This window comes from Parasteatoda tepidariorum, chromosome 6, assembly GCF_982258835.1.
Source record: "Parasteatoda tepidariorum strain Cologne lab strain chromosome 6, Ptep-v5.0, whole genome shotgun sequence".
In the NCBI taxonomy this organism is placed as follows: Eukaryota; Metazoa; Arthropoda; class Arachnida; order Araneae; family Theridiidae; genus Parasteatoda; species Parasteatoda tepidariorum.
The window spans coordinates 17,594,227-17,738,405 of record NC_141760.1 but is presented as its reverse complement, the minus strand read 5'-3'; the positions used below and the strand labels follow the sequence as shown (position 1 = coordinate 17,738,405).

The window sequence follows — 144,179 nt, the reverse complement described above, 5'->3', positions numbered from 1 at the left end:
TCAATAAAAAGTATTTTTGTTCCTTGTTTCATTATTAAGTTCTACTTATATTAAATAGGAAAGTTCTATAATCGTTAGAATTTACTTTCAAATTACTTACACGCTGTTGCTAGAATAATTTATAGACGTGCAATTGCTTTCATGTACCCTGTTTTGTAAAAAAAATATATATATACGTATATATATTTTAAAATGAGAAACAAGAACATGATGTTAAGCAAACGTTTCTCTGCGTGGCAAGTTTTCAAAATCGTTTTCTAATTCTTAATTTTGAAAACGATCGCAAAATAATATAATGTCATTTTATAATAAATAATATCGTTTTAGTCGTTTGTAGATTGAATAAAATTTGAAAGCGATCAATTTCAAAAGTTGCGAAAAAGGTTATTATCGATAAACATTTATTATTTGATTTTACCGATTATTCAACCGTTTCTCTCGATTAATAGAAAAAATATTTTCCAATGAAAAGAAATATATTTTTAAATAAGTTATTCAAGAAAACAATGAGTTTTATTTGTGCATAATCGTAGTGCCACAAACGTTTCAATCATTATACGACCTTCGGAAATTTTCTCAGAAAATGCAAAAGCTGAAAATAAAACCTCTAAGTCTAATTTATCATCAAACTTACTTCAACAGAAATATTTATGATGGAATTAGCTACATAAATACCTGGAAAAAGATGAATAATGTTTAAAACTAAAGAAAAAATAAAAACCATAGCAAGAAAGGGTAGCCTAATCGATACATTAATCGATTAGCAAAACGTGATGCAGGGTAGGATAGTATCGTCTGCATCATCCAGTGTTCTACTTTTTCCCCTTTAGGGAATAGGATTGATGGTTCATTTATGATAAGGGGTGGAACTCTATCAAGAACAACTGAGTGCTCCATCTGGAGCATTGAGTTGATAAAGTTTGCCTGTTCCCAAAATGCAAAAGAGTTTGTAGTGGGGTAGATGGGTTAATTAATGTTTGGAAAATAGTATATTCTAACCAGTTTAATGGAGAAGAGTGGGGATGAAAAATGGTATTTTAGTGATGCAAATGGAATTTGCTAATTAATAAATCTGTAATTGTGAGAAGAAAATAGTCTTTTGCGACTTAACTTTTGTTCAATTATAAAATTGTCTTTGAGTTAATGGTTGAGCCTCTGGTCCTATTTAATAATTAATTAAATTTTGGATCGTTGAATTTAGTTAAAGTTCAAAGTTTATCTTGCTTAAACTTCATACTTTTTAATTATCGTTTTCGGTATTTCTTTGGTCTTTTTTTTTCCACATGACTCTTTCAGTTCGAAGCTTCTTGATTTTGGCAGCACATATATTTTATTATTGGCAGCAGTTCTCCTACAACGTACTATGTGTTCCCCCCAAAATGACTCATAATTTGAAAACCAATTTTTTAAAAAACAGGAAAGTATAGAAATGTATGGTTCCCCGCGTTCTGCTAAGAAAGCTAAGCTTTTATTCTCAACTAGTTCAAAATCAGTAAGAAATTTCATAAATAGATGGCGCTAATGCTTATTCGACCGTTTCAACTGCATACAGGGGCAGTATAATATTTGCCCCATGTATTTTTTAATTTTGTCCTCAGCCTGCATCTCTTTTCTTAGTTTCTGCAAATAGTGGTTATTTTAAGAACATTTCTTGTAGTTTTTCAAGTTTGCAACGCCATCTGTTAACTATTTTTTTAGTTTAATGAGAGTAATTACCTGATTTTCAAAGTAGCATGCTGCAAATAGTATATTTCTATGCTCCTCTTTTTTTATTTCTTTAATTTTATTCAAAATAATGATTTTCCGAAAATATTTTTTAATTCATAAACCAAAAATTACCTTTCGAATGTAACAATGTGAGGGGATAAAAGCTGCTGGTTCTTTTCATCTGCTCTCATTCTCTATACAGAATCTCTACACAGAATCACTTTCCAAAAAATAAATAAATTTAAATAAATAAAAGCATCTTTTCGCAAAAGCAAGTAAATAAAAAAACAGGATAGAATTTTTTTTCTCTTTGCCCACTTCATTCATTCAAATCCCTTGTTTGGGATATTTTTGAAAACTAATAATTATTAGAAATAAAAAAATTAAAGTTTTAAAAAATTGAAGAACAATTTTTTATTACATAATAAATAAAACAGGCATTATAGAAAATTAAAAATCTGTAATTTAACTGGAAAAAAACAACATGTTTTTAATAAATTTATCAAAAATTATGCCTTTATTTTATCTACTCTAGTGTTAAATATTTTTAGGTTAATTTTAACTTTGAGACTTTCGTCGGATTGCAAGTTCATTTATTTATTTTTAGATAGCCTGTTCTCTTATTTGCATAAGATACGTGCGAAAATAAAAAAGAAGAATAGCTTCTCATCTATTTTATTCCATTCGAATTTTATGTTTCGAGGTGATTGTACTTCCTTTGATCGTGAAAAAGCAAATAGCTGATAAAAAATAAGCTTGCAGAGTACATCAAAATTGTGTTTGTGGTTTGAAAAGACGAATAAAAGGCAAAAATAATACAAGGGCGGTTTTCAGACACGCGACTTTAGTTGGCAATAGTTGCTGGTGTTCCGCGACACATCCTTCTAAACCACACTTAAAGTAAGCGAAATAATTAATTTTATTATCGTCTGCAATGACTTTCAGAATAAATTTAAAAAAAAGAAGTGGCAGTAGAAATAATTCAACGAAATCTGCCAACATTAGCGGTGTACCGCACAACTCAACTCAACCTCCCTCTATGATGCAACTTTCGTCGGAAATGCAAAGCGACAGCTATTATTTTAGAGCCATTAACACGAGTTTTGGCGCACACAAAAGATTGCTATCAAGCTCACTGAACTAAAGGTAATCCATCTAAAAGGCAGTTAGGTGTTTGTTAGTTATAAATCGATCATCTCTTTTAGAACAAAGGCTGTGTCCATCGAACGTCCTTGACACCGACCAAATATTCTGATGACCCGGGGGAGAGTGACCATAAGCACAAAAGAAGACAGGCCATTCGAACATTATGATCGTTCAAATACCCTATCTCTTTTCCTCATTTTATATTCATACGTCGTTGGCAGCTCGTAGTTTCTTGGCTTTTTTTCTAAGAAGCCAATAAACTGCAAGTCATTGTCGGTGTACGAAGACACCACTGTTTTTATTTTACCTTCTAGCGTGATGACTAATAATCATGAATGGCAAGATTTTAATGGCTTTTGATAAAGAAGAATATCCGTGTCTTATTGCAATTGCTTTTTTCTTTTCTTTATTTTTTTCCCTTTTCTTAAATCTATGATCACGAAGAATCTTTACATGAGCGAAATTCCCTTTTTAAATTCTTAATTTATTTTTTAATTACCCATTTCTTGACACATTTTTCTAGAAGTTTCCTCTTGGGTTTTTAATTTCTAGCTTTTTATGAAACAGGTTTATAAAATGTTTCATTATAAGAATGTAGCAAGAAGAGAAAACTTTTTGCCTGGAGCTTTAGAATTTTTAACATATTTGATTCCCTTTTATACACCATTTGCACTGTTAGCAATGTTAACATTTAATTCACTTTTGTTTAATGTTAGTAATTTTAGAATGTTTCGAAACATATATTATCGTTCAAATTTGCTGCAACTTTAACATGACGCTAAGATGAATCATAATATCATGCTTCTTAAAAGCGATAACATGCTCGACGTTATTATTCAGCTCAGCCGGTCATAAGATTAACAGAGTAGCTTTTTCGGCTAAATTATGTAACCAGTTGTAAAAAATTAAGTATCTTCATAAGGCGGACCTAGTCGGCTCTGATGAAATTCTGGTTGCTTAACCGTATTACGTGAAAACAGTCAATAAGCAATTTTTCTCTCAGTTAACAGTTTGAATTCCATTTTTTTTTTTACCATATTTTTTATTTAGCAAGTTCTTCCGAAAAATTTCTAACAATGTGCTTTGGTCATTAGTAATTTACCCAGCCACTTTCTTTTCTCACCAGTATTAGTTTACAACAAAGAGAAGAAAAAATCATTTTAATTAATATTTAATCATTTTAATTAATTTAAAAATCATTTTAAATAACGCATGTAAAACATTTACACTCTAAATTGTGCCCGGTTTAGTGATTCAGGTTTACTTTTTTGTATTTTATTTTAGCGGCATAAAAAATAAATAAATGTAATAAAATAAACACAAATAATTCTAAAAAAGACAGTTTACAATAGGGAGAAAAAAAATAAATTGAATTAAAACTTAAAGCAAAAATGAACACAAGTAAAATATTTACGGAAAACAAAAGAAAAAGAATTTAAAAGGTGGGGAGGGGAACTAAAGTTCCGATTCTGTCGGCGTCAATCCAGTGAGCTGAAAAGTTCATATGGTGGTTAAAAGAGTTTCAGTTATAGTTGAAAGTAATGTGCTCAATAAGTGTTTCTACAGTATCGAAAATAACAGAGCTTGTTTTCGGAATCCATTATCTCCATATTTTACATAAATATTACTTTAGATCATTTTTTGAAGAAAAAAAATTATTAATCATGGTTCGCTCAAACTTTCAGTCGAGCCATGATTAATAGCTCTACATTTTAATTCTTATAACATTGCTAGCAAAAACGAAAAAAAAAATTTACATTGGTAAGACTTTTTAAAGTTATGGGCCAAAGTTTCCAGACATAGTTGCACGTTGCTGGTATAATTAAATTCCGTTAACATTTAAATGTCTAACAATTACGATTTGAGTAGAGGTTTTACTTTTCTCTTACGTTACAAAAAATATAATTAAAATTCCAAACCCTTTTTTTTTAAAAAGTGCTTATGTGAAACTAATAGTACTAAAAAAAATAGGGGCTGTAATATTTTTCGATGGTTACACAACAATAGTGGCAGTTAACACTCATCTATAATACAAGGTTTACACCTTCCATCCTGCTGATAAAAATCACCGTTCCACGAAATTGACGAGAAAGCGGCCAAACCTTATCGTAATTTCTCTAAATGAGATAAAACGAGAAAAAAAAAAAGAATAACTTGGAAAGGGGGAAAAAAACACAGCAACATTCCACACCAATGAAGCCCTTTTCGCTTTCTATTAACAGAAGTTCAAGGTTGTACCTGAGTAGAAAAAAACAATGCGATCGTCCTGTAAACCTTTACAGAGCAAGAACACGTGGGGCTAAAGGCACACAACACTTCTCAAGGTTCTGAGAACAGAAGAACATCTTCAAACGAACAGACCAGTCTAAAAAGGCGAAGGCGTCGTTCGATATGGAATTTCCCCTATATTTTTTCCATTGCTAGTTTTTTTCGTTTTGAGATTCCGGATCCGATTAAGAAGAGAAGATGGCGTAACGGGATTAGGGTTGATGTGTCGCTTTAGTTTTTGGGGTTCCTCAGGTTGGGGATCATGAAACCTTCGAAACGTAAATGAATTGGAGTGTCACCTGTCAGGGAGGTGACAGAGAGGACCTTTTAAAGTTATAATGATGTACCCTGAAGCGGTGGAAGAAAAAATAATTGAAATTTCGTGATAAAAAAAAAATGGCGTCTTGTCACTTTTAGCAACTGTCACTTTGGTATAATTTGATTTTCGGAACTATTGGACTTCGAAAAGACGTTTGAGATGTTTTTCAGATTTCATTATCAACTTCGTTAGATTCTTTAAGAATTAGTAATAACTTCAAATTTTCTAAAATTTTCATGTTATTTATAAAGAGTTAATAATTATTTTTCTTTTCTATTTCAATCAAAAGGCTAAAACAAATTTGGTCAAACTAGTTACCTAAATTCTAAAGTCATTAAACAATTTAAAAACAACAAAAAAAAGTCAAGAAAAATATTTTATTTTATAACCGTCGTTGAACAACCGGCCCAATCTTTTGGGTTTAAGACCACTAATGTTCAACTCCATAGATTTGTAATTTTGAACCTAATCCAAAGAACAAGGAAACTTCTGGATCAAGTATTGGGAGAAATTCACCTTCGTGGAGAACTTTTTGAGGGAACTAACCTGCATTTGCGTTACACGAAGAGGAAGAACACACGAGAACCTCCCATAGTTAGCTTGACGGCAAGGGGACTCGAACCCATGATCCGTCTACCACTGAGGATATTTTACGTCAGCACTGTGGTCGGTGCAAGTCGGATGCGGAATTCGCATCGACACGCTACAACTGGGATTCGAACCCGGTTTACTTCATTGGAAGGCGAGCGCTCTATCCCCTGAGCCATCACGGCTCTAAGGAAAAGATTATACTAAATCTGGCATAAAACTTATTGATATCAAACATAATCTTTTCTATATATTTTGCCTTAAGAGGCCACTACCTTCGTCATCTAGGATTTTAGGTTACGTTTATAAATTTTGTTTTCGAGATTTTTTTTTTTTTTTTTTTTTTTGTATTCAACAAGCTTTTGCTGATATAGTATTATTGGACAGTAAAATACCTTTTAAAAAATGCGAAAATAAAGGGGTCGATCTATTAGATTAGGAGAAATAGCACTTAATAATTTTCAGAAACATTCTAAATTTTTCCTAAAAACTTTTAAAATATAAAATTATACAATTTATGGTATTGAGTAAGTAACTTAAAACTACACGTTTCTCATTTTTGTTAGATTTTTTTAAAATCGAATTTTATTGCAGATTAAGCTGATAAGAACTGATTTGGTAAAAAATTATTTTAGGTAGTTTTTAATTTAACTTTTACAATTATATTAAAAAGAAATTGAGCAATATGATTTGAAAACAAAATAATAATATTTTACGGAGTTACGATTTCAGTTTTTTAATCGGAAAAATGCAAAATGTATTTACTTTGCTCACAGCCTCTTTATATATTTAGCCCTTAATAAATTTCGAGAATTTAACATTAAAAAAATGCTCGTAAATTTTTTTCATAAAAAAAATCGTTCCATTGCGAAAAAAACATATTAAACCGTTTGAGGTATTTAATTCTTTATTTTTTACGCCATTAGATGTTTTATCATAAAAGTTCTATGGTCTATAATGGCCGGCTTCAAATTAAAATCTATTTTTATTATTCATTCTTCCAAACATTAATTAAATATTTTAATAGCATGATTTGTTTTGGTTTTTTTTTTCAACTATATCACAATAATACCATTATTTAACAAGTTCATTAAGTAGTAAATTCTCAAGGGTTTACGGAAAAAAAATTGTATAGGATTACGAAAAATTTTCCTAATTATGCTGCATAGAAAGATCTTATTGTTTTCTTACTTTATTCAAGTACAAACTTTTTGCTCCTGCGAACAATATTGTCTGAAATTAATTTTTACAACATACTAGATAAATAAAAATTAATTAAACTTCGAAATTGAAAAAAATAAAACGATGTAAATAAAAACGCTTTTATGGCAACGAAAATTCTGGCTTCAATGTAAAATTCCGTTTAATTATTTTATTCGATTTCAAATATTAATTTGTTAATAAAATAACATAAATCTCGAGAAATATAAAACTCAATAAGTGGAAAATGTGAAACTTCCTTGAAAATTTACTTTCGTAGACTGTAACATATATTACTTTGAGTAGCAGTATACAGTGGTGCTTATTAGAATTTTTATTTCTTCAAATCCTACTTTTTAGAAAATACTGAAGGATAGAAAAAAATATATTTTCAAGTTCGTGTATGAGGGAATATAATTTCTGATAAAAATTATTTATTAACAATATTTTAAACATGTAACAAAATAATTTAATATAATTACAAGAAACAAAACGTCAAAATATTTTTCTAAGCAATTTTTTAATGTATTTATAACATTGCATTTGCAAAAATATTAAATAAAATTAAAAAAAAATTACGTATATCATCATTTATTATTTCAAGAATGTAGCGTTTTTGTGGTATTTTTTTATTATTTAATTTTTATTATTCTATTTATTTTTTATTATTTAAATTGTATGGCATATTTTTATTATCTATGGTATTTCTTTACTATTAAAAAAAATTCACGGTAACTATCGTTTTTATAACTTTAAGTGAAAACATTAAAAAAATATATATGCAACTGCGAGTTTTATACATACATACATATATATATATATATATATATATATATATAATGAACAATTTCTTACTATAAAATGTAATGTTCAAGAGCGAAATAACTTAGCATTATTGTTCCATGTGAAGGTTTTTATTTCATAAACAAGAGCAAATAACAAGTTAAAAAGACCTGAAAACTCCATGTAACAATGCTTCACTGCCCAGCAACTCCCCCTTCTTCAACCGGAGTGAATCCTGTAAAACTATTTTCCTGCAAGCGTTAGAGCTTTGCACAGAAGTTTAGCTTTCTCCATGGCTGGGGATTCGAAGGCGGAGCCTAGGGAAAGAGTAATTGATGTAAATTTAATTATTCCTTATTTTTGAACATGCATAACACATTAGAAATTACTATATAAGTGTATTATTTAATGATATTAAGAATTCAAATCATTCAAAAACCCATGAATTGGGATTCGAAGGCTGAGCCTAGAGAAAGAGTCATTGATTTAAATTTAATTATTCCTTATTTTTGAACATGCATAACACATTGTAAAATACTATATGAGTGTATTATTTAATGATATTTAGAATTCAAGTCATTCTGCGATGAAATTCAAATCATTCAATGATTTATAAGATAGCGATAACGAATTTCTCATAGCAAAATTTGCTTTTGCATTTAAAAAAACTTAGATGGGTTAGGTGAAAATTTTATAGTTTACTAGCCCGTTCTTCGTACGTTTTGAATAGAAAATAATCAATTAATCAGTACTGGAAAGCACAATGAAATCAAGTACAAAACTTAAAGGCATATACCAACACTGTTGAAGAGTTTAGTGAAAGAACCAGGTAAGTCACATTTTTTGGAGTATTTATGAATCAGTGAATATAGCAGAAAGTGGTTGTATGAAAATGGGTATGTTTAATGTAAAATAATAGTTTTTGCTTTCGTTTTAATTTGAACATCACTAATCCCCTTTAGTTTTTAGTAGGTTTGCATAATTTCTATTTCTAAATTAGGCAGTGGTAAATTAAGTAAGACAAAGAATAATTAACCCCGCCTTTTCATAAATTGGTCATAAAATAGTTCGGGGATCACTATTTTTTTTCTTACCCTGATTATTGCCTCTCTGAAAATATTACATACCAGGTTTTGTCGCTAAATTCTTTAATTAATAAAGTTAAAATAATTTCATTATGTTTATTTGTTATGTTTGCCCTTTCCGGTGACTTTACGTTGTTGTATTAATTTTTATTTTAAAACCGTCGTTGAACAGTCGGGACTCTAACCCATGAACCGTCTGCAACTGAAAATATTTCACGTCAGTGCAGTGGTGAGGCCTATATTAGTCCCTGGTGCAAGCCAGATGCGGATTCGTATCGATCAGCTATCTCTGGGATTCGAAACCGGTCCACCACATCGGAAGGCGAACGCTCTATCCCCTGAGCAACACGTATTTCATCCCATCAGAATAAAGATTAACAGTATTTGGCATCAGTTAGCGTAATGATATTGCTCACGGCCAGCTCATGATAGCCAAAATTTACCACTATTCAGTAATCATATCCCTATCCAGGGAGCCGTAAGACACTAATTACCACAGTATCAATATTAAAGCTGCTTAGTTTTGGTGCAGTTTTAATAATCACCAAATATATCAATATAATACTTTATACTTACATTAGTATAGTTACATTTGGTGTTTAGTGTATAACCTATGATGTCTGTTTAAAATATTTATAAGTAGTCGCTGAAAAAAGTTCTTTTAATTATAATTCATTAAAATATTAATGCACTTTCTTTGCTACCTCTGGAAAAATATTTTCTGAAATTACTAAAAACCTGTTGTAGTATATTGTTATTAAAACTGCACCAATCTTAATAAAACTGAAGCAATAATCTTAATACCAGAAGTACATATTACCAAAATTAATTAAGTGTTATATGTGTATGGCGATTTTCTACCATTCCCCTAAACGAATTTCCTACAGACTTAACCTGCATTAAAAGGTTGTTTTTTTTATTTCACTAATTGCATATTACCAATATTAATTAAGCATTTATGTTAATAATAATATGACATTCTTCTATTTCGATATGCATATATTACCTGAATTAATTAAGAATCTTTGGTGTCAAGAATAGTATGATGATTCTTTACGTTTCTCCTAGGCCAAGTACCACTTTTCTATTCATTTTGCCTTTGATTATATAACTAGCTTTTTTTTCTCTTCTTTTCAATTACCGTTTATTTTTAATCATTTATTTTTATAAAAACATGTTTTAAAGGAAAAACTGTAAACAAAATAAACACTTGGTATCAGATAACTTTAGAAATATGAATTTCGCGACGTCGTTCAGTAATGCTACCATGTCACTAACGCTTACCAATCAGAAAATTTCATTTCATTGTTCGCTCATCCCACTCGAACCGTTCTTCGTAGAATGTCCTAATGTCGACAGTTCGTGCTTCAAACTATCTGTATACCGAATTTCATCTCCTTCGGTCTTATAGTTTTGGAGTTTATAAAGGACACGAACAGACGGACATTTATTTTTACATATATAGATTTTTTTAAGCACTGGTTTTAAACTTTATGTGTAATTAATAATTGTATTTTTATGCATCCCAACAGATATTAGGATATATTTTTCATATCCTTACGTCATTGTCTTCATACTACGGATTCTAAAATTCGCAGGAATGAAATGCAATATTACTTATTAAATTATGTGTTTAAGAGCTATTAAATTAAATAAGATAATGTAAAATTATAAGTTTTTTTTATTATGAATCAGGCTTCACGCCGATAAAAAAATTATAGTCAAAGCTACCGGAATATGATAAAATTTACCGTGTTACTGGCTCTATATAGGAACACTAAAAAGCTCTATAAATTTTACCGAAGCGCTTTGGTAATGATTTTAGTAAAATTAACGATAAAATATGGTTCTGTAATAGGTGATGAAATTTGGTAAATATGGTATAATTTGGTAATTTTATCCTGATGCTTTGGAGCATTGAATAAGAAAGGTTAAATTTACTTTTCAGCTTTGTATTTTTTCAATAAATGCGTGGTAAAAAGAGCTATACTTTTGAAAAACCAGAATTTCCGGTAAACTGTTACCACAAAAGCGGAAAAATTACCGACTGAATGGTATAAATACCGTATATTTTGGTTTCTAATACCAGAGTTCTGGTTTATTACCAGAAATGTCATAACCATACAGTATGGTGAGTTTACCAGAATTTTTTCTCTGTGTGATATTAGAAAAGATGCTCGGTGAAAATGTTTTTTTTTTAAACACATTCTTTAAATAGGTAGAAACATTTTAAGTAAGTTAATAAATTGAATTAAAATTCCATGACACCCTTGGCCCACAGCGGGCTGTTGCGGAAATATATTTCTCTGCATTCAATAAAAAAAAATATTTTTATAAAATTCGATTCTGAAATTTATATTGACGAAATGCAGTATCAAAGTGTTTTAAAATTAAACATGCATGTTGAAATTAGAGTTAATGCATGCATGTTGAAATTGTTAAAATTAAAATTAGCATGTTGATTTAATTCAGGTTAAAACTAGTTGTTCCAATATAACAAAATAAACCGGTTCGCCAGAGACGCAAACAACATGAACAATTTCCAGCATAGTTGCTAATTCAGAGTCATTTTTAAAAAAGAACAGTCGTCATAGAAATCAAAAACGTTAATTGATTATCGATAATATTAAATATGTAAAGCATTGATGTATATAGATGGTAATTAGTATATGTATAGATGGTATGATGATGATGTATAATGATGGTAATTAGTACTAGAAACGATGGAAATTAAGTACTTATCGGGAAATAATAATACGGAAAAATAAAAATGTCATCGTTAAAAGATATGTGATTTATCTCTTGGCAGTCTCAAAAGCCCTTCGTTCTTCAAATGGTAGCCGTAAACTTATAAACGAAAAATTTCTCTTTCAGATCATTTTGCACTTAGGATACAACCCCCTAAATTGTCATTTATGAATCTTGTTTAGGAGAAAAGGAGCACAACACCTGCTCACCTTTGACCCACAGAAGAAGAAAAAAAAAGGGGGGGATGGAGGGGGTATTGAGACCACACCTCGAAGGAAGACTGGATCTTGAGAGTGACCTTGAAGAAGAAGAGCTCCCTCGGTAGCTCCATATGGCAGACTTCCGGTGAGATGAAGATCCCTCTCCCCAACCTTTTGGAATTCGCAGACGACAAACAATTTCGGAACACATGTGTCCCAAGTGGTTTTGGTTTCGGATTAACACCATATCTTTCTCTTGGCTACAGGACAACATTCTAGTAGATTATCAGTTTTCCTTTTTAATCTATGATGTTAAAACTAGAGTGGTAATTGGTATTTTCATACAAATGTACTGTAAATTTTCAGAATTGTTTTCTATTTTTCCCATTTAAAATCTGGCACTTGATTAAAATCACTTTTATCTTTTCCGCAAACCTGCTTCTTGTTAAGCATACACTGTAAAGAATTCCGGATCAAATTCGGGTACTTTTTACAGTAAAAATTTATCTTACGGTTACGGAACAAAAAATCTTACGTACCGTAATTTTAACAGTAATAATTACCTTACAATCATTGAATCACTCTAATTACAGTGTATGATTTTACGGTAAATGGATATTATAGATGATGCACCCAAAATGCCGATACCGTAATTAGATAAATGTTTTTCAGAGTAGGGAAAAATTAGCGGTTAGGGATAACAAACCACTGTGCGTCTACATGTAACTATTGGCGATAAAAGAAGTTGTCTACTAGTCTCCTTTTTTCAGCGAAAATGCACTTGTAGTAATTACCATTTTTATATTTTTCAAAAAATATTAAATTTCTGTAGACTCTAAAAATTACTGTATTCCACGTTTGTTTCTTAAAAATTTTCTTAATTTGAGAAATAAACCTTGTTATGTTTACTATAATTCGCTTCTAAAGAAAAACCTTAAATTATTAACAGTTTTTTAATCGTTAAAATTTTTCAATTTTTTTAAAAAAAGACCACTGGCCGGAAGCAAAGTATCCAAACTTTATCCAATAAGATATTGTCTTGCAAAAATCGTATATCTACAAAATAAAATTTTTATACTCCGTTGCAAGTCTCCCTGAGGATTTAAGTAATCATCCGCGACTGTATATAGTTCCTTCCTCTTTAACTATCAAATTATACAAATAGGCTTTCAAAATAATTTAAAAACTTTTAAAAGTTAAAGACATCCAACAGAAATTTAATTCTTGCCATCTTTTAATAATAAAGTAAAATTAATAATAAAAAATATAATAATAATATCAATAATAAAAAAAGATTACAGTTTCGTAGTCTTACTGGAACCTAGACTTGGCGACGTATTTCGACAAGTAAGGAGAACATTCGAAACGAAAGAGAAGAAAACTATATGGCATTGCAAGAGCATTGAATTTGATTGTACAATTGAAAATGACGCATTTTATGCTGACATACCCTTAACCAATCAAATGCGAGATAAAGAATATTTACATTTGTTTCGCTGTAGAAGAAAATCGACTGCAAGGAGCAATATTTATTATTCTTTCAACAGTTTCTATAAATGTGAACAGAAAGACGTATATTTATTACGATTTTTAGATATTATTTTTATTGATTCTTATTACTTGTTAATTGATTATTATTGTTAATAACTGTTATTATTATTTATAAGAAAGCAAGCAGAAGGGATACGTTCGCATTGGGAGCTTTGCATCCATTTGGAGTGCACTTGAAAACAGGCTCTCTCCATAGGGATAATGGTTTTTTCTTAACTTGCAACAGAGTATAGCTTCAGTTAATAATGTGGTGATGTCAACTTCTTTGATGTAACTTGTTCGTAAACTGTATAAGTTCAAACTCAGAACTGTCTTTTAAATTTAAGGAAAAATAAATTATTAAAATGGATAAAATTGTTCACCAAGTTGAAGAATTTACAGTTTAATTAAAAAAAAAATTATTTTAAGTGAAATTAATTTTATTTATTTTCAGATAAATTAATTTTTTTTTAGTTTCATTAATATATTTAGCAATGAATCAAGCAAAGAATCAAATTTAATCTACCGAAATCACATGATCCTTCATGTTGATCCTAAAAACACTATTTAGATAGTTAAAGGAAAGAGGAAGAACATGAAATCTAACCCATAACACACAAAACACATAGCACACACGTTTATTTATTTACTTAATATTTTTCTTAGGCCAGGATAGCCTGGTCGGTAGGGTGCTGGGCCCATGTCCGAGAGTTCGTGGGTTCGAACGCAGCCGGCCGAGGTCTCCTTGTGTAGTAAAGTGACTGATGCACGTTAAATTTGTCGAGTCGCTAAAGTCCTCCATTTTTCCATAACAAATCAATACCTCTGGGGGTACTGGATTGGAGATCGATCGTTCTCTGATTTAGGTCAAAATAACGATCTGTGGATGAATGAATGGGTCCGCCCTATAAACGGGTGTGACGTATGGTGTGGCGGAAGTCGAATTCTTGACCATAGATGGCGCCACTGGAAAACAAGAGCAATCGCACCCCATCTGCCGAAACAGGCATACGTCACTAACAACTTTATTTTTCTTTTTTCAACGAGAAGAAAACGGTTTGCAAATCACAGGAGAAAAGAACCGAAAAAAAGTGAAAATAAAAATAAATATGTAAATAAAATAAAATAAAAAAAGTGAAACGCTCCTCGTCGTGAAGGATTAACGCTGTCTTTCGAAGCTCTGACATCAAGGAAAGTAAAAAAGCCGTAGTTTAAGTGTCTTACACTTGAAGCAATGTCATGATTTTAAACAATAGATATAATCTTGCAGTGAAGAATTATCTGGGCTTTAGAACAGACAAATAAATATTTCTAAAGTTATTAAACTTTTTTTAGAAATCGCTAATTTGGAGACATTTTTCCACCTAGATGAAAATTATCAAAAACACTGCCTTATTCTGAGTTATGAGCCCAGGTAATGGAGCATTGTAGTAAGTCTTTAAATATTAAAAAATTAAACCACAAACGCTTTTCATTTTCACAAAACTGTGGCTTTTCGCCATATTGACCTTTTTCGCCATTTTCAAAATAAGCATAGACAGCGCTGGCTTTAGATAGGCTAAACTTGACCTAACAGTGATGAGTAACAGTTGCAAACTCACAACAGTTATAAAAATAGCATATTATTCGCAAAAAAGCATCATTTGATATTACGACGGAACCTTCACACAGTGATTATAAAAACGAAATTTAAGTTTGTAAACCGCTATTTCTTCTCTTTGTACTCCGTCTCTCTTTGAGTGAATTGATTTTTAAATGCTATTATGGGTACTTTTTTAATAATTGATTTATTGATCCATTCAAACCATCAAATCTTATTTGATTGAACAGATCGAAGAAAGTCAAAAAGTGAGTAAGTAAACGTCTTGCAATTTCATTATCGCTGTTGATAGTAAAATTTTGATACGTTTTCATTTCTTCCCCCACTTAAATGCTAATTAGCGTCCCCTGATATCTAAACGTTTTGACTTAGTTTCTCAAATCATAAATTAAGGGCGGTGATTACAAAACACCCTGCATATCATTATACTTATCGTAGAACCGTCTGAATTATCAGAAACACCTGAAATTAAGATTTCTCATGAAGAATAAAAGGATAATTAGAAAAATAAGTGAAGAAGATAATACAACATTAATTTGACTGTAAATATGAACGATTGCTTAAAACAGTTACGGTTACTGCAAATAGAATGGATTGTCGAGGGAAAAAAATCTACAGAGCACTCTATTCGTAAATTTGAATCAAAAGGTTGCTTAGCAACGTGGTACAAAAAAACCATAGGGGTTTCCTTTCCAAATTTATTTCATTATTGTATTCTCGAGGGTTTCTAAGGGATTGGAATCTCCCAGATGTGGGATTCGAATTTCCCTATAATCCCTAGGTAAAGGATAAAAGGGTTGATATACCGAACGAACGGTTGAGTTCTTTTTTTCCCGTACTCCAGATAATAAAACTTATTTGCATGTTTGGCTGAACTTTATACGTCATCAGTTCAAAATGGAAGGAGTAATAAAATTAAATAAAATAAAGTAAATTATTGAATGATATAATAAAATGGCGTAGACATCTTTCGAGTAAATTAACTAAAAAAGAGAAAATAATTTTATTTTTGTCAATTTTAAAATGTATGGTGATCATTATTTTCGGAAGAGAAGATGGGAAATTTTGAAAGTGGTGAAATTTTTCACAAATTGATGCAATATTTTGTTCTAAAAATAAAGCTATCTCTCAATTACCGTGTTAGGTCAGGGGGTCATGAAGGTTTAGAGACGAGACAATTGTGTAACCAACGGCATGACTGTGGTAATTAAGTCAGCATTGCTTGAGCACAGGCCGTATACAGGTATTGGCACTATCTTTCAATGCATAAGGCGATCACCCTATCAGAATTTGAGACATAAAGCGAGGAGTATTTAAGATTCTCTATTAATTTTTTCTCATAAAATTATGCCAACACAATTCTGTAATCAACAAGATATTTAAATTGTTAACAGTTATTAGATTTTTAGTAAGTAGCTTTATTTAAGAACTTAATGTGAAAGGAAATTTTTACCGTCATCCCAATCACTTTTCCTCAATTTGGGCTGAAATAAGATTAGATTTTTAAAAGCCTAAAAACTGATAAACGTGTAGTTTTAAAATACTTGCTCAAAACAAATCACGTCATTTTATTTTTTCTAAGTTTTGAGGAAAAATTCATGGAAATTCTGAAAATTATCAAGCGCTATTTTTTCTAATCTAATAAAACGTATTGTGCTGTCAGAAAGGTATTGTATTGTCTAATGACAAAACACCAAAGGTTTGTCAATTACAAAAAAAAATTTCGAGGAAGCACAAATTAAAAATTTAACCTAGATTTCAAGATGGTGAAGGTAAAAGCCTCTTATGTTCAAATTTCAACCTTGTAGTTGCATTCTTGCAATGGCAATTTTTCCAACAAGTTTTAACAGCAATTAATTTTGGATAAATTATAAAGTATTAAGTTTTTTTTTTCTTAATTCCTGTACACTTTTCTACAAATTTCAATTATAGCAAGTTTTTAAGTCTTATAGTTTTTGCGTAATGAATAAAAATGCAATGTTAAGTTGAACACTCAAAACAGCGTTGACGGCGGCACTTAGATTTTTTATTATAGAGAGACTCACGCAAGAATAGTGTAACGATTTCACTAATATTTACTCCTTGCTGTTTAACATTTTCTTTGTATTAAATTTACTTTTATTTAACGATAAATATTTTTAAGGAAGACTTATTTTAATTCAAGGAATTTTCTTAAGCAATGTCTTAATATGAAATTCATTTCGCGTACTTAGTAATGTAAAGATGTGTGTTTTGGAACAATTAATATGTTCATTTTATCTTTTAAAACCGTCGTTGAACAGGCAACCCAATTTTTTGGTTTACGAATATTAATGCTTAACTCCGTAATCATGTAATTTTGAATCTAGTTCAGAAGACAAGGGAAGTCTTGGATCAAGTATTGGAAAAAATTAGCCTACGTGGAGGACTTTTTTAATGGAACCCTCATTTAAGCTACATGGAGAGGAGAACCACGAAAACCGCCCACGGTTAGTCGAACGGCAAGGGGACTCTAACCCATGATCCATCTGCCACTGAGGATATTTTACGTCAACACTGTGATTGGTGCAAGCCGGATGCGGTAATCGTATTGACCAGCCATCGCTGGGATTCGAGCCCGATTCGTCTCAGTGGGAGGCGAACGCTCTATCCCCTGAGCCACCACGGCTCCAAGGGCTTTGATTAAACAAATTCTTAGCATTTAATTTGTTTTACAAACTTATTAACAGTAATGCAAAAAACAAACAAAAAATCTTCTTTTTCCAACTTCTAATTCACTTCGAAATACACTGGTTATCATAAATTAAGGAAAAATCACAAAAATAGCGATAACTCTTTCAAAAGTAAGCCAAACCGTGCAAAATTTGCATATGTTGTCCACTAAGAGTAGCTGAGTAAAATTGCAATATGCAAATTAGTGGCGCTGCACTCGGCTTACGTCATCTGCCTGGAGCATAAAAGTCCAAGTTTGAGAGAAAGCACACAAATTTTACTGTGATTGCGACATTGAAAATCTGAGATAGCCAATTCGTAATAATGACCTCTAGGCATCATTTGCCTGAAGAACTACGATGGAGAGCCATCGGGAGACTAGAGGCAGGGCAGAGTCAATCAGAAGTGGCCAGATGGCTAAATGTGAGTCCATCTGTGGTTCATAGACTTTGGAGGCAATTTCAAACCACAGATTCGGCATCTAGGAGGTTCAGTCAAGGACGGCCAACTGTTACGACCAGTGCCGATGACCGATATTTGACATTAAGTGCACGCAGGAATAGAACCGCTACTCCGACACATCTTAGATCCTCTCTTGCTGCAGCCACCGGAAGGTTGGTGTCAACGTCAACTGTGCGCAGAAGGCTCCACGAAGGTGGTCTGTATGCGAGACGACCAGCCATTTGCGTGCCGCTCACATCACGCCATAGGAGAGACCGTTTGCAGTGGGCCCGACAACATGTCCACTGGACGTCAGATCAATGGAGGCCTGTTCTCTTTACGGATGAGTCCAGGTTTAGTCTAGAAAGTGACAGTAGACGTTATTTGATATGGAGAGAACCTGGGACCCGTTATCATCCATCAAACATCCGTGAAAGAGATGCATACGGAAGAGGCAGTGTCTGTGTTTGGGGAGGCATATCCTTAGGAGGGCGCACATACCTCCATGTCTTTCCAAGGGGAACCGTGAATGCTCAGGTTTATCGAGACAACATCCTTGATGCTTATGTGCGCCCATATGCCGGGGCAATTGGTGATTGCTTCCTGTTACAGGACGATAATGCAAGACCACACAGAGCTCGCATTGTTGATGATTATCTTCAACAGGAAACAATTACTCGCATGGAGTGGCCAGCTCGATCCCCGGACTTGAATCCTATCGAGCACGTTTGGGATGCTCTAGGGAGGCGTGTATCTGCCATCAATCCGCCCCCTCAGACCCTTGCCACGCTTGCAACTGCTTTACAAGAGCAATGGCTCTCACTTCCTATTGAACTGATAGACCGCATAATTGAAAGCATCACACATCGCTGTTTGTGCTGTATTGCTTCTAGAGGCAATCATATTCCATATTAAAGGTACTTTTTCTATTGCAAACCGATACTTCCAATTTGTTTATTTTATACATGTGCTAATTTCTATACTACTATTAATGTCTGATAATTTCTTTTTATGTTGTTTAATACCTTACTATGTGTTGTATATTGTGGGTAAGTTTCATAAAATTCCATGTGTAATTTCTTGAGTTATCGCGATTTTTGTGAATTTTCCTTAATTTATGATAACCAGTGTAGTAGTTACTTTCCAAACTGTTTCAACCTAATATTTTTTAAACCTAATACTAAATCTATTCAAGAATAAGAAACTTCAGTTTTTCTCAAAAACTAATATCATGATTGTAGATAAAAGAAGAAAAATAAATAAGTAACAATAGGAAAAAAACGTGATAAAAAAAAATTCCATTCCGTATGTGTATATTACTTTATTTAAATAATTTTTTCCTTCTACCTTTTTCTAATTCCTTTATCTTTAGATTTTTAAATAATATTCAAGATTTTTAGGGAAATGAACTGAAAATTAAAATGTATTCATTAGGGTAATTCAATTGTGAAATAAATATTCTAGTTTAATAAATATTTCATTGGCTTCAATTATGAAATAAATATTTCAGTTTAATAACAACTACATTTAAAAAATGTTTTACCACTTCCAGAGCAGTACAAAAACAATTGCTCTCTCATACAACAAAATTAACAACTTATTTTAAACAATATTTGACAAATGAAATTAAAAAAAACAATTAAAAGATTATAGTTTTTTGTGTGACTTTTTAGCTGTTTTATGCATCAACTATTTTTTATTCGTCAATTTGAGTTGAAGGTTTTCATTTTTCCTATTCAATTACCGCCATACCACAATAGAATTGTTATAGTTATAAATCCATTTAATTCTCTCTGAAGTATATATAAATAAAGTGAAACTGATAAATCATATTTTTTTTTCTTCTAGATAATAACACTGTAATTACAGGGTTTTATAATAACTTGCAGTTGAAACAACGGCTTTTTAGGACAATAGATGAAGTTCGAAAACTCTCTTTTTCATTTAATGCCTGATTGAATAAAAAACAATTTTTATGTCTGCACCAAGACAATGTTAAAATTTTTGTAGATTTCGAAAATGAACCATAAAAAATTATATCCGTGTCGTAAATGGTGATGGCGCCGGCGACAAAGCAAGAACAAAAGTTATTCTCAAACCAAATAAGACATGCAAAATTTAAAGGTTGCTTAATTTTTTTAAATGTTTTTTAATTTTTTTTAAACTTTTAGGCTGATATTCTGGTTTTCAAAATTATATTTCTTGTTACCACTCATTTGGCAAAAAATGCAATATTGATTAATAAATTTAACAGAATAAATGGTTTTTATACAGGGCTCTAAGATATCCGAAAAAATTACCAAATTTTACCACATTTGCCAAATTTTATCACATAATATAAAACGAAATTTTACAGTTAATTTTACCGATATCATTACCAAAGCGCTGTGGTAAAAATTACCGAGTATTTTGGTGTGCCCATAATGCCACAAGCAGGTTAAATTATACAATATTGTGGTAGTTTTGACTATACTTTTTTCTCAGTAAACATGTCAACAAAAAATGTATTTATACGCGTAAAAAGTAAATGCTCAATTGATATTTTTCATGTCTCGAGCTCATTGTGCTACATAATTTTTCAGGCATGCTTTGAATTGTCCTGCCTCTCTCTTAAAAACTCGTTTTAAAAATTAATAACTTAGTTACGGGATTTACCATCACTCTAAAATATGAAATGGTACCTAACTAGTACTTTAATAGATAAACTGACTGACTTACTGACTTTACTTTTAGTACTTTAATAGATAAACTCTCTTAAAAACTCTTTTTAAAAACTAATAACTTAGTTACGGGATTTACCATCACTCTAAAATATGAAATGGTACCTAACTAGTACTTTAATAGATAAACTGACTGACTTACTGACTTTACTTTTAGTACTTTAATAGATAAACTCTCTTAAAAACTCTTTTTAAAAACTAATAACTTAGTTACGGGATTTACCATCACTCTAAAATATGAAATGGTACCTAACTAGTACTTTAATAGATAAACTGACTGACTTACTTTACTTTTAGTACTTTAATAGATAAACTCTCTTAAAAACTCTTTTTAAAAACTAATAACTTAGTTACGGGATTTACCATCACTCTAAAATATGAAATGGTACCTAACTAGTACTTTAATAGATAAACTGACTGACTTACTGACTTTACTTTTAGTACTTTAATAGATAAACTCTCTTAAAAACTCTTTTTAAAAACTAATAACTTAGTTACGGGATTTACCATCACTCTAAAATATGAAATGGTACCTAACTAGTACTTTAATAGATAAACTGAAAAAAAAATTTCAATATTTTTGGATTTAATTAAATCCTCAGAGAAAATATATCCACTATTTTTTAAGAATAATCCTTCAGACCTCTTCCTAAGAATCGACAAATTAGTTACGGGATTTTCCATCACTCTAAAATATAAAATGGTCCCAAATTGGTACTTTAATAAATAAACAGAAAAAAAAATTAAATTCAATATTTTTGGATTTAAGTAAATTCTCAGAGAAAAAATATCCATCATTTTTTAAGAATAATCCTTCTGACCTCTTCGCTGCTGAGGTTCCAAAAGGAATCGAAAAACTTTATTGTAAATTTTTTTTTTTTTTTAAAAAAAAGAACGTTCCCGTGCGACACTGTAGCGAAAGATGAATTTGCCAGGTGCGGTGTTTTTTCCGAGGTGTGTCTTTTCTTTCTTTCTTTTTTCCCCCATATCTTTCTACTGCTTGCTCCCTCCTTTTGCACTTGATAATATGGCTTTGTGATCCTCCATCAAAGAAAGGTTTTGACCTGCTACCGTAGCATCGATTTCTTGACTATGTTTTCGGCATCCTCGCCAGACCATAACCTACACTCCATCCTTTGGTCTTCTATCAGTTCGATTGTTGATGCTAACGATATTGAAAATATTATTTTGATCGTTTGTTTTTCGAACTTGTTTTGGGATCGAAAAGCTTAACCTAACCCCGGTTGTGATGTTTATACGCCTAATTTTATTGTGAGATATGTTGACCTTATTCCCAGCAGTTAAATTTTAGCGTTTAAATTGCACAAAAAGGATGCATTATTTATGAACTCATTTGACTAAATTGTTGATTTTCAGCAAAATAGTATGTCTGATTTCGACGTTTAACTTACGAATCAAAGATGCTTTTGCTATAAATTCACCTGTCTAATACTGATCCACAGAAAAATAATGCAATTCAAAATTATATAAAGTTCAAATTTCAAAAGTGTTTTTAGAATTTTAAGATTTATTATATTAGAGCAAAATCTATAATTATTGTTTTTTTAAGAAATAAGTTTCATGTACCCTATCTCTCAGAAAAATTTCATTTGAAATTTCAAATGATTATACCGTATACATCGTTTTACCTAGAAATGTTTACGATATTTACGTGTCTGCGAAACGCGAAACCGTAAGGCATGAAGTTTCAATCATTTCCTGACCGCTCTAAGAATTTTCCGTTTAACAAAATTTCAGCCATTTTCTACCAAAAATAAACTAACAGACACTAAACCAAAATAGTTGAAAAAATAAAGTAAAAAAAGTTTTTTTTTTTTTTTTTACAGCAACGTTTTTTATGTGGATGTAATTTTTTTCCGAACGTAGAACGAAAAACGGACACTTTCGTAAAGAGCAACCTAAAATCCGCCACGTTATTCTACAGTGATCCTACCTATGTTTCAGATACTATAAAAAGATACTATACGTTTTAGATACTATACTTTGCTTTCAAAATACTTTTTAGATACTATATTTTACTTTTACTGTACTTTATAGATACTATACTTTACTTTTACTATACATGCTATGCTTTTTACTATACTATAGTTTTTACTATACTATACTTCACAAAAATACTATGCTTTTTGATACTATACTTCTTAGACACTATACTTTGCTTAAAATTCAGGTACATAATTTTTTAGTCTACTTGAAATCCGTGATTTCTTTTTTAAATTTTTTTTTTCTTTTTTTTTTGCTTATTATTAAATATATTTCTTCGTTGTGAAAGCTATTCTTCAATTATTATGAAATATATATTTTATTTATTATTATCACTATTTTTAAGAGTTAAGTTATAAATGTATTTGCTTTTGTGCAATTAAAGTTAAAAAAGATTTTTAACATCATTCAAATCAGTTTTCATCAGTTTAAACTATAATAAAATTGAATTTTAAATGCTCTAAAAATCTACAAATTAGTAAGTTCTAACTTATTTACTAAAAATCGCAAAACGCATAATTTTATAGTTTTCAGGTTTTGACGAAAAATCTATAGAAATTCTAAAAATTATCGAGAGCTATTTCTCCCAATCCTATAAACTATATGATTTTTTTTATAAGCAATTGTGCCGTCAACTATATATTACTATATTATCAAAAGTAAGGAAGTATACTTTATTGGAAATATAAGAGAAGAAAAATAATAGAATAGAAAACGCAAAAATTAAATTTCAACTGAAATCCAAGATAGCTAGCTTAGAAAGTTAAAGAAGATCAATCCAACTTAAAAGCTCTTATTGAAATGTAAGATTTTGAAGATTGTACTCGTATATATGATTTTGAATTATTGGAAAATCTTGTTCATAGTACATAAAACAATATTTATATGCCACCATAAAAATGAAAAATAAAATGCCAATTTTCGTATATCTCCAAACGAATTGATAATATTTTTGGTTTTATGTACGCAGAAAAAAAAATTTCTGGTAAAATTACCGTATTGCATAGTAAAGAAATTTCTGGAAAAAGAATCATAATTCTTGTTAATAAAAACGAAATATATGGTATTTAACCAATTTATTTGGTAATTTTTCCGTTCATATGGTAACAATTTACAGGAAATTTTGATTTTCAAAATTATAGTTTTTATTACCACACATTTAGTAAAAAAATACAAAACGGAAAAGCAAATTCAACCAAACAAATGGCTTTTATGCCATGCTAAGGTATCATGATAAAATTACCAAAATTTGCCCTATTTACCAAATTTTATCAAATATTATTACACAATATTTTATGGTTAGTTGAACCAAAATCATTACCAAAGCGAATCGATTAAAATTACCGAGCTTTTTGCTGTTTTTATGGAGTAAATTTAGCATATTTTATTAGTTTTGACCATACTTCTTCCTCCTTATAGCGTTTAAAGCTTGCATTGCTCAAAGAATAGATCTATAGTACAAAAGTAATCCACATTTTTTATTTATTTCCTTTTAAATGATTGTTATTTATATCGTGTCTAGTAGTTTTCTCTGAACTCAGAAACAAGTTTTGTGATCCTTCAAAGATTAATAGGTGGTACAGCTAACAAAAATTAGTTTTAAATAAATAAAAATAAATAAATTATTTTCGAAATAAGCATTCTTCCATGACAGTGATATAATAATAGTTTTTTTTTCCTGACAATATTTTCAGATATCCAATGCAGTAAAAATTTTTAAAACGCATACACGAGGTCTTACAGATCTAATCTCATATAGCAAGCTGTAAAGCAGTGAATACTAATTCATAGCGTCTTCTTCACTTCACTTCTTTTTAAAATGAATCGAACTGTAACCTGATGATAACTAACAATTCTCGTCTGCATCTTCAGCATATACATCATTTCATTATTTTTTAGCTTGTCACAAAAAAGAATTAAATACGTTAATAATGATGTGGATTGAGTGATTCGTTTGGAAACTTGAGATACAGGATTTGATAGCAAAAACAATGCAGGCTAAACAAATGACACTACTTTCTTTTCTATTTGTGTTTTCAATTAATTTGAAATGCTCTATCGTTCTTTTTAGATCTCCTTGAATACTCACGTTTCTCTTGACTCCAACAGCTGCCCATATACGAAATTAGACGATGAATAAGCTATTATGCGGTTAACAGTTAATTCCCTTTCAGTCGTGGCCTCACTGTGAAGGACATCAAACCACAAAAAAAATTAGCGACGATATTGCAGACGATAATGCTGAAAAAGTTGTGCTAAAATATAATTTTTTCATAATTTTATAATTAATTTTAAAACATCAAATGAATAATAACTAGTTTTTGTTTATAAATTTAATTTAGGAAAATTTTATTAACTTTTATTGTTTTATTTTTTTTAACAAAACCCAGAAAAAAAAAACAAAAGCAGAATTTTACAATATTCATACTCTATTACTTATTCAATAGTTATAATCAAGAATATGAGAAAATTGTCTTCATAATTCTCATTTAACCATTTAATTGTTACTACTATTTAAAGCAAAGTCTCAATAACATTCTAAATAAATAAGATGCAACTATAAATTACTGTAACTATATTAAAGAAAATACGATAAATATATAGATAGACAAATAAGAAATACGATAGATAGGTATATAGATACTACATTAAACTATAATTAACCGAGAAAATAAAACAGAACTATTAAGCATAGGACTAAAAGCGGTCTAATAAGTGGAATTATTTTTCACTAAAAAGTGCTTTCTCGCTCTATTTTATAAACCATTCATAATTATTGTCCAAAAGATCTGAAAGAATAAATCTAACGAAATTTTTCAGAATTGATAGTCGTCATGTTCCATTCTAAAATAATCGTTTGCGAATCATACAATTGAAAAAAATTAGAAAAACAAAACAAATATACAATAAATTAAATGTATAATTGATTAATAATAAGCCTTCGAGCTTGATAGTGTTAGGATCAAATAGTATTTTAATTTTTTCAGACTCTGCATATGTTACTATATTGAAAGAATTTACATCAAAAAATTCGAATAAGAGCATCGAAATTGTAGATAAGTAATTAAATGTATATTTTAATCTAATTAGTCTACTAATATTTCGCGTTATTTCATTTTATTTATAAGCTGTTCAGTTTTATAGTCATCGTTTCTTAGCGATATCGTTGCCTATGAATAAACGTAAATATAATTATAAAAGTAGAGCAGCGATACCCAATTGGTGTTCCGTGGAAACCTAAGGTTCCGTGGAAGAGTCACATGGGTTTTTTACCAGTTATGATTTTCAAAACCTGTAGTTAAATCTACATCCGATGAATTACCCATTATTTATTTAATTTTTTCGTTAGTTTTATGAAATCATTTACTTAAAATACTTGTGAAGAAAGAAAAGCAAAAATGTAAAAAAAAATTCTAATAACAATGTATTGAATGAATAATGAAAAGGACACATATATGAAAATTAGCATTAGTATTCTTCAGAGAATAAAAATAACTAAATTCCATTCTCAGCGCTTATTTTGGTCTTTTTCGCCTTTAGTTCAATGCAAAGCAATGTTTTTGCTCATGTATATTCAATTTATATGTACACTAAAATCAAATCAGATGATTGTATGCTAGATCTGTACATCTAATTATCTTACGTAATAGTAGTAATCAGACAATACGATGAAAAAATGTCATTTTTAATAATTCCCTCATTAAATATTTTCAAAATAATTAATAAAATTTCAGTCATCGAATATTTTCATTTATTTATAAATTTATTTGTTAAGTATTAGGGTTCCGACAAAAGAAGATTAATTATTTAGGGTTCCGTAGTCAAAAAAGTTAGAAGCCGCTGAAGTATTTGAGATTTTTTTTTTCTTTCTTTTAGTAGCGAAAAATATTTTTTCAATAAGAAAATCTATTTTTTTTCTTTCCCCCCCTTACCATTCAAGTTTATTAAAAAAAAAAAAAAAAAAAAAAAAAAAAAAAAAAAAAAAAAAACCTTAAAAAATGGGTGTTTCCTTTGTGTCACTGAAATAACGAGTTGAATTCAGTGACATCTGCTTGACTTGTGGAAAAAACGTTTCATTAGCGTAGGTTGAAATCAGGGTCAGAATTATTAAAGTTTCTTGTTTTTACAAGATTTAAAAATACATTTCTTTTCAACTTTAAGCAACCAGCAAATTTTCCTCATCAATACAGAGGGAAATAATTAATAATGATAATGGCGAAACGCGACACCATTGAATTCTTATAACAATAATATGATCTATTACTGTTTTATGACGTTGAACAGTGAGAGGTCATAACCTATGACCTTTATAACACACTCAATAAATTATATTGTAAAATATAAAATTACATAAAAAACTGTAAAAATATACGAAAAGGAGGACTAAAATTTAAAGTCCAAGTCTTACAAACGATAGCACTAAATTTGTTTTTGAGAATGTGTAGGATAGAATTGATTTTAAATTGGTTGTTTTTTAATTTTTCTTTTTAAATTTTTGGTTTGACTATTTATCTTTATGCACTTTCCTTTCGGGGCACTTATTACACTTTCTGAAACACTTTTAACATGTTTCTTTTGTGAAACAGTAATTCGCAGCTCCAACTTTTGTTATACATTCTTGAATTTTTAAATTCTTTTGTTTTCATTTTACATTTTTGGATATCCTTTCGATTTTGTTATTTGAATTTTATAAGTTATTTTATTGTTTTTAAATTTTGAAACTTTATTATACACTGAGATAGGACTTATTACTTTAAGACTTAAAGTAGTAATGTATGATCCATGAATAATGTCCCGCTTTTTTCCAAAATTTTAAACTCCTTTCTATTTGTTACTAAGTGTCATTTTTTACTCTGCTCCCCCCCCCCATAACACTTTCTACTTTAAATAAACTTAAACTAGCAATTTAGAAACAAAGTACTTCGCTGAAGACCATAATTTAATGTTTACTTTCTAACCTTAACTGTGTATTTAAAAATAATAATTGTAAATGACTAAGATTAGAAATTAATTCAAAATAAAAAAAATTTTTAAACAGGACTTAATTTAAACCTCAATCAATCACGGCGTTTTACAATAAATATATTTTAAATTCAACGAAAATACGAAACATAATTGTCAATTTTACTTATTATTATTTTGTTTATTTATTTTTGAAAAAAAAAATAAACACAATATGAAAAAAAAATTAAAAATATTTAATCTGCAGATTCAATGTCAATTAAAATTTCGCACTTGTTACACAGTTAAAACTCCTCAAAATTGAGCAAAAATGTCTTCCAAATAGCTCCAAAACAAAGTCAAATTTTAAAGCCCCGTGTACTCATTATTGAGCACGTGACATAATCAAAACGGCATATACTCATTTTTGAGTAAAATGCATTACCTCAAAGCCGACACGTCATGTACTCATTTTGAGTAATTTGTTGCCTTAACGAGAGTCAACATATTCTCTAAAATGAGTACCATACGCTATTTTGAGCATGTAAATACATACTCAATAATGAGTACATACATGCTATACTCAATAATACTCTATAATGAGTATATACATGCTATACTCAATAATGAGTATATACATGCTATACTCAATAATGAGTATATGCATGCTATACTCAATAATACTCAATAATTAGTTTATACATGCTATACTCAATAATGAGTATATACATGCTTTACCTCAATAATGAGTACATAAGGGGGTTTTCAAATTCGACTATGTTTGTTTAGAAGCTATTTTGACACATTTTTACTCAATTTTGAGAAATCCTATTTTGCAGTGTACTACCTCCTTGTCACAAACTATCGCAATATCTTGAAACCTCTAAAAACTTGTCATCATTTGTAGACGCATCTTAATATGACCTGTTATATGACCTTAATATGACCTATTTTAGACTTAAAATAGTAAAAAGTATGATCTAATATACTACTTTAACTCGTTCATGGCGATGGACGAGATAACTCGTCTTCCTGGAATACTTTCTGTGCTCTATGGCTGTTTTAGGGAATATAGTTATTGATTGCAATTGATTATTATTTCTTAAAGGAAAACAATTAAGTTTCTCTTACTTATTTACTTTTAACGCAGTGAATAAACTTTCCGTGATGTATATATGGTACATCGGATTTGAATAAATTAATATTGCTTTGTTGCCGGTCAAAGTTAAAATAAACCGTAATGAAAATCATATTTTTAATGAGGTGCGAATATACCATGTTACAAACTTTATTTCATGGTAATTAGTTACTATTTTATGTAATAGCATTTCATTTTCAAGGACTTATTTCAAGAAAATTATATACAAATGTCAGAATAAATATTCATGATTAACATCAATCCTATGATATATTCACAGCAAAATTAAGATAATTATAGATGGCAAGATCTCTTAGATTCTTATCCTATTTAATCGAGTCTACTAGTTTTAAGTTATAAATAAATATATATGTTATTATTGCGCACTCGTGATATTACGACTAGACATTATAACATACATTTTCGTTCGAGTGAAAAAGGTCGTTATATAGAACATCGAAACTAAAGCTAATCACATTTTTAAGCATTAATGACAGAATTTGTTATAAGGAACAATTGAAGAATATCGATTATCTCAAGAGTTAATTTTCTCTGGTAGAAATGCTCAGAAATCGCCATTTAAAAAAAAAAAATGGAATATTACAAACTTAACAATTCTCTCCCATAACTCCTCGTAAAATAATTAATGCCTTTCAAACGTGTTTAGTTTTAGCAAATAGAATTGTAGCCCATCTTTGTGTATGTTTGTTAAGCAATTACACTATAATTAGACAGCATTTCATATTTCAAGGACTTATTTTAGAATTGCATTCGCTAGCTGAGTTTAGTGTTAGTAAGTGTTACTGTAAAACTTTGTAAATTTTCCTCTAATTTTAAGTAGCAATCAGCCTACACCAGTTTTATTTCATCAAAATTTACTTGCTGAAATTTCCGAGGTTCTTATAGATTACACAGGGAGTTTATGTTATACCCCCCCCCCACGTCTCTCCCCTTTTACTTGTTGTTGTTGATTTATGCCTGTTTAGGCAGAGAGGGTGCGATTGTTCTTGCTTTCCAGTGGCGCCATCTATGGCCAAAAATTCAACTTCTGCTACACCATACGTCACACCCGTTTATAGGGCGGACCCATTCATAATTCCACTCATTCATCCACAGATCGTAATTTTGACCTGAATCAGAGAACGATCAATCTCCAATTCAGTACCCCCAGAGGTATTGATTTGTTATGGGAACATGGAGGACTTTTGCGACTCGACAGATTTAACTTGCATGAGTCACTTTACTACACGGGGAGTCTTCGATCGGCGGGGTTCGAACCCACGAACTCTCGGACATGGGTCCAGCGCCCTACCGACCAGGCTATCCCGGCCTTCCCCTTTTGCTTGAGAGGGGGTTAACGAAAGTTTGGAAACAGCCGATTCGACTTCCTTAACAAGCTATTTGTTATTTAAAAAAAATTGTGGGGTACTTTATTAAAAAAAAAAAAAAAAAAAAAAACCTAAGAATGTTCTTATTAGCTTCCAATGCAAGCTTACGTAATTTTCAAACTTTTAGCATTCGAGCACAGAAAGCTTTATTGTAAAATTTTAACAACGGGAGCCACGCACATTTTTTTAACTTCAAAACTAGAGAAAAATTTCAACAATCTTAAGTTTATCAATTTTTATATAGAACAGTGTTTCCCAACCTTTTTGTACCATGCCCCACCTAAGCCTTTCTAAAATTCTTATGCCCCCCCCCCCCTATGTAACATATACATAATTTTTAATATTAAAAAATCGAATTGTTCACTTAAGAAACTTAGGAAATTGTTAGCGAAACAAAGTAACTAAATTTTCAGAACATATAATGAAAAACTAAAATTCAAATTCGAAATAATTTTAATAAAGATTTTTCTATGATAATTTAATATTTTAATTTAGTGAGATTCTAGCCCTTCTGCACGTAGATTTTATCTTAGGTTCCAATTTGGTTAGCTTCAGTCTCAAGACTCCCCGTTGTGTTATATCCAGACGATTTGTTTTTTTACCAATAAAATCATTTACAGCACTAAATCCACATTCAGCTAAATATGAAGATGGAATCGGTAACAATAGTTTTCTTGCACATTTGATTGAATTTGGGTATTTGTTTTCTGTTTCCTCACGAAGCCATGCCATCACTCCTTTCATATTAAATAAAGTTTTAACTGACTCATCATTTTGCATTACTGCAAGTTCTTCTTGATATATTTGATATATCAGACAAATCCACTAACATGGACTGCAACATCCATGTTGGAAAATAAATTTGTTTCAAATCAGAATATCTTTCTTTTAAATCAGCCGATAGAATTTTCAGATGATAGACAATAACAAGTAAAGCGGTATCATTTACTTCACATTTTTGGAGCCAATGAAACTGTTCATAGTTTTTGTTGTTAATATATTTCTGACATAACTCAATAGGGGTAATGAAACCAAATATCTTCGCTTTTGCATCAACTAGAGTTTTATTTATTCCTTGTAGATGCTTATTTAATATATTCAGTTTTTCAAAGATATTGGCTAAACAACTCACAAATGCTTTACCATCGACTGTAAACAGATACTTCATTTCAGATCTGTCGCTTAAAAAATCCGTAAGTCACATAATATTTATTGACCGCAATTATTTAAGAATTTGCTTTTTTCTTTCGATTTTGTCACCGAAATCTTGCATTACATTTAAATGGCCCAGAGCAAAAGGTTTAAACTCATGTCGAGTCCATTTTTGAATTGCCCCCCTTTACCTTCAAATTGCCCCCCGGTGGGGCGTGGGCCCCACGTTGGGAAACACTGATATAGAACTTTAACATTAAAATTTTGTAGAACCCTGACATTAGAACATAACATATTTTTGAATGTTAAAATAAAAGCACGTAAAGCTTTAAAGTAAAACTTAAGCAATAAACTTAATTTTTTAACCTTTAAACCAGAGCAAATTCAGCAAGCCTAATTTTTTAACTTTATAACATTAGATTGCAACAGGCAGATTCATATTAAATTCGTTAGACAAAACAAAGGAAAACATTAAAACAGAACTGGCTTTAACGTTAAAATACAACAAGCTTAATGTTTTCTACTTGTCTTTTCTTTTTTTTTGTTAATTTTATCTTCGTAATTTTTTTTTTTTTTTTTTAAGAAGAAGACGGAGAGGGGAAGAAGAGGAGAAAAAAGAAAACGTAAGCTTTTTCGAGGACTTAAAAGATCAACCTAATTCTTTTCCCACGGAATGTTTGAAAAAAATCCCATTTTTCATCAATTGTGTAGTTTTTTTATAAATTGTAATTTTCTTGTTTATAGTAAAAATAAAAAAATTCGTTCCGAAAATTTTTTTATACTTGTACTTCTTACTACTGTTATAATTTTTATTATTATTTAATTGCTGATTTTAATACTGTTAAATAATTTTACCTCTTTATAGATGATGAATAAGTTAATGCTCTGTGAAAGATAACATTCCTCACTTTTGTTAATTAGTTAAATTATTTATTTATAGTTAATATTAAATTGTGAATTATAATGGATGAATTAAGAATAAGTGTGAAAAACTTTCTTTATAGTGAATCTACATTCATTTAACTGAACCAAATATTGTCAGAAACAGCAACAAAAAAATAAAATTTGCATAAAAAGTTTGAACTTTACTCCCTCTGAAAAATTAACCACTACTGATTGATTATTACTGTTATTTTACAGCGCATGCAGCCTATGATTTTCAGCATATAGAGTCTATTTATGGAAAAATAGACAGCTGTACATGCTTTCTATGTAAAGACGATAAATAAAATAAAAAGCTATTAACCTTTTTTTTAAACCTTGAAATGAATACTTCTCCTTTATTCATACGAAATTAGTCTGCTTCTAATATCTATTGTTTAAACTCTATATTTCAGGATTCAAAATAATCTATGAGTGTTATTCTAAACATTAAGAACAATTTTGTTCGAAAACTTAAAAAGTCTTTCGAACAACAAAGCGTTTATTGATAAGTGGTCAGGTAAACAAGAAGAAAGATACAATGACGATCAGCCGAAAGGAAACTGTCCATCACTTTTTAACGACTTTTATTTGCACTTTGCGGAGACAAAGTTTACCTTCCCCTCCCCCCTCCTTATTCGGTTTTTCTTCTTCTTACTTTTCTTTTTACTTCGAATTACGCTAGCGTCATTCCTTATCCCTGAATATCTACTTTTTTCATTCAACTGTAATGTTGGGTTTCTTCCAGCTAAAATACTTCTCATATATTTTAAGTTTTGGATAGGGCGACAAAACAATTTTTTTTCCTTTCTTCTTAAATGCGAAGGAAGCATTGTATTCATACGCCACAATTAACAGTTTCGGGCAAACAGAAAAACGATTCTGGGAAAAAAGTAGGTCACGGGCCTTGAAAACTCTGAATATAGAGAGCTTGTATACTTATATTTCCATTTGTGTCTAACTGATTATCGCTTGCTGTTGCTATGCTGAAGAAACGAAGCATTTTTTTTAGAATCCACGAGATAGTTAGCAAATGACAGATGCTAGACTCCGGAAGAAAAATGTCTCTTTCTCTCTTTTAAAAAAAGTAATCTATTAAAAGTTTAAATATATTATGAGTTTCCTTCCTTTATTTTAATTTGCACGTTTCTTAAGTCTTACAACTATAAGATTATTTTTAAAAAAAGAAAAGAAAAGAGAGGGAAATTCTGCTACATACTCTTTTTCTGCTACATACTCTTATGTCTAACGTAAGAACTTATCTTTTTTAGAAAAATAAATAAATAAATAGTTATAGAATTATTTAATTTTACAATTTCTTTGAAAAAAAGCTTATTGGAAAAGTGGGTGTTGTTTTAGGTTTCTCACGTTTGCACACTTTTCGACTAAATCAGCTTCAACTAGATCAACTTCACAAATAAAGAGATATGAGAGTCAAGAAAAATCAGGCTAACATAAGCATTAATAAAAAATGCAGCACAAGATTAAATGGGAAGAAAAGCTTTGAATTGATAATTTTCTGGACCATTTTTTCTATCTTTCAGACTTTTTTTTTCTTTCTATTTTCACAAAAGTGCATTTTTAATGCTTTTGATTATATTAATTTAAAATATTAAGTTCTTTTCATGATTAACTTATTACTGTTTTGGCAGCGATTTTTATATAAACATGAATTCTGAAAAGGAAAAAAAAAATTGTGACCTCTTACGAAACGTCTAATGGTTTCGAGATCTATCTGTAGCTCATCGACCTTAAATATCAAACATGATTCTTACGTATGATTTACCTAATATAGATGAGATTAGTGATTCAAATCACAACTGATAAGGATAAAAGCATAATTAATGATTTCCCTCTTCGACTAAATACTTCTGACTATTGAGTTCGGTCCCGGCGGAAAAGAACTAAGTTTCCATAATTAGATAACATTACAAACCAAATTATCAAAACAGCTTGTCCTTTTCCCAAATCGATTGTCTTCAACGAATCGATTTGATTTCTTTGTTTAAAGCAGATGATCTGAATAGGACAGAAAAATACTTGGACTTGACAAATCCCATGCAAAGCCACGTGACCAGATGCGCGTAACAACGCATCGATCTCAAATACCAAACATATGGGTCTTTAATGAGATAAACTTTCAGTGGAAAGCGATTCAAATGACAAATGGATGATTAATTGCTAGAAAAGGGAAAGAAATCATTCACAAAACAATAAAAATACAAGATTTTTGTTCTTGTCAGATTCTCAAAATTCAATGTAAAGAAATAGCTTGTTTAAATAAAAAAAAAGTTGTGTTTAAACGACAATTGCATTTCGTATAAAACATAATATTTATTAGCTTACATACAAATAAAACAATTTTCTTGAATCGAATAATAAAAACAATTCGTTCCATTCTCGATTGTCTTCCCCCAATCGAATGTAAATATTAAAATTTTCTATCGTCAAACGAAATATCATAAGTAAATCAAATGATCCGAAAAAGATAAGTCAGGGTTTAATAAGATGGAACGAATCCCAGACATAGGTACACGTGACAAGAATGCGAGATCTGCCCGTAACAACACATCGATCCAAAATACCAAACATGGGTCTTACATGTGATCAACTTTCAAGATAGAGTTGTGGAAAGTGATTCAAATGACAAATGGATAAATAATTACTAGAAAAAAAGAAAAAAAATCCTTCAAAAAGCAAAGAAACAATATTTTTGTTCTTACTTTTAAAGAAAGCTTTTCTTAATTCAAGGCAAAGAAATTATTAATTGAATTGAATAAAATATACGATATAAATAAAGTATAAAATATGTAAATTGAACGGAATTTAGTATAAAATATATGAATTGAATTGAATTTAGTATAAAATGTATGAATTGAATTGATTTTAGAATAAAATATATGAATTGAGTAGATTTTAGTATAAAATGTATGGTTTACTATTAATAATTTAATTTGTGGAGGCTGGAAATTTGGATAAGACTGTTCTTTAAAAGTTTTGAAAATGACACTTTTTAGCAAATAATTTGTTATTTTTATTATTGTTGTGAGTTTGTAACAGTTACTCATGACTGTTAGGTAAAATATTGTCAATTTCTTTCAGCACTTGCCAATTATGAAAATGGCACAAAATGTCAATATGAAGAGAAGAACTTCGAGTTTTGCGAAAAGCATTTGTTGCGATCAAATTTTCAAATATTTGAAATGTTGCTCTAACACTGCAGATAATATTCCAAAAATATCGAAAACCTATTGATAATAAATAATATTAATATTACTCTAAATCTATGCCAACTTGATTTAAAATCTCGCCAGTTTGGCATTTTTTCTAAAAATTGCTTAATAACTTGAAATATTTAAGCTATTCGTCCTCTTTAAAGTCTAACTATCAATACTTATCAGCAAAATACTGTACAGTCAAAAGTTGAAAATTTGCTTCGAGTTTAGGGCATTGAAACTATGACTTTTTTATTGTTATTATTCTCCTTGGCGAAAGAGATTCAAAACCCTGCTCATCAGATATTGCAAAGTTCGTTACTTCAACTTATATACACTAATGGTTGTGAAAATCGCAACATTATGAAGAAATTGTCAGAAATTAATTAAATTTATTCCAGATATTACTGATACTGGAACAAATGAATTTGCGCAATCGCTTTGTAATTCTAATAATTTGCATGTCTTACATCACTTTACATTTCATGTATGTTTGGTTTAATTTGCATAAATGCTTCATCATGTTGTAGCAATTTTCATAAACATGATCTTATGATGTTTGGTTTTTATTTACAACTTCAAATTGCTTACGATCTGTATTATCATTCATGGAAACTAAGTATTTTTACATCTAAGAACACATATTTAGTATTGAACGAAAATGTAAATTAGCACAAACTATGATCTCTAAGCGTGTTGTCTTTAAATTGTTATATAAGTACACAATATTGATATATCTTATCACGATCTCTTATCATGATTATATAAGAATTACACTAGATGATTCTGCGGAATCATTCATAATGCAAAAAAGTATTTTTACATGCCATGTGATTCAAAAAGAGTTTTTATAAAGCACGGTAAAGGAAACTTTTTTTTTAAACAAGCGATTTTATAAATGACACTATCCTTTTCTAATTTTCAAATTTTTATCTAAAATAAGCTAATTTCATGCCTGCAAGAGCCATCAAGCGTGGATATCAGACTTGATTGATATCTGAATCGTGGTATCTGTTTATACTAGCAATTGTCTTTCCATTTGTCCCATTCCATCTTGTTTATAGACACCCAGGTGATTTTAGCTATTTTTTCCCCTCGAGTTGCAGATACCCAATAGGCAGTGTTTTGTAATAAAATAAGAAATATCAGCTTATTTTCGGGGACAGAAACTTTAATCAAAAGGTGTCTTGAAATGTGCCCTTATTTTGAATTATACCCATATTAACTATAAAATATTACCTTATATTATTTTAAAATTTGTATATTAGAAAACGATCATGAAAAATAAGTCACTTGTAAAGTCGTTTGCTAAAAAAATGTTTTTTTTTCCCCTTCATGTTTAAGAATAAGGCAATATGAAGAAAAAATTTTTTTGCATCATAAATAATTCAGGATCAAAACGATCATGGAAAATAAGCCACTAGAAAAATAGTTCGCTTTAAAAATGTTTTTCCCCCCCTTTATTTTTAAGAATATAGCAATATGAAGATAATTTTTTTTTTGCATCATTAATTCAGGATCAAAACGATCATGAAAAATAAGCCACTTGTAAAATCGTTTGCTTTAAAAATGTTTTTTTTTCCCCTTTATTTTTAAGAATATGGCAATATAAAGATAATTTTTATTTATTTTTTTGCATTGTAAATAATTCATGATCAATACGATCATGAAAAATAAGCCACTTTTAAAATCGTTTGCTTTAAAAATGTTTTTCCCTCTTTATTTTTAAGAATATGGCAATATAAAGATATTTCTTTTTTTGCATCATAAATAATTCTGCAGCACTATGTTATAAGCTGTACGAAATTGTAAAGATAACCTTACATTATTTCATATAGAAATGAAATAATGTAAGGTCACATTAAGGGACAAAATCCTAAAATTAAACTTTCGCAATATTTCTAAGAAATAGTGCGAAAATAGTTTTGTAAATTTTTCTGCTCCACAATCTCTTTAAATGCAAAAAAAAAAAAAAAAATCTATTTTCCCCACATGAATTTCCCAATGATGCAAGTCAAGGAACTTTATTTTAAGAGAATTGTTTTTTCTGGACGGTCGCCAAGCTCAGGATAATGTACCTTGAATTTTTCGTTTTACCTCTTTGACCGAAAGTGATAAATTCTTTTTTATTTTCTCGCCGATGACGTTTTTATTTTTGAGAGAGGATGTTCTTCATATGAAAATAAAAAAAATAATGCGGTTATTAAAAAAACTTCTACATGCTCCTATAAATTATGGATTAATTTCAATGAACTGCAGAATAATTCAATATAGTATGTGTTCGGTATACTGTAAGTTCGAAAACAAATTTCGACGTTTTAGGGCGAAGAAAATATACTCATTAAATTGGTTCGTTCACCCTTCAATCTAAACAACCCTACATGATATTTCATTTGAGAGCTATGAAATTCCAGTTATATTTTAATGGGCCATTTTGAAAAAAAAAATTATAAGTTGATAGAAGTTTTATTGTGCTTTCGTATATAAGTTATGTGCTTTCATATTTGTAACTTTTACGTGTACGTGTAAGAATGTTTAAGATTTTCTTTATATATTTTTGTTCTTTTCTTACATTTTCGGAAAATTCAAGTTCAGAAGATTAACTTAATAAAAAATAAATAAGTAATAGTTTTAAAAATTACCGATAATATATTTTTAAGTAAATGATGGACATTAGAATACAAGAAAATAAAAAACTTTAACTGAAAAAATGTCTTGGTTTGCAATTACTAATTCTACATTACATGAAAAAGTAGCTAAAAAATATCCACGTCTCGCTCTTTTTTAGGCTCTCAAGCCTTAGCTACGTTTCAGTAACATTTCGAGATACAAATTAATTGATTATTTGATATATCACAATAAACAAGCAATTGTTTTATTATTATACATTACAGTTTCATATTGTTTTATTATTGTTACCTGTTAGATTACATTATTGTTATTATTATACATTACAGTTTCATATTGTTTTATTATTGCTACGTGTTAGATACTTTTGGAAAAAATTTTGGAGAATGTTTAGGTGAAAATTGTGACTTGAGCTATTTTGATATTGTTATATTGTTTCATTATTGTTATATTCTTTTATAATTCTTATCATTATTATTTTTTTAAATCGTAATTTAACACAAATACACTTTCAAAATTCCTCAAAAACTGCGTACAAAAGTTAATGTTATAGTTTCACTCTAAACCATTTAGTTTTAATTATTTTGAGGGATAAATGGTAAAAATTAAAAAAAATTTACAAATTCAAATTTTCAAATTGAACTATAAGCAATGAATACACTTTTTTTTTATTTGAAATTAAATATTCTGTAAAATAAATATTCTTGTTTGCAAATATCACTGTTTTTGTATTAAAATTAGAAGAAAAAATTCATAAGCAACAAACAATCAATATGCATCCATGTATCGATGGGGTTTTAAAAAGTAAAATAACTGTTTGATTTAATGGGAAAAATCAAAAAAATTTATTTTCAGGAATCATTTAAGAAATTTGTCAATGATTGATGATTTTTCAAAATTTCATGAAGGTTCTATTTCATGTATTTCCCCGATAACCATTTGAATTTAAACGTTTTTACTTATAATTACATAAAACTCTACAAATAAATAATTTTCAAATTTAAAGTCATTAATAGTTATTTGTTCTGTGTCAATTGAATTTAATCTAAAATTTTTGTTTTGAAATTCATTCTATCTTAATTTTTTTTCTTCAATTTTATGGGAATTAAAAGTATAAACAAGATTCGATATGAGTGGGGGAGAAAATTTGATTCAAACACCAATTGTTGCTTAAGTGCTTGTACAATGCACAGAAGAAAAAACGGATCACCCTGAATAACTTTTGATTTATAGATCGGATCTTTATTAACTATTTACTATCTCTTTATTATTATATTTAATTATACTAGAAAAAATTTTGAATTGTAAGGTACATAATTTTTTACATAATTTCAAAGAATGTAATTTTACATGGCAAAATACAAAATTTAAGTGAAATCATTCGAATAAGTTTCTGAGAAATGGAATTTTAAAAACTGCGCTTTTTATTTATTTTCTGTCATTTATTTTTATTTATTTAATTATTCATTTATTTTTTAGCACTACATCTCACTGATAAACTATTCCACAGATAGCCATAGTGCTAGATTGACTTTCCTGGGGGGTGGTTAAAGTCTTAGTTAAAGGATAAAACAGTGAACGGAAACACAGAAATTTCCGGGTAAAATCGGGCAAACAGCTATTTTGATATAAAATTTATATCTAGAAATTTAGCTTGTCTAGAATTCTGTAGCTTCATTGGTATAAAAAGGAACAAACTAAATGCAAAATAAACGTATAAGAAATTTTCTAAAATTAATCCATTTTATCCGACACCTCTGGCACTCTACAGTTAACTATAGACATTGGGTCGCTCTGAACCCGTAGAGTAATAGATTGGCATGCCCGGGGGGTTTATGCAATTAAAAGATAAAAATAGTAAACAGCAATAAAGAAATATTCGGGCAAATCGCTAGTTTTTAAATATCAACTCCGTAGAAATATTTAAAGAATGAGTTGTGCGATCGAAGGAAAAAAAATTTAAAAAAGGTCATTGTATTTGAATATCAAAGTGTACAACAAAGAAAAATGTTTTTATGCTTGCAAAAATAAAACAGTTTTAAATCTTTTTCTTTATTTCAAGTACTAAAAAACAAATCCTTTAAAGATTCATAAAGCTTATGAGATAATCGTGCCATCTCCAAATATATGACGTGTTTTCTTCTAATATCTCGGAAGCCACAACGCTGCGGGTGGCCCAATTTAATTTAGTTGATTTCTCAGAATGGGGCACACAACACAAGGTCAATGAGAAAAAGAAGAGACATCCTTGCATTTGGGAGCATTTCAAATAAAAGTTTGATTGTTTTTATTCATTACCCGCTTAAAAAAAAGTAAAAAGACTTTTGATAATGACAGTTTTACATTAGTCCTTATTTCCATAGTAATTATTAACTCCACCCCCCCCCCCTCCTCTCTATAAGACTGAAATCTTAAGAAAACTTTTTTTTCCATATTTCAATTCAAATAATTTTTTATCTTTCATTTTTATTTATATTACTGTGAATGATCGAAATTGGTGGTTGTTGACAATCACATGGTAGCTTTGGTAAATGTCTGAAATATATAGGGGAGAGTTGGATAAAACGGGATACCATTATTTTTTTTATTTACTACGGAATACCTGTTAAGGAAAACCATACATTATTTTTATTGTAGCTACAACATTTATTGAAGCACACAAAAAACATATTTCAAACTAATTTTAATGACTGTGAAACAGAAAAAAAAATTTATTTCCAAACTCTTACATATCCCGTTTTATCTTACCTGGGTTGGATAAAACGGGATAGGATTTACAATGTTTAATTTTTTGCATATATATAAATCTAAAATTATAAATAATGCAAATATATAAATAATATTGTTTATATATAAAAAAGCTCAAGTCTTTATCAGAGAAATACATTAGCAGAGATGCCAACTGCTCCGGACAAGCCAAAATAATTAAAAAAACGGTAGATAACTACAAAGTAAATTTTGCAAATACTTGACTATTTTTGCTTGCTTTTTAAAAGGCATAGTATGACATAAGTAGTATAAAGTGGTAAATTATATAAGCCTACGAATTATTCAGAAATAGTGGTGGATGAAAATCTACTAAACGAAATTTATTAAACTAAGAATATCAATTGATAAACTACCACTCTAAAATATATATTTGTTGTCCGGAGCAAGTTGGCATCTCTGCATTAGAATTAGTTCTAAAGAAAGATGTGAAATCCTAGAGTCGAAGATAAAATGCTTAATAATGAACGTTAATAAACAAATTTTGCGTTACTTTATAAAGAGACTAAATTTTTCAAAAATATATATAGCTAATATAAATAAGTTGTTTAAAAAGCCAAGGCCTACATTAATATTTGGCTATTTTGAAATGTAATAATCCAACAAATAAAGAGGTGGATAAAACGGGACATAAAAATCTCTATCCCGTTTTATCCAACTCACAAGTGTCCCGTTTTGTCTGACTCCGACACTTTTTGAAACAAACATGGCTGCTACCTAAATGTGAAAAGAAAATTAGATAGACTGCACATAAAAATATTGGTAAATAAATGGTTAATTAAATTTAATACTCACCGGCATTTTATTCCCATATACGTAGGCAGTACAATGTAAAACAAAACGCACGTAAATGTAGAAAATGGCAAAAAAATAGAGTAAAAAAGTTCTGAGATCTACAACTTTCTATCAAATAGTGATCTCGAGGCGGGACGCACCGAGAATGATATAATCACGGTCAAATAACACGTTTCTGTCGTTGTCCACTTGATAGCTGCAATAGTCTGGTCCCTAGGCGACGTATCCCGTTTTGTCCGACTATCCCGTTTTATCCAACTCTCCCCTACTAGGTCTAGTAGAGTGTCACTACCCGGTATACATTTCTCCTGATTGTCATACATCATTGTGTTTTTAAAGTTCAGTGCCGCTGCCCGGTGTATATTTACCCAGTATGCCCTATATCAATGTCTTTTAAGGTCAAGTGCCACTGCCCAATATGCATTTAACCGGTACACCGAACATTGATGTTTCTCCTATCTTTCCGCTGTAGATATTAAAATATCGAATAAATATAATAATATCTAGGAATAAATTAATATGAAATTGGATATAACAAGTATTTCGGACATTCACCAAAGCGACTATGTGATTGTCGACATTCAGCGGTGAAAGTGGACATTTTCTTGATTTCGGTCAGTCAAGATACTCCAATGATTTTGCAGCTTTAACTATTCCCTTTAAATTCACCTTAAATCAATATCGATAGGAAAAAAACGTAGCATAAAAAAAACGGAAAACCTTGTAACCCTCTTTTGGAGCAGAATTTTATTAAGCTCATTTTTTCATTATTTTGTATTAATTAAGGCAAAATAAAAGAAAGATATTATCTATAGTATTTTAATAATTTATGGTTATAAAATACACATGAAACATAGGTGTCTTATTCTGCTATAAAATCATCGACTGACTTTCAAAAAATAATTATTCAAATTTGCTCTTTTTTGCTGTTATTTAGATCTAAGAGAAACAGTTATTAAAACTTTGAAATTTCTTTAATTTACAAAATCAATTATTGATAAATTTTTGAATATGAAGGAAAATTGTTTTTGTCGAACTACTTTCTTTGGACTTCATATTTTAGTACAAATATAATTTTAATAATCTGAGAAAGTTTTTAGTAGCTATTAGACTGTCTTTTATGATTAAAAAATACCAAAATATATTCTTTCTTGTAATTAGGGCGTCAGAAAAAATATATATGGAAGGGACACGGGTGTCTCAATTGCGTAAAGGGTTAATAAGATTACCTATTTACGAATACTTCTCGTTTTTATACTTTTTAACATTTCTTCTATTTTTTAATGTTAACTATCAAAAACGAACGAATATTTTTATAGTTAAATCGTCGCTCACTCCGTTGGTGGAGTTCCCATCATTTTAAAGAAAGTAATTTTACATGGCAAAATTCAAAATTTTAGAGAAATCGGTCAAATAGTTCCTGAAGTTTGCTCGAATTTTGTATTTTGTCATATAAAATTACATTCTTATAAATGATGCAAAAATTGCATACCTTGCAATTCAAAATTTTTTTGACCATTCTTAAATAAAATAATAAATATTTACTAAAAGTAATTTTTTGAATGGAATTATCTTTGGATAAATAAATTTTGTAATTGTGTCGAAAAAAATTTTCAATTCGTTTAGAAAGTTCTCGAATAGCGAAATAAGCAAAAAGTTAAATTAACTGTCAGGGGTTCAAACTTTGGAACTCTCTTTTGGCCAAATCTCTGGGTGGCTGTCCCACCGTAGCACAAAAATAAAACACATCCTCGCCCGCACACAAAAGGATGCAAAATTTACATGAAAATGTAAATAAAGCAACAGTAAAATGCTAAATAAATAATAAATTATTCTAGGATTTCAAAAATTAATTTAATGATGTCTATTTAAATCAATATCTTGAATGAGATATTTTCTTACGCCGAAAAAAAAAAACACTATTTTGTTTCCCTAAAATTTCGAATAAATAAATAATAAACCATTCTAAGATTTCAAATTTTCATTTAATAATATCTAAATAAATCAATTACTTGATTGAGATATTTTCTTACGTAGAAAGAAGAGACTATTTCATTTTCCTAAAATTTCGAATAAATAAATAATAAATCATTATTAGGTTTCAAATACTAATTTAATAATATATCTTTAAATCAATATCTTGATTGAACTATATTCTTATGTAGAAAAAGAAGACTATTTCGTATTCCTAAAATTTCCAGAATACATATAGTTATTATATTTAAATATGTTTCTGCAGTGAGTTGTAATATTTTTTCCCCATTAGAATGTCACTTAATGGGTTTTTTTTATTAAATGTCATCCTCTTTTGAAATCGATCGATTTACTCGTTTCTTGGAATAACCTCTTCAATGGTAATCTTCTGATTCGAATTACGATTTTTCTTATTCATTTTTAATTTTGCTTTTATTCATTTCAGAATAGTAATCAGGTGAATGTTTCGCATTATTTTATTTAAGAATGAATTATTTTAAGAAAATTTGTAAGTGCGGCTAAAGGAAGAAAAAAATTATGTTAAATTCTAGGTAATTCTAGTTGCTTCAAACTAAATTGATTATCAGGCTCAATTGATACATAAATACTATTGATAAATAAAGAAGAAAAACATAGTGATTTGGTTCACAACTGCTTTAACGAACCTAAAATGTAAGGAAAAACCACACTGACTAGAAGAAGCTTTATTTTTCCGCGTAATCATGAGTAAAACAGAAAAATCTGGTATATCACAGCTGAGATTCGAACCAGTAGCTAGTTAATAAAAATTCTGCTCCTGGTTCGCACCGACCATAATGCTGACGTAAAATATCATCTGTGGTACAGTTTGTCTAAGATAAGAACTCCTCCACAAAGTCTGCGGCCGTCTGGTGCTATGGAAACAAGAATGGTGCATTCTAAGGAGGGTAGCTTCAATCTAGGACTAACACAATAGACGGAAGAAATAGATTCCCTTTTTCTTACCCTGCATCCCTACTTGAAATAGTCATACCTCGTTACCATAGTCACCGCCACAAGTCTAGACGAATGTTTGGGGGAGTTCTCATTTTAGACACACTATACATGGGTTAGAATCCCTTTGCCGTCAAGCTTACCGTAGGTGGTTTTCGCGGTTTTCCTCACTACGTAACGCCAATGCAGGTTAGTTCCGTCAAAAAAGTCCTGCAAGTGGTTTGTCTCAATGATTGATCGAAGATTTCCCTTGTCTTCCAGGTTGGGTTCAAAATTACAAAACTACAGAGTTAAATATTGATATTCGTAAAATCAGAATCAGGTCGGCCGTTCAATGCCAATTAGGTATAAAATGAAATAAAAATAGAGTTGAGCGGTCTATAGATATATCTAACCTAAAAAGAGTCATATTTTTAAACATTATGATATTTTAAAAGCAATTTTGTGATGTTATGTAGATACTGCAATAAATGTGGAATCTATTGGCAGCTATAAATATCGATACGATAAATATCGATAATTTAATATTTATTGAAATATTACTCCCGTGATTCCATAACGATTAATATTGGGAGTGTTGATAAATTTCAATTGTACAACGAAGATATCGATCCATGTAAAAATAATGCAAATTAGCTAAGTGGGATAAAAAATATCGAGAAATATCAGTGCTCCTTGACGATATATCACAAAATTAAAATTTCGATATCGCTCGGCGAAACAACTTCTTTTATATCCCTTTTGAGCTGAAAATTAGATTTGACGTTAAGTATGTCAAACTACAGAATAGCTAAATTTAATGAGTACAATTTTGAAAATAAATATAATAAATTAAAGGCTCATAAGAGAAAATAAAAGCTGTTTGAAATTTTAAATCATCCGCAATAACATCTTTATCCTGAATGTGACAAATTAGGTGAAATCAAGATTTTTCTAATCTTTCTAAAATAATTTTCTCAAAACGTAATGACTAATGTTTTCATAAAATTCCAAACAGTTCTTGTACTTTTTCTTACAATTGAATTACTGTTAAAATTGACACTTTTTAAAATTAAGTAATTATATTTATAATCTATGTAAGTTTTCTTAATTATAACCATTAACAGTTGGATGTGAAATTTTTTTAAACATAATTTTTCATACTTTCTCATTATTTTGTCTTAGTTTAAGTCAAAATGAGTGGAAAATATTATATTTAGCATTTTTATAATTTATGTATATGAAATACAGCATGGATTACATGTGTCTTTTTCTGCGTTAAAGGTAAAATCTTCAAAACGCGACTCACTTCCAAAAAATAATTTTTCAAATTTGAACTTATTTGCAGTTACTTAGATCTAAGAGAAACAGATATTCATCATTGAAATTTTTATAATTTCCACAATCAGTTGTTGATAAATTTAAAAAAAGATAATAAAATAATAAGAAGAAAAAATCTATTTCAAGCTACTTTTTTGAACTTTATAATTCAATACAAATATAATTTCGAAAACTTAACAGATTTTTTTTAGAAACTATTAGACAAAAGGACACCTGTGTCCAGTCTGAGTCAAAGGGTTATTCTATGTAAATCAGTAATTTAGAACTGTTTTTCGAAAGTTCCTTCGCCAAGTGTAAGGCACTTAAAAACTATGGCATTTTGTTTTCCTTGGCGACAGAGCTTCGAAAAGGAAACTGGGGATCAGGCTGGCAAAAAATCTGCTCCCCATAAAACTGCATTAGCGTTTCAAAAAATATATATGCATTTGACAAATATAAATATACAAAAACGCTATGTTAATGTGCGAAAATAATCAATTATCTTGACTTACTCTTCAAATTGTATCGCCTGACTATCAATAAATAATAGTTAGCGCATCAATCATAAAAAGAATAAAAACGTTAGTGATGTTGATTTAGTACCCTATTGTTAGTTTTTTTTCTCCTCTAGTCTTTTATACTTCTCGAATCCCCTCAAGATAAATATCAAAACCGAAACAATCGTGAATTCCAGTATCATTAGAGATCAAAGCAGACAGTCTCACTAAATCCCCAAACCACTATTTTAATCGCCATACCCCATATGAGAGTTCACCGACCGGCCATGGAATTATACACAAACTATTTAACACGATAGACAGGAGGGGTGGGGGGAGATCAAAAAACACTATAAGAGGTTTTTATACTGCTGAATTCTATGAGTCAGAACACAACAGATTTTGCGGTTTTCTGAGTCTACTCACCGATATGTTAGATAACAGTTTTAAGTACCTGGATTCAAATGCGTGTCACCTTTCCTTTTCATCATTGTCGTGTAGCATCATTTTTGGATGAGATGATGAGTCGTTGAGTCAGGTAGGGGTGACTCATTAAGAACGTTTTGTTCATTTGTAGAGGAGGATTTGTCATAGATTCGAACGGCATTTCCTCGTCGGAAGGGGGGCATTATCGTCTTCAGGTTGTGTTTGATAAGATGGATAAGGTGGTTTTATGACAAATTTAAAGCTTCTTTTATGATGTTGCTACTGGAGATGGAGGAATGTAATAAGAGAGCACTTAGTTGGAGGGGGAAATTTTATTAACTACTTAGAGAAGATGGTTTTATTCTTTATGCAATGGCGAGGGAGGGGGTATTAAATAAGAAAGGCTTCTTAGGTTTTATTTTAATAGATTCATTTTCGGGAACATTTATTTTGCAGGAAGTATCGAATTTTCGACTCGTTTGAAACCTGCATCTGTGGGCCTATACAAAAACAACCATTTTCGGACAGTCGTTGAACAGCCGACCCAATAGTTTTGGGTTTACGACTACTAATGTTCAACACAGTAGCCTTGTACTTTTGAACCCAATCCAGAAGACAAGAGAACTCCTGGATCAAATAGTGGGAGAAATTTGCCCTCGTGGAGAACTTTTTGAAGTAACTAACCCGCATGTACGTTACAAGGTGAGGAAATCCGCGAAACCCTCCCACGGCTTGCCTGGCGGCAAGGGGACTCTAACTCATGATCCGTCTACCACTGAGGATATTTTACGTCAGCACTGTGGTCGGTGCATCCCGGATGCAGACACCACACATTCGTATCACAGTCATCACTGGGATTCGAACCCAGTTCATCTCATAGGAATGCGAATGCTCTATGCCCTGAGCCATCAGGGCTCCGAAAACAACCATTATGAATATTTGGCGAGAGATTATGTTATTTATTTTATAATAAAATTTATGTATTATATTCGAACGTTTTTTAAAACAAGCAAAACGTAAATATCACGAAAAGAATTTTAAAAAATCACTTTTATCATAGAGTGAATCACCTTGACACAAACGAGAAGCACTTATTTCAAAATTTGTTCATTAGTTTTGAAAACTTAGTTTTTAACGTTTTGTTGTATTAAGTCATAGAAATATATTTGTACAGTGTTCAAAAACACTATTTTCCGTTTGTAATTTATTGTCCGTCCCTCAAGCTATTAAAAGCTTTAAACTTTATTGATAGGTATGAGAAATTGCATGATCTAAACTCTGCTAAAATAATTCTTTAAGTCTTTCGTGAGAAATATGAAAAAATGTATTAGTATAGAAGTGTTACCATTATTTTGTCCACCCCTGTATTTATAAAAATGAAGAAAAATTTTGTTTTATATAATTTGTGCATTACATATGCTTTACAATTATTGTTCCGGTTAAATTATAATTAAATTTTTAATTCAAGAAAAAATCAGAAGCATATACGGCGATGACGATACCAAAATACTGCTAGTAGCTTCTCGGGAAAAAATGGTTAAATAACAATTTACCTTAATGTTATTTTACCATAATCAAACAAAACAGTCACATAACCATAAATAAAATGGTATTCTAACTGTTAACTCTGAGAATAACTGTTAATTAATTGATTTCACCTAATGCGGTTAAACAACAAGAATTTTATCGCAAATCTTGACATCTGACCTTCCATGGGAGGTTTTCATGGTTTTTCTTTTTTATGTGATGGAAATATAGATTAGTGATCAGTTTTGTAAAAAAGTCCACCGAAACCTAAGTTGTCCCAATGCTTGATCCAGGAATTCCCTTGTCTTCTGCTCTGGGTTCAAAATGTCAAGGCGGAGGAGTTGGACATTGATAATCATAAACTCAAAACTTTGTCAGTTGTGCAAGTACGGTTACAAAAAAAAATTATTTTCTAATTACAGATAAAAAAATTTTGTAGTGCAGATACTATATATTTTCTAGTTTTTGAAAAACTATAAACTTAATCCCTATATTTCAGAAAGTAACATATTAACATAGAATCAAATCAATTCATTACGTTTCAAATTTATTTATTTATTTAATTTCAAATGTTTATCACAAATTTACGCGTGAACTAAAGCTAGTTTTATTTACGAACGACATTGAACCCCCATAACTATTACGATTTTCTAATTTAATATTTTACGAGCTTTAAACGAATCAAATGTTTCGCGTGCGTTTTTATCGTTCAAAACGTTAAAATTTCTCTACATTATCTACATTTGACCTTGATAGTCACAAAACACTGAGTTGCAAACCGTGAGAACAATTTAGTGAAATTCGATTTCCACCTTTCCGCTGCACGCCATTAAAAATATTGTGTGACTCTGATCAGAATAGAAATAATTTAAGAATTTCCATTTCACCTTATTCATCATGATATTGAGAACATTTAAATTTGGCACATGATTGTAAAATAAAAGTCTTTCAAGATTTTAAGCCTTATAATTTTATATTTTGGTTCGTGTGAATATAAAATTTACTTGTAAAATAGAACATGTTTTTTTTTCTACATAACGAGAACTGTGCATCAATTAGCGTGTTGTTCTCATAAGAAAATAAGTAATTAGATGCTCATATGTATTTTAGTAAAACTATTTGATGTATGTTTCCGTTAAAGTGTGAAATTCGTTATTTTATAGAATAACTAGATACTTCATGACTTTAGACAAGTCAAAAACTTAAACTAGACAAGTCAGTTAAAGTATAAAAAAATTATTGAATTCTGAGATTCAACTTGGTATTCTATAGAATAAAGCTGTCCATTTCGAAATAATCGCAAACAGCGCTGGCTTTAGGTAGGCTGAACGTCAAGTTCAGTCTACCTAAAGCCAGCGCTGTCTACGATTACTTGCAACTTTTATTATTCCAACAGTTTGAAACTGTTACTCATAACTGTTCAGGTCAACTGAACAGTTATGAGTAACAAATGCAAACTCACAGCAGTTATAAAAATAGCATATTATTCGCAAAAAAGCTTCATTTCATATTACGACGGAGCCTTCGAAAAACAGCAGACAGTCCCGCTAAAATTCACCTAAGCATGGAGTTAATAGACAACTAGACAAGTCAAAAATTTAAACTAGACAAGTCAGTTAAGTTAAAGTATAAAAAATTATTGAATTCTACGATTTAAATAAGTATTCTATGGAATAACGCTGGCCATTTCATAATAATCGTAGACAGCGTTGGCTTTAGGTAGGCTAAACTTGACCTGAACAGTTATGAGTAACAGATGCAAACTCACAGCAGTTATAAAAATAGCATATTATTCGCAAAAAAGCTTCATTTCATATTACGACGGAACCTTCGAAAAACAGCCTTAATGGACAGTCCCACTAAAATTCACCTGAACATGGAGTTAATTGATAATTCATAATAATTTAATACCTAAAAAATAATTATCTACATCTATAATTTATATTTTATTGTAAGATAGAAATGTTACGTCATAGGCACACGCTGGAGTGATAATAAATAACAATTTGATATCTAATAAAATAACTACATCTCTAGTTAATTGGGATCTGCGACGACATAACGCCGATTTAGAACTAATATTTTCAAACTTTCGAAGAAGAAAACATGATGCCTCACTTGGAACATTAATCTTAAAACAATCTTTAAATGTTGAAATAAGGGTGATACTAATGATAAGTATCATTTATAATTAACACCTGGCCTTCCTTCAAATATGCAAATCTTCAAACTGCCCTCTAACATCTGCCACGCGCCCGGATGTAATCGTCTGATGATAGTTTTGCCTCAAGATAGGGGTTAAACCATACGGGTTGAACGCACTTGCTATTGAATTTATTTTTTAAAAAATTGCGCAAAATTCGAATTATGTTGCGACCAGTGAGATTATTTAGAAGAAAAAGACCACCTGTACCCTGGAAGGACAGATGGTTTTCTGAGGCAGCAGGTTTCTTTCTATTTGACTCTCCACCTTTTTTTTTTCTTTTTCACCCATTTTATTTTTTGTTTATTTAATTTTATATTTTTTTCCTTTTTTTTATATCACCGCTATCATTTCAAAGACCTTTTCTGTCTCTTCTTAAGCACCATTCTCCATTCCCCCCTTTTCTTTCTTATTCGTGCACCTGTCTCCCTCCTTTTCTTGTTGCCATTTTTTATTGAGAAATAAAAAAAAAAGAGTCATTACTTTTTTTAAGTATTAATTGCTCTTAAATAAATGCATATTTCTTGCTTGCGACACAAATATTAGTCATTTAAAAATGAAAAATAAAATGTGAAGGAGACATGAAAAGTTTTCGAAATATTTCTTTTTTCCCTATAACCCTACGGAATTTTTATTAAACATATTTTTCATACTTTTTTCATTATTTTGTATTAATTTATTTCAAAGAAAGTGAATATATTACGTTTAGAACTTTAATAATTTATGGGTATGAAATACAGTTTTAAAAACTCTTTTTCTGCTTTAAAGACAGGGCTCGAAAAAACTCAGAAATTTTACCCGTCCCCGAGGACGGCTTGCCCAACAATGTACCCGTCCTCCTCTGAAACTAACCCGTAGCTTCTAAATAAATAAAAACATAATTTTCTTTTATTTATTACAAACATTTATATGGGTCATTCTCACAAAAACTGTCATTTTTCAGTTCATAAAATCCCAAAAAAGTAAAGTGAATAAAAAGCTCTGAAACTTTTTATATTAATAGAAATATGTAATGGCATTATAAAGAAAGTACATATCCTATAAATTATACTTAATATTTAAATAAATTAATTTTTTAAATAATTAATTTATAATTAATTACTTTATAATAATTAAATAATTAATTTAATAAATTAATTTATTACTTTTTTAATTATTTTTAAAATTAATTAATAAGTAAATTAATTATTTTCACTACTTAAAAAGTGAGGGAATGACACTAATAGTGAGGGAAGGATATTTTATTTTAATACATGTTTTTATCTAAGTTACATCTACCTAAAGTTTGAAAATGATAACATACTAAGTATATATAATATTTATTATAATTTAGTCTTATATATTTAATAGTTTTTACAGGTTTGGGAAATAAAATTGGCTGGCACGATTGAACAAAAAAAAAATTTAATAATATACTCATCTTGAATCATTCCCTCACTTTATACACTAGTGAGGGAATGACGAATTCAATAAAATTTAAAAATAACAGTTAGTCCTAATTAATTTCTGAAGTCAATCACATACAATTATATTCATACAAGAAAGCAACATATAATTATCCACTTTCTCGATGAAATTGTATTTTATTTTACTCTAAAAAATGACATGAGGGAATGACAAATGTAAAAAAATTTACCTGGTTTGATTCATTCAAATTTATTCCACAGCAAAGCTTCTTTAAGTTGAAGATGGAAACATACTGCAATTTTGTTCTATGATGCCAGTTGTTAACTTCTGAAGTTTTTATTAAAATAGTTTTAGTCTAAGAAGATTGCAGGTGATAAGAACATTGTTGTGAGGGAATGACGCGAAACACTGGGGACAAAGTTAAAAATAGTGCTGTGTTAATATTTTTATCAGAAATTAAATTTAAAATTGATTTTCTGAATTCTATATTTCAGTATTCTGAAATAAAAAACACGAATTTGTAAAAAAAAAAAAAATTATTTCAGAAACAATTTTTTTCTTTTTTTAAATCAGCAGTGGGGACAAGTGAGGGAATGACATATTGGTATATTTTAATTACCTAAAATAAAAAAAAAAAAATAAAAATTGATAATTTTATTTTTATTCTTTTGTTAGCTTGCATTCTGAAGGACACTTTCCCTGAATTTTTTTTTTTTTTTCGTAAGCTGTATAACAAACATAAAATATACTGGGGACATGAAAATGACTGTTTTTGTGAGAATGACCCATATGAATTGCATAATGAATTAGTAGTTAATAGGATTACATTATACAGTAATAAAAGAAATACTAGGTTACTAATAGTAGCCTAGTATTTTTTTTATGATAATTAAAATTTATTTTTAAAATTATATTAATAATTTAAATGACAAAGGTCAAGTTATCTGGAATGTCAATTTATCCGAGGATATTAAGTTTCTTAAATAAATCAAATATGACGTTTGCCAGTTCCACAATCAAGCCAATGATTTACAAAGGTTTCTGCACAGAAATCTGAATGAGGTTTTCCATTTAGGTAGATGTTCATAGTTGCGTTTAACGCTTCTTGTTTAAGACCAGTGCGTATTGTGTTTTTTTTTTTTTTTTTTTTTTTTGTAAGTTCATTGCTGAAAAGCCCCTTGTAAGATAACAAAAATTGAAAATGTATCGCGAACACGGGAAAATGGCCGTCCGCGCGGACGTCGGATTCGAGAAATTTGTAGTCCACGGGGAATTATTGACCGCCGAGGACGTGCGGACGGGCTGTTTTTCGAGCCCTGTTTAAAGATAAAAGCTTCTGAACACAACTCACTTCCAAACAATAATTTTTCGAATTGGCATTTACTATTTGCAGTTATTTAGATCTTAGAGAAACAGATTCATCGTTAAAATTTCTAATTTACAAAATCAAATATTGATAAATTTCTGACTATGAAAGACAAAACATTTTTTCCAACTAATTTTTTGGATTTAATATTTTAGTGCAAATATGATTCCGATTACTTAACATATTTTTCCAGCAACTACTGTACTGTTTCTTATAATTAAAAAATAACTAAATATATTTTTGTTTTTAATTAGAGCGTCAGAAAAAATATATATAGTATATAAAAGGGACACCGGTGTCCCATCAGCGTCAAAAGGTTAATGAGTAAGTTTATATGTAAACTAAATGTGGTAAATATATTTTATTGCTATTTAAAGGTAAATATTTTTGATTTGAATTACCAAGACAACATTTACATATGATATATTTCATAACTCTGGATGACACTACTAAAGATCTGAAAGTAATAAAGATTGACAACTGGAAAAAAGTCGCCATGGATAGGAGGTTAAGCGTGGTTGAGGTAGCCAAGGCCTGTAAGGGGCTGTCGTGCTGAAGAAGAAGAAGATATTTCATAACTTATTATATGTTGTTAACTTATACATCTTGTTGATAAATAATGTATTTCGAAAATAAAAAGGATTTACACTTTACTTTAATTTCCCCCCAATTATATAAGATTCACATCGATTTACTAATGAAATTATTGTTTAAATTAAATTCAATAACAGAATCTAAAAAAAAAATATATATATAATTTTTTTTTCATATGTCTACACCGTTGGAAATTTGGAACAATACCCTTTAAAATGAAAACCTTAATCGATATTATTGGCTAGTTTAATCTATATTATTGATTTTCTTAAAATTATTTACGCGATGCTATAAATCAACTTGAACTTTAATATGGTACAATTCGACACCTTATTTTATTAAGATATTAGGGTTCAAGACATCGATCTTACGGGGTTAATGTTGTACAAATTTCCTCAACGAAATTATAGTGATAAGCATTGTTAACTAGAGTTACCGCAGGAAATGGCGTAAATTATATGCATTAAATCAAGAGGTAGACGTCATTTATTATGCACGCACGAAACGAAAAACCTTAAAATAAGCTAATATCTGCAGGAAGGAGAAAAAAAGTTACACGCGCTGATAGAGAAATCATGAACAAAAATAAATATCAAAGCTATTGCAGAATAAATCAACCATTGGACCTCATGGAGTTGTTTATTTGATGTGTGGGACAAGGTGGAATGCCAAGTTGCGCTTTTATTATTAATTAAGAATAAAAAACGTCAACTGTTTTTTTTTAAGTGAAAATGCGTGATTAATTTAAATTTTAGAAACTGTATGAAAAGAATTAAAGATTTTTAAAATATTATTATCTTGTTAAAAAAAATATTATAATGAATAAATTGTAATAATTTTTTTTAATAAAAAACTCATTATTTTATACTATGATTTAAATTTTGATTCAATTAAATGATTTAAATCTTTTTGCAATATTATTATTATAAGATTATATAATTGCTATTTTTAAATACTGTTATTTATAGAAAATATTATATATCTTAAATATTGCTATTTTATATTAAATATTTCTATTTATATTTTTCCATATGGTAATAGTTTACAAAAAAAAAACATTAAATTGTATTGCTGTTTTAAAACACTGCCATTTATATTATTGTTATTTTTAAATAACTCCATATATTTCTTAATATTTAAAATGAATTAATTACTTTTGCAATATCAATTTTTTGTCAAAAGAAATTTAATATTTCCCATAACATTTTAAAATTAGATTCAGAGGAATTGAGTTGGAAGGGAAAAAAATCTATGAAATTAATTACATATTTTAGCAACATTATTTCTTTATTTAAAAAAAATATTCCATTTATAAATGAAGAGCTCAATAAATTTACATAATGCTTTAAATTCCGATGCAGTGATATGTATATTAAATATTTTTGCAACATCAATATTTTGCTTTAAAAAAAAAAAAAATTTTATAGAAATTTAATTTTTAAATAAAAAGCACAATAATTTTGCATTATGTTTCAAATTCCAAGCTATTTTTGTACTATCAATTTCTATTTCTTAAATAAAGAGTTTAATAATTTTACTTAATGTTTTATATTTTAATAAACTTACAGTAAAAACTTTTGGAATGGTTTGGAAAATTACGTTTATTCTTTATTCGTAATTTTGCTACGAAAACTCTCCGTCTGTCTTCCGTTTTCGTTCAATTTAGTTTGAAATTTGAAATAGAATCATAGCTTCGATTGAGACCTTTTTATTGAATTTAATATATTTTGCTGCTTTGAAATTTGTTAACTTATGTTTGAGATGTACAAGAGTGATGTGCTCATCACAAAAAATAACTAATTGGTTACTGTTTAACACATCAATGGTTATTTCTTCTAAAACTACTAATCGCGCAATGCTTTACATTTTAACTCGCTTTTTTTGTAAAAAAAATTAAAATAAAACGTGATGCGTGCACTGTAAAAAAATCCGAATCAAATTAATTCCAAATCAAATCATTTTACTGTAAAATATTATGCCATTATTTGTACAGTAATTTATTTAATAAGAGGATTCAGCTATTTTATGATAATTATTACGGTAAAAAATACCGGCACTCTGAGTGCCGGTACTTTTACGGTTACCCATAATTAGATTCGGAATTTTTTACAGTGTACGGACATGCAACTCGGCATTTTCTTAACTTCGATAATTTTTAATAAACGTAAAAAACTATTTACATACAGACATTCAAAATACAAAAATAGCAATGTAAACGTAAAATTAGCTTTACAAATTTTCACAATTAGTAAAATTGTTTTTTTGCATATAACCTAAAAATAGTTTTAATATTCCAAAGACAAAAGGAGCAATAATTGAAACGATTCCTCGAATGGGAGTTTTTAATATCTTATATAATTTATGGTCCTAAACATTTCTTGCTTAATAAAATTAAGGCATTTATAGATGTTTTTTTCTGTTGAAAACAAATTTAAAACTAAATTAGATACAACTCCAGGAGTGTGAATTCAACTGTCAGATGTAAAGCCTAATTTAAGATTATTAATGAAATGTTAAGATTATTAAGGAAAGATGGAAAATTTCATTCTCCTCCTTTTAAATACATCAGTCTTTTATTGGTCTATGTGCTCACAATTCATTTTTACATACTTTATTTTGAAATATTTTTATGTACTTTATAATTCATAATGCCGGGGTTCCGCCGAAAAAAGTTTCATCATTTAGGGTATAATAGCTAGGGAAAAAAATTGGGAATCACTGGTCTAACACACTTATATTTCAGTTACTGCTCTTTATTGGATAACAATACGAATTTAAATCGTTTAATGATCGTTACAGCCACGATATTATCATGAAACAGTCAAGATATTAACCCCAGATGGAATTTATCCAAAAATCGCAAAATAATAAAGAAGAAAATAATGACATAAAATATAAACTTTAAAAGCTACTTTTCCTTAAAAGTTTAAAAAGAGGAAAACAATTCGATTTTTAAAATTCAATCAATACTATTTTTCCCCGCAGAAAATTCCCGTCACGTCTTTTGAATGTGATGTGCCCTGTTTTTTTAATTTTAGGTGGGACAAAAATAGAATTACTTTCACCTTTTTTTTGTTCATTTGAAAAAAGAACTTTTATTTCATATATCACTTTATTTAATCTAATATTGTTACCATGCATTTTTTCTCCCGTAAAAGGCATTCTTTTTACACCTTGCGCCACCTGAAAAGCAATTGAGCAGATGTTATTAAATCAGTGATAAATTATTGCCACCTTCTTGAATTATCTGAAGATAAATAAAGTCTGTTTGTATCGAGAAGTTCTTACTTCTATCACTGTTCTGTTTCCGGGCTTGTAGTTTCACTTAATCTTTTTCGATGCCAGAAATAAGAAATGTAAACAAGAAAAGAGGGAAACTCCTTAATCTTTATTCCTAGGATACCGCGCTGCGTATTACAGCTAAATAACACGCACATCTGTCGAATATATAAATAAATAAAAACCTTCGCAAATATTTACAGTGGAGTGTTACTAAAAGGTTCAAATGATAGAACAACTCTCTTTTTTTTACTGATTTCACTTATGGGCCAGTTTCTAATAGGTTATTGAATTCACTGATAGAAATTATGAAATGTGTTGATCTTAAAAATAGCTGAAACTTTAATATGGAGCTAAATTGAACCATATAATTGATTTCCTTAGACTTAATTATACGATACTATGGTTCAACCTAAATGGCAACCGCAAATATGGTTTAATTTAATAACTTATTAATGTCGCTGCAAATTTGTACCCTATTACGGTTAAAGATACCGATACTGTGGTTCAATAATGAAGCGATTATTCCAAGAGTGACATAAACGACATTGACGTGATGGTGAAATATGGTTTATTTTAATAACATATTAATGTCGCAGAAAATTTGTACCCTATTAAGGTTAAAAGTACCGACACTGCGTTTCAATAATGAAGCGATTATTCCAAGAGTGACATAGACGATATTGTCGTGATCGTAAACTATGGTTTATTAACTTATGGTTATTATGGTTTAATAACTTATTAATGTCGCTGCAAATTTGTACCCTATTACGGTTAAAGATACCGATACTGTGGTTCAATAATGAAGCGATTATTCCAAGAGTGACATAAACGACATTGACGTGATGGTGAAATATGGTTTATTTTAATAACATATTAATGTCGCAGAAAATTTGTACCCTATTAAGGTTAAAAGTACCGACACTGCGTTTCAATAATGAAGCGATTATTCCAAGAGTGACATAGACGATATTGTCGTGATCGTAAACTATGGTTTATTAACTTATGGTTATTATGGTTTAATAACTTATTAATGTCGCTGCAAATTTGTACCCTATTACGGTGAAAGATACCGATACTGTGGTTCAATAATGAAGCGATCATTCCAAGAGTGACATAAACGACATTGACGTGATGGTGAAATATGGTTTATTTTAATAACATATTAATGTCGCAGAAAATTTGTACCCTATTAAGGTTAAAAGTACCGACACTGCGTTTCAATAATAAAGCGATTATTCCAAGAGTGACATAGACGATATTGTCGTGATCGTAAACTATGGTTTATTAACTTATGGTTATTATGGTTTAATAACTTATTAATGTCGCTCCAAATTTGTACCCTATTACGGTTAAAGATACCGATACTGTGGTTCAATAATGAAGCGATTATTCCAAGAGTGACATAGACGACATTGACGTGATTGTAAACTATGGTTTATTAACTTATGGTTATTATGGTTTAATAACTTATTAATGTCGCTGCAAATTTGTACCCTATTACGGTTAAAGATACCGATACTGTGGTTCAATAATGAAGCGATCATTCCAAGAGTGACATAAACGACATTGACGTGATTGTAAACTATGGTTTATTAACTTATGGTTATTATGGTTTAATAACTTATTAATGTCGCTGCAAATTTGTACCCTATTACGGTGAAAGATACCGATACTGTGGTTCAATAATGAAGCGATCATTCCAAGAGTGACATAAACGACATTGACGTGATGGTGAAATATGGTTTATTTTAATAACATATTAATGTCGCAGAAAATTTGTACCCTATTAAGGTTAAAAGTACCGACACTGCGTTTCAATAATAAAGCGATTATTCCAAGAGTGACATAGACGACATTGACGTGATCGTAAACTATGGTTTATTAACTTATGGTTATTATGGTTTAATAACTTATTAATGTCGCTCCAAATTTGTACCCTATTACGGTTAAAGATACCGATACTGTGGTTCAATAATGAAGCGATTATTCCAAGAGTGACATAGACGACATTGACGTGATTGTAAACTATGGTTTATTAACTTATGGTTATTATGGTTTAATAACTTATTAATGTCGCTGCAAATTTGTACCCTATTACGGTTAAAGATACCGATACTGTGGTTCAATAATGAAGCGATCATTCCAAGAGTGACATAGACGACATTGACGTGATTGTAAACTATGGTTTATTAACTTATGGTTATTATGGTTTAATAACTTATTAATGTCGCTCCAAATTTGTACCCTATTACGGTTAAAGATACCGATACTGTGGTTCAATAATGAAGCGATTATTCCAAGAGTGACATAGACGACATTGACGTGATTGTAAACTATGGTTTATTAACTTATGGTTATTATGGTTTAATAACTTATTAATGTCGCTGCAAATTTGTACCCTATTACGGTTAAAGATACCGATACTGTGGTTCAATAATGAAGCGATTATTCCAAGAGTGACATAGACGACATTGACGTGATTGTAAACTATGGTTTATTAACTTATGGTTATTATGGTTTAATAACTTATTAATGTCGCTGCAAATTTGTACCCTATTACGGTTAAAGATACCGATACTGTGGTTCAATAATGAAGCGATCATTCCAAGAGTGACATAGACGACATTGACGTGATTGTAAAATATGGTTTATTAACTTATGGTTATTATGGTTTAATAACTTATTAATGTCGCTCCAAATTTGTACCCTATTACGGTTAAAGATACCGATACTGTGGTTCAATAATGAAGCGATTATTCCAAGAGTGACATAGACGACATTGACGTGATTGTAAACTATGGTTTATTAACTTATGGTTATTATGGTTTAATAACTTATTAATGTCGCTGCAAATTTGTACCCTATTACGGTTAAAGATACCGATACTGTGGTTCAATAATGAAGCGATTATTCCAAGAGTGACATAGACGACATTGACGTGATTGTAAACTATGGTTTATTAACTTATGGTTATTATGGTTTAATAACTTATTAATGTCGCTGCAAATTTGTACCCTATTACGGTTAAAGATACCGATACTGTGGTTCAATAATGAAGCGATCATTCCAAGAGTGACATAAACGACATTGACGTGATGGTGAAATATGGTTTATTTTAATAACATATTAATGTCGCAGAAAATTTGTACCCTATTAAGGTTAAAAGTACCGACACTGCGTTTCAATAATAAAGCGATTATTCCAAGAGTGACATAGACGATATTGTCGTGATCGTAAACTATGGTTTATTAACTTATGGTTATTATGGTTTAATAACTTATTAATGTCGCTCCAAATTTGTACCCTATTACGGTTAAAGATACCGATACTGTGGTTCAATAATGAAGCGATTATTCCAAGAGTGACATAGACGACATTGACGTGATTGTAAACTATGGTTTATTAACTTATGGTTATTATGGTTTAATAACTTATTAATGTCGCTGCAAATTTGTACCCTATTACGGTTAAAGATACCGATACTGTGGTTCAATAATGAAGCGATTATTCCAAGAGTGACATAGACGACATTGACGTGATTGTAAAATACGGTTTATTTTAATAATTTATTAATATCGCTGCAAATTTGTACCCTATTATGGTTAAAGATACCGATACTGTGGCTCAATAATGAAGCGATTTTTCCAAGACTGACATACACGACATGGACGTGATCGTGAAATATGGTTTAATTTAATTACTTATTAAGGAAGTTGCAAATTTGCACCGTAATACGGTTAAATGTACCGGCAGTATGGTTTAATATTGACTCGATTTTGCTAAGAATGTACAGAAACAGTTTGAAGAAAGCTGGAAATTGTGCAATTGAAAAGTTTTGATTCAAACTCATTGGACATAGCTCCCTTCCGCTATTGGAGCTTAAGCTACCATCTTAAATTTACAGAAGAGGAGGAGGAAAGGGGTTATAAATATGAGAACTTTATGTATAAAATTACAAATTTCGACTGATGCCTTTTTATGCATAAAATCCTTAAAACTTCGAATCTATTAGTTCTAACCTATAAATCGAACCTATCAAATCATGCCTTAGAATCTATTATTAATATTTCGTTTGTTTTAGCCATAAAATGCATGAGAAACAATACCTCACTTGTCTAAATAGCAATGCCAGACATATGTAAGGTACAAATTAAAAATTGTAACTTTTAAATGTAAATTTATAAAACGATTTCCAGTATGTTTCATATTATTTCTATAATCAATTAGGAATCAGCCTACTATACTAGAAAAGATATAATTAAGATTTCTTTGCTTTGCTTAAAGGAATCGATATTTTTAAAATTGGAGCGTTAGACCAATATAATTATAAGCCACACTTTTTATTTGTTTAGGAGAACGATTTTGGTGTAGAACACCAGGATTTCTACGCAAGCACTAAAATTTTTATGTGTATTTTTCTGTTATCTAATGAAAACTTCAGAAACTTGTGTAAAACTTACCTAACAATGCTGAAAAACAGTTTAATGTAAAAAGTACAATTTAGCATTATTTCTCCAGGTCCTTCAATTGTATATGAAAGTTTATTGAAACATCATTATCTGTTCATCAAAAGATAGAGCTTGGATGACTAAAACAGTTATCTTGAGGAGAAAAAAAAATCAGAACACATAACGTGCATTCCATTTCTTAAGAGTTTCGTAAACAATATTAAAACAAATTTTTGTGAAATACCTTATTTCTTACATTCGGTGTTACTCGCTATCTAAAAAATTTCCTACTTCAAACAAAACACGATTCCTTGTTTCCATAGCAAAAGAATTTATTCAGTAACAAAAAAGAAAAGTCTGAAACATGTCGTTTTATTATCCTTTTTCAATTGGACTTTTTAGCCAAATTGAAACCTGAGCCGTTTAATACCACCTTTCTCGTTATCCCTCGTCCTCCCTGTGAAGCGACGGGGGTACATTGGGGTACGTCGACCCTAATACAATTCCCCTACCCCCTTCTGAGAAGAATTGGCAACATGAGAGAGTAGTGGAGGGGTGTTTTTGAAGGATGAATGAGTTCCCGAATTAAGTAGTTTATTGGGAATTGAAAGGTGAGGAAATTAAATATACATCCCCTTTTACCCCCTCCCCCAGCTGTAATGCAATATTCAATTGTTGAGTGTAGTTTCAAAAACAAGACACACTATTTCTATGTTCTGTATTTAAGAACAGCATTGAATCCAGTGATCGGAAGTAGTGAAACTACTGTAGTCGCTACTTTTTTTTCGTAGTTTGTAGTGTAGTGTGCTACTTTAAAATAATAAAAAAGTAGTGCAGTAAGTAGTGCTATACAAAAACCAGTAGTTTGTAGCTATTCTTGGCAACTACTTTTAACGTAAAAAACAGTAACACGGCTCTAACGCAACTAACTTTTCGAATTTGATGCGTACAAATCGTCGCGGGTCCGTTAATGGATGCAATGAAAATGAACCTGTGACCGCAGTTGAGCTTTAACAGAAATTACCTATTTAAAATCATGTATCACTAATATATAAACTAGCCATTAAGTATTTAAAATCACGTTTCAATAATATAGAAATTAGCCATTAAGTGTATAAAATCACGTATCACTAACACATAAACTAGCCATTAAGTATTTAAAATCACGTATCACTAATATATAAACTAGATATTAAGTATTTAAAATCACGTTTCAATAATATAGAAATTAGCCATTAAGTATTTAAAATCACGTATCACTAACATATAAACTAGCCATTAAGTATTTAAAATCACGTATCACTAACATATAAACTAGCCATTAAGTATTTAAAATCACGTATCACTAATATATAAACTAGCCATTAAGTATTTACTATCACGTATCACTAATATATAAATTAGCCATTAAGTATTTAATATCACGTATCACTAATATATAAACTAGCCATTAAGCATTTAATATCACGTATCACTAACGTATAAACTAGCCATTAAGTATATAAAATCACGTATCACTAACACATAAACTAGCCATTAAGTATTTAAAATCACGTATCACTAATATGTAAACTAGCCATTAAGAATTTAAAATCACGTATCACTAACATGCTTCTCCCTCATTTAGAAATGGTTTTGTTTTTATGGCTACCGGGGCCGGTACCCCCTGAAGACGTCGGCTTCGGTGGTCATATTTTCATTTTTATTTCCTTTATTTTCTTTTTCTTTATTGCAGTATTGTCAAAGTTTTTTAAGTGTTGAACCTTCGACTACTTTCTCGCTAGCCTCTCGAGTCATAATTTGATTATCGTATTATTGCTTTTGCTCGAAAAAGGAGCTCCATCACCAATAATAAGTATGCGGCACCATAGCACCGTTTATGTTCAAAATTTCTACAGCTATTTTAGAACGGATCAAAAATAAAGCTGAACAATTATTTCGTTTACTGAATTTTTTATATCAATTATTCCAAATAAATACTTGACGTATTCAATACTACTAAAATGAATACTTGAGATAACTAACAAAATAAATATTAACTACAGCGTTATCAATAGATAGAGAAATAGTACCCGAATGTATTTTGCCATCGAAGAGAAATATTTAAATAGATCACCTGGTGTTTCCATAGTTTTTATTTGCAATTTAAAAAAATAAAAAATACTGGAATAAATGAATTATAATGTTAGAAATAATCCAAAAATAGCAAGTCGTAGTTGAAATTTTTTTGCTTCAGAACTACTGGATTAGAATATGTATGAAAAAGAGTGATTAATAAAATATCTCTGCTATTTATTTTAGATTAGGAGCGTTCTTCAATTCAGCACGAGGCCCGCTGATGATTTTTCATTGTCTCGCTGAATTATCTCATTCAGTATAAAACTATAAATTGATTAGAAAATTAAAAAGGTGATAGAGTGGCAGATGTTTCATGCAATGGCTAACACTAGAAAATACACTTTAAAAAAAGGAAGAGAGCACTTTTGGAGAGACCGTCAAAACTTCTCCCATCTACCGGGCAAGCCTCCACACCAAAAGCAAAAAAAGTCCAATAAGAAAACACGAAAAAATATCAAGGCAAAAAATATTAACAAAACAAGTCAGTGGATTTAAATCTATTTAAAATAATTGTAAGAGGCTCATATTAAGAGAGCAGAGATCGACAGTCTCATGTAGTCGCCAGAGTGCTCTAAAGACGATGAGGTCAATGATTTATTTTTGGAGCTGAATTGTTAAACTAAAGAAAAAATAATAATAATATTAATAATATTTTAGAAGAAAAAAAAAACATCTCAAACAAACAAAGCTCTTCTTATTTTTCAAAGTTAACAAATCGTTATGATATAAAATTAATGCAAACTTAAACAAAAATCATACTTGTTTATTTATTCAAAATAGTTTTTTTGTATTTTTTATTTCCAATGAGCTGCACAATCAGTCTTCCCGATGAGCAGACCAAGTGCGTTCTCCAGAAGTGGTATCCACTCTTTCACGACCACCACAATGGGTAAGATACCGTTAGCCATGTTAATTTGGACGTCTAGTTTCTGCCACACTAGATGGCAGCACCGAGACTCTATTTGGATGCTGAAGTGCACTAGGAATTTAATTTTGCCGGAAATGCCAAGAGCCAATAAGGCACTCCAGGGATCTTTTATATACCGCATAATCATACGACATGGCCGCTTGAGGATTTTCTGCATCCCGAAAATCCGGTGTCTGGGCCGGGGATCGAACCCGCAGACTTGGGCTCAGAAGACCGCCACCCAGCCACTTATTTAAAATAGCACTATCATTCATAAAATTGGTAAATTTATTTTTACACATAATTCAACTAAAGGTCATTTTTTATTAAGGCTAAATTTTATTCAACGATCTGGTTTTCATGGCGCCAACACATGCGGCATCAAGAAAATGACACTGAGTAAAATTTAAAACGAAAAATCATGTACTACCTTCGATAATAGTTTGAAGCCAATGGAGGTTTCCCCTAAGAACAACCATTTTACTCTAGAACAGAGAGTGGTCTCTCCCGAGACGTTTATTGAAATTCTTTCCTAGTACATTGATGACAATGTTATTACTAAGGCCCGGATTTTGATGACATTTGCATTTTTTTGCATTTTTTGCATTTTTGGACATTTTTTGTCTTTTAGAGCATTTTTTTAGATTTATAGGGCATTTTTCTTGAAATTTTGGGGCGTATTTTGCATTTTAATGCATTTTTTAAGGTTTTCTGTTAATTTTTTACAATTTTTATTATTTTTTTATCAATTTTCATTATTACACTGGCTTCCAAACAATAAAGAAAATCTATAGGATACTAACAGGTGAAGCAACATCTTTTCAAATTGAAGAAGAATTGTCAGTAAGTAAGACCGTCTTTTTCAAGTACGCACCTATAACATCAGTAGACGTTGAAAGAAGCTTTTGCAGGAATGAAAATTTACTTTCAGACAAGAGACGCTCGTTTACATTTCAAATTATCGAAAAACATTTAATAATCCAATGCAATTCTGATATTTAGTAATATTATGAGATGGAAGTTGTTATATCCATTAAAGTTTCTATACAAAATAAAAATATTTTGGTGTCAATATATTTTCCTTTTTTTTTGTTATTTTAGGATATAAAACATATTTTTCAAACTTTAATGAGCGTAGAACAAGTATTGCATTGCTTTATATCTTTTAAATGACTCATAATAATTTTAAAGAGCAAAAAAAATTTTTAATTCAATATTTTTACTTTATTTAAGGCATTTTTTGCGCAATTTTTGCATTTTTAAGGGCATTTTTTGCACTTTTTAGGGCATTAGTTGAGATTTTTTAGGTCATCGAAATCCGGGCTCTAGTTATTGCATTTTCTAATACAAGATTGAGAAAAAAAGACATTTCAAAGCATCCACTTATTTATTACAATTGGTTGGTATCTGTAAATATTATTGGTATCAATTGTATCTTTATTTTATCTCCTTAGTTTTATGTAGAGTAAATCAAAACAATCTAAATAAATTTTCAAGTATTTCAAATTCTCCCATATCTGCCATAATGCTTAAAAAATATAGTTTACTAAAATGAAAATAATTCTTATTTCGAATAATTGATTAAAAAGTAGTATTCTTGTAATAAATGTCGCAGTAAATTAAAATCTAATACAAATGCAATTCGCAATGATTTTGAATAGTTTATGCACATCAAAGCAGATGTTTTATGGAATTATGTAAGAACTCATAATAATGTGACTTAAAGTGAGGTTTATCTATTCATTATATGCAGACATAAATGACCTTCTTAGAAATCAAAAGTGATTTTCATAAATTAAAAGAGCAGATGAAAAAACATGCCAAATAATTATTATTTAACTCGCGTGGCGTTCTACATTTTTTTTTTTTATTTATTTATCTCTTTTTACATTATCAGCAGCTGAAATTAATGAATAATTTACATTAGGCTGAAAGGGAGGGAAATTATTTTGTTATTTGATTTTACATTTTCTTAATTTTGGATGGGGAAGGGATTTTTGCTATTTTACATTGGAATTTAGAGGGACTAAATCCCCTCAAATAATTTAGTAGAAGAGAGCCGACATAGCTTCGTAATTCCGAATTCGAATACACCAATATGCGTTTAGTTTATTGTTCTTTTGCACTGGGTGTTCCGGCCTTAATATGTATTTTTACAATCCTTTGGGAAAAACGAAGTCAAAAAACTTACTTAAGTATATAGCCTGTCTATGGAAAGAGCTCCACTCGCCATTTGTCTGGAGCAGGGGCGTTGACTATTATAGCGAGACTTAACTAATTTAAGTAGGAGTTTCTGGTCAATATTTGACACGTGTTGGTTCGAGTCGACGTGAGAAAGAGAAGCCCCCCCCCTTTTTAAAATGCGCTCTTTCTTGTTTCCATAGCAACAGACGACCTTAGACTTTCTAGTGAGGGGAGTTTTTTCTAGAGACGAACTATATGCATTAAATTACATTAAAAAACTTAAAGTAAATATAAAACTAAAATGCAGAGCTCAAAATATCCCTAATTAGTAAGACACTCTATTGAAACGTTAAGTTATAGTGAGATTCAAAAGTTATAAACTATACTCAATTTTAGTAAAAGGGATAGTTAATTTTGAAAGGAAGAATTTTTTTTCTGTTCTATTTATATTTTAAAAATTCTTCTTTTAAATTTGTTCTGTACTTAATTTGATAGGATTTTATATACAATTATATAGTATACCTTATATTTATTTTAAAAAATATGAATGTATTTCGTTATATTTTATTACTTTTAATTTAATTTTATTATTTCGACGGACTGATTCAATAAAGAGAAATTATGTTCTTTTTTTTTTCACAATTCAAAGCACAATTGCAGTACATTGTACTTACAGTGTACTGGGGATGAGAAACTGAAAGATTTAGAAAGATTACGCAATTCGATGAAAGCGCGATATGCTATCTTGTCACATAAAATCTATAAGTCGTGATCAAATCGAAGACAAATGTAAATTTTATTAAAATTAAGCATTTATTAAAACTCTAATTAATAGAAATTTACGAAATATTACTCTTTTATTATTAATCTTATTATCAGTACTTAAATGTATACCCACAACCAATATCGAATTTCAATTTTTCTTCATGAGTTATTTCAAATCACAATGCACTCTCTATTTTTCAAATTCATTTTCTATTTCGAAAAAAATTCCGCATAACAAGGTTTTGAGAAAAATCTCTTTTCAAATTAATATTTGGTAAATATATAATTCCAATCTTTTTTATGACATCACAAGGTCTTCGAGATATCGGAGTTTGAGATATCGAGAGTATACTGTATAATAATGAATAATTAAACCGATAATTAAATATACAACTCACCAAATTGAGTTTTTCCATAGATCGAATATAAATAATAATCTTAATAAATAGATTAATACTTCTGAAATAAACTTTTTATCTATCCAACGTAAAAATCATTCTTATTTAATATTTTTTATTTGAAAAATATATTTCGAATGTATGTATACAATTAGCAGTCATTCAAGTGCTATGATATGAAAATTTTAAACTTCGAAAAATGAAATAAATCGATTTTTAATTGCCGCTAATCAACTGTTAATTCAATAGTTAATGAAAACATCGATTAAAATAAAAAGCGATTGATACCCTATATATTATATTAACCATATTCACAACTGAAAATGTAATTTTTCTTTACTATTTTAATTTGAATAACTATCATTCACTGGTGCGTTAATCAGGTGACCTGTCATTCCTCTTTTCAAAAGAGAGGAAGGGAGAGGGAACAGTTAAAAAAAAAAAATCGTAGGTCCTCTGGGCCGTGCCCCCAGCGGAGATATAGATAGAGGTGAAGAGGAGGGGAGGTTTCAGTGACGTCATACTCGTGTTAAAAGCATGTCCTCGTGTGAAGCACGTGCGAGGCAGCTGGCGAATTTTTTTTTTTCTTCTTATGAGTTTGATTGTTTTGCGACCTCCTCATCCCCCTACTCTCATATAACCGATAAAAGGAGTTCAGCAGGAGGAATTGGTTGGACCATCGCCTGCTGATTTATGCATTCAACGGAGTTTTCAAACGAAAGAAAAAAATCATGATTTTTAATTTTCAAAAAAATTTGAATTGAGCACAAAATAATTGGACTAATAAAAATAATGGGACTAATGTGAGACACTGAAAATAGCACGACTAATATGAGACCCTCGAAATAATAGAACTAATGTAAAAGGCGTTCAAGATAATGGGGTCAAATGTGAGACACTGAAAACAAGGGGACTAATGTGAGGCACACGAAATAATAGAAGTAATACAAGACAATCATGAACTAATGTGAGACATTAAAAGTAACAGGACTAATATAAAGACTTTCAAAATAAAAAACTAATGTAAAAAGGCATTCAAAATAATGGAGTCAAATGTGAGACACCGCATTTCAAACGATGGGTCTAATAGGAGAAGCTCAAAATAATGGAACAACTATGAGACACAGGGAAAACAGGAACTAATGTGAGATATTGATAATACTAAAAAAAAAAACTCAACTACTGAAAAACTGCTAATACTCACAACTGCAAAACTCATCTACTGAGAAAACTCAACTACAACTACTAAACTACTGAAAAACTCAAAATAGCTGCATCAATATGAGATACTTAAAATAATGGGTCTAATGTGAGACACATTATGAAAAAAATACGAAAATTTAATAGAAAATAAAGCATAATTTTTTTTTTTTTTTTTTAATCCAGCTGTCGGTTAAGCAGATATATTTCTATTAATAAAATTTTAAATGTATAATATTTTACATTTCGTATAATGATCATTTTATTTATACCATATGCATATAATTTTTGTATGTAAGTTGTGTGCATATACATTTATTCACCAAATATGTTTGTATATTGCACGTATTAATATTTGGCAATTCTTAATGGATTTTTTCGCAATGGATTTTTCTTTTCCTTTCATTTTTATAAATTGTGCATGTATTTCTCTTCTTAATCACCGGGATAGGATAGAATATATGTTTATTTTAATTATTTAACTTGTCTATTTCCTGTTGTTCAATAAAGTTTGCTTATTTGTTGTTAAAGAAAGGAAAACGCATGCAACTTAAAAAGACTGTTAAACGATTAAATGTTTCTCAGGAGAGCTATCATTTTCATCCAATAATAGTAAATATTAATCTATCATGTAATTGAAAATTATTTTCGTTGTCGGTCAAAAAATAAAATTTTTCAATAAACAGCTCAACTGAAGAAAGGAAAAAAAAAACATTATTTTAATAACTTAGGTTATAATTTACATATTTTTTAAAGCTTCTTGCTAATCCTGTTAATAACATATATTTTGTGTAATTCTATTGAAAATTATTAATTCGTATTTTCGTAAAGCTATTGGACTGCATTCAATTATTTTCTTCGAACTAATTTAATACTTCACCTGCCGAGTCAATCAATTCCATTTTCTATTTTTTTAAAAAAAAAAAAAAAAAAAAAACAGTTGAGTGACTCCTAGCTGTTGATATTCAAATCAAATGTCTATAATAATAGACTCCAGGAAAATAAAAACATTTTTTTAGTCGTTAAACAATAAATAATTTATTTCAAAAGTATTAATTTACTTATTCAAATTATTATTTATGGAGAATTATCGATTTAGAAAATAAGGGTCTTCAATAATTGCTTATAAATCTTTAGACAACCAGGGAAATAATTTTAAACCTGCTGTATTAGTAATTGAGTGGAAGAAACATACGTCACACATACAGATTAGTAATTACCAGTATAATTTTTACATTTATATTCAACTCTGCGTTTACTTATTTTTTTTTTATTCTTTTGCCGTGCTTTTAGAACTACAAGATAAGTAATTTTGAACATCCACTTAAAATGTGTTTATACCTTTAGAACTTGCAAAACAATTTCATCAAAACATTCCTAATTGCCATATCTCAAATTTTAGAAGAAAATTTTTAAAAACTTCTCACAAGATTTTTGATGCATTTGGAAACTATACGAATGACTAATGGTAACGAATGATTTTCATGCACTGCGCAGTTTATGTTCACTACGTCGAACTACTACATTGATCCGTGCTGAGGCCTTCTTTCTTCAAGGAAGTGTTGGTTGAGGTCGCACACAAATTTATATATATAGTACCGCAAATTTTGCTGACTAGGTATTATCATATATGAATATATTGCACTAATTTATAATAGTCCCTTTAAAACGTTAATTTATGATAAGTTTAAAATATTTTTAAAAGTAATGAAGTTTTTTATTTTAATACAGTTAAAAAAATATTAATTTTTTGAAAAAGTATCATTCGTATAGGATAATTATATTACATACGATACGATAAGTGTATTTATTACGATTCAGGAAACTTTCTTAACTTTCGTAAGACTTCTAACCATTTAGTTAAAAAAGCACGAGATTTGTTAAGTCAATTTCTGTTCTGTTTCTGTTCTCCCGTTCTATTTTTTTCACTTTGTTAGCTAATTTATATATTTCATTTTTTTCGTTCACCATCATTTCATATACACATGATAATAACTTTTTAAAAAAATGCAGTTTTCTAACAAAAATTTTATCATTTTATAGACCTTTTTTCTTTTTGCTCTCTCTTTGGCTGTATTTTGTTCCTCGTACAAACTGACCACTCCCATAATAAGACAATAATTCGGCCGATGACGGTTAATCAGGTTGATTAATTTCCACATGTTTCAAGTTTTTTTTTTTTTCTGAACCAAACGATAAAATCTGCTTCTCAAAAGACTACCCCCTGAAATGGAAGATGGTACAGTCCAACTTGTGGGGAAATCATCTGCTTTGACCCCTAGACTTCCACTCCTCCTCCTTCAAATCTAGCAGAGATGTCCAGTGGCTATTGGATTGATTCACCAACATTTTCCACCTGCCCTCCAGCAAGGGGTCAGAAAATCTGGTTCAAGGTTTTCTCTTGTACAATGACAGATTTATGGCTCAGTGAAGATAACGATCTCTAAAAATTCTAAAAATCTACCTATTCAGAATCTCTTCATTGATGAGTTCTCACAGAGACATAGATATATGGAAGTGGGAAAGTAATTTTGGAGGATGAAAGTTGCTGTTCAGACAATTTAATTTTTAAATTAATTAGTAATTATTAATAAATTCATTAGTAATTATTAATAAATTAATTAAAAATTTATAATAACTTATTATTTGAAACCAATATGTAGTTTGTATTAAAATGTGGAAACAGTTCTATGCCAAATGATAAAGTTTATAAATTATGATAAAATTTATAAATATATAATATTAATTAAAGATGATAAAGTTTATAAATCATTTATAAATAATTGTCCTTCCCTGATTTTGCATATTTTTATTTAGGAGAGACTTGGAATGTTTGATTTGATTAAAATTTACTCTTTTTATTAGTGATTCCTCAAAAGTGTACTGTGGGCAAAATTGAAAAAAAAAACAAAAAAAAAAAAAAAAAAAAAAAAAAAAAACGAACCATTCGGAATAACTTTTGATCTAATAATCGGATCTTAGCATTCTAGGACTCAATCTTAATGGTTCGAAGGGGTGATCTCAAATATTCGAATTAATAAGTGCAGACGATAATTTAAACGATATCAGACACAAAAACGCACTTTCTCTGAATAAACCTACCCTTTTTTCAACGGATTCGGATTTCTGACTCCCAAAATATAAGGGGTAGCCGCAATGTGATAAATATGGTCCCAATAGTTTTGTCAGGAGAGACGTCCAAGTTTGGACCCCTTTATGTTAATGTTATTTTTTGCGCATTTTTTCCATATCTCAAGAATATCTTTATTTTTAAGAAACTTGCATTGTTTGACTTGATTACAAATTACTTTTTTTATCAATGATTTCGCAAAAGTGTACAAATTGGGTCGAACCATGTTACCATGTTGAGGATCAAACTTCCAAAGTTTGGAACCCCTTCATGTTAATTTGATTTTTGCGTTATTTCCCAAATCTCAAGAGCTTTTTAAGCGTTTTGAAAAAAGTTTACAGACAATTATAAAATTCATTTGTCCAAAGATATTTCCATGCAAATTTATTATTTTATTTAATAACAATTGAAAAGTTTTTGATTTGCAAAGTCTACAATTTTTAACGACATTTTAAAGTATGTGATTTTAAATGGCGAAATACAAATTTAAGTGAAATCGATCTAAAAGTTTCTGAGAAATCGAATTTTGGAAAAGTCGTAAATCATATATTCAAACTGAGTCGAACCATCCTACTTGAGGAGGATTTGAGTCACTGTGAGGGAAGTTTGACTCTCGGGAATAAAAAGTTCTTTTGAAACCAACAAAACAATCATTAAATACTTTAAGAAATAAACAATAATTTTGCCTAAGGAAATATGAAATATTTACCTACTGATGAATAACTGATACTGTTTGGTGAATTTAGTTTGACACGATCAGAAAACAATTCTGTTATTCTCCTTTTTGTTTGTTTCTTGTTTTTATTTTAAATATTCTAGGAAATTTCTACTTCTAGATGAGTTCTCACAGAGTAAGATAATTCCTGAACACGGGAAAGTACTTTTGGAGGATGAAAGTTGCTGCTCAGAATATTTAATTCTTAAATTAACTAGTATTAATTAATAAATTAATAAGTCATTATTCGAAATCAATGTGAAATTTGTATCGAAATTTTGAGACAGTTCTATGCCAGATGATAAAATTTATAAATCATTTATAAATTTTTGTCATTCTCTGCTTCAGGTGCATATTTTAATTTAAAAGAAACTTGGAATGTTTGACTTGATTATAAATTACTCTTTTTTTTTTTAATAATGATTTCTCAAAAGTGTATAAACCGGGTCGAACCATAGAGAATGATTTGAGCCACTGTGAGGGAAGTTTGACCAACGGAAGTTAAAAGTGTTTTTTAAACCTATACAACAATAATAGAGAAATATGTAATATTTACCTACTGTTGAAAAATAATAACTGATACTGTTTAGTGAATTTGGTTTGAATCAGTAAACTGGATGATCCAAAAGCAATTCTGTTACTTTCTCTTTTGTTTGTTTCCTGGTTTTATTTTAAATATTCCGGGAAATTTTCTGACTCACATTGTGCCGTTCCTCGATTTCCAATTTGATAATATCCATCAAAATCCTTGATTTAGTAAGCCTATAGTATTTAATTTTAGGTTGGCGAAAGAGAAAAAAATAAACACCAGATAATCAAAGCAGAAGAGCAGCGGAATATTTAAATGCCATTTTGGTTGCCCTTACAATTATTATTTAAAGCAAAATGCTAATAAAAAAGAAATAGCACATTTTTTGAAGAGAAAAAAACTTAATATTTTATATAACGCACTTTTCAAACCAAAATAAAACAACTTAGATTGTTAATAACGAAATATATTTCCCTACTAGTCATTTTCAATGTTTATAACAGTTCTTTTAAATTTATCAACGAAATCTATAATTTGGCTTATTTTATTCATTTTCAGCTTATCTTTATACACCAAAAACAAATTCATAATAAGGCCAGTTTCGGCTCCAATACTGTGATAAACCTAATTTGTAGTATAGAACAAAGAAAAAATTCCATTCTTCTTAATAAATATTTTCAAAATAAAGCAGTCTTTTAAAGATTAATGTGTACGTTCACAATATTACTTTACGTTCACTTTATATACTTTAGTTATAAAGTGTCTGCTCCGTCGGAAGAATGTTGATCACTTTGCGTTCCATAACCGAAAAAAATTGGTAACCGCTGGTTTACCATACTTTAAAGAAATACATTACATACATTAAAGAACGACATACATTAAAGAAAGACATACATTAAAGAAAGACATACATTAAAGAAATGCTATAATGCTTGGTAGGTAAGTAATGCTGTTTATTAAACTAAAATAAAGTCTTGTGTAATTTAAGAAAATACACTGCACAAAAAAAAGTGAAATGAAATATTTTTTCGTTTTCTGAGAAAAATCAACATTTTATCTTTTCTTCTATTTACCAAGTGTTAGCAGTAGCATCCTTGTTTTCCAACTTCTCTAATTGGTTGTGGGGCATTGGGAAAAAGAAGCCGACCCCCAATCTCCAAAATTTACGATAGGGGGGAGTGTAAAACTGCCGCAATCTTTAGTAATCGGATCGTCTGCTTCCTGCCTCCCTGGATGGGCATCTTTGGGAAAGAAGGCACTGACCTTCGAAAAAGAATTCTTTTTAAGTGGTTTGTTTTGGTACTTTTTCAGTTTCATGTCTATTCTATAGATTGACTAGTTTCGCTGGAAAAAAAAAAGAATTACAATTTTGAAGACGGACAAAGTAAAATTTAATGGATAGTCAATATTTGTGTTTATTGACATAGTGAAAATCGAATTTAAGAAATAATCAAATAAACCTTTTAAATCATTAATAATATAATAAATAAAATCAGAACTGTATTAAATTTTAAAAGAGAGCTCTAGCAAAATTGATAATATAATTTGAATGAGTTTTTTTATGCTTGTTTTTTCCCTAATTAATAAGTCTAATTAGGGGTGTGTCAAAAATCAATGTTCCTTTCAATCTTATTTTTTTAAACATATATTTCAAAATAAAAACAATTAATTACCTTTAAACTTAATTATCTCAAGTGTCAAGACAAAAATGTGAAGAGTACGCGTTAAAAATAAACTTTACTAATCGCTCCGCCAAAACTTGTATTTTCAATTATTTATATACCCGCAAATAAAGCGAAATAAACAAAACAAAAATTCATTAAAATTTTTCCAATATCATCTCGCCGTATAAAAAAAAAGTTTTTTTTTTCTTTTTTGCTTTATTTACGAGTGATACTTTAGGTTCTTTTCCTGTTACTATAAAATACTTAGAATAATCAATAGCGTGGTGTGCAATAATTAAACATTATTCATGTATATTTAGAATACCTAATAGCGATGTATGCTAAAATTAAAAGTTATTCCTATATATTTAGAATAACTAATAGCGAGGTACGCTATAATTAAAATTATATCATGTATATTTAGAATAACTAATAGTGAGTCAGTGCATAAATTAATAACTAATTGTGAGATGTGCGATAATAAAAAGTTATTGATGTATATTTAGTATAACTAATAGCGTGGTGTGCAACTATTAATAACTAGTAGCAAGGTGTGCTTTAATTAAAATTTATTCATGTATATTTGAAATAACTAATAGCGAGGTGAGCAATAATTAAGAGTTATTCACGTATATTTAGAATAGATCTCAACTTATGCCAAAAACAAGCATCAATTTTATGGTAATAAATAAACAACTTAAGCTGAAGTTAAAATATTTATTATACAATAGTGAGCAGTTTTTTTATTGAATAAATATGCAATATTAAAATAATATATTCTTTCAAAATTTATAAGTTCACAATCAATCATCGCATCGTGGCAATTTAAATGCCTGCTAGAGAATAAATTACTCCCTAAAAAAGAAATTAAATTTGAAAAAAAAACAAGTATTCTAAAATGGAAAGATTTAATTGTTACAAAAATGATAGTTACAGTAATAAGAGTATAAATAAATAAAGTAAAATTAAGAAAAAAACAGTAAAACGCATCCTAAAGAATAAATTGCACTCCCAAAAAAAGAAAATTAAGTAAAACGAAACAACAAGTATTCTAAGATGGAAAGATTTAATTGTTATTAAAATGATACCAATAGTAATAAGAGTATTAAAAAAAGAAGAAGAAAAAGAAAAGAGTAGAATAAAATAAAATAAATAACTGTAAAATGCAAACTTTAAAAAAAATGACTTTTTGTTGAAAAAAAATGTAAATTGTACATGAAATAAATAATGATGATAATAAAACTCAACATTAGTTTTTGTACATTGCTTAGAAAAAGATTATACAATAAGAATTTTTTTTTTAATTTGCTAATTGGAAGAGTAAAAAAAAAAAAATTCAATATAAATGTAATTTTATATAAATTTGTTTCAATTTTCTCAATAAAATTTTTTTAATTTCTTATTTCAGAATCCGTATAAGATTTAATCCTGACTTTTCTCTGAGGAAGATAAATATCAATTTTTAAAATGGCATTGCGGTGAAGTAATTAGAGAACATAGGTTAAGATAAGATAAAATAAAGGTAGCTAAAAAATTCAGAATTAAGGTTTTTTGGCGAAAAAATTAACAAGAGTAATTAATAATGATAATAAAAAATGATACTTTTTAAAAATGTTAGGTTCTACCGAGATTTGAACTCGGATCGCTGGATTCAAAGTCCAGAGTGCTAACCATTACACCATAGAACCCTTCTTCCCATGCCGGGAATCGAACCCGGGCCGCGTGGGTGAAAGCCACGAATCCTAACCACTAGACCACATGGGACTGACTGCTTTGCACATAAACTTTTTATTGCTACTTATGTCTTGGAAAAAACATTTATTTTTATCATGTATATTTTAAATAGTAGGTTGGAGGGAGGGAAATATTTCTTATCAATTAAGTAAAAAAAAATTTCGACGCACTTTAAATATTCGTTTCTCTGCGGTTAGTTTTCTGATTTTAGAGATAATATCGAGCATCGTTATCTTTAGAGAAAAAAATTTCTCTTACAGTTTATATAAGAACTATAAATGTATGTATAAATCACTATTTATATAATATCAAAAACTTCAATCCAAATGTTATTTCTTTGCTGAATTTTCAAATAACTTATTCAAATACTTATTTAAATATCATAGTAAAGATAAATCGAGGTAAGACTTTTGATATGAGTTTGAAATAAATGTTAAAAGCTGAAATAATATAACTAAAGAATAAAGGGAAAATGTAATAATACTTAGAGCAGAATTTTTGTTTCACGTATATAAATAGGTTTGTGTCTGTTAGAGGTAAAAATCTTAAGAAAAGTTTCTCATCAAAAAAGGACCCAAAACACCTGTGCGTAAAAAAAGTACTACTGTCAAAATAGTAAAAAAAAATAAAGTAATAAAAAATACGCCAAAAAATGTCCCAAGAGAAAAAAAAAATTCGGGAATGTAATGGAATTGGCAACAAAATCTTGTAATAAAAATTACTTAACTGCATTTTTATTACAACAAATAACTTTATTTAACATTAACTTTTCCTTAAAAAAGATTTTTTTTTGACTTTAAAAACTTAAGAATTTAATACTATGCCAGTATATTCAATAATAAAAATCAGTTTTTAAATAATGAAGGGTAAAAAACACTCATTAGTGTATTTACAATTTATCATTTTTCAAGGCTAATCCAACACTGATAATAAAAAAAACCCTAAAAAGAATAAAACTGATATTTTGATGTCATTTCAAATCCCAAATTATATTTCGGTCTGAAAAAAAAGTCAGCTAAGATACACCATTTACAATCTTTATTAGCCACAATAAACACGCAATATTTTTTTATTGTATTAAATTATTTAGTTTTTAATTTAATTACGTAATACAATTGTTGTTTTTCTAATTATTTTGCAAAGGTTTAATAAATAAAAGTAACGAATAACATTGTAAAAGCGTATGAAATTGTACACTGATTAATTAATTCCATAGTGAAAACAACTTTTTAATAGCAACAAAAACATTCATTACTGTATTTACAACGCATTATTTCCCAAGGCTAATCCAACGCTTAACTCTCAACACTGAATATTAAATAAGAGAATGAAAACTGATATTTTGAAGCAATTTCAAATCCCTATCATCATTTTCAAAAAATACAATCATTTTGAATCTCTATATTAGCCGCAAATAAATGTGGGTAATCCGTTTGACCGCCCTTGACAGCGGCTGTTATAACATGTCTGAAAACAAAAAAGGTAAAAAACAGGAAATTAAACGCATAATAAAACGAATTTAAGGGGATGGAGAAGCGGTTTTATTGAAGGTCGAATTTTAAGTAAAAATCAGATTAAAAACTTACATCTAGTTATTATAGATTACGTCAGGGTGGCTCAGCACCTTCAGTTTCTGGACGAAGTCCAACGGCGCTATTAACCATTGCCAAAGCGAAGGTCGTTTATTTAAAATGACTATTTTAATGAACTTTACCTCTTTCATTATGTAAATACAGCCCTTTAAATTAAGCGAGAAATCTCGAAATTTACGCAAGACTTGCGGCCATCCGTTCGAATCTCATTTTCATTTTTTTAACACAGGATAAACTTTGTAAGCTGATAACATGTTTACACGCAACCAAGATTTTTAAATTTGTATGTATAATAAATTTATTTATACTATCATCCGAAATATCGTTAATTATCAATAATGTGATTGTTAATTATTGTAAATAATAGTATGAATCTCATTTAAATTAAACAAGGTAATTTGAAATTGAGTCAAGATTTACGAGATATATGTGCTTACAGCACAACCACGAACTTTGAATTTATTGTTATTTAACAAATTTAAAATTAATTATTAGCGATATCGTTATTAATAATCTGTTCAGTAATTACCAAAAATAATAGTATGAATCTCATTTAAATCAAGCGAAATAATTCGAAATTCACACAAGACTTACGAGATATATGTGTTTACAGCACAACGGCGGCGAACTTAACATTTATAGTTATGAATATGCTATTACTTATTAACAATATGATTATCAATAATGTGATCATTAATTATCAAAAATAATAGTATGAATCTCATTTAAATTAAGCGAAATAATTCGGAATTCACACAAGATTACGAGAGACACAAATTACATTTTGCAATTTACAGCAAAATGGCGAAGAACTTAAAATTTTTAGTTATGAATAAGCTATTAATTATTAACAATATGATTATTAGTAATGAGATCAGTAATTATCAAAAATAATAGTATGAATGTCATTTAAATTAAGCGAAATAATGCGAAATTCACTCAAGACTTACGAGATGTATGTGTTCTCAACACAACGGCAGCGAACTTAAAATTTATAGTAATGAATATGCTATTAATTATTAACAATGTGATTATTAGTAATGAGATCATTAAATATCAAAAATAATAGTATAAATCTCATTTAAATTAAGCGAAATAATTCGAAATTCACTCAAGACTTACGAGATATATGTCTTTACTGCATAACGGCGGCGAACTTAAAATTTTTAGTTATGAATATGCTATTAATTATTTACGATATGATTATTAGTAATGTGATCATTAATTATCAAAATTAATAGTTTGAAACTCATTTAAATTAAACGAGATAACTCAAAATTTACGAGCAATATTACAACTCAACCGCGAATTTTAAGTGGTCCAATCAAATCCAATGCTGTATCGTCATATAATTGTTTCTTCTTCAATGTTCTCCTTATTTATCGAAGTATGTCGCCAAGTCTAGGATTCCAGTAAGACTACGAAACTATAGCCATTTTAATAATTCTATGATATATATATCAGAAAAGATAGCACGAATTATATTTCTCTCTGACGCGTGTTAAACTTTTAAAAGCTTTTTATATTGTTTTGAGAGCATATTTGTAAAATTTGAGAGCGAAATAAAACGGAACTATGCATAAGTTGCAGATGATTACTAAAAATCCTATACTATTCTTAACTTGCGATGGAGTATAACAGTATTCTGGTATTAACTTCACAACCCGACATTTTTGTATTACCCTACATTTAATAGTATAATTCTATCTTAAAAACGCATCATTCATGAAACTCGTTAAATATGTCGACAATTTAAAATAAATACGTTTCGAATAGGAAAAGAAACAGGTAAATCTTCCTATTCCATTTCTACAATCACACCCTGATAACAGAAATGTACGTACGGCTCGACCCTGGCCTTCTTTTAAACACTTTGCCTTGAGCGCTACAAAGATTCTTTTTTTTTCTCCCTTTAAATCAGAAATAAGACACTTTTTTCGATTATCTAACCTTGTACAACAAATGACGGACAATGCTTCAAGCATTGTATTTTACTTTTGTCTCTGTTACCACGTAAAACGAACAGATGGAAGTAAATTTTTTCATATTATGATACCCTCTTACTTGAGCATTTTTATTTTATTTGCGTATTAAAAACTGCAATAGTTCATTGTAAACAAAAAATCTGTACCTAGTTTGAGATATTTTTTCATTTTATTTTTGAGAAATAACATGATATAATTGTTGTTTTATATCTAAACATTTTTCAATGAGAAACGTAGATCTGGTTCCTATGGTTTTAAAGAACTAACTATATCAGGTTGTGATATTTCCACTCGCCAGTTAGCTACTAGCAACCGAAAATTTCAAATCGAATATTACGGATCAATAAGCAACAAAGTTTGGTTCCAAACAAAGTATTAGGGTAACTAAGTTTAAGACAAGGACTGCAATTAACAAATGGTATTTTTGCCCATAAAGGTAGCAATATACAAACAAGAAGTGTTAAAAATACGTTTACATTTCTGCTATTTCGATGTTTTTTAATATTTCTTAATTCTGTTGACTTTTAATGATATTTGGGGAGCCGCGGTGGCTCAGGGAACTGAGCGTTCGTCTCCCAATGAGATGAGTGCAGGTTTGAATCCCAGCGGTGGCTGGTTGATACGAACTCTGCTCCCGGCTCGCACCAACCACTGTGCTGAAGTAAAATATTTTCAGTGGTAGACGAATCATGGGTTAGAATCCCCCTGCTGTCGGGCTAACCGTCGGTCGTTTACGGGGTTTTCCCCACCATGTAAGGCAAATGCGAGTTAGTTCTATCAAAAAGTCGTCTACGGAGGCAAATTTCTCCCAATACTTGATCCAGGAGTACCCTTGTCTTCTGGATTGGGTTCAAAATTACAAGGCTACGGAGTTGTACATGGGTAGTCATAAACCCAAATGTTCAATGACGGTTTTAAATTAAATAAATAAATTAATAAATAAAATACTGCATAATGTAGACTAATAAAAATGGGCGAATATTGAAAATTATTGTTGTAGTTGACGTATGCCATAAGGCAGAGAGGGTGCGATTGTTCTTGTTTTCCAGTGGCGCCATCTATGGCCAAGAATTCGACTTCTGCCACACACACCCATACGTCACACCCGTTTATAGGGTGGACCCATTCATACATCCATTCATTCATCCACAGATCGTAATTTTGACCTGAATCAGAGAACGATCAATCTCCAATTCAGTACCTCCAGAGGTTTTGATTTGTTATTGGAACATGGAGGACTTTGAGACTCGACAGATTTAACGTGCATCAGTCACCATTTACTACACGGGAAGTCTTCGGCAGGCTTGGATCGAGCCCAGGACCTCTTAGACATGGGCCCAGTGCCCTACCAACCAGGCTATCCCGGCCCTATTATTCTTTCTATTTATTAAATGAGAATATTTCGTCAAAGTGGCTAGATTTTTTTTAAGTCATATAATTCTGAGGTTTTAAAAATTTTTTTTATTGTTTTCATGTTCAGTCTCTAATTTTTAAGAAACCAAATTTACAGGGTTTAAAACTTAAACTTTCCGGATGGTTTCTCGGTGGTATTTCTTCTTCTTCTTTTTTTTCCTTGGCGAAGAAAAACACTCTTTAAAACGACACTTTCCACATTTAACCTCTCAAATGAACATGACTGACACACATATTATGAAAGCAGGTATATTTGTCAGTGATATTGACAGAAGAGGCAGTCACAAAGCAATTATCAAGGCGCGCGGTTTCCTTTTATAATTTTCAGGTGACTGCATACCGTCGGAGTAACTGCCTGTCTTTAACGTAATTAAATTTCGCCAAAAAAAATACAATGGACTGCGAGAGAAACATTTTCTCATCCTTTAAAATATCCGTAAGTGTGGTTTTAGCTTTCTTAAGAGAAAGTATAATGATCGGTCAGGAATTCGACCTCGGAAATTCTCTCCATAAAAAGATTCGAAAGTTGTTACCATGTGCCGGAGGAGGATGTCTTACGCAACTTTCCTTTTCTTTTTCGTATCTAAAGATGATTTATAAAAGCCACAGCTTAGAGGAGGGCTAAATTAGAATAATATTTACATCACCACGGGCAACTCAAATTAGAAACAACGATAACGAGACTATATAGGAATCACCAGATGTATTAAGACGTTTTTAAGACGACATTAAAACACTTATTTCTAACGAATTAAGCAAATGTAGCTAGACTATTTGAGTTAAGAAAGATGATACATGTCATTGAAAACCTAATTTTTATGTTTTAATTCATTTGCCATACTTCCTTTTCTTTACTCGATACTGATTTGAATCGTACACTGTACAATTAGTGAAGAATTATACACGATGAAAAAATTCTGGTAAAATTGCTCTAGCGTAGGGTAATGACATTTCTGATAAAAAAAAAAACAAATCATAACTCTGACTCTTAAAACCCAAAATACACCATACTTAAACCATTCATTCGGCAATTTTTCCTCCATAATGGTTTACAGGAAATTCTGGTTTTCAAAATTAGAGTTTTTATTGCCACACAGTAAAAAATACAAAACTGAAAAGTAAATTTAGTCAATTAAAAGGTTTTTATGCCGTGGTATCATGATAAAGCTACCAAATTTTGCCACATTTACCAAAATTCATAACATATTATGAAACCATATTTTATTGTTAATTCTACCAAAACCATTACCAAATAATTTCGGTAAAAATTACCGAACTTTTTTGGTGCTCTCATAGAACCAGAAACATAAATTTTACCCCGTGATCTTCAATAAAAATACAGAAATTTTTATCTTAACATACTTATTAAATATATACTTATAATTTGGACATTTGTTAAATATCTGTATTGTACTTCCTCTCCAAATCTTGAGATGACTGTATTTATTAATAAATTAGTTACTGAAATGCAATTAAAAAAAAAACGTAAGTAAAAATCTTCTGTGAAGCACTTGTGTTGTTTTTTCAATCGCACAACAAAATAACAAATAATTAATACTGTAGAATTTGTAAAACAAAATTTAATTACAAAAGTCAAACAAAGAAAAAATCTGAATTATCAAAAAAAATTTAATATCTAGACCTAAGCACCATGCCATAATTTTCAATAAAATACCAAAAATCCCAACTTTGCCAAAAATAATATAGTGTCTTTATAAGACAAATTTTTCAAAGCTAAAATTATCTTTAATTTAAATTGCAGCATGAAAAAAAGATGACTCATAAACTTTCGACTGTAATAATTATTTTTGCATAAATTACGAAAAAACTAAACCTTCGCAATCGCTTTAACTGTCAAACGATCTGATTAAATTTGATAGCTATTTTCAAACGATCTTTTTCTTCTTCTTTTTTTTAAAATGCTATTGGGCAGACGACAAATTATGCTGCCAATTTGTCAAAGGTAAGTGGGGGCAATTTAACCTCTTGTCTTGAACGGTGGGGCCTGTATTAGGGGTGACTCAAAATGTTATCTTATCTGAATTTCAGTCTTTTACTTTGATTGGCAAGTCTTGAGTGTTTGCTGTTCTTTTCAATTGTTTTGAACTCGAGACAAAACTAAATTTAGGGAACCATTTCATAAATAATTCAATAAATTTTTACACTAAGCATGTATTCTATCGTGCAATTGAAATAACAACGACTTGCAAGTTGTTTCTTCAATTGCATGGCATAATTATATTTTAAAATACATTGTTTTAAAACATTTATTAAGATTGTTCGTTTTTTCTGTTTTATCTCTTACAATACTCCCATAATAAACAATTCACATGAAAAATAATATTAATGTTTAAATTAATTTCGATTTTTTTTCTTTTCCAATTTTTATCATTTAATATCCGTGCCTTCACAGAATTTAAAATCAATGAAAGTAAGAATAAATAATAAGTAGGTATTTAGTTTCCAACATTTATTAAGCCTACTTACATACAACAACTTTAATAAAAAGTTGACTTCGGATGGACAAAAAAAAGTACCTGTAAAGAAAAAAAAGCACCAACGTTAATAATTATACGAATTTAACAACCTATTATACATTATAACATTGCATTTATATTTATAATGTAAAGTATTAAAAGTTAATGTATATACAAATACATTAACTTTTAATATGTATTCATTATAAATTAAAATTAATGTATTTGTATTATATAGACAAATACACATCAACTTTCCAACATTTAGTAAGCCTACTTACATACAACAACTATAATAAAAAGTTGACTTCGGGTGGACAGAAAAAAAGTACTTGTAAGAAAAAAAGCACCAGCAATTATGTAAATTTAACATACATAACTGCTGATGAGGTGCTTTTTTCTGATGCCTCTTCCCGGTACTTTTTTTCTCGTTAATTCACAGCTTAATAGGGTAATAGAATATGATGAAACAAATACTGTTTGCCATAAAATATAAGGTAGCAAATTTTTAAGATAATTGATAATTAAAAATAAAACTAAGCTTTCTCTTTTTGTCACTTATAAATCATTAATAAATAAAAAGGAAAAGGCTCCAGGTAAAATGCACGAAAAAATGCGATTTTTTACATATGATTGCTTATGCATAAGACTTCTTATGCTGATACACAAAATTTAAATTTATGTCGATCGAATAGTTCCCGAAAAAGATATAAAAAATTTAAAAATATATAAAAAATTTAGAAAGCAAGTGTAAAAAATATAAGGTATAAAAAAATATATAAAATAAGTTATAATGTAATATTCAAATATAATATAAAATATATATATAATATAATATAAAAATATTCAAAATAATTTTTTTTTTATTAAAATTATAATTTTTAAATTTTTACTTAAATTATTTCGCGAACTTCTCAGTAAGTTTTCTGTTTAGAATAAAAGTCAAATCGATAAACTTTATAAAAAATTTCTTGCTTTCTCCTTTTGTGCTTTTTTTTAGCACCCCATTTTTTACTTGATTTACTGACATTGAGCTCCCGTTTAGCAGTTGCATTAGCATTTTCAAGCCCTATCGAGAAAAAAGAAATATTGTTTCCCCATTTCAAATTGTTAACATTCTGAGAAGTACGGTGAAACTTTGTCAAATATTCTTCTGTTCAGGTAAAATTTAAATTAAATTCCTTCCGTTGTTGGTGACAAAGTTGTTGCTAGGTTATCCCTTAAATAGCTTGTGGCGTGGCTGAATATTTTTTTTTACGCTATTTATTTTAAACACTTTTTCACCCACTTTATTACTTTTTTCTCTTATTTCGTTAGATATTTTTTCTTCATTAAGGACGAGGAGTGTTGCTTTAAGCAATGGAGTTCCTGAATATCAAGGCTCGCGCCACCAAAATAATAATTTAAGAGAAAACAAAATAGCTGGAGATGATAGTTTAGTAATTAAGATTGAATCTATTGGAGAAGGTAGAGGAAATTTCATCATAAATGACCGAATTATTTGACATGGTTTTTCGAAGCTTTATCGCCAAAGAAATTAAGAAAGTTTAAGTGCCTTGTACTTGAAGCAAAACGATGATTTTAAACTATTTATATCATCTTATTGTGAAGAATTATCTGAGCTGCAGAACGGACGAATTAACTTAAATGTTTTAAAAGTTATTAAACTTTTATAAAAATCGCCAACTTGACGATATTTTTTTTTTCATCTAGAAGAAAATTATTCTTAGTTTTTGCAAATTTCTTTGAGCCCAGGTAATGCAGCATTGGAGTAAGTTTTTAAATATTAAAAAAGTAGACCACAAATGCTTTTTATTTCGACAAAGCTGTGGCTTTTCTCCATATCGACGTTTTGCGACATTTTCAGAATAAGCATAGACAGCGCTATCTTCAGATAGGCTAAACTTGTCCTAACAGTCTCGAGTAACTGTTGCAAACTCACATAAGTTATGAAAATAGCATATTATTCGTAAAAAAGCGTCATTTCATATTACGAAGAAGCCCTCGAAAAACAACCTTAAGACCTAAGAAGGATGTTTACAGGGGAGGGAACAAAAATTTAAAAAATGAAAAAATAAAAAAATAATGGTAAATAAGAAACAAAAAATAGTTACAATATAAACCAAAAATGTGAAAATAAAATAACATCACAGGATTACGTACAATATTTACAGTACGTGTATCAGGTAAAATCAAAAAATATAAAAATGTTCTTCAATAAACTATATCATTCAGGATTTTAAAAAAAATGATGAAAATTAATTAACTGGTAAAGTGGCTATAATCTACAAAAATTAAAAATTAGTGCTAAACGTTTTATGAGGTTATCGTAAATATTATAGACTTTAATTTCACATCAATTTAATGAATTCAGTTCGGCATTTGTAACACAAATATTTAACCTACAAATATTTTTGATTGATAACCAACAGTTAAAACAGATAGCTTTCTTGATCTTTTATTGCCAGTTTTAAAATTTATCTTGAATATAGTTTCCCCAATAACAGAATATCAAAAAAGATTAATGTTAATTTTATTATTATTATTATTATTAAAAGATAATATTTTGAGTCTACAAAAGTACCTTTCTTGTATTAATTTTCGTTTCAATAGTTATTTATAAGTTCAATAGCAGATTAAATTTATAAATAACTGTCAATAATTAGTAATTGTAAATAATTTCTTTTTCTGAAGCTTCAAAATAATTGATGGGCTAATTGTCATTTTCATCATATTACTGCAGAATTTTGATTAAATCTGCACTTTAAAGACACATTTTTTGTTCAAGATGAAGTAAAGGAAACAATAAATAACTTCAACAACGCAATCTGAGATATAACGCTGTGTTTTATCCACATTGGTTGAATATTTCAATGTCTAATTCTCTTTTTGTACATTTAATTCTTAGGAAACTATTCTTTTAAATTTAATTAAAATTAAATTCAACGTCCGATTTTTTATTAAACATTTTAGAGAAATAATTGTAATTGCTGCAACAAAGTTAAAATGTCACCAAATTTCAAGGATGATCTTGTTACTTCAATAAACATTTTATAAAAAAGGCTGAGTGCGAAACTTGAAAATAAAGTGTATAAAAAAAGAAGAAGAAAAAGCTAAATAAATAAGTTATACAATTAAAAATTAAAGGTATAGTAGCAAAAATATTTTTGCTTTACTTACTCGTTTTGTTTATGTAGAGCTCATAGCTTTGAGCTTGAAAAAAAAAGCTAGTTTGTCAATTATTGACTTATTATATAACACCAATTGCAAGACTAAATAATTGTAATTTTTGCAGCAAAAATCAGAAAAATGTCTTGTTAGTTGATGTTTTTTTTTATTTATTGATACTAACTTTTTCTGCAGTTATCTTGTGTGCATATTTCACGATCAATTCTGTTATTTTAAGAAATATTTTATGAACCAATTACGACGTTTTCGTTGTAAAATAATAAAATAATAATACACGTGAGCTCAAAAAAAAAAAAAAAAAAAAGTGCGAATCTTATGTCCCAATCATAAACTGAGCAAAAAAGGAGAAAATACAGTCAGATTTTTTTTAATTTTTTTACCACGCACAGTAGAAAGATTATAATTCACTCTGTCGACTAAAAATTAAGTAAGTTAGTTAACTATCGATTAATTTAAATTATCTATATACCGTAAAAAGAAATAATTATAACTAGGAGGCTCCGCCCCCTGCTCGCTAACGCTCGCCAACCCCCGAGAATTGCTACGCAATCCTGTGTGGTTCACGTCGTGAACCATGGCTCGCTGCGCTCGCTCGACAATGACCACAATGTTCTAGCACAAAGACATAATATATTATCATCAAAGACATAGTATTTTATCATCAAAGACATAGTATTGTACTTATGTAGATGAATTCTACCAATGTTCTTATTGGCTTTTAAAAAAGTATATTAGCTATTTAGATTGTACATGATGAAAAAATCAAAACATTAGCTAAATAAGAAACATATTAGCAAAATAAATTATCAAATATTGCTTCACTAATATTCTGCATTTTAAAGCGTGAAAATTCAATGCAATTCAATAAACGCGAAATATAAAAAAATTCAATGCATTCAATACAAACACTTAAACGTTTTTTAGACGTTTAGGTAGCTCCCAGTAGAAAAATATCAATTCAACAGCGGCCTTTTAAAGCATTCTCACTTCAATTAATTAATTAATTCCTAATTGAGTTTAAATTAAATATTGTCATGTTTTTAGTGCATGAATCTGAATTGAACAACCTGATAATGCTCACTCTGGTTATTGTTATCTGGTTGCTCACTACGTGCTCTTGCGCGCCGAATCCAATCAATTAAAAATGAAAACTGTTGCCAGCGCGAGAAAAGAAATATCATCGGTTTTATTGATACATACGTACGTATTAGCGTTTTATATAATATAGATTTGTTATGCGAAATTTTCAATAAATTCTTAACACAAAACTACTTTTATTTTCTCAAACCTACAACCTTGTCTTAAGATTTCAGGTGTAATCGCGTTACATAAAAAAAAAAAAAAAAACACTTTATAAACCGAAGGTAAAGTTTCCAGTTCAAAACGTGAAAATAATGACAATACACAAAAAAATTAAGTATTAATCATAAGCTTTAAACTAAAGGAGGAAAAAAAAAGGCTTAGCAACAAAGTTATTTTTTCTACGCCAGTTTATTAGCACAATAAAAGATTACCAGATGTCTTCGCATATAAAATCCCGCACTACTTTTGCATATTAATGAAGAAAGTGAATCTTTTTGATAGCCAAGTAAAAGAACCGGATTAATTTAATCCTAACAACAAGTAGGCGAAAAAGGGAAGAAAAACTGCGCTCTGTAAATACAGGTCAAGGTCATAGCTCTGCTTGTTTGTAAACAAATGTGCCTACGCAGCGTAGACGAAGCTGTCTAGCCCAGAGGGAGTTGTCAATATATCACACATTCGGGAAAGGTTACTTCTGTCAATCTTTTTTAATTGTGTTTGTTGTGTGCATGACATAGGGCAATAAATTTCCAACAAATTGAAGCTGTCGTCCTCAAGTATTTTTTCGTTTAAATGGTACACACTCCATCTAATGGAATATCTCTTTGAGAAAGTGTGTATGGTATTGTGTGCTACCATATTTGCTCGACAAATATTTACATGTATTCTGCGCATTCAAAAGTTTGACTGAGGGCAGTTAAGAACTAACCAAAACCATGCTAAGCGCTTACGTAAAGCACAACCACAACTTGCCAGAAGGAGAAATTATATTTCTTTCCTTTTCTTCTCTCTTTTTTTTTTCTTTTACATTATAAGATATTAATTAAGGGGTTGCTAGCTATGCAACAACTAGATTTAAATAACTTTTCTTAATTCTTAAATTGAATTCGTAAGTAAAATATTACAAAAATAGGAGAAAAATGCTGCGACTAAATTGCTACTATTAAAATATTAATATTATATTTAGTTTATTTGAATTTCTGTTTGCAAGAAATGAATGATTTAATTGAGTCTAAATATTAAGATCCTTTAGTGCCAGCCCATGGTTTTATTATAAATAATTAATAATTTTTTTTTATTAGCTGCATGTTGTGGAATGAAAAGTAACTAATCTATTCCCCCAATTTGCATATGAATATTTTATTTCTATTTGAAAGAAGAAAAGAAACGTACGCTAACATTTATTTTAATTTAATAATAATAATAGTTTTTTAAGCTTAATTCGAAACAGTGATTTAAAAATATAAGAAATAATGCTTGCTTTTAAATTTAAATTAATCATGGCAATAGAATTTCTATACATTTTTACTTCAAACAATGAGTTAATCACGATATGTCTTTACTTTACTTATGTCTTTACTTCGCTAAAAGTTTGGTATCGCTTTTTGTGTGTTTGGTATCGCTTTTGTTGTTTTGTTTTTTTATCGCTTTTGTTGCTTTTTTTTTTTTAAGAACCATAATGTATTTTGAAAAGTTTTTATTATTGTTATTATTCACTTTTACTTTTTCTAATTCCTCTCATTAAACATAAATAATAAGATATTAATGTTTATAAATTGATAAACACAAGTGTTACACCCTCTACGTTTGAATCAAGCGTAAAATAAAAAAACAACATTATTAGCTTATAATCTGTTTGATTGTTTTCTTTGTAGCTTGACAATATTACACTACATTTAATGTGTGGCAGAAACAAAGATTATTTTGTGTTTCTGTGACAGCAACACATGTAATGTTTACATGTTTTTTACTATGTGTTTTTCTTTTTTAGGTTCACTGATCTTTAAATTATCCTATGCGAATAACTTCTTGAGGGAAAGTCCCATTTCAAGTTTCAAGGGGAAAGGAAATATTTTGAGGGCAAAAACCCCTTCTGTAGAAGAAGGGACGTATAACCTTCAACTTTGACCTGCTGATCCTGTGGTTTCAAGTTGGGTCAAATTTAACCCATTTCGCTGTGTTATTGATACATTCTCAGTAAAATGTACTTGTAGTTAACTTTTCAATTATAAATTGTAATATAAAGACAAACAAAACAAAAGCGATATATAACAAACATAACATATAACAAAAGCGAATTGTTTATTAGTGTTTATTAAATTTATAAAACAAAAAAATAACTATAAATTTCTATTTGGATGCACTACAATTCTTGCTTCAATAACCAAATGAGCAAAACCAAAAAATTGCGTTTTTCAAATAAAAATCTTTTAAGAAAAATGCATTTGTCCGTAAGAGTTAAAAGTTGGTAACTTTTATTGCTTAAAACTATTGTTTTAAACTTTCGCTATTTTTTTTTCTGCAAAATTTTTGAAAATACAAACTCTAGTAGTTTTTTTTTTTCTTTTTTGGTAATTTAATAAAATTCGCAAAAAAAAAAAAAAAAATCAAATGAGATAAATTTTAATAATGCGCTTAGTTCTTACTGGTCAAAAAACAGGGGGGGGGGGGAACCTGGAAAAGAGCACCTTATTAACTATTATATAAATTTAACGTCTGATTCGATTTGAGCCTTTGAACACTAATTTAATGTAATCAAATATTAAACCTGAATTTAATTCGAACGAAATTTAAAAAAAATTTCAACACATTAGGATACAAAGTTTAATTATTCCTAATTGTAAATACAAATATGAAATATATGGTATTGTTATAAATAATGTATCACTTAATAATTGTTTTTCGAGGATAAATAATTTTTTTTATTAAAAATATTAATAAAAATGATTAAGTAAATAAATTTAAATATCTAAAAATAATTATTTGTTCATCATATCACATTGCATGAGTGTAATTACTAAAATTTAGAACTATTTAAGAGTTCTAAACATTTTGTTAAATAGTATTAAGTGAGAAAAGTTCCTTGCCGTGGATTTGAAATGAATCTTTCTACATCAATTATTTTTTAACTAATTTAACCTAAATAAAAATTTAATTACATACGATTCTGACACAATGGCCCAATTAAATGGGTATTTAATTCGCTTAATTAATAATGGGGTGTTTTTATCCATGTTGTCTCTTTTTGAGTTCACCAATTTTAATGATGTGCTTAATTCACAATATGCAAAACTCGGGTAAAATAAACCACCCAAAAAAAAGTACAATTGTACAATTTTTATAATTATTGCTTAAAAGTCTGCATAGTCTACTTATTAAAAAGGAAAAATATATTTACTGGAAAGAAATTAGACGAAAACTATATTTACTTAATTGCTATTTTATTAGTTTTTTAAAGTAGTTTTTGAATTGAAACGAAAGATTTTCTTTGGACTCAAAATTACGCCTAGCCTTAAAGTACATGTGTATATCTCGTTTTGCAATAAACCCTGAAAATCACGTGACAGGTTAAGGAACAGAAGTATAAAAAAATACTTGTGACAGTAATTTCCAAGCTTACTATGTTGAATTGTGTAAGCAGCCTTAACCTAAATTTTACTTTTCTCAAAGGGCCCCCTATCCCCGAAAGAATCTATTTTAATACGATTTGAAGAAAAATCAGTAAAATTTTTATTACTGTGAATTAAAAAAAGAGAGAGATAGAGTGCGTTTTTGTGTTCTGTGTAGATAATTTTATTTGTAAATGATAAGATTTTATTGATGGAATTAATTTAGATTATTTTTTTCTGTTATTATTATTGCTTCATTACTCGAATCAGTGTTAGATTGCAACATTAAACGCAAAGACGTGTTTTACGACGACCGTTATCGAAATTTATCGGTAAATGTGCTTTTCCTATCACACATAAAATTGCATTAATGATTAGGAAAACTGAGAAAAAAATTAATCAAAAAATTATTGCTATTTTTAGCCTATTACAAAAAGCAAAGAATGTCAGGCTTTGGAAACTATGGTTAAATTGATTATAAATTAACTTTATCAATTATTTCTAAGAGGTTTGACGGGTTGATAAGTACAAAGTACTTAACGCCACACTACACTGGCTAAAACTTTCAATATCAAAACCGTATATAGTGGGGAGAGATTGCTCGGCATAATGAATGGAAGAAAGAGCACTGGGAAAAAATATATTGCAACAAAAAGCTCGAAAAAATTACCGAGAAAAAAGAGTACTGCAATAAATTATTCTGTAACAAAATAAATCTGTAACAAAAGCTCAAAAAATTGCAGAAAAAAAGATCTTTGCAAGAAAATTTCGAGGGAAAGAGATCTAAAAAGAATTTCCGAAAAAACGAGATGCAAAAAAAAAAAAGATGGATGAAAAAGCTTGAAAAAAATTAGAGGAAAAAAAGAAATGGAAATAAAATGTCGGAAGAGAAAGCCCGAAAAAATATAGAAAAAAGAGCACTGCAAAAAAAAAATCGGAAGAGAAAGCCTGAAACAATACAGAAAAAAGAGCACTGTAAAACAAAAATGTCGGAGAGAAAGCCCGAAAAAATATAGAAAAAAGAGCACAGCAAAAAAAAAAAAAAAATATTGGATGAAAAAGCTCGAAAAAAATTAGAGAAAAAAAAAGAAATGAAAATAAAATGTCGGAAGAGAAAGCCTGAAACAATACAGACAAAAGAGCACTGCAAAACGAAAATGTCGGAAGAGAAAGCCCGAAGAAATATAGAAAAAAGAGCACTGCAAAAAAAAATTTCGTAAGAGTAAGCCCAAAAAGAATACAGAAAAAAAGCGCACTTCAAAAAAAAGGAAGGAAGAAAAAAAAAGAAGGGAAAAAAAAGAGCTAAAAGTTCAACAAATAAATCGAAAGTAAAGTTTTAAAAAAATAAAAAATAAAAATAAAATAAAAATGAACAAAAAAAAAATAATTGTCCAAAAAAAAAAAAAAAATACCTGAGGTAAAGCTCGAAAAAAATTACAGAAAAAAAGAACACAGCAAAAAAAAAGTATCGGAAGAAAAAAACTCGAAAAAAATTTACCGAACTAAATGGAACACTGGAAATAAATAAAAAAAAAAATAAGAATCGGAGGGGGGGGAGAAGGCACTGGAAAGGAAAAGCGAAAAAAACCTACATAAGTAAATGCATGAATTTACAGGGTTCTCACGGTTCTTGAAAAGTTTAGAAGTAGTAAATTTAGGTTAATACTAGAATATATTTCTTATTTTAATGTATCATTTTATCGTTAAATGGCTTCAAAGCTGGAATTTTCATGCATATATACTTTCTTTGGAAAACCAATTTTTAGTGGTGGTTACATGGAAATTAAAATATCGAAATTTGCTTTATTTTCGTTACCGCTTTTCAAGGCCCGTGGGAACCCTGATTTAACTACCCATTCAATTTCGAGCTGTTGAAGAGTTTGATGCAATAAAAAAAAATTTCGAATGAAATTATCTGAATTTTTTTAAAATTTTTAATATCTAAGAATTAATTTAAATAATTAATTTTAAAGTAAGTAATTTTAAATAGAAAAACTCAAAATTAGTCTGAAATCGGTCGAATAATTCCTGAGAAATCGATTTTTTAAAATGTGATTTTTTTTAAAAAATTTGATTTCTCAGGAACTATTCGACCGATTTCAGACAATTTTGTATTTTGCCATATAAAATTACAAACTTTAATATGATACAAAAAAAATTTCACACCTTACTGTTAAATTTTCTTCTATTATTTTTGACTAAAATAATGAAAAATAATAAATATTTACAAAAATTTGTTTTTTGCGTGGAATTATCTTTGGACAAACATATTTAATAATTGCGTGAAAAAAATTTCAATTTACTTAATAAGTTCTCGAACTTGGGACCCCTTAATGTTACAACAAGGCCGCGGAGCCAGGCAGGTGCTTCACCTGTCCAGCTTATTGACTTCCGTTCGTGTTTTTAGTTAATTGTTTGTTTCCTGAAAGAATTTAACCTCGTTATTGTACTTTAATACAAGTAAAAATTAATAAAGAACAAAAACTGAAAATACTCATGAATATTTTTGATTAGAAGCATCAACGCAGGTTATTCAAATGAACTGAATAGATTGATTCGAGCCATAGGCAATTCGTTTCATCAAATTAAAATCTTTTTTTTTTTGGGGGGGGGGGGACTCCTTACGTATCCTCACATTTTAATCAATATTAAAATACTTATTCATAATACAAGAGTCATATGCCAACAGCTGGGAGGGCCGCCATATAGTGCTTAAAGCCGACGGCCCACCCTTATACTGAGCCAAATTACAATAGTATTGAGGACCCCAAAAAAGTTACAGAGAATACAGTATGTGTTACAGTACATAATTCAATAATTACTTATATTCATAATACAATAATTACTTATCTAATAATGTTTAGTTGCCTACACAGCAGCAACAAAAAAAAGCACAGAATTTAATTACAGTATAAAGTATCACCGCAATCCATTTTTACCGCAAAATATTATACTACACACTTTTCAGCAATATTTATTTATTTGCAGTGATTTAGTGTTTTTCCGGTAAATATTACTGTAAAAATTTCAGCATGTCAGATTTTTTTTTCTGTAACATTTTCCGGTAAAATATTATACTGTAAATTTTGCACAAATATTTATTTAATTAGAGTGATTCAGTGATTTTACGATAATTGAAACTGTTAAAATTACAGCACTCCAGATTTTTTGTTCCGTAACATTTTCCGTTTAAAATTGGTTTTACGTTAAACTATTATACAGTAAATTTCACAGCAATATTTATTTAATTAGTGTGATTGAATGATTTTACAGTAACTGTGACTGTAAAATTTACTGTATCTCAGAATTTTTGTTCCATAACATTTTCCGGTAAAATGGTTTTTGTGGTAAACTATATTACGCTGTAAATTTCATGGCAATATTTATTTAATTAAAGTGATTCAGTGATTTTACAGTAATGAAATCGTACTGAAAAAATTACAGTACGCCAGATTTTTTGTTCCGTAACATTTTCCGGTTAAAATGGATTTTATGGTAAGAAGTACCGGCACCCTGAGTGCCATACTTCTTACCGTAATTTTACAATGAAATCAACTGCTTCATCCGTACAGCTAATTGGCTCCACTTAAAGATTTGGTACACCATTTATTTCTAAAAGACTCGAACCTTATTTTTTTTATTTTCAGTTTTTTGAATTAAAAAACAGCAACATATAAAATCTTAAAATTAACACTTTACGAACCTTGAAAAATCGCTTCGCTTCACAAAAATAAAACGTAGAGGATCACCACCATAAAAGAACGACGTATAATTTATTTTTAATTCTAGATTAAGAGTAAAAAAAAAAGCTTTTCTTTTGCTCATGATTATCGGACAATCCATTATAGCCCTGCTACAAGGTTATTCTCAATGCGGCATCATTAACTAAGTACTTGACCTTCGATTTTATTCTAAATGCTAAGATGGTTCTTCTCCAAATGCGTGTAATCGAACGAACGGATTACAGTCGATATATTTTGACAACATCGGATCGCTGACTGCCACCAATTGAGTTTAAATGTGTGTAGGATTATGTGTACTTAAGCGATCAAATGTCTGCTGGACGGATTAATTTGGATACACAGTAAAAATAGAACGCGAAGTGGACTTCAAGAAACTTAGGAAAAAGTGGTTCAAGGTTCTTTTTCAATAAACCTAGAAAACTGAACTTAAATCATTTATACTCTGTATAAATGAGTACTGTACCAACCAGAATCAAAAAATTGAAATTTACAATTGTAAAACTCATTTATTCAAAGAGGTTCCTTTGCCGTCTGGCTAATCACGAAATATCTTCGTGGTTTTCCTCTCCATGTAACGCAATTACGGATTAATATCACCATAAAAGTTTTCCGCCAAGGCTAGCGTTGTCCTAATGCTTAATCCAGGAAGTTGCAAAACTTCGCAGTTCAACATTGAGAGATGTAAACCCAAAAAATGGGTCAGCCGTTCAACACCAGTTATGAAAAAAAATAAAACATATTCTATTGCTAGCATTTTAATTCTAATAAAGTACGATATTTTAGCATTTTCACACATCATTATTTAGGCTGAGATAGCCTGGTTGGTAGGGCACTGGGTGCATGTCCAAGAGTGGTTCGATCGTGGGTTCGATCCCCGCCGGCCATAGGCTCCCCGTGTAGTAAATGGTGACTGATGCACGTTAAATCTGTCGAGTCGCAAAGTCCTCCATGTTCCCATAGCAAATCAAAACCTCTGGGGGTACTGATCCAGGAGTTACTTTGTCTTCTGGATTGGTTCAAAATTTCAAGGTTTCGGATTTGTACATTAGTAGTCGTAAACCCAAAATTGGGGGTCGGCTGTTCAACGACGGATATAACATATCATTATTTGAGCGTGGTGGCTCAGGGGATAGAGCTTTCGCCTCCCAATAAGGTGAACCGTTTCAAATCCCATCGATGGCTGATTGATATTAATTTCTTCCCCGGCTAGCACCAACCACAATGCTGACTTGAAATATCCTCAGTGGTAGGCTGATCATGGAGTCCTCTTGCCGTCAGACTAACCGTGGAAGGTTTTCATGGTTATCCTCTACTTGTAACGCAAATGCAGGTTAGTTTCGTCAAAAAATTCTTCACGAAGCCAAAATTTCTCCAAATACTTGATATTGGAGTTCCCTTGTATTCTGGACTGGTTTCAAAATTACAAGGTTACGGTGATGAATATATAATAAAATAAAATACCAATATTATCATGGGACTGATGTTCTGCTCAGTGAATCTTAGAGCAGGTCATTTCTTTATTATTTGTCAAAACTATATTCTTCGCGAGTAAAGTATGTTAATTTTTCATTAATCAGTTAATTCAACTACAGTTATTTAATTTCAAAATAACTGATAGCTGACGGGGCATATGTTCTTCCATCAGTCTACACCCTATCTAAGCTTTGATGAAAAGAATATTATCCTATAAAAAATAATATCAGAGGATATATCTCATAAGCGGTGCGAGGCAACGCTGACCAGAAACAGTCACCAAAAAAACATGTTGATAGGCCTGCGCACTTCCTTTCCGCAATAAAATTATCGTTTGGCTATTTGCGGATAAATAATCCGACACACACAGAGAATAGCAGATAGAATCTGCTTCAACGTTCTTATTTTTTATTCTCGCCTTTGGTCTTCTATTATTTATTCATTTTCTGTGCCTTGTTTATAGGATGTGTTGAATCATTGGAAGACCAGATGGAGAAATAGTTGTTAGAAATGTGTTGTTTTTGTTTTTCGCACACACACACAGATTTATTTACTAACTTATGGTTCGATCTCTCTCTTTTATTCATTTTGAAAAAGCCATCTGGAATTTTGAGTGCGCAACGACTTTTTTTAAATTAGTAGCAATCTTAGCTTGGAGATGAGATGGTGTTCTTTTTTATGTGCTGTCAGCGGAGTTTTTTTTGTGTCAAGGAATGTTAGCCCTTACTTTCTAATTCTCGTGTAGCTTAATCTAATTAGTTAATACTGATTAAAATAAATTTACAAAAATCCCTGGTGATGATAATTTCCAGTATGATTTTTCTCTCTCCTTTTCTAAAGTTAATCTTATTTACTTAGAGAAGTTTTAATTTCATAATATTTTGATGAAAAGTTAACAAACATTCAAATAATTGAGAAAGGAATTAAACTTTAAAATCTTCAATTTAGCGTGATTTTTCCTATAAGATAAAAGCGAAAGAAGGGGGGGGGGAAGGGCCCAAACAAATATTAATTTTCATATGCAAATTATTTTACATTCAATTTACAAATTGTTAGATCACAATTAGAAATGTAAAACAAAAAAGAAAGGAAAATACTGATAATTATCTTCATCTTAGTATTTTGAAGAATTTTAGTATTTTGAAGCATTTTAATATTTTGAAGCATTTTTGTATTTTGAAGCATTAGAGGCCACTGGCCAGAAATGAACAACATTTACAGTCAGAATTATTTCATAACTTTTAAACGCAATTACAATATTTAAAAAGACGCTTGTATACCTGCCATTATTATTCTAGGGATCTGATAATTTTCAAAATCAAAAAATAAATTAAAGGGGAGAGGAGCATACAGGATGTTCCATAAAGATCATTCTTAATATATGCTTTTAAAATTCTTGTCGAAAAGGAAATTAGTATGAAAGCAAGGCAGAAAAATTAAAAACGCAATTTAAATAACCAGAATTAAGAATAAGGTAGACGGGATTAAATATATCATAACCAGTTTGATTGCCTAATTAAACATGGAGGTGTTACTCAAAATCCTCTTTCAACTAACTGCTTCGTTCAACATTTATGCTTTTCATAAAGAATATAGAGATATGTAATTCGGATTACAATCTGTAGACGCAAGCAGTCAACTCTTGATATATACATCAAATCAAAATAGTTAGATCAAAATAAAAGAAAAAGATATTTCTGCCTTTCTTTTGCAGGCATTTCTGCCTTTTATAAAGAATATAAAGTTACTTAATTCAGAATACAATCTGTAGACGCAAGCAGTCAACTCTTGATATATATATCAAATCAAAATAGTTTGATCAAAATAAAAGGAAAAGATATTTCTGCCTTTCTGTCGCAGGCATTTGTGTCTTTTATAAAGAATATAGAGTTACTTAATTCGGATTACAATCTGTAGACGCAAGCAGTCAACTCTTGATATATATTTCAAATCAAAATAGTTTGATCAAAATAAAGGGAAAATATATTTCTGCCTTTCTGTCGCAGGCATTTGTGCCTTTTATAAAGAATATAGAGTTACTTAATTCGGATTACAATCTGTAGACGCAAGCAGTCAACACTTGATATATATTTCAAATCAAAATAGTTTGATCAAAATAAAGGGAAAAGATATTTCTGCCTTTCTGTCGCAGGCATTTGTGCCTTTTATAAAGAATATAGAGTTACTTAATTCGGATTACAATCTGTAGACGCAAGCAGTCAACTCTTGATATATATTTCAAATCAAAATAGTTTGATCAAAATAAAAGGAAAAGATATTTCTGCCTTTCTGTCGCAGGCATTTGCGCCTTTTATAAGGAATATAGAGTTACTTAATTCGGATTACAATCTGTAGACGCAAGCAGTCAACTCTTGATATATATTTCAAATCAAAATAGTTTGATCAAAATAAAAGGAAAAGATATTTCTGCCTTTCTGTCGCAGGCATTTGTGCCTTTTATAAGGAATATAGAGTTACTTAATTCGGATTACAATCTGTAGACGCAAGCAGTCAACTCTTGATATATATTTCAAATCAAAATAGTTTGATCAAAATAAAAGGAAAAGATATTTCTGCCTTTCTGTCGCAGGCATTTGTGCCTTTTATAAGGAATATAGAGTTACTTAATTCGGATTACAATCGTAGACGCAAGCAGTCAACTCTTGATATATATTTCAAATCAAAATAGTTTGATCAAAATAAAAGGAAAAGATATTTCTGCCTTTCTGTCGCAGACATTTGTGCCTTTTATAAAGAATATAGAGTTACTTAATTCGGATTACAATCTGTAGACGCAAGCAGTCAACTCTTGATATATATTTCAAATCAAAATAGTTAGATCAAAATAAAAGGAAAAGATATTTCTGCCTTTCTGTCGCAGGCATTTGTGCCTTTTATAAGGAATATAGAGTTACTTAATTCGGATTACAATCTGTAGACGCAAGCAGTCAACTCTTGATATATATTTCAAATCAAAATAGTTTGATCAAAATAAAGGGAAAAGATATTTCTGCCTTTCTGTCGCAGGCATTTGTGCCTTTTATAAAGAATATAGAGTTACTTAATTCGGATTACAATCTGTAGACGCAAGCAGTCAACACTTGATATATATTTCAAATCAAAATAGTTTGATCAAAATAAAAGAAAAAGACATAAAAATGCCTATTAAAACTTTTTTTGTTGTCTTTTTATTGGTATTTTAACACTAAATAAGTGCATTAGCTTAGTACGACGAACTCGCTGTAACGAGAATTTCTTATGCTATTATAAATTAACGTTATAACAAACTTTTACTATATAGAGAGTGGTAAATACGGAACACTCTATATTTTAATAGACACGTAGGGCTTAACTGCCACCATAATTTTAAAAATAGGCTTTTGAATTTTTTAAAAAAATTCTGGAAAAATTTGTTTTGAAGAAAAGTAAATTTGATCTGGTTTCGAAAACAAACGCTTGTTTAAAAAAATAAGAAACTCGTGGCAATTATTAAAAATGGAAAGTTCTGGCAAAAATAAATTTAATTTTATTGTTGATCCATTCATAAAAGATACCCCATTAAGTCCTTTCAACGTTGAAAACTTAATTTATTACGCATGATCCTTAAATCCATTTTAAATCACGTGAAAGCTAAAAAACATAGCAATGAATCAAAATGGCGTACATTTTTTTCTAGCCATCAAGGGTAGAATTTAAAAGGACAAGCTATAGAGACTCAGAACCGTAACTGATTTAACTGACATTTAATAACCATCTGCCAAAGGAATATTTCGAGAGATGTTGATATCTAAAAAACTAATGGCCCATTTTGTTAAAACCGGCGACAGATCGATGGATGGTGAAAGATGTAAACAATTTTATTTTTTTGTTTTGTCATCTTCTCCGAAGTTGTAAAGAGAAATTTATCAGAAATTATCGGCATACAGCCATCAGGAGTTGAAAGATATCGCGTGGCTCAGATGTATTTCACTCAGTGGGATGACAATAAAGCTAAAACTGCAACGAACATGCACCAATTATCTTAAAACATGATTCGTGGCATGTTATTATTCACAAAATTAGAAACCTTAGAATTTCGAGATGGGTTTTTTTGATGATTGGTTTATAAAGATCGAAACTAAATTCGATTAATCACAACTAGGAATTTCTCTATTTGTTTTCTTTGCAAAATTAGGATCAGATTCATCAAAAATTGTGCTTATCTTATTATTTTAAGATAACACTCTATTATGAGTACACACTCTATTATGAGTGTTAATTTAATTCTAAAATAAAATTGTTAATTTAATTCTAAAATAAAATTGTTAATTTAATTCTAAAATAAATTGAGTTATTTTGTTCTAAAATGAAAGCTAAAACTGCAACGTACACGCACCAATTATCTTAAAATACGATGCATGGCATGTTCATTATATTTTTTTATTCATGAAATCGGGATATTCGAAAAGTTCGAGATAGGCTTTTTTGATCATTGGTTTATAAAAATTGAGCATTAATTCGAATACAGCTTGGAATTTTCTTATTTGTTTTCTCTTCAAAACTAGATTCATTTTTATTTAAAAAAGGATTTATCTCTATTGTTTTAAAACAGGAACTTAAAACACGTGATTGGTTATTTTGGAATCTGCGCATAAGTTCTTATGAGCAATTGTATTGTTCTGTTGTAAATTATATATTCCAAAAATATATAAATAAACAAATAAAATTTTCATTGAAACCTGATTTTTTTACACAAAATGAGATGATAAGAAAAAATTTTTGGTTTTAGAAGCATTAGAAAGGTATGTTTTATTAGAAAAAGCATTAGAGCAGTACGCTATTTTTTTAGTTTTTAGATATTGCTGAAGCTTTTGTAGCTTGCGTCAGTTTTGCTACAAATCAAAATTTAAATTTCGCTAAGTTTTATGTAAATGCTGGACTTTTAGGATTACAAATTGACGAAAATGTTTTGTTTTACAATATTTTATTTAACAAGAATTAAAAAGTAATGTTAGAATGTAAGTACGTATATATACTTATATAATATCGGACTTCACGAAAGTGACCAACGAATAAATAATTTTTCACAGCACAACAGGCTTAAAATGCATCAAACATTCATTACTCAATGATGTAACTTAGAAAATAAAGAATTTTAAGACTTACAAAAAATCATATAAAAATTTTAAATCTTGTGGTGACATCTTCCAAAGCCTCGAACATTTTGTCATAAGACTTCAGCTCAGCGTCGATGATTTCTTCACTCTCATCTCTGCTACCGTCTAAAGCGGCTGATACCAATTAGGTATTACCAAATAATTTAGGTAAGCAATTAACCACTCATCAGTACCCCAAACTGGTACTAAATATTTTGGACATCTCATTGTTTCAGAAATTTCATCACGGTATTTTAGCCTTTACATTTAACGCAGAAAAATACACCGATGTTTCATGCCCATAAAATATTAATGGTTAGGAAAAGGTAAAATCATTTTTAGGTCAAAATATTTTTCACAATTAAGGTGTACTAATTATTTTTCATAATTAGGACGAAATATTTTACACTCATTTTGATCTAAATTTGTTACAAAATTATGAAAAATATGCTGAATAAAAATTCCGCATCTAAGGGTTAATTAATCTTGAAAAAACATTTTTAATTTCGAATACAGGTCAACTAGGACTGTAAAAACAGTAGTGACAATTTATAAAAATATCCTATGCAGCGTCATATTGTTGTGGTATAATAATTTCAAAACGAAATTTCGAAGAAAACGCAAAGCCGCTGAATAAACGTAGTATTAAATAGAAACTAATCACACATTTTTTTCCGAGCAAAGCAACAGCTTATTTCAACTTTAATTCATTCTCCAAAACGCACATTCCTCGTAAACGTGATTTAAGAACGAAGTTATCCCGTATTTTGATACTAACTGCGCATCACGTTTCTATTTTTTACAGGAGTCCTTAAACCAACTATTCCCGGAGGTTTTGACATTTAACTTTTTCAAGGTCGATATATTTCATGAAGTCATTGACGTATTATTTATAGTGAGAAATAATCTGTCCATAAATATATGTCCCCGAGAGCTCTATGATCGATATCCATCTGGTGTACAGTGTTGAATATCGATACCTATGTATCGTGAGTTGTTTAATAACTTTTCTATTATCTGAGAAAAAGTTTATGTCGAAGAGAACTTGGAAAGATATATAGATGTGATTGTTTCGAAACATGTTTACAACTGACGTTGGCTAATTCTTGTATGATAAATCATAAAATTGTTAGGATATATTTTTAGTACAGGTGGTTTTAAATTCGATGATTACATGTATTTCTGAAATGTTTATTTATATTTACGTATGGATAAACTGATGAAAAGTGATTCCGTAAAAATATAATAATAAAACTTTTTTTTTTAAACAAAAAAAAAAGAACAGAAAAAAAAAACACCAAAAGATTTGTTCATTGTTTGGGTGATTTTAAAATTTGATACATTCACATTTTAGTCACTCTTATAGACAGGCTAAAGTATTCATTTCCTGGGCAATTATTTTAGGAATTGTTTAATTGTGATTGTTTCGAAATATCTTTACAACTGACGTTGGTTAATTATTGTATGATAAATCATAAAATTGTTAGGATATATTTTTAGTGCAGGTGGTTTTAAATTCGATGATTACATGTATTTCTGAAATGTTTATTTATATTTACGTATGGATAAACTGATGAAAAGTGATTCCGTAAAAATATAATAATAAAACTTTTTTTTTAAACAAAAAAAAAGAACAGAAAAAAAAACACCAAAAGATTTGTTCATTGTTTGGGTGATTTTAAAATTTGATACATTCACATTTTAGTCACTCTTATAGACAGGCTAAAGTATTCATTTCCTGGGCAATTATTTTAGGAATTGTTTAATTGTGATTGTTTCGAAATATCTTTACAACTGACGTTGGTTAATTATTGTATGATAAATCATAAAATTGTTAGGATGTATTTTTAGTGCAGTTGGTTTTGAATTCGATGATTATATGTATTTCTGATATATTTATTTATCTATACGTATGGATAAACTTTAATTAGGCCAATACTTACCTATGGCTCTGAGACCTTGAACCTAACTCAAGCTGGTGAAAATAAAATTGCCATTTTTGAGAGAAAAGTTTTGAGGGCCATCCTTGATGGAATAAAAATAAATAATTCCTGGAGAAGACGATATTATACTGAACTGTATAAAATCTACAGAGAGCCAGATATTGTGAAATTCATTAAAATAAATCGAATGAACTGGGCAGCTAACATTTTCAGAAGGAATGATGACTCAAATTTAAAGAAAATCCTATTACACAAACCCCTAACGAACAGGAAAAGAGGTAGACCCAGGCTGAGATGGCTGGATTTAGTTGAGACTGATTTCCTTATTCTAAAGGAGAAAAACTGGCGAACAAGTGTCAAAAGTAGAGAGAAGTGGATTCGAATTCAATGGAAGGCACTGGCCCACCCTGGGCTGTCTAGCCAGATATGATGATGATGTATGGATAAACTGATAAAGTGTGATTCTGTTAATATATAATAGTAAAACTCTTAAAAAATGATTTTTTTTTATTGTTTTGGCAATTTTAAAATTTGATACATTCATAATTTGAATATTCTCATAGATAGACTAAAGTATTAATTTCCTGGGCAATTAATTTAATAATTGTCTTTAAATATATGTTCAACATAATATCTTTACAAAAAGTGTGATTCTGTAAATTGTACAATTAAAAAAAATTAAAAGAAAAAAAAAATTATTCATTTATCGTTTTGGCAATCTTAATATTTGAAAAATTCTTATTTTGGATAATCGTATGACTAAAGTATTTATTTTCTGGTCAATTATTTAAATAAATATACTTGGATCCGTTTCTTTGTCGATTTTTAAAATTAATTTGGATCTAATTTTTCGTAAATTTTGAAAATTAATATTTTTCTTCATCAATTTTAAAAACTAATATGCATCCGTTTCTTAATAAATTTTGAAAATTAATTATAAATTCATTCGATGCTTGCAAATCACTGTTTTTACTTTATATTAACGGGTTTGATTGGGTTTTATTACATTTAACGAAACAAAAAAAGTTACGACTAAATTTCCTTTCCTTTTTTACAATTTATCAACAACGAAAAAATAATTCCAATCGCTATTTTCTATCTGCATGCTCATTTTTTTTAATTTTTATCTAAGAAAATTGGTTACTAAATTTAAAAAAAAAAAAAAAAAAAGTGAGAAAAAGGTAGATATTTAATCGTTACACCGTCATCTACGCTGTTCGAAATTTTGCAGCAGGTTAAACCATGAAATCGTTCGAATTTGCTGCAACTTTTTATGGTGCTAAATTGAACCACCTTGGCATATTTCTTGAACTTATTGACACGATACTATGAATAAAGCCAAACTACGGTTCTATAATTCAACTTTAACAAAGAGAGTCAAAGGTACATTTTAACACCTTATTATGGTTGCATCAATTTTATATCATATTATGGTCCAAGATTCCAACTTTATGGTGCATTTTTAAAACCTTCGAAGGTTACAGAAAATGTGTACCACACAATGGTTCAAGATACCGATATCATGGTACATTTAGCACCTTCTAAAGCTGCAGAAAATTTGTTCCATTTTATGGTTCAAGATACCGATCTTAAGGGGCATTTTAACACCTTCTAAGGTTGCAGCAAATTTGTACCATATTCTGATTTAATATACTGATATTACAGTATATTTTGACATCTTATTAAGGTTGCAGCAAATTTGTCACATATTAAGGTACAAGATATCGATAATATGGTACATTTTATGGTTCTAGATACCGATCTTGTGGGGCATTTTAACACATTCTAAGGTTGCAGCAAATTTGTACCATATTCTGATTTAATATACCGATATTACAGTATATTTTGACACCTTATTAAGGTTGCAGCAAATTTGTAACATATTATGGTACAAGATATCGATATTATGGTACATTTTATGGTTCATAATACCGATCTTATGGGGCATTTTAACACCTTCTAAGGTTGCAGCAAATTTGTACCATATTCTGATTTAATATACCGATATTACAGTATATTTTGACACCTTATTAAGGTTGCAGGAAATTTGTCACATATTATTGTAACAGATATCGATATTATGGTACATTTTATGGTTCTAGATACCGATCTTGTGGGGCATTTTAACACATTCTAAGGTTGCAGCAAATTTGTACCATATTCTGATTTAATATAGCGATATTACAGTATATTTTGACACCTTATTAAGGTTGTAGCAAATTTGTAACATATTATGGTGCAAGATATCGATATTATGGTACGTTTTAGCAATCTTCTGAGGTTGCAGTAGTAATTTTTACAAGCCAATGACGAAATATAGTAATAGAACAAAATTGTACCTTCCGTCAGTCTATTGTCAGAGTTGAAAAATAAAATGGTGAGAACATTCGAGTAATTTTGTGGTGAGAATCAATCTCCAGCAGTCCGTTGTTCTGTTTGACATATCACGGATGATAGACATCCATCCGATACGATGTTCCGTGACGATAAATAATTGTTTTTAAGGAAAAATCTTCAAAATGTGAAAATGGTCCTCGAAGAGTCCAGGTGTTGTTAAATGAGAAGGTCTTGTCCCTGAAATCACTCGCCGAGTGAAATGTGAAGGCTAGAACGCAAGCAAATAAATTAATTCGTTTATTTAGTTAGTTATGTTTTAGTTCTGCAATTCTGCTGGTTGACGAATCACTTTTAAAAGCGGATGAGTGCGTTTGAGTGTTCAAGAGATTAGAACAAAAAAAAAATAAAAAAGTCTACAAAAAAGTTTTTTTTTCTCTCTTTATTTTCTTTTTATTTTATTATTTAAATTAGATGAAGAACAGTGCTTGAAATACAGTGCACATACACACAAAAAAAAAATTAAAATAAATAAAAATCGGAGCAGCCAGAATAATTTTCGATTTAATGATAGAGTTTTCACGTTCTGGGATTCAATCCTAATGGTTCTAGACGGTGACCTCAAACATACAATGAGTGCAGACGATATTTTTAAGTTACGAAATCAGACACAGAAACGTACTTTTTCTGAATAAACACACCTTTTTCTCGACGGATTCGGTTTTTTGACCCCCAAAATAATGGGGGGAGCCGCAATCTGGGAAATAGGGTCTTCATAGCTTGGTCAGGAGTGCGGTCACAAGTTTGGACCCCTTAATGTTAATTTTAATTTTGCGTATTTCAACCATATCTCGAGAACTTTATGAAGCGAATTGAAAAAAATTTGCACACAATTATGAAATTGACTTACCCATGCAAAAAATAACCTTCAATATAGATTCAATATTTTTTATTATTTTATTTAGTAAAAGTCGAAAATTTTTTAAGCGTAAGGTATACAATTTTTCAAAAATCATTTTAAAGAATGCAGCTTTGCACTGCAAAAAAAAAAAAAAAAAAAAAAAAAAATTGAATGAAATCGGTCAAATAGTTTCTGCGAAATAGAATTTTAAAAAAAGTCTTATATGTAAAATCTGATTTTTTTAGCAACTATTTTAACGATTTCATCTCCTGATCAAACTATGGGGACTAAATTTCCCAGTTGAGGTTATCCCTATATTTTCGGAATCTGAATTCGTCAGGAAAAAAAAAAGATGTTTGTTCAGAAAAAGAACATTTTTGTGTCATATTTCGTAACTCAAAATATCATCTGAATTAATTAATTAGCATATTTGAGGTCACCCCCTCGAACCTTTAAGATCCTAGAAGGTATTTCATTTTGCAAAGACATTCTAAACGCCATTCCATCTACGGTTCAGGATTTATTCGATAGATTCTATTTTCAATTTTTTTTTTTTAAAGACTAATATTTCATATTTTATTCGACTATGAATCCATTCCTTAAACACATGTTATGGAAAGATTTATATTTATTGCTTCTTCTTTTTCTTTGTCTGACTCAAGTTTATTCATTGCATAGAAAGATTACTCTGAAAATAGCTTTTGTAAAACATTTTTTCTCTCTTTAATTTCAATCTTTTGTGCTATTAATGTGACTTCTACCTTTTACCATCTTAGATTTTAAGTTAAATTTTTCAATTAACAAGTTAATTTGTTTTCTTGATAATATAAATAATAATCGTGATGTAAATAATTTCTTGATAATAAAATAATATATAAATATGCGACAAAATTTAGATAAATATACTGACTTTAAAGAACTTAATATAAAAATATTTAGGATTGCAAAATGCATTTAATGTATGTGTTACCGGCAAAGTATGAAACGCCGGCATTCTATAGAATGCCTAGGTATTGTATATAATGACGGATGTTTTTAGGCAAGGTATTAAATATGAGAAGTATTACATATTTTCCCTAGGCAGTGTATATAATACCTAAGCATTCTATAGAATGACAAATGCTATTTTGGCAAAGTATGAAAAAAAAAAACGTCCTGATGAGGTTATTATGCAAATGATTAGCATTTCTCAAAAATAAAAATGTTATTTTGAAAAAAATAATGAGAGTGCCATTAAAAAAATTTATTCAAAATGAGTAAAGAAAAATGAAAGTTGTACAAAGCATAATTTATGCATTTCTTATTAAGGGAAACAAAATTTTCTTATAAAAACCGCAAAGTGCAACTGACAAATTTTAAAGTCAAAAATCACGTGCCTTATTGCCACTTGATATTCGGAAATCTTTAAAACATGTTCATAATCTTAAGAGTTACCTACTACTTTTATCAAGAACTGAGCTTAGATAATTAAATGAAGCCTGTTATTGACAAAAACCATGTTTTTTTCCCCCTCATCATTTTAATTTTCTTTTTGTGTTAGAGTTTACAACATAAATACACTCTATAACAAAAAAGTCGACGCACCAAGAAGGAGTTGTCCGATTGAAACGAAAATTGGTGGATAGGAAGACAATGTACAGAATAGTAAATGATTAAAATTTCAGAACAATTGAATAATTTATTGCAGAGTTACAGTAACAAGTTCAATAAGGTGTTGACCCGCCTCTAGCCTGGATACAAGCTGCCACACGGCGTGGCATAGACCGATAAAGCTCCCGGATGGTCTCTTGCGGTATTTCCTGCCAAATTCGATCCAATTGTCGAACGAGGTCATCAACATTCCGTGCCAGATGCAATCGCCTTCCCATCATATCCCAGACATGCTCGATGGGAGAGAGATCTGGTGATCTGGCAGGCCAAGGAAGAGTTTGACAAGCTTGCAGACAGTTTATAGCAACACGTGCCGTATGTGGTCTGGCATTGTCCTGCTGAAAAACCAGCCCAGGGCGCTGCAAAAGGAACGGTAGCAAAACAGGTCTCAGGATGTCGTCGACGTACCGCTGTGCAGAAAGTGTACGTCTAATGACGACCAAAGGGGTCCGGCTGTCAAAGGAAATGGCATCTCAGACCATAATGCCTTGTTGAGGGCCGGTGTGGCGTGCAATAGTGAAGGCAGGATCCCTCCTCTGCCCTGTGCGTCTCCAAACACGTCTTCGATGATCGTCAGGACACAGTTGGAAGCGGGATTCGTCGCTAAAGACTATACGTCCCCAGTCGGCATCATTCCAGCCTGATCTGTTCAAAACATTCATGCGTACGAAATTTCAAAGCAATCGGATGATTGCTTCTTGGTGCGTCGATTTTTTTGTTATAGAGTGTATTTGTTAAACGCGTCAGTTTTAATTTTAATGTTTTACTCTCATCATTTTAATATTCTTCTCATTTTAATGTACATCCATACAATTTGAATATTTGTTAAATGTATCAGCTTTAATTTGAACGATTTATTGTCATCATTTTAATTTTCTTCTTGTTTTCATGCAAATGTACTGTGTACATGCATTATGCGTGAATGTATTATGCACATATAATGTGTGAATGCATTTCGTGTAAATGTATTATACAAAAATATTCATTTCTTTATGTGCAAGTACAGTTTTAATTTGAATGTTTGAATCATTTTAATTTTCTTCTTGTTTTTATGTAAGGCCCATACTTTTTGAATATTTGTTAAATGTATCAGATTTAATTTGAATGTCATCATTTTAATTTTCGTTTTGTTTTTATATGAGGCATAATACTTGAATCTTTGTTTAATCACCCAATTTTAATTTGAATATTTTATTCTCATCATTTTAGTCTTCTTCTTGTTTTTATATCGACAAAATAAGAATGCTCATAAAAAAAAGTCACACACGGCCGATTTGAAAAAAAAAAAAAAAAAAAAAAAAACAGTGGAATCAAAAGGGATATTCTCTTATATTTAACATAATGTTCATTTAGAGCCTTTTTTTTTGATTTTTTAGAATGATTCTTATTACTTACTACTTATTATATTTTATAACAAACATATCACTAACATTTTATTTCGAAGGAAAAGAATTATCTTGTGTGAGCGAAATGAGGTAGAATTCTAAGCTTTAGGTAAAGCAGAACAATTTCCTGTTCTCTTTTGAATCTGGTCAAGGCTAAACAAAGAAGAAAAAAACTTGAACATCAAAACTAATTCCTTTATTTATTTTTTCTCAAAGGTAATTTTCATTGAGAAATAAAATAAACATTTTTCAGCTGGAGCTTGCAATTAGTGATCATTCCTGCACAAGATATAAAGAAAAAAAACAACGCTTTTCGACCCCCCGCCTACACTAAGTCTCGCTTGGGAAAGGTACCCAAGCACGAAGTGGGGCACCAGTCCCCAAAAAGGGGCCCCTACCTCACGCACCGCATTTCCTCATCGCAATCCGATATTTGTGAGACGCCCATCTCTGATAATCAAAGCCATGACAACTAAAAGAAGAAAAAAAACCAAAACTGAAAATTCTGAAACATCCGCTAAAATGTCATTAAGTTCAAAAAGTAAAGTACAAATTGTGAAACCGAAGTTAACACATTTGGTGGAAAAAGAATAATACCAACTTTTGTGGAACTCCTTGAGCTTTTGACCTGCGAAAAACATTGAGTAGTTCCCGATACGGAAGTAAAGGGTTTGATTCAGTCGTGAAACGGATGTATTTTCAACCATTTGAAATCAAGACAAAAAGAAAAATTCAATAAAACTTTTCTTTTTTTAATTTCTTCTTTTCTAAATCTGTGATATACAACACTGAGAACAATTGTTCGCACGGAAATTGCAGGTGATATCTTGACAAAGTTAATGGGTTTAATGCCAACTAAATTATGGTTTTGCGAAATAAAATCTGTAAATCTCATGAAGAAATTAACCTTATCATTTTAATCTCTTTCATTGCCGTGGCAGGCGTGTTTTTTTTTTTATTCGTTCATCATTAATAAAGGTTTTAATAGTTTCTTTTAAGAAATACATTCTCGATGCTGCATTCGTCCAAAAATTAGTAGTTACAAGCAAACGTTCTGAAATAAATGAACTCTGAGCTCCGTTTTCTTTGAGGAAAAATAGTTATTTGCTTTCTGTCTTTTCTTTATTTGGTCAACTATAATTACTGTTACACATGCAAAGCTTGTTTTATTTTGCTATTGATCTCAAAATAAAATAAAAAAATACTAGTTTTTTTTTATTTACCGTTGTTGAACCTAATGTTCCCCTTTCTGCTAGATTACTACATGAAGGACGGAATATCATTAAATATGGAAAACAGTTGAACCAGGCAAACATATGCAAGTTTATCCAAATCGATAACCGTTTTGGAAAATTTAGAAATTGTTATTTTAACTGAACGTGGATCTTCCTCTTAGTCATCTTCATGCAGTAACCAGGAATTAATAACGACATTTGTTTATAGTTCATAGTTCCAAAACTGTTACCTCTTTAGAAACTTTTTTTTTCTATGCTATTTTGTTTAAACATAAAAGTAGTCTTGCCTGATTTGCATAGAGTTTTATTTTATTTCATAACCGTCGTTAAACCAAAGAATATATAATGTGACAGTGGAAAAACAGTGGTTAAACAGTGGAAACAAATTTAAGTTTACGACTACCAATGTTCCACTCCGTAGCATTATAATTTGGAGCTCAAACCAGAAGACAAGAGACTCCAGGAGCAGTACTCTCCGAGGTATTTTATTTTATTTTCTAACGTCGTTGAACAGCAGACCCAACGTTTTGGGTTGACGACTACTATTGTTCCACCCCGTAGCCTTGTAACTTTGAACGCAATCCAGAAGACAAGGGAACTCCTGGATCAAGTATCGGGAGAAAATTGCCTTCGTGGAGGACTTCTCTTGATGGAACTAAGCCGCATTTCCATTACATGGAGAGGAAAAGCACGAAAAGCTCTTACTGTTAGTACGTCAGCACTGTGGTCGGTGCGAGCCGAATTCGGAATTTGTATCGACCAGCCATCACTGGGATTCGAACCCGGTTCACCTCATTGGTGAGGCAAACTCTCTATCCTCTGAGCCACCACGTCTCATCTTTCATAGTTATGAGTTGCAAGGTTGCTCACTGTAAGATTCATGCAAAAGATGATATCTTTATCAGCAGAGGCGCTAGCTGAAATCAGCCAAACATATTCCCGTTTATCTAGATTGATCCCGTTTATCTAGAAAAGTTAACATATTTAATTATACTTCAGAATTTATACACGGGAAAAAAAAATCCTGGCAATAAAACGAAAACATCCGGCATTTAAAATATTCATTTGGTAATCTTTCCGTTCGTATGGTAATTGTTTAACTGAAATTCCGATTTTCAAAATTACAGTTCTTATTACCTCACATATAATTAAAAATACAAAACTGAAAAGTGAATTTAACGGAATAAATGGTTTTTATGTCATGCTAAGGAATCATAATGAAATTACCAAATATTACCACATTTAGTACTAAACAGTACGGCAATAAAACTAAATTTTACTGTTAATTTTACCAGGAAGTCGTTACCAAAGTGCTTCGATAAAAATTGAAGTGCTTTTTGTTTGCTCCTATGAAGACAGAAACACGGTAAATTTTACCATGCTTTGGTAGTTTCGACGATAACTTTTCTTTTCAATGTAGATTTGAAAATCTTTTCACCAATGTTTGTTGGGGTTTTGATAACCCAAGCCATTATATCCTAGTTACAGAATAAAGAGAAAACAAAAGTTCTCCAATTTTTTTTCTGTGGTTTTGCATTGATGATGACATTTGTTTATGGTGAAAAAAAGTTGACATTTTTAAAACTTTTATGTTTATTTTCCGTGCCATTTTCTTCGTTCTTTTACTTGAATATAAAAATAACCCTTTTTTATTCGGATAGATTATTTTTGTTCGTTATGCTCGAAAGAAAAAAAAAAAAAGGATGTCATTTAGAATGAACAACTGACAATTAACATTTTGGATAAACATATCCACGTTTAACGAAACTAATAAAACTCATTTTCATTTCATGAAGAGAAATAAAGTAATTAACAGAAAGTATTTCACTTTCTTTTCTGTTCTGAAATTTTGGGATTCGACCTCGAGTCAGTTCATTGGAGACGAGAGCTCTATCTCTCACTTATTTCTTTCATAACTATCGTTGAACAGCCGACCCAAATTTGAGTTTACGACTACCGATATAGTCGTGTACTCTGCTCCGTGACGTTGTCATTTTGAGCCCAATCCAGAAGACACGAGAACTCCTGGATCCTTACCATAAAATCGTGTACATTAACAACCTTAAAAATGTTGTGAAATGAAACAATTTGAACGATATTGTGTTTTAATACAGTTTAAAATTTCTAGTGATGTAGACATCGAAAAATATCAACAACAAAAAAAAGTGTTTTCAGGTTAAGAACACTAATCGACTGGACTGTATAGGGTTCAGGGAACTGGCCTTGCATCAGTTCTGGGTTCGAATCCCGGACACTGCATCAATGTTCTTCTTCCCTGTAATATCTGTCCTTACTGTGGGAAGAACGTTGGCCAACCTAATATGGCGCTCTTGAAAACGTGGTAAACAAATCTGCCCTGTAAATGCCTGAATTGTTGAAATATTGACACAGGTGGGCATTGGAACTTTTAAAAAAAATTTAAAAATAAATAAATAAAACAATAAAGATAAAAAAAAAAACTTAAATTCGAAGTATATTTCAATTCGGAAATGTTAAAAAAAAACTAATAAAAAAAAGTAGAAATAAATTTAAAAACGTACTATTCAACTGTAAACTCATTACGAAAACAAAGTAGGTAAGAAACAGAGCTCGTAAAAAAATATCTTGAATATTTAACAACCTTTTTAAGTAAGACGATGTTAAGAAGAAGAAAAAAAATGTCTCAATGCTGCGCAGAAAATCTTATGTAATTGGATAACAGATGTTTACCATCGGCTATTGCATCGGCTAAGTACACCTTTTGAGAATGTGATCTCGCAAGCCATCTGCCTCACAAGAAAAGAAAAAAATTCTTCTTTTCATCTTAAAGTTTATTAGAATTAACTATTTCCTGATAAGAGTTTAATGGAAGATGATATACAATTTTAAAAATGATATCCGTTCACTCATAAATGAAAATAATGATATCTTTCATGCTTAAAGGTTTCTTTTTCTTTTTTTAAGGAAACCAATTATTGAATCCGTTTTCAATAATTTTTTCTGCTTATTACGTTATGCAATTGTTCACGTATTTTTTTTCTTCTTTTTTTTAAAGATTATTTTTTAAAAAAATTTGATCGTTTAAAAGTTTTCATGACCACTCTTTAAGATGTTTTTCTGAAAAACTACAAAAATCGATCTTCAAAAATTTTGTTATTATTCTCATTCCCGTGCAATTGGTTTTGTTTTATTAGTATTATTACTTCTCTAATAGTGCTCATTTTAAACAATTTCTTTTTTTGAAATTTTTTAAATTGTATAAAAAAAAAATTTTATGAAATTTTTACGTTACAAATTTTAATTTCAAAACTGAAGAAAACGTTTTTATTGAAGTAAAATTTTCATTACATTATTGAAATGTTCAAGTTAAAACTTTTAAAGAAAGAAAGTTTTTTTTTCAATTTATCATTTAAAATTAATTATTGATAGAAATAAAATATCTTTGAACTTATTTAGACAATTGGTTTAAACTTTTATAGTTTAAGTAGAAATACAACATACTAGTTATTATTACAAATAATTAAATAAAAAGATACAAATATTTTAGATAAAAAATAACACTTATGTAAAATAAAAATTATAATTTTTGTAGCACAGTTTGCATTATAAACTGATAATAAAAACAAAATTACAAAATTGATAAACCAACAATTGAAAATGTAACACTTACACTAAAAGTCAAGCAATCAACACTTATTAACTCTTCTCTATCAAATTAACTCTTTTAACCTTTTAAGGAAAAAAAACTAATGAGAAAAAAATGGTCCCATTTGCTTTATAACAAAACCGTAAACTAAATAATGTTTACAATATTATTTTGGATAAAGTAATAGCGATGCAAGTCTAGACTACTCAAGGTAAGAACCAGGTAAGTAAGATGGAAAGTATTTTCTGTCCTAGACTCAAGACAGACGATAAGTAAATGGAATGAAATATAGTCTGATATTTTTGACCTATCCATAAAGAAAACATTCCATCAAAGTCTGGTAACTTTTCATTTTAGTAAAAGAGATCATTTTATTTTCATTTACGTGATGATGATAAAATTAAAAAAAAAATTTTTTGACCTATTCAAAGTTTTCCCGTAGAAATTTTCTGCCTAACGGGAAAAATTATGAAATTAAATTTTATAAAAACATATAAGATGGGCTTATATTATTAATCCGTAAAAATTTGTATGCCTTGGCATTCAAATTTTTTCCATTATTATTAGTTAAAATAATAAAGATAACAAGCAATTAGTTTTGCATAAAATTAATTAGTCTTATACAAATGAATTTCACAGAGCCGCGATGGCTCAGGAGATAGAGCATTCGCCTTCCAATGAGGTGAACCGGGGTTCGATCCCGGCGATGGCTGATTGATACGAATTCTTCATCCGGCTTGCACCGACCACAGTGCTGACGTGAAATATCCTCAGTGGTAGACGGATCATGGGTTAGAGTCCCCTTGTTGTCAGGCTAACCGTGGGAGGTTCTCGTGGTCTTCCTCTCCATGTCACGCAAATGCGGGTTAGTTCCATCAAAAAGTCCTCCACGAAGGGAAATTTCTCCTTATTCTTGATCTAGGAGTTTCCTTATCTTCTGTATTGGGTTCAAATTGACAAGGCTACGGAGTTGAACATTAGTAGTCGTAAACCCAAAAATTGGGTCTGCTGTTCAAGTTTCAGGTTTTTTTAAATAACATTGTTAATCTATTTTTTATAGAAAAATGTAAGCTTCAGAACGTCATCTGTAAGAGGAGGTCTCCCGAATGTTGCGACAAACTTCAAGGGGAGTTAGAGCACATCATGGGGATTAAAATTGCGTAGGAACCCAAACTCGGAAATGTCGCCATACGCCTCGCTAGCAACATCTCCCTATTATGAACTGTTTCTTCTTGGGCTTCTGAACAGGCCATAACAGGGAAGCCCCCTAGCTGCGTACGGCGATATTTCCCTGCATGAGTTCCGATTCAATTAAAATCTTGATGATACGCTCTTACTTCCCTTTGAAGTTGGTCGACCCCCTGTAATAAACAACGTTTTTAAACTTGTATCTGTAATTCGACAAAAAATAGCATTTTAAATCCCCAGAGCTAGATAATGCAAAATCAAGTATCTGTAGGAATGCAAAAAAAAAAAATAAATAAATAAATAAAAATTGTCCCCCAGTGCAATCTTAATACACAAACATAAGTTTTTTTTCTTCCTTCATCCACTGTCCACCAGATTGACACTGGTCATTCAGGTATCAGTAGGGCAGATTTATTGGCCACTCTTTCAAGGGCATCATACTTGGAGGGGCCATCATTGCTCCTATAGTAACAAGGACAAATACTACAAAGAAGATAACAGAGATGATTGTGCTCCGGAAAAAGTCCGGATATCCAAGTTTTTCGCTAACTGCGATCCAGAAGTTTCCGGAAATCCAAGGTCTAGAAGTTTCAAGAAATCATCGATCTCATTTATGCATAAAAATTCTTGTCTATTTTATTTACAAATATTAGAACTAGAATTTATACTCAGCATCTCTCTTATTTTTTCTGGTAGATTAATAAATGTGATTAGAGATAAAAGTAAACTTATACATAATTATTCATTTAAATTATGATGCTTATCATTTATCATGTTTTGAAATATCAGTGATTTAAATTTATAAAGACATTAATCTTTTGAAATGCGTCATTCATGATTTTACTCTAGAAATTTTCAGGATTTTTGAGTTGACAATCACCCTTGAGAGAAGGAAGGAAACATTCATGCCTTATCAGGGATTCAAACCCAAGACCTATTTGACATGAGGTCAGTTCCTGGACCAACGCAAACATAAGTTACTCGGCCTGTTTTCTTTCTCCTTATTTAATTATTTTCGTATTGTACTAAGAATAAGAACGTTTACAATCCCAAACGATTTCGAATTTAACGAAACCTATTTAGTATACATTTTACATTCGACACCTTTGAAATCAGTAAATATTAGCATATTTATTACACAGAATTTAAAATTATTTAATCATATTGAAATATATCTATTTACAGATCTTATCTCGCATGCTTAATTCGAAGAATTGTGCGTGTATTTTTCCCCCACCAACGGGAAATGGATGTCGTGATTGCAGCTTAATTTCTATGCGTTTATCATTGGCTATGCAAGAGGAGGAATTCGTCGATAACTTGATTTTCATTTGGAAAGTAAACAGACGTAGGCGGTTACCTGCGGCTAACGGATGCAGCGGCGTCACGAGAAGAATCCTTCAAGCTACTGATAAGGACTTTTTTTAGAGATATATAATGACGCTGCATATATAAAATCAATGTGATAGTTTTTTTCTTCAGAAATATAATATTAAAAAAATTTCATTTTATTTTAGAGCATTGTTTGATCAGCCGATCCAATTTTGAGTTTAGGCCTACCAATGTTCCATACCGCAGCCTTGTAATTTTGAACCCTACCCAAAAGGCAAGCGAACTCTTCCCTCATTTATTGGGACTGACTTTTTGATGGAAATAACACGTATTTGCGTTATATGGAGAGGCAATTCACAAAAACCCTTCACAGTTACACCGACGGGGAAAGTGCTCGAATTCATTATCTGTCTACCAAAGATATTTTGCGTAACCACTGTGGTCGGTGCGAGTCGGGTGTGGAATTCGAATATTTAAAAATTTCATTTTATAAGCGTCGTTGAACAGCCGACCCAAGTTTGGGTTTAGCACTGATAACTCCATAGCCTTGTAATTTTGAACTCAATCCAGAAGACAAGGGAACTCCAGGATCAATTATTGGAATAAATTTTGCTTCAGTGGAGGACTTTTTGGTGGAACTAACTAACTCGCATTTGCGTTACATGGAGACGAAACCACGAAAAGCTCCCACAGTTTGACGGCAGGAGGATGTCTATAAAATTTCCGAATTTCGAATAAAAGTTAAATTTAGGAGAAAGAAAATTCAGAAAAAAAATTCCTTCTAAGAGATTTAGAGGTCAAGAGTTTAGAAAGGAAACACAAGTGATTTCTGAAGGTACTCAAAATTTTGTAAAAGTGAACTTCAACTTCAATTTTATTTATGCAAAGTTTTCAATGAATTTTATCCTAAAATTAAATTACTACAGGAAACAAGGGGGAATAGTGTTGTGATTTTCTTATGTTAGCAAACAAGGGACGGTTGTTTATTTTTACAGATGAAATGGTTGAGGGAGTACGAAATTGCCAAAACCACGCTTACGTGAATTATTAATGTAAATTAATTTAGCCTAAATTAATTTAACGTAAATTAATTACGCAAATATTTTCATTGAATTTTATTTCCAAAAAAAATTTTTTTTATCCCATTTTTTTTAAAAAGCTGATGTTTTGCATATTTATTAACTACTTAATTTTTACACATTTCGGTTGAAGTTTAACCCATGCATTTCTGTATAACTTAATTTTATCCATATCAGCTAATTTCTGCACATTTTTACACAATTAGAGTTAAGCATATTCCTTTAGAGTAAATTTTAGCATATTTCAATACAAGTTGAGTCAGATGCTTCAGTGGTTAATGCACTGCGCTGTCACTGTGAAGAACTGGAGTTCGATCCCCAGTGATGGCTTGAAGCCCACCCAGCTTCAGATCGATGGGCACCAGCCTGTTTGGGAAGCAAAGGCGCAGTGCTGTCCACATTGTCACAATCATGTCGTTGGTCACGAAATTGTGGAGTCTTAACCTCCTTAATCCCCTGGCCCACAACGGGCTGTTGCGGGAATGCAAGTTAGTTGTATTTATAAAAAATGCGATCGTGATCGCTAAGTTGTCCTAAGCTTTGAGTGACGGTACCATTCAGAAAATAAATATAATTTTCTCGGTTAACAGCATCCTGTCCTTGTGAAAATCGAAAATAAAAATAGACGGTTTGGTGCGATTTTTCAAAAAAGAAAAAAATTTGATGGAAGAAATGATTGGTCGCAGCTGTTACTTAATATTGGCCATAACCTTCAAAAGTGTTTTGTCCCTACCTAATAAATGCGGCACGTTGTTTTGTGGTCAACTCATCATCGTGTGAGGCCGGTCAATCCAATGATTCACAACACCGAATCATTCGTCGAAAAACACACGCTTCATTGCCGAAAAAACCTTTTCTTTTTTTCGCATTTTGCGTGATCTAAACTTGTCGATCGCTAAAACAGAACTTCGTTTCGCACGCGAGAAAAGTTTTCGAATTTATGTGATGTATTAAAAAGGAATTGAAGAGGCTGGGGAAAAGCGAAAAGAACAAAAAATATAATCAATGCCGTGTCCGCAGTCTGTAGTAACAGGGAATTAAATCGTCTGCATGATGCGGTTCGCGAATTGCGTTGCCAGTTGCTAACCAGAAATATTAAAAAAGGGTGTTACACGTGACGCATGCTGCTGACAATCTCAAAGATTCGTCAGAATCTATTCAGAGTAATTATTGCATTGTGGAATTTCTTTTCGAAGCTACACCGCACGGCATATGTTAGAAAGGTTTAATTAAATGTTACGTTGAATGACATGCTTCGAGAAAATTCTTTTTTTATATATCGTCTGATTCAGTATGATTGTTACTAACTCATGTGCAACGTCATGTTAAAAATTCTATACATTTCATTATTGAATTACATTCAGTGCTTTTTTTTTTTTTTTAACATTAGGAAATTTCTTTTCAAAAGCATTGAAGCGGCATTGTGATATAATTATCTTCAGAGGAAAAAAAGCATAGCACCTTAGAATCTCTGAAATGTTCTCAGTAATATGAAAGTTACAAAATTAAACTTCGTTTTAAATTAAACTAAAATGTCACGAATAATCGATTTGAAGATTTGGAAGTTTCAATTTTAATTTTACATCAAATAAATAAAATAAAAAAAAAATTTTTTAAAAAAAGACATTACATTTTTCTATTGATCAAAAGATTGGGACATTGAATCTTTTTAAATCTTAAAACGAACTTTTTATTTTTAATATTTCATTCGCTTATTAATGATAAAAAAAATAAGTGTTTGTGTGAACTACACATAAAATTTTTTTGAAATTTAATGAATATTAATTAAAGAAATTACTTAATTGAAACTTCGTTGAAAATTAATTGCGTTTAAATAAATATGCCTCTTCAATAATTTTTTAAATAGTTTTACTTTCAAATTTCTTGTCTCAAATACGATCTAAAACAAAAATTTCAGATTTTTTTTTTTTTTTTTTTTTTTTTTTTTTTACAATAGGATTAGAGCTTAGAAAACTATTAAGTAATGAAATGATGGGATTTGTGGTTTTGAGTAAGCAATTTAAAACTACACGTCTATCAGTTTTTAGATTTTTTTAAAATCTAATTATATTGCAGCTTAAATAGAGGAAAAGCGATTTGAACGGCTCTCAGAAATTTCCTTTAACGTTAATAGCCTAAAAATAAAATTACTTATCACAAATCTAAACACTAATAAATGTTAACTATTTAAATATACTTTTCAAAAATGCTGAATACAGAATTGCATTGGCATAATTTTATGAGAAAAAATATAATAGAGAATCTTGTATTTTACATGCGTCGAAAGATAGTGCCAAATAGTGTAAACATCCATCGTCAGAGTATTTGTAAAAATTAAACGAAAAGGATTAAAACCATATTTAGAATTTCCTCTCCCCGTCTCCACTCCTTCAACAGTTTAGTTCGGCCCGGAGAGAAAGAGCCTCTTGAACATGAGCCTCCCTCCCCCCCCCCTGCAAAAAAAAAGATAAAATGCTAAATAACTTTTGATAAATAATAAAATGATTAATCATCTTATCGCAGGAGATTTTTTGCGCACAATTATAAAAGCAAAATTTTACACAGCTTCAAACTCTGCAGTAAATTAAAAAATTCAAGAGAAATCTGTCGAACAGTTTCTGAATCACAGAGCTTTAAAAAAGTCGAATTTCTAAATTTTATTTTAGTGCACAATCTGAAAACGATGAGTACTAAGTAAACAAAACTCCTTTCGTATGTTTAAAATTTAAATTTTTTTTTTTCAAACTATTTGACCAATTTCGTTCCAATTTTGTATTTTGTCAATCAAAATTACGTATTTAAAAAAGACCTAAAAACGTGTAAATAATTATTAAAAAATTATTTTTTGCATGGCATTTATCTTAGAATAAACAAGTTTTATTAAATAGAAGTATGAGTACACTTATAGAATGAAAGTGAAATTTGAAGCAGAAATTTGTTCTGTTGGATTTACAGCTTCCGAACTTTTTAATTCTGCCCTTCGGTCCATCCCATGTGAATATGTCACTGGTTGAACTACTGTTAAGAATTTCCACTTCTCCATCCCTCAGAATAAAACTCAGAGAAGAACGTAGTTTCAAATTTACAGTTTAAACAAGAACTTTCAAATTTCTTTCGATTTCGGAACCTGCAATTTCCGATTTCCCCCGCGGAACTAATTTTATCCCTCTCTGTTGGTAAATAAAAAGTTCCGCTCAGACTCCGAGCAGAAACCAAAACAAAAGAAAAGAACAAAAAAAAAATAAAAAATATTGTCACCGCCACAGTACGACAAGGAAAAAGGTCGTATACGTGATCTATTAAACAAGAAACTAAAAAAAAAAATACTCCGACGTCGATTCTCCCTTTTTAGATCTGCGGCGGAAAAGATCACGTGTCATAAGGCATAACCTTGGCCTTGGAGTGTGTCGTTTACCCAAGGCTCCTTTACCTGTAGTGCGTCACTCTCCAACATGCTCCGATCACCGCACCTTTGCCATCGTTTTCAGTTTTCGCGGGAAAAGATATTCATCTCTTCTTCTTGTTTTTTTTATTCTAAGTGGAATAGAACGTTCTTTAAATGCGTAGGACACAGAACTGTATTCTTTCACGATGAGGTGGCATTGGACTTGTCCGTACATGCAATTGTTCCAAGGAATCAAATGGGGAAAAAATCGTCTGAGAGTGATAATTATTTTCTCTTCTTTTTTTATTCTCGTTTGGTTATTACACTTTAAATGTGAAAGTTAAATTAATATGGCAGAGTTACCCATTAAGAAATAAAAAGGCGGTTTTCTTTGTAGCTTGAATTGCGAAATCAAACTTGAAATTGTAATTATTATTTGTTGAGTAGAATGAGGATTACGAAAATAAGTATTACATGAAATATTGTTGCAATCTAGAGGACTCAATCATGACGATTAGGACATATTTTTTTAATTTCTTATTTTAATGAGACTTGGCAATATCCTGGAAAGTAATACTAATATATTCATGACCCGCGCTAAGAAGTTCAAATTATTTGCCAGTAAATTAGCCAAATATCAAAAGTAATAGCCAAATTTCAAAACTCTTTGCCAACTAATCTTTACGATTTTTTATGATTAATTTTTTTTTTCCATGGAAAACTTCAAATCTAAATATAAATTTACTATAAATCGAATTATTTTATAAAATGCAAATTAAAATCAAGAGTCGTTTAGCAGTTCAAGAGAAGTAATTGAGCAATGAATGGGAAATAGGATAAAAAATTTAGATGTTTTATCGTATTTGAGAAAATAAATAAGAATAGTTTGGAGTTCTTCTTAGACTAGAACAGTAATATAAGGATAGACTTAAAGTATCATTTGGTGTTTTTTTAAATTTTTTTTTAAGATTCCGATTATTTTTATATGTATATATATTACATTTTAAATAAAGTATTTAATGTAATATATATATAATTTTAAATGTAATACATAAATTATATATTACATTTTTAATAAAAGAATTTTGACTGCCTCGCTTATTTTTTACTGTCGTGGTGTAATCATTAAGAATAATAGCTATAAAATATAAGTTATTTGAATCATTTAATTCTGTTTTATTCCGATTTATGTACTACTCGCAGAGTTTTATTTTATCAAAATTTGGCAGTGAGTTTATCGCATTCATTGCCAGACGAGTGCAGGTGATTATACTATACCTATCATTGAAAAGTTGTAATCTATAAAGATAAAATCTAAGTTAAAGTTTCTTATTTTAGCAAACATTTTAATATTTAAGCTCTACAATAAGTTTATTTTCGCAAACAATATGCTATTTGGCAGTGCAATTAAAAAAAAAAAAAAGAAAAAAGAAAGAAACGTAAGTGATTTACGATTGATTCCGAGAAAAATAGCTTGGCAACTGTTTTCCTTCTATTGCTAATGCTATGAACGCTAAAATAGAATTTTAAAAAAAACTGATATAACAAAATTTATTTTTGCAAAAAAAAAATATTTTTTTTTGCAATTTGTAGCTTACAATACAAAATGCCAAATATGTAAAAATCTCAATTTTGAATTTTTTTGTCGCTTACGTTAATTTCTCAATTGCACGGTAGTATTGTGATGAGATAACATATTTTCTGCAAAAATAATAGGAGGATAACAAGCATCGAGGATAAATCTGCTTTATTGACACAAACCTAAGCCTAAAAACAAAATTAAGTTGTAGTAAAACCTAAAAAAACAAAAGTAAGTTGTAGTAAAACCTAAAAAACGAAAGTGTTTCGTCTCTCGAAATTGCGTGTTCCAGTAATGAACAGCGGCGAATCTGTATTTTTTTGCTTCTATAATATCTCTTGTTATCGGGCCTTAATATAATTCTAATTAGTTATGCGCCGTACCTATCGGAAATTACTGTAATCGAATAAAAAGTACAAGATTTGTTCATAAAAAATTCATATTGTCTTAATTTTCAAGAGAGGGGGAATCTATATTTTTCTTGTTGGTAGAAAAAATCGTTCGCCAATATTTTCGCCAAAATGCAATTTGTTTCGCCAAATTTACGATTTTATCACATTTGGCGAATGCTTAGCGCGGGATTTTGGATGTTACAGGGTTCGGTAATGCCTACAGTTTCCCTTAGAAAATGACTTTATTTTATGAGCCTTTTTTTAGAATTGAACTTAAAATTAATAATAAGTAAATTTTCTTTTTTAAATTTAAATAAAAAATTTTACAAATTTCTATACAACACATTTTTTTGGAACAAAAATTTCTCTAAAAAATAAATTTTCGCTAATGTTTAAGAGAGCACATGTTAGTTAAAATTACTTAACGAAGTATTTCTACAAATTCAATAGTCGACTAAAAGAGTTATGCCAGTAGTCAAAACAACTTTAATAAATTGCATTTAAATTATAAACGCGTTTTCATTTCATAAATTTAATTTTTCTTTTCCGATATTGCGGTGCAATTTATTTGATTTTTTTTTCCTCATTTATCATACATAAATCATAATCAAAAAAAATTGGGGTACTTGCAACTCTAGAAAAATTTAAATTATTGTTCCTAACCATGTGATTTTAATTGGATACCTGTAAGCGACATCAAGCGTGCATATCGAACCTGATTGGCTTCTGATTCGACAAATGCCAGGCTATACCAACGGTGACGTCATTGGCAGGTATCCAATTATGACTTACACGTGCAGATAATCTGAAAACTAATACCTTGCATATTAAAATAAATATAACTTATTTGCCGTTAATAATGTGTCAAACAGTAAGTAAATATCTTTAACCACAATGCAAAATATATATCTTTGACATAGTGCTGGATAGTTTCTACGAACTTTTTTTTTTAAATTAAAGCAACACAGTTATGAGTTTTTTACATTTTATAACCGTCGTAGAACATCCGACCCAATTTCGAGTTTACGACTAGCAATGTTCAACTCCGTGGACTTGTAATTTTGAACCTAATCCAGAAGACAAGGGAACACCTGGATCTAGTACTGGGTGAAATTTGCCTTCGTGGGGGGCTTTTTGATAGAACTAACGAGCATTTGCATTACACGGAGAGGAAAACCACGAAAACCTCTCACTGTTAACCTGCTGGCAAGGGGACTCTAACCCTTGATCCGTCTACCACTGAGGATATATTACGTCAGCACTGTGGTCGGCTCGAGTCGGTGTTTATGGTCGGTACTTTTTTATTTTTTGTGCACTGTTATTTTCTTAGAATTATTATCGTTATTATAATTATTATTAAAAAAAAAACGAAAGCAAAAAAAGAAAATTATTAAAAGAAGAAAAATCTATTCTTATGTCTAGAAAAAAAAAATCAAACGTTTTCTGACTTAATACTAAACTTATTTTCAATTTTATTACTCAAACGTTTTCTGACTTAAATCCTAAACTTGTTTTTGAATGCGATGCCATACTAAAAATGAAAGTAAATTTCCTAAAAAAAGTAAGATCCATCAAAAATAAAATCAAACTTCCTAGAAATAAAATGCACACTTCTAGGAAGTTGCGAAGCAGGTTGTTAAGATATGAGGTTGTTTTTCATAGAGGCGTTAATGGGTGGGGGAGAGGAAGGAACTCTTAAACCATATAATTTATATTTATAACCTTGAAGTGTCACCATTTTTAGCACTAATTTAAGAAATTAGATATTGAAAGTAATTCTCAAACGGAAAAGAAAAATAAGTTCAATAGAAAGATTAAAGATTACAATAGTCTTTAAATCTTGAAACAAGACAAAATAAACGAGACAATGAATAAATTTTAGGCAATTTTATGTTATTTTGTTTCTTAAAAATGACAAAACCGTGTTTCCTTTTTTCCTTAAGCCGTAATAAGTATTTTAATTGTTTATCCCATAGTAAAAGCTTCTGTTACATGTTGGCCTTTTCAACATTACATTTAATGAATAATTTTTTTAAAAAATCAAGACTGATCTTAAACAACATAGTACGCACTACAACCTATTTCACCTGAAACATTAAATAAAATATTAATATACTCGTATAAACTCGGTGGTTATGCAATAATAAAAACCCACACAAAAGAACAGTATAGAAAACACCATATAGAAATTCTTAACTTGTTTTTCAGTTTCGAAAAAGAAATGGGTTTAAAAGATGGGTTAACTTAGACTTAGAGTATATGTTAAGTACAAAGCCCTCTGCGCTGTACGAAATTACGTTAAAAATTACCCGCAATTTTTAAAGTAAAATCCATTTTTATCGGAAACCATTGAAGGGAGAAATCCTGATGCACAATAATTTTTACAGTAATAATTACCATAAAATCACTAAATCACTCTAATGAAATAAATATTACTGTAGAAATTACGGTATAATATTTTATGGTGAAAATGGATTTCAACAATGATGCACCCAAAGTACCAATGCTTAGTTTGATCCATTTTTCCGATTAGATTGCTTTTAAGTTTTGCATTTGTAAAAAAAAAAAAAAAAAAAAAAAAAAAAAATCTTGTATATGTTTACCATGTGGGCGGAAAAATTACTAAATAAATGGTATAAATATCATTCTTTTATGTTTTAGCAACCAGATTTTTTTTTTTTTTCAAATCAAGAATGTCATTACCGTACAGTACGGTAATTTTACAAGATTTTTTTCAATATAATGCCAATAAGTACAGATTCTTAAGCCTAGTTATTGCCAACAAAACTTCAGAAATGCTTCTTGATCTAAGTACTACGTAAGAGAAATATACTAAATAAATAATGGCAATGTTAAAATATCATTTGCCTTGCAAAACAACAAACTGCGAATAACGAACTTGATTACAGAGAGATGAAAGGTTCATTGATGTCAAGAAATATTTCTAAATATGAAAAGAATGGAACATTTTGCTTGTATGAATTATTGTTAAAAAGTTAGAACAACATTTTCGAAATACTTCTTTGGGGAGAATTTTTTAGCCTACTGTTATCTTAAGTGCCGCATTTCTTCAATTGTATTTTTTCAAATATTTATTCTAATAATATAAACAGCAATAGTAGCAGAAAAAAATCAGATCCAAAGAGCTAATTTTGAAGTTCCACAGATCTAAAAATGAGTAAATTAATCCCTATCTTGAGTAAAACATAGGTCGCCATAATTGTACGATCACTTTTCATAAAGTCCTAAACCATTCTGTAAAATATAATTCATGTTGTAATAAGCTACTTTTATTACATGTAGTTTTGCATTAAACTCTTAGCATTATTACCAGCTAGATACTTAATTTTGAAGTTCCAAAGATCATAACAATGAGTCAATTAATCATTATCTTAAGTAAAACATATGTCGCCATAATTGTACGACTACTTTGCTTAAAGTCCTAAACCATTTTGAAAAATATTATTCCTGTAGTAATAAGCTTCACTTATTACATGTAGTTTTGCATTAAACTCTTCCATAGTATTATTACTAACTAGATACTTATTTTTGAAGCTTCAAAGATCTAAAAATGAGTAAATTCTAACCTATCTTGAGTAAAACATATGTCGCCATAGTTGTACGACCACTGTTCATAAAGTCCTAAACTATTCTGTAAAATATATATATTCACTTATTATATGTGATAGTTTTACATTAAACTCTTCCTTAGTATTATTACCAACTAGATACTTCAGAAGTTTTCCCATAGTCCTCTAGTTAACAGCATATTAATGTCTACACGGAAATCGTGTGATGTTTTTCATCCAAAAAGCTCTCCTAAACAATTCAAAAATGTGGCTTATCATTACAGCGCCTCAAAGTGCCATAAGTGCCCAAACTACAGTGCCATAAGTTTTTCATGAGTAATATGCATGTTATATTTGAACTCCTTTAGAGGTATTGGAATATACATCACATGTTCTAAAGAATAAAAAAATTATTTCCCTTCTTCGCAATTCCATGAGGAATTTCCGTTATGGGAATTTAATGACTATAATTCACTCTTATTGATTTTCCTTCATTTTGAGACAGATTTGAGATTCCAGAAAACGATCGATAAAATATTCTTAGACAATTCTCTGGCATTCTAAGAATAATATCAATTGCTTTTGTCGAACAATCGAATCGACCCTTGTTTGTTCGCCCTTTAGAAATCTATGCTAATGTGTTCTCATTCTCCCGCTGGTTTCTGCATAGTGTTTAGGTTGTTTTTTTTTTTTGTGAAATATCATTCAGGTCATGTGTCAGGAATAAAATCTTGAAACTGTCGAAGTTTTTGTGGATTTTTATCGTAAGTAGGCTGATTAGAAATGAAATAAATGAAGGCCATTTTGACTAAATACCATACTTAATTCTTTGACTAAAAGGTAGGAATCTTGACACATTTTTCATATTTTACTCTGAACTAACGCCTTAAATAGCTTTTCGCAATTCTAGTTATTTATTCATTGACAAACATCTTTTTTTTTTTTTTTTAATAAAAAATACCTTTACATTTATTCTTTTTTTTTTAATAGAAAATACCTTTGCGCCTATTTTTTTCCCCCTCGCAATCGTTATGTTGATTGCATATAGTATTTCTTTTAAATTAATAATGATATGAAATCTTATTGAGAGTAACAATTCAATATTAGGAGCAAGGTAAAATTTACATACTTGGCGGTCATTCAAATGTAATAACTTTTGGGAGTGTGATTTTGAACTCCTTCCCCCCTGAAGCAAATTTCTAACTCCTCTTTCCTAGGTTTACGCATGAATTTTTTAAAAAAAGTAATTTTATTTACAAGAGATTTTTTTGACTGCTAAAATGTTCTTATTTATATTTTTTATATTTTATACATTATATTTTTTCTATCATTATATTTTTATATCATTACATTTTTATATCATTAGATATTTTTTATGCACTGAATACAAATAAAAATATATATTGGTATTTTTTATCTGTATTAAACAGTCTAATAGTTACCAAAAAATTCTGTTTTCATTATCGGAATTATATTTGAGCTAAAATACAAAATTCAAAAAAAGTAGTTTGAATTTCTTTTTTTTCATTCATATTCAAGAATTTATCAATAATTGATTTTGTAAATTAAATAAATTTCAATGATGAATAAGTGTTTCTCTTAGATCTATGTAACTGCAAATAAGTACAAATTTGAAAAATTATTCCTTGGAAGTGAACCGTGTTTGGAAGATTGTGCCTTTAATGCAGTGACCAATGCCTTAACCATAAATTATTAAAATGTTAATTATAACATTTTTCACTTATTTTGACCTAAATTAACGCAAAATAATGTAAAAAGTGTGAAAAATATGCGTAATAAAAATTATACGAACGAAGGTTTTTTTATCATCAAAAGTATACAAATCTCAGTCTTTGCCCTCGCTGCTAAAGAAAGAATTTTTTTTTTTTTCAAAATTTAAACTTCGTAATTTACAAGATTTATTTACTTATTTATTTTGCCCGATATGAGAATTTTTGCGTCATATGTAGACATTGTTCATGCATTTTCCCTATTGTCAGCAAAAACAAGCAATAAGCAAATTTTACTCCCATAATACTTGAATAATTTCTTTGTTTATTGCAATTTATGCTGTCTAATGATATATAGACTCTCTATTTTATTGTCATTTACAAAAAATAATTATAAGAATCAAGAATATTTTTTTTTAAATTTTCGTAAAGAAATGCAATTTTACTGAAGATTAATGCACCTTTTCAGAGCTGAACTTAGATTCAACATCGCTTGTCACCAATTGAAAGTTTTTTAAATATCCAGGTGGATCATCAAGGAGAAGATTCTACAGTTTCGTGACTAACGGGATGGTATCAGCCACGTGGTCAGCATTGCTTCTTAGACAAGCCTTCACGGATTTATCTGAAGCTCGGTAGAACCAACCACCGGTAAGGTTCACTGGGAATCGAACCTCAATTCTCCCTATTGACAAATCAACCCTCTAGTCTTCCACGGACAATTTTATATTTATTTATTTTTTTTCACATTACTCAGTAATGAAATGAAAGTGAAATTAAACAAATGCCGCCTCGTGGGACTAAAACATTCTATTGAATAGATAAGAGTGTTATCAACATTTCATTTCATCGAGGTAATACTGTTTTTTTTTCTATGTCAAAATTTAAATCAATGACAGGACTAAAAGTCCTATCTTTATTAATCAATTGTAAAGATATTAAAAAATACAGAATTTATATAGCTATATAGCTAAACTCTTGTTTACAGATCCTACATTTTAAGTTAATTGAGAGTTAAAAAGAAAATAATGTTAAAAAGAAAATTCTTATCGAATATTAAATGTGTGCTGTACTGTGTGTATAATAAGAATGTACAATGAGCAAAACGGCCCCCCCCCCAGAATAATTTTTGATCGAATGATAGGATTTTTTACGTTCTGAGACTCAATCTTAAAGGTGCGAGGGGATGACCTCTAATATACTAATTGATTAGTGCAGACGATATTTTAAGTTAGGAAATCAAACACAAAAACATGTTTTCTCTGAATAAACATACTTTTTTTGTTGTTGAGGAATTTGGATTTCTAATCCCCAAAATATAGGCAATAGCAGCAATCTGGGAAATAAGGTCCCCACAGTTTTGTCAGGAAGGCGGTCCAAAGTTTGAACCCCTTAATGTTTATTTCATTTTTTCCGTATTTCTCCATATGTAGAAAACTTTTTAATTGAAGTAAGAAAAACTTTGTACACAACTAAGAAATTTGTTTAGCCAAAGATAATGCCATAAAAAATATAACTTTTAGTAAATATTTATTATCTTTTATTTAGGGAAAAATTTTTAAATGGTAAGGCATAAAAAGTTTACATCATTTCAAAGTATGTATTTTTACATTACAAAATGCGCAATTTGAGCGCAATCAGTCGAATGGTTCCTGAGAAATCGAATTTTGACAAAGCCGCATTTTTACAATTCCATTTCTCAGGCGCCATTCAACCGATTACGCTCAAATTTTGCATTTTGTCATGTAAAAATACATACTTTGAAATGCTGAAAAAAATTGCTTACCTTACACGCAAAATTTTTCCGATCATTATTAAATAAAATAATAAAAAGTAATAAATATTTACTAAAAGTTATATTTTTTACAGAATTATTTTTGGATAAACAAATTTCATTGTTGAGTGCAAAAATTTTTCCATTTCCTTTAGAGTCAAGAAAAAAATAAATAAATAAATAAACAAGAAAATTTAAAAGTAAATAATTTTTTTTAAATAAAATAAATAATGTTTGAATAAAAATACGTCATTAAACTTGGAGAAAAATTCTTTATAAAAAATGTATCAAAAGATGGTGCTATTTTTTTAAAACGGGTGTCACAAAAGTTTTCCTAATATATTTCAAAAATAATTCTAACGGTAGGAATTATCAGCAAGACTCTTAGAACGTCATTAGAACGTAGAACACAATTGGTCTACAGCCTGTTATCCTTTACCACACAACAGCGTGAGATAAACTAAATTCAAGTAAATAATATTTTAATGAAATTAATTATATAAATGCAAGAATTTTACAAGCGCTATTTCCAGTCATAAAAATTCTTTATTATTATTATTGCTCAAAAACACAAAAGCTTATACGTAAACATATTAGAAGAGTATTCTCATATTTTTTGCTTACAAGGAGCTGAAAAAATTACCAATAGTCCCAGAACTTATGACGTATTAAAGTACCGGCCCTAAAAAGAACTTAGAACACAAATGGGTTACGTATGCATCTACTAATTTTCACGTGATGTTTATTGTTAAGTTACATTTTATATATCTTGTATGGGAACCTTTGTAATAAGGGGCCATGTGGGGGTTAAATCAGGCCTCCAAGGCGGTACTTTAAGGCGCCTGTAAGTGTAGCATCCGCAAAGGGTTAAATTTAATGCAAGACATACAATTAATATTTTGAAAGGGTCGTAAATCACGTCGTCCTCCGGATCAAAGATCGCTTTTGTACGAATTGCAAGACGTTGTTACGTATGAAACTTCTAACCATAAGTAATAATAGGAAGCAAAAATAACGAGCAAAATCTATTTTTCTTTTCAATTTACCGCGATGGCATCATAAAATTTTTGCTGAAACAAATACAAATAGTTTTCGTGTCTCTACCTTCCGCGTAGGCAAAAAAAAGAAGAGAAAAAAAAAATAATATAGAAGGTCGGGGTCATTTTAAGTGCCCCATGAGTCACAAAATTCGGGCCACTTAATAAAATAAAAAAAAAGAGATACCTGTCGCACCCATTGTTAACATTTAAGATATGTAGTGCTTCCAACTCAACAAAACAATACAATCAGAAAGAAGAAAAAAATGGCGCAACCAAAATATAAAGAATAAATTCTCTACAAGTTGATTCCGGTATCAACTTCACTAAACTACGTATTTAGACCACTTCCTGCTTTTGCGAAATTTCGACCCTATTAGCTTAAATCTCAGCTTTAACCCTCCCCCCTGCAATTTTAAAGTGAAATTCGTTCTTTTCATAATTGTTGACAGTCACACTGTACCCGTAACCGGCACCTCGCATATATTACAAAATGAATGCGTTTTACAAAACGTATGTATTTGAAATTCAATTGTTTCTTTAATGGTGAAATAATTCGTGCTTTAATTCTAGATTGAATGGACATTTCTGATGGATGGTAGATCTAGTTCGGTATAATCAAAGCAACGACTTCTCGGAATTTGTAAAGAGAAGTTTCTAAGCGTGATTGTTTGCTTCCATAAAATAATATATTCAAAGTGATCAGTTGTTCTTTATCGTGTTTTTCTAAGTTCTTTCTCCAAAGAAAATAAAAAAAGCCATTATTGGAGGGCCTTCAACTCTAAACACAGCTTTAATTTGAAACTATACAGATTGATACTTAGCAGAAAAGAATTGTCAAGGACATAAAAACAGATAAATAGCCTATATACTTTTTTTAAATATATATATATTAGCTTTTTAAAAAATTGCCAATTTGGTGAGATTTTTCTATTAAGATGCTCTTTCGGCAAAAGGAAAAAAGTACAAAAACTACCTAAAAAATTTCTAGTATTATTTTAATTTTGTACAAATCGGAAATTTTTCTTACGTTTCCAAATACAGCTCCCAAAAAATTTTACAGAATATTGGCTTACACTTGACAATTATTTGGTGCAAATGTTGTATTCTATTTAAGTATGTTCTAATTAAGTATTATTTTTAAATTTTAAAAAATTATTAGCAAGAAGCGTAATTTACAAAAGCACTAAAAAATCATGTCAGCAGGTTGTCCTAGTCATGGTAATGATTAAAGGTTTGCATTTGACGAAAAGGTAGTCGGATAGTGTTCTGAGATATATTCTGATATGTCTGAGATATGTTCTGGGAGAGAGATATTTTCAGACGTAAAAGTACTCAGAACAACACCCATTTGATCAATGGGTAAAAAGCCTCAAGCAGTCGCACTTAAGCTATACTTTAAAGCTATAATTTTAAACTATGTATGCCATCTTGGCAAGGAAAATTATAGTAGGCTCTAGATCGGACAAAGAACTAAAATATTTTTAAAATTATTAAATTTTTGCAGCCAAGTTGGCGAGATTTCTCCTAGGTGAAATGTGAACGCAGTTTTTCGAAGCTCTGTCGCCAAAGAATATAAAAAGAAAAGCTATAGTTAAGTTCCTTACACTTGAAGCAATGCGATGTTTTTAAACTGTGTATTTAATTTGGAAGTGAAGAATCATCTGGGTTTTTTAGAACAGACAAATAACTTAAATTTTTTTAAAAAATTTTAAAAATTGCCAATTTGGCGACATTTTCTACCTAGATGAAAATCATCAAAATCATTCTCAGTTTTTGCAAATTTTTATGAGCCCAAGAAAGGCAGAATCGGAGTAAGTTTTTAAATATTAAAAAATTAGACCACATACGCTTCTCATTTTTACAAAACTGTGGTTTTTCTCCATATTGACGTTTTGTGCCATTCTCATTATAAGCGCTGGCTTTAGACAGGCTGGACTTGATCTAACAGTCATGTTTATTTGTTGCAAACTCACAGCAGTTATAAAAATGGCATATTATTCGCAAAAAAAGCATATTACGACTTAGCCTTCGATAAACAGCCTTAATTCTCAATCTTTGCATATTTTTATTAGCCCTGATATGCACAACATTGAAGTAACTTATCAGAAGTTAAAAATTAGATCACAGAAGCTTTTCATTTTCATAAAACTGTTTTTTTTTTTTTTTTCGTACATATTTAGCCTTTGCATTATTTTCAAAATTCGTGTAGAGGGCACTGGTTAATGATAGACTAAGCCTGATTTGTAAGTCATAAGTAACTGTAACGTACTCATATAAGTAACAATTATAAAAATAGCCTATTACTTTCTAAAAACTGTTCATATTATGACAGAGGAACCGTGGTGGCTCATGGGTTAGAGCGTTAGCCTTCCAATCAGGTGAACCGGATTCAAATCCCAGCGATGGCCGGTCGATACGAATTCCGCACCCGCCTCGCACCGACTACAGTACTGACGTAAAATATCCTCAGTGGTGGATGAGACATAGGTTAGAGTAACCGTCAGACTAACCGTGAGAGGTTTTCGTGGCTTTCTTTTCTATGTAACGTAAACGTGGGTTCGTTCAACACCTACTAGAAAAGAAGGCCTCAGCACGGGTTACCATAAACAAGAAATTTGATTTTTTAGTAGTCCTAACGCAATGACATATTTCATATTTTTCACCAATACACTGCTTAGTACCCCGAACGTAGAGAAATCTTTCTTATTTCTTATCCACTGTGCAGTTCAAGTTCCTTACGTCTTACGAACTACTTCTTTCTTTTAGAAGGTATTGGTTAGTTCTATCAAAAAATCCTCCCCGAAGGCAAGTTTCTCCCAATATTTGATCCAGGAGTTTCCTTGTCTTCTGGATTGGGTTTAAAATTACAAGGTTAAGGAGTTGAGCACTAGTTGTCGTAAACCCAAAAAATTGGGTCGCCTGTTCAACGACGGTTATAAAATAAAATATCATGGCAGAACCTTCAAAGAACAGTTAGACATTTAAATTTTAAAATGTGAATATACTCTCGCTATTTCTTTAGATATTTTATGAAAAGCTTAGCCCCTTAACCTATGCATTTAAAGATAGGCTTTCGTCATTTTTCTGTATTATCACATATTTATCAAAGTCAAACAGATAAGTTTTGTAAAAATAAATATACCTTTTAAACAACTTGAACTTAAGCATGCTGATAAACTTGTAAGTTCTACAAGAACGAAAGAAATTCATAAAATATTGATCTAGTGATCTTTGATGTTATCACAAACAACAAAAGAGCGCCAAAATAATTTTATCCTTTCATTTTCTCGCCAATTTAAAATGTGTTCGAAAACTTATATGTCGCAAATTGTGCATTTTTTAATAACATTTACCTATATCAACTATGTAGTAAACACCTGGAACATACCAACTCCATCTGTTCGTTAAGTAAATATGGGTAAAGTTTATGTTCTTTGAAATTGCACTTAACTCAGCATGACCGAAATGTGACCTCTTTGTTTATGTCATAGAGAAGTTTGTTGATGAGTTGCGCTGTGGAAGTAAATTTTAGAGATTTCAAGTGCTTCTTGAGTGAAATATCTTAAGTATTCTAAATCCCAACTATTGTTAAGGCGGATTTAGATTAAGTAAGAGAGAGAAGAAAAAAATTGAAAAAGGTGACGCAGACGATTTCAAAGGCGACTTCCTACTTTTGGAACGTTGATATCACACCGTTGTGAGATAAAAGTGCAAGGTCGTAAATTGTAAAATGCGACTTTACTTTTGCATATCAAGATTAAAAGTCAGCAATATTAAGTAATATTTACGGAAATATTTTCTGTGTATCCGGCAAAATAAATAAAACGCTTATAGAAAAGTTGCCATCATCAAAAAGTTTTAGTGATTATTTGAAATATTTTGTGACAATAAAGATCAAAAGTTTCAAAACTAAATTATTAGCAAAAATTTTTAGTTGTAGCTTACTTTCACTTTCATTTTTTTGTTAGTGTTAAAGCAAACAAACAAAATAACGATGAAACGACGATGCAATTTTTTTTAATCGCAAATTTTAACTAGAAAATTTTAAATAATTTGGACTAAGCGTGATTTGTTTGAAGGCTGTATGTGATACATAAAAAATATTAATTGTTTATTACTTATTATTGTTTATTATTTAAATAAAAAAAATTCGATATTCGTATTTTGCATAATTTGAAAACATAATATACCTGTAATTGCTTTTTTTTTTAAAAAAATTGTTTCATATAATTTTAAAATGAAAACTCAGCTATTTATAAAAAAGTATGTATAATATATATTTTATTCGTTATATATATTTTATTCGTTTATATAAAACCATTATTCTATGACAATCTTTTCTACTACGATTCTTTAAAGAATATTATGGCACTAAAGGGTGAGCGTATCGCCTATGGCAACCTTCATCTGTCGAAAGGTAACTCAACTTAACATAGTTTATAAACTAGTGAGTTGGTATCAAATATTTATAGTGGTAAATACGCGACCGTACAGTTTAGGGTAATATGATGCAAGGTACCTCAATTAAGCTACTAAAGAAACTTTCAAACAAATAATTTACTTTAACTGTCAATAACTTTTTCAAAACTTCAATAATAACATTTTTATCTATGACTTTCGATGCATAGTTTGTACTTATGATCCGTAAGACGTTTTCATATGGTCCGCAAGTATTTTTAAAAATAAACTAACTATTGCAACCTTTTATCGAATTTAGATGTTCCATTGAGATTCGTTTTGACTTCTTTTCAAACAAATATGGAAAAACTTTCCGAACGAAAGGGTGTCTTTTCAGTAAAAAATACAGCTCAACACTAATCAGTGCAATATACCTTGGAAGTAAGCCAGAAAAATACCTTGGAATATACCTTGGAAGTACCCGATCTTACCCCACTAGTGGGGTAAGATCGGCTTATTGGACTTTTCTAGGAAAAAAAAAATCATTCATTAAAAAGAAGTACATCTATGACTTTTTCAAGAATGATGTTTTATTATATAACCGTTGTTGAATAACAGACCCAATTGTGAGTTTACCACTACGTTCAACTCCGTAGCTTTCTAATTTTCAATCCAATCCAGGAGACAAGGGAACTTTTATATCAAGTGTTGGGAGAAATTTGTCTTTGTGAAGAACTTTATGGTGAAACTAATCCGCATCTGCATTACATGGAGAGAAAAACCTCCCACGGTTAGCCGGAGGGAAAGGGGACTCTAATCCATGATTCATCTGCCGCTGAGGATATTTTTCGTCAGCAGTGTGATCAATGCGAGCCGGGTGAGGAATTCGCATCGATCAGCCATCGCTGGGATTCAAACCCGGGTCACCTCATCAGGTTAGCTTCAACAGGCCTCCGAAACTTAATCCGGTCTTACCCCACTTTTCCCAATGTATAGTTTGTCTATGGAAAAACTCTCCACGCCATTCGTCTGGAGCAGAGGCTTACGGGGTTTAACTATTTAAGTAGGGGTGTTGGGAGAACGAAAGCGAATCAGGGGAGAGAGAATCTTCCCTCTTTGAAATTCGCTATTTCTTGTTTCCATAGTAGCAGACGACCTTAGATTTAATTGCGAGGAGAGTTCTTTCTATAAGAAAACTATGATAAAGTTAGGCTTATAGAAGTTATTTCGTTTTAGTGTATGTGGTCCGCCATTGATTTGATAAAGCGTCTAGTGGTCCTCCGTTGTGAAAATCACTGTTTTAAGATACATGATTCTCTTGTTTTTAATGAAAAAAATAATAATAAACAATTAACTCAACTACATTCTTTGTTTGTAAGGTTAAAAAGTAAGTTAATTTTTATCCTTTATGTCATACAGCATTCTTACGAAAAAAAAGGGTTAAATCTTGAGGCGAAAGTAATTAAAGTGAAATAGAAGAACAATGGATTTTGGTAAAAGGTGAATGTTAAAAAACATCCTCTTCAATAGAGCGTTGAGTGGTTTATCGACTTCTGCGGGCGACGTCTTTAAGACAATAGGGGTGCAGGGAGGGGTCAATTCTCACGAAGATATCGGGGTCATTTTATATCTTCGCGTGCTTGATTATTATCTTTTGCTTTTTAACCTTTGACAACTATTTTGCGGTTTTAGGGGTCTATGTCTTGTCATTTTAACCATACTTTTCACCTACACCCATGTTTAAATTATCAGCAAGGACAAGGTGCATTCCCTTTCTTTTCTTTCTTAAAAAAAAAAAAGTCTGTCATGTTGAGATGTAGAAACAATAAATCCTTGTTACACCCGATCCTCCCAAACAAGGTGCTCCATACAAGGTGTTACGTATCAGCTACCCTTTATATCTGTTTTTATAGTCGCTGTCCGAAATGAAGTAAAAAAAAAGTATGCAGGGTAGCACATTAATGCTTAAACAAGGGGAAAGTGAAGAAGCTGTCTGAATCTGACGTATCACTACTGAGGAAGGTGGGACTGAAAATAATGAAATGTTAGAATGTGGAGGGAAAACGGCTGACTGAAAATCATCGGACAATCAAACTGGTTTTGATTCTTTCCTCACTTGTCATTCGACACACTTCGATAGCGTTTTTTGTTTTTAGCTCACTTTAGTATCAACTCGCAACCCTTATTGTGATTACTTTATTTCATTTTCGACAAGTATTCTAAAAATATGTATTAAGGACGCGGATTACACAACAATTTGAATCTGAATTAATTCACTACTGAAAATAAGGAATTAGTAACAGAACTTAAAATAAAAAAATGAGGAATTGTCTTTTTATTCACCGTTAGCGATACGATGATACTAGACCAGTCTAGAAAGTTCAACAAAATTATGGATATCTTTCTTGGAATCGATATGATTTCTTTACATTCGGATGTTAAATTTCGTTGCCATCAAAAAATAAATAAATAATAAAAAACTAAATAAACGTACTATTAAATGATTATTTTACTATTTATTTTATGACTATTTTACTATTACTATAAATATAAGCATCAAAAATCGATGAAAGCATATAAATGTACAGAAGTAGCTGGAAAGTAATATTTGAATACTGAATTGACAAATACTTACTAATTATTTTGAAAAATTCGTGACAATTTTTAAGAAATTTGACTAGTAAAACCTTTTAAGCGGTATTGTTAATTTTTAAATGTGATAAAAAAAATTTATGAAAGTAACTAATTGTCTAGGAATTCTAAAGTAACCAATGTACTTCATTCAAACATGTTAACTTAGCATGTTTTATTTGAAAGTGGTGAACATGTTCCTCTTTAACATGAATTTAATGTACGAATGATTCCACTTATGAGTTTGTTTTTAGGTGAGTAGGTATTTTATTTACATCATGCTAAAGCTGCACCATGAGCTATTGGCGACGGTCAAACATCTCTGAGGATGATCCTAAGGCATCATCACAATTTTGATCCTCTGCAGAGGGGATGGCTCCTCTGCTTTGGTAGCCCGATGACCTGCTCGCGAAGTCGAGCATTTTACAGAAGAACACTTAAATGAGAATCGATAACGCGCATCCTCGGTCCTTACGCTGGCAGATCAAAGTGGTCACCCACCCGCTTACTGACCGCAGCCAGTGATGTCTGACTTCGGTGTTCTACTGAGAACCGTGTCTACGATCAGCCCGAACGAGTTTTGTTTTTAAAAACAGTATCTACTTTTTATTTAAAATGATTTAATTTTGCTTTAAATTCAAAAAAATAAAAATTTAAATTTTTTACATTTGTCTTTTATTATGATCTTTATCATAACCAACATTTTTCATTTTTTCTAATTTACTAACTTATTTCAAAAAGGAGCACGTGTTTCTTTTCACGATAATCTTATACTTTTATTTCACTTTCGAATTCGGCTTTCTTAAAAAGAAATATTTATATTAACTAATATCTAACAATTTAGTTCTTAGGGAAATCCAGGTTTATACCTTTCATCTGCACATTGACAAGGCGGCTTTTTCGGCATGCGTTTAATCATTCACCAAAGTCAAGCTGTAATGATTAAATCAACGCACTTTTTTATTCCTCTTTGCTTAACCAGTTAGATAATCATTGAGTGCCCTTTCTATATTTATCGCCAACTCTTAAAAAACAGATAAAATGTAATAATCTCGAGAAGTCTTATCAATTTTCGCAATATACACAAGATGCGTTGTTCCGAATACTTTATAAAGTTAGCCAGAAAGAAAAATAAAAACATGAGAAAGTTTAAAGTTGAAGTCATTGCTCTCTGCTTTAAATTCTACTTGAATAATTAAAACTTCAGCAAATTTTAAACAACCAATAACTTATAATAGAACAGCTGCTAATGCGCATATGTGATTTTGCGAGAAACAATATTTGCGGAATTAAAACTAAGCTTGAAAAAGAATACAAGATAAAAACGTTTTGAATTAAAAAAAGGAAAGATAAATTAAAACAATAGTTATAAATGCAAACGATTTGTAAATTTAAGTTTCTCTTTCTTGCTTTGCAAGTAAAATCTTAATGTGCAGAAGAAACATTTAACTTAAGTCCGTAGCATCAGACTCATGATAAAGAATTTATAATTTTAAATTAAGAAAAAATAATTTTGGATATAAAGAAAGGAAGAAGGGTGTAAGAAAAACAATTGGGTATAATATGAAAAAAACACAACTACTTCGATTTAGTAGGAACAACATATGACGCAATGCTAAACGAATGGAATTTAGTTGTTGTTTATTTAGTTATTGTTATTAGTAGTTGTTGTTATTTGTTTTAGTTGTTGTTGTTGTTTATTTAGTTGCATTTAGTTTCAATAACTTTTCTTTATAGTGCAATAAAATCTGGCGAGCAGCTATTTAAGCGATCGAACACTTCGTTTGTTTATTTGTGGCTTGAAGTTAGGCTCGCAGAAAATGCCGTTCATGGGTTAAATTTAGTAGGAACAACACAACCTGTGACGTAGGCTATATTATACCCAATTGTATGAGTTATAAATGCAAGCGATTTTTACTGTTTCTTTTAATAGCTTTGCGTGTAGAATTCTTTTAAATTGTTTTATTATGAGAAGAAACATTTTACGAAACTCTATTGAACAATACTCCTAACACCCATCAAAATAAGAATTTTTTATTACTTCAGTACTAGTAAAATCATGAACCTCATCTCATAGGTCGAAATAAATTTTAACGAACAAATATAGCGAAATGTATGCTTAAATTTTTAGTTCTATGTTTTTTAATTATGATTACGAAACAGCAGTTTATATTTACTGTTTAAACAATATTGACGGAAATAAAATTATTTAAATTTTTTGAAGATGGAGTACTCCTAAAATAAGATTATCTAAAAATTAACAATCTTTAATTAAAAAGGTAAATGAAAGAAAAAATAAAGAAAAGAAATATGTAATAATAATTTTACATGCAAACGATTTGTAAATTATGTATTAGTTTCCGTTTACATAGCTTCGGATGTGGAATCTCTTTTTTTTAAGTCTTTGAACGGGGAATAAATATTTTACGAAACTCTTTTGCATGGAGCTCAAGATAACATTTACCTGTAAGTCTAAATTCAGAATAATAATATATATTTCATCAGAATAATAATGTTATCTTAAAATAAATCTTAACGGTTAGACGTAAATAATTGTGAGGTTTTATTTATTTTTTTTAAAATTCTAAGGTTTTAATTTTAAAGTTAGAGGTAGTTTAGTTTGAGGTAAATTACAGCTGAAATAGTTAATAAGAGAAATTTAACATCAAATGTTCTTTTGACTTTTATTGTTATATCTGAACAGGATCGTTATGAAAGCTGTTAAAAAATGCATGAAAGTGTAATTTATAATGTGAAATTTGTATCTTTATTTTCCTTACAGTTTCCTTATCTTTAGTTTCCTTACAGAGATAAATAAATTTTCATAGTTTGAATTTCTTATTTTATCAGGTTTGTTACAATCCACTACTTTTGTTATCGTTGTTTGTTAGTAAAAGCACTTCTTAAAAAAATTAATTTGATTCCATTACACTATTTAATAGGGCTAATAACTTGCAATTTATGTTTCTGATTTATTTATTTCAAAAATTATTTTCCAAAATGTTATTGTGAAAGACATCTTTTTAAGTTCAATCAAATTTTTTGAAAGCTGAAGTAAATTTTTTTAAGCGCATTTCAGAATATATTCACAATTTACTGCAATATTATGATATCCCCCACCTTTTCTTTAAAAGAGTTAAAAAAACAAAACAATGAATAATAAAAAAAAAGTCGTTTCTTTTTACTAAAGAATATTTATTCGAATATAATATAAAATTTCGTATTGAAAAAAAAAAAATTCCCATTTCCAAGAACACTGGGAATTCTATTCAAAATATAGAAAACCAGTTCGTTTCTTTTCTTATGTACTTTTTTAGCTAAGTTTGAATGAACCTTTCGTATGGAATCAATATATATTCGCATTTTCTCCAGTGAAAGAAATTTTTAAAAAAATTTTAAATATATTTTCGTTTGCTGGGTGGTAATGATGCAGTCAAGGATCTTTTTTTCCCCAGTAGACAGCGGTACATTAGTTTCCATATCCAGGCGCCATATTCATAATTTCGTTTCAAACCTCATCTTTGTGGTCAAATATCGCTGATCTCGATTTCCCTTAAATCCTGTCAAAATGAGTGGTATGACCACTGTAATCAATACATGTTTCAATACAGCTAAGATATTGTGGTTCTATTAATAGAGAAGAATAAGTATAATCAGTTTTTGGTTGCGTAAAAACCCGAATCGCTTTGATATACTACGGCGCCGGCAATTCACAGAAAGCTTAGTATAAAGGATCGGTGGATTTTCGTCAGGCAGTTCAAGATCCTTAAAAATTATTAGTTCTTGGGAGCCTAAATCTAACGGCGCCACCGCTGTTGTTACAAATTAAAAAGAAATCTTAACGGATATTGGAAAATTCCTTGCCAGATTCATACTAATACTAAATTTTATATATCATCAGTAGTTCATCCTATAATTGTGGCTTTGTGATTAAACCGAAAGATTACATTTAAAACTAACAACCTAAAGATTACACACCTAATTATTACCTAAAGATT

The 144,179-nt window shown here is 29.9% G+C and overlaps 1 long non-coding RNA gene and 2 other non-coding genes across 4 annotated transcripts; all 3 read right to left on the bottom strand.

Annotated features, from left to right (window-relative positions):
* Positions 1-74,853: 74,853 nt before the first annotated feature.
* Positions 74,854-116,345, bottom strand: LOC122270252 (uncharacterized). 2 transcript variants are annotated; one of them, XR_015434895.1, is made up of 3 exons: positions 116,109-116,345; positions 84,791-84,840; positions 74,854-75,259 (listed from the first exon to the last, which is right to left on the bottom strand). It is a non-coding gene; the product is annotated as an uncharacterized LOC122270252 (long non-coding RNA). The 2 variants fall into 2 exon arrangements; XR_015434896.1 differs by lacking the exon at positions 84,791-84,840.
* TRNAQ-UUG (transfer RNA glutamine (anticodon UUG)) lies at positions 77,196-77,267 on the bottom strand. The gene has a single exon. It is a non-coding gene; the product is annotated as a tRNA-Gln (tRNA).
* Positions 77,272-77,343, bottom strand: TRNAE-UUC (transfer RNA glutamic acid (anticodon UUC)). Its single transcript has one exon. It is a non-coding gene; the product is annotated as a tRNA-Glu (tRNA).
* Positions 116,346-144,179: the final 27,834 nt, after the last annotated feature.